We start from the raw sequence: 144,179 nt of genomic DNA, 5'->3' as shown, positions 1-144,179 counted from the left end.
TGCTTCTAAGACCAGGATCTTTTGACCATGGATGAAGAAAAATATGATTCATCCTTTCATGTGACTCACGAATGTCAATAAAGTTGTGTAGTTTATCAATCTTAGCATTAATATGCATGTTATCATTAACCAAAAGATATCTTTCACTAACAAAAATAGCACATTTGTCACTTAAGATAACACATTCATCCTTAGCTATTTCAAGTTCTCTTTCTAAGGATTATATCTTAAGCTTGTGTTCTTCAAAACATAATCTGAATCTGGTCAACTCACTGTTCAGCTTCTCACTGTCATCTATGGTGGACTCAAAGGCTTTTAGGATAATTATCATATCTGATTCGATTATAATTAGATAAGTTTCACAAACAGATAAGTCAAATTTATTTTCAGAGATCATGGACTTTACCTATTGAATGATGTTTCTGCCTGGTGGCTCATTTTTTTCCATGTAGAAATAGTTTGGCTCAGCATCTTCACCTTTATCTTCTGAACCTGATGACCAATCCCCTTCATCACACTCAATATTGTTCCTTGCCATGAGACACATGTTTTTCATAGATTTTTCTCCTTTATCATCTCCAGATGACTAGAAACCATCCACATTCTAAGAAATAGTTGTAAAAAACATTTTCTCACTTTCCACCAACTCTTGTGCACGACACGCGAAGTAAGCAGAATCCTTCACTTTTGGTTTACGAGGTTCTTCAGCTTATCAGTCTCTTACATAGTGGTTTTCGAGACCAAATTTGTGACAAGTGATTTTGAGTTTAACCGATGAGGAATTTGTTTGTGGTTCTGAAGCTAGATTCGGAAGGGGTTGTCAATAAAATGGTGGATTTTCAGCAGGTTTATGATAAGGTGAGGGTTGGTTTCGTGAGGAGATTGGTATGAGGTTTGAAATATATTTTGAGGTGGTTTTTTGTTGTTATGATATGGTCTCCTATATTTCATAGAAAACAAAGCGAACTCTTTTCTGGAAATAAAGTTCGGTGTCTGTACCCTCAGGGTCAAAGTTTGCTTCAAACACCGGAGGTGACACAGGTGGAACAACTTTGAAAGAGTCGGAAACCATAAGGGTCGAAACGGTGGTTTTACTGACTTGGAAAGAGCAAGAGGACCTCCAGAGAGTTCTCTTAAGGTTTGAGCAACATTAGACTCATGAGATTGCAATTCATCAGAGAGGTTATAGAGCTTCAAACTCTTTAGAGATCCATTACTCTAAAGACAGGACTTGATGTTACCCAATCCTTTTCTGGGGCAATTGATGAGCTTCCGACTATATTCGAGTGGAGTTCGGACAACAACCACTTTGCGTATGATACCAATTGTGAGAGCAGGAGATATATGATGATATCTCTAGGATAAGGTTTAATAACTTAAACCTTGATATAAGCACAACAATAGAGACAAATAATATATTCAAGTTAAGTCTGGATAGAGCTAGTCAAGCCTTGGAGAGACCAAACAACAAAGTATTCAACTAGGATAATATATTATAAGAATATGAAGAGTAATAAGAACTTAAGAACAAAGAGAATGAAATGATTTGACGAAATGATTCTTTGATTGATGATTCAAAGGGTGTAAAAAGGTTATGAATGACATTGGGTGACAGTCGTATTTATACTAACCTAGAACCAATCACAATGGGTGACAAATGTACTAAAAGTATGTTGGATTAGGTGTCTAAGCCCATAACTATTTTGGTATGTACTTGAACCAATTAAGAGCATGGTCCTTTTGGGTTGCCTTCACCATAGCAACTGATAGGATGAATTATGGAGAAAGAGGATTAATTATGATTTTTTAATATATTATAGGAATAATACATTAAAGGAGAAATCATATTTTTTAATTAATATTGATCAAGAATTAATTTAGAATTAATTTTGTGGTCAAAAGAGATTAATTAAACTTAGGGGACTGGAACTGTAATTATAAGATAATTGCAATTGGGTTGATGGATCACGTTGGAATATAGGTTGGACGAATTCTATGGGAAGCTCATAAGGAATTCGTCCAAGGGATATTCTAGAAAGAGTCCATGGGCTCTTAAGGCTTAAGCAGTCATATTAGGGTTTCCACCTAAAAACCCTAGCAGCCACAAGTATAAATAGACCCCCTAACATAAGGATTTCGGCCTAATGCTTCCTGGTGTTGCCCTAGTCGATTTCCTCCTATCTCGTATGTCATCTTGTTGCTAGTGGTGTTTGTGGCTCCATTAGAGGTGCAACATTTGAGGCACTAAGCTTTCAAATGTCAAGGATATTTAAGGAAATCTTGTTATTACTACATAACAAGAAAGGTAAGATCTAAACCCTAGTTTATATGTCAATTTGATTGTTATACGCTAGTTCATAGGATCATTGCTTTGGTATTCAATGTTGTTGTGTTCATAGTAGAAAACCTAGATCAAAGCAATTATGGTTGCATGTACACCAGAGGAATGTTGTTATGCTCATAACCCATCAAAGTAAACTTCAAATCAACCACCTAACACGTTGTTGTGACTGGCCTTGTCTCCTATAGGTGTTACAAAAAATAAGGTAAAGTACTAACAAAGTAAACAGTACTAGTGACTAGCTCATCCAATCATCTTCAATCTAAAAAATCTTCTCTTCATTGGAATCTTGTTACCTTGAATACACAACCATCTTAAAATCTTGGTTGGCGCAGATTTTCTAAGGGTCATGAACTACCATACTTGGAATATACGAAAAGTTATGTTTAATAATTGATATTTTTGTAAATTTAATACAACTTATACAAAATTTGTTTCACTCGCTAACATTTAGCTTATGATGTATATCATTGATGTGTTTTCAGGAACTAAAGGTATTACTAAAGTAAAGTCTTTTAAGAAGAACGAAAGTGATAGAAGTTCGCTTGTATAGTAAAATATATAACAACCCAATATAATATGTGGGCTTTCTTTTGTTATGTTTAATAACTTTTTAAATTTCTTGTTTAATATGTATTACTACATCTAGTGTTTAATACTTTAAAAATGAAAAAGTTATGGTGTATTTTTGTGTGGAACCCTGGGTGTTAAACTTTGATACCACTCTTGGGTTTTCTAAGCATCAAATGCACATTAACTAGGTAGCGGAAACCATTAATAATTTACCTAAGTTTATGTGCACCCTAAGATATAATTTTTACTGGTTTTAGCAATATACTTTAAAATCAAACTAAAAGAAGGATATAATACTTACCTCTTAAATTCGACTGAGACCTTGTGATTGATAAACTTTGCAATGGTTGAGCGACCCAAAGTATTATCTCTCAAATGTAGTTAGATCCAAAACTCCAAGAAGCAAACAAGGAAAACCCTAGTGAGGGTTAAATTGAGATTTCTATATCCCAAGAGAGGCAATATAAATTGTGACTTATAGAGAAGAAAGAAAGAGAGAGAGAGAGAGAGAGAGAGAGAGAGAGAGAGAGAGGGGAGAAAACAATTAGAGTCTTAGGAAATCCCTTGGATTTATTCCTAAACATCCTATTTATAGGCTACTGGAAAATCCTTAAACTATTCAGATTCCTAAGGATAATTCGTATACCTTTTCAGAACCTATCTTATCGTAATCCTTTAGGATAAAATCGTCCCTATCATTCTTTCTGGAGGGTTCTAAAATATTCCAATTAATCTCAATGATTTAATTAAACTTCTACCCTTTTAATTAATTAAAACTATTTAATTAATTACCAAAATAATTTCAAATAAATATATTAACTACTTAATAAATTAACAACTTATTTTCTCCAATTCCTTATTGCTAATTGTGTCATGAGGCCAACCCAAAAGGACTATGTTATTGTTTAGAAATATTACCCACTACTTAACGAGATTGAACACTATTTCCAACCGATACCTTATGATACCCCCTCCTTCATTCCCCTTGTTGCACATAGCTCCTTCCTGTACCACCCTCATATTGGCATCATTGGTTTTATGTTTTAACTTGAAGTTATTCGTTTGCATGTCTTTCTCCACCACCTCTTCACTAGAGTCTATTTCTATCTTGAATTCCATAGCATCAATCCATTTATTCAAACCAGGTACAATAACCTAATTAATATTATCTTTATCAGGGTTTTATATAAAATAATCAATGTTGATATTTTCATCACGTGTCAGCCGAATCTTGAAGGTATCTATAATAAATTCATGAATACTTTCTTCTTCTCCTTAATCTAAATATACACTCTCTTCATGTTATCCATCATAACCTACTTCATGCTTATCTTGACACCCATAACTACATAGATAATCATTTTGATGACTCACGACAATGCATACCCACCTAAAAATTTCTCAAACATGTACTTCATATAACACATCGTCAACAATCAACATCATTTTATCAAGTATTATCAAGGATATCATAGTTTTTATAAATACGTTACCACCTGCGATATTCACATCTTTCTCTACATCCTCTTCATCTTGAAAGAAAAATATAACCCATTCAATTTCCACTCTCTTGAAAGCACTAGTCATCTATGCACATAACAACAAACCTTTAATCTTGACACAGTAAGCTCCCATTTATCACAAATCTTTTAATTAATTCCCTATTCACCATGAAAGTCGTTTTTGTTCTATCATTTTGTTTGAATTTAAGGCATGCGCTTCTTGATTAAAGTTCAAGTCATACCCACACCCCTACCAATGTAGTTTATTTCCATATTAATAAAGCCTTCATGCTTAAAATTTTAGGTCGATTTCCTATAGCTTAAACATCCACTGCCTCTCCTAAATCCATAAAAAGCATAATTTTGAATGAATAGAAGGTCTTTTGTATCGAACAAGATTCTCGTAAGACCATTTTTTGGTTGAGCAACCACACCCATCTTAACATCCTTCCGCGTTACAAGACTTGCAATGGAGCTCATGACACCTTCCATGTTTTCCATCCCATCAGTTATATTCATATTCATGATCACTTGTTTTTCTTTCACCATATTTTTTTTTATCATTTCTAAAAAATCAAGCAATAGAAAAAAAGTCATGATAGTTTTCAATCGAAATACCAAATAACTTCTTCTCCAATTCTACTTCATCTTGAACGTTTAAGAATCGAAAAAACACAAATATCTTGCCAACTTTGGATAATTTTTGGAAATGTACACATCTACAAATTTGCCATCATTCACACAAATGTTCTACATATATTTAGGTTCTAAATTCAATGAAAAGGTCATGATATAGTAGTAAACCAAAACTTTACCAAGAGCTGTAAAATTTGGGTTCATTCACTTTGCTTTCATATCGTCCACCATCACATCACCTTTTCCCAACGTCTTGTTATGTCCTTCTGAATCATCATTCCCATTCATTCTTATTTATTTGTTTCTTTACATAAGCAGCTATCATACAAAATGAAATCGTATATATGTTGTTTTAGCCAAACCCTGCTGACATCACTAACGGTAACTTGATACACTATATACATATCCAATTCAATCCTGACGAAAATACATCAATCGAACCAACAGTGAAAATCGACCCCTTGGTATCCCCCCCCCCCCCCCCCAAGGAGCCAGAGAGTCTCCTAGAAAAAGCAAGTCGATGTCAGCTTTAAAAGTCAATGTAGTCGCCAAAGTCCTAAATGTAAAGTCGTAAACACATGTAATCATTTTTTTTCTGGTTTAACACATAATTAAATTATGCAAAACCGAGTATTCTCATTTAAATTAGGTTCCTCCGAAGGTTCATGACTTTGTGAAGCTTTGCAAGATTCACATTTATCACGGGTAATTATGATTGAAGCCCTATGCATAATTTGAACTTGAATCTCTCGTTGAAGGAGTTTGCCAAGTCTTATTGAGCAATATACCTATTAATTTTAATAAAGATTTGGGACCTCTAATGTGTTCATCGAACCTCTTTATAGTTGTATCCAAACTTTTTGAGATGCATAGGTTTGAACAACTACGATTTTTTAAGTAGTCATTTATCAAGGTTATAAATTATAAAATTTAACGGTCATAATTTTTTAGTTTTTGCACTTACCTGGTGGCGGAATAATTATAGGCTGAAAAATCTGTTTAAATATTTTTGTGTTTTTTATCAAAATTTATTTTTGAAAATTTATCTAAAACCTAACATTTCATTTTCACACAATAAAATTTGTTTACTGCAAAAATAATTTTTAGAGATTTCCACAAAAAATGATAATATATATATATTGTAAAAAAAATGAGTAATTTTTTATTATGTGAAGAAACAAATTAGAAATACATGAGGAAAATTTTATAGTATATGAAGAACAAGAAAGAAATTAGAAGTACAAGAAGAAAATTTTACAGTATATGAAGAACAATTTCGCAATTGAGAAAAAAACAATATGGTATATATATTTTTTCTTTTTTAATATTTTTTATAGTAACTACATAAAATTAATTTTTATAGTAAATGACGAATCCGTAATAAGTCAGAAATTTTTGGTTATTTAAAAAAATACAAATCAATATATATTTTGTACAATAACACATAATTAATTTTCTCTCTTTTTTTCAAAGAAAAAGTGTTAAGGAATCAAATATCGATTTTATTCTATCGAATTATCTCAAAAATTTTCAAACCTATTTCCTTTTAATGCTTTTACTGTTTTCTTCAACTCAATTCCTTAAGCAAGTTGCAGTTGAGTCAGGTAAAAGAAGACCTAAAGTGACACTAGATATCTAAATTCACATTGTGGCATTTAACCGAATAGCTGGCAGGCATGGTTAAAACTTAAAAGGTTAATTTGGTTGTCGCCTGCTCTACATTCAACTGCGGTGTGCCAATGGTATTACCGTTTAGCCATTTATATGTATTGCTATAAAGTTTGCCTTTAGTTAAAGATAAGGGTTAATCATAATAATGACTAAAAAAGAGTCATATATTACCATAAATCATTTATTAAAAATATTAATAAAAAATTGACCATGCGTTTTATATAATGGGATTCTTTAGCAACGGGAAGTCAGTTTTTGCTATTAGACACGTTTTAGCGAATTGTGTTTGAAACGTTCAAAAAGATCTTCTTGATTGTACATAGATCTGAAGCTCTTTCTAAACGATTGTGGGAATTTAATGACATCATATCAACATATCAAGTACATACCGAATGTTCTAACTAATTTGTGTTGATATTTATACTAAATATTAAATGACAACATATCAAGTACATATTCAAAATTAGATTTTTTCTAAATAATCATGTATTAACAAGAATAATTGTCAATATCAGCTATGCTAATAGTGGCGAGATATAAAAGTGTCGTCACTAATAGTGGAACAAATCTCATGTGGACTACATAAGTTTCTTGCATAGTTATATTATACCTGAAAATGGATTTTATAATTATAAAATGGATTTTATAATTGTCCGTTTACGGATCAACATTTGATCATATATAAGCACACTACTCTCTACACTTAAGTTTCACTATTTATCTCTGGTGTTAAAGATACAAAGATAGTACATTTTAATAAAGTATCACTCGTAACTACGATCTATGAGATGATCTTGATGCGGGTTCGTTCAGCACCACTTCTCTGACAAATACCTATGAAACTTTGTTAGAGCTATTTGCCTACTTTCATTTGGTGAGAGTTAACCAGTCCAATTCATATTAGTCTTACTTCATAATTGTTCTCACAATTATAACAAACTATAAACTTTTTAGAATAGTAAGATTATTAATAGATTAAAGTTGTTAATATAGAACACAAGTATCAATATGATGATCATATCCCAATATATCAAAACAATATATAATAGAGGTAGCCTTAATGTTCCAATATTCAGATACTAAACTCAAATCAAAATCTCATTTCTAGAATAGTGAAGTCTTATAGTTCAAGTGTGACCACTCGTACTTAGCTTAAATGGAAGGACTTTATTAATGGGTCCGACTAAACTCAATTTGTTTGATTTCTTCGAATACTATCATCTCCACATGTGAATGTACTCAAAGTATAGTTAAATATCTTGGCGAATATGATTAATGCTCTGATGTGACATAGAGTCAGTTAGCTTGATTAAGTATACTCTGCAAGTCACAAAAGATTTCTAAGTTATCCTTGAAAAGAAGGACTCGACCTAGTTTTTCAACGATCTAGTTCATCCAATCATATTTAATTTCAACTTCTGAAGTAATATTTTATTCTTATTTAGAGGTTAGTGTAACTATTTATTGCTTGGACCTCATTCCTACAAAACCTACTTTTCATTCAATAATGAAGTCGTAGTCCAATTATAATTTATATATATATATATATATATATATATATATATATATATATATATATATATATATATATATATATTTGTTTTGAAGTTAGTATCTTGTGTAGTTCTTTACATAACTATTTTCTTCTAAACTGATGATCTCATATAGATTCTCTTAATTCCTCTCAAATACTTTTATAATGTTCTTATAGTCGCCAGTGACTTACCCATGTATCCAATTTGTATCTTATGATATGTTCATAACATGATCATATATCAAGTCTTGTCCATAATATGGCATAAATGATAAATTCATTTGCCAAACAAATAGAATATATATCATTTTATCTAGCTTAAAACTATGTGTTAGGTCCTTTTGAGGTTAGCTTAAAATGGTGCCATGTGATAATGCCAAAAGTCCTCTAAAGGAATCTTGTATCTTGATCTCTTTCAAGATATTGTCAATATTGCTTAAACATTTTAAAACTTTAGCATTCATCTTTATCTATCTCTATAGATTTTACATTCTAAGAATGTATCTTGTCATTCCTAAGTCTTTCATCTTAGAAACACATTCTGAGTCAAGGTGAAAAAAAACTTGGCATGGTCATAATGTAATTTTTCATGATTAAATATGTCTTATTCATACAAGATTAGCAATATCACTATGCTCCCACTTGTTCTTAGTAAACATAAATGTTTTCTTCATTTTGATATAAAAGTAAACCTTGTATTTGTATATCAAAATTAGGATTCTAACCTTGAGATATTTGTTTTGCATCCACAAGTGGATCTTAAGCCTTGCACATTTTGTTCTGATAAATAGGATTAAGAAAACCTCCTAGCTAAGCTATATAGATATCTTTAAGTAGATGTCTATTAAGAAAAATAGTTTTTCTTGAAATCTATTTACTATATATCATATTAAGAGTATGTAGTTATAGTAAATAATATCCTTGTTGATCTAATCATAGCCACTTGTGAAAAAGTTTGATTATAGTTAATGTCATGAATATGATAAGGACCATACTCAACGACACGAGTATGAGAATTACTAAATGTGTATAGATATTCATGGATGTATTATTTCTAAAAGAATTACTTATTCCTTTTAGACTTTCTATAAGGAGTAAGATTAACCAATCTCATACTTGATTATTATACATGGATTACATCTCAATGTTCATGACCCTAAGTCAGTAACCAGATTCAAGATCTGATATAGCATTTTGGTAGTTTAATGGATTTGTTTGAAACCTTCAATATAACTCATCAATGATAGATTCCACATTTCTCAAGTCATAGATGATTTTTACCATTAACATGAATAGTTTGTGTTTATGAATAGCTTTTATTCATGTTTAAAAGTTTCTTGCTAAAACTAGTGCAACCTCGTACAACATCAAGCTATAGTTATTAAGCTTCTTCATTTTCCATGTGCCTCCTACTTGCTTGTCATTAGAAACGTGCTTTCAACTAAGACTTTAGAAGAATACGAGAGCTTATTTTTGGGATTTTATTCATAAATATACCAATTTTAGTATGAAAAATTGATGTAAGTACCAACGGAAGCATTTTGTTTGAGTAAAATAAAACCATTTCATACCCACCAAGTATCATTTTGGAAAAACTTATAAAGATTAAACATAACCAAAGAAGAAGAAATCATAACAACCTTTGAAGACTTTGGTTCCTTTTGGCAATTAGGAAGTTGATGAAGATGCCTTTAAGCTCTAAATTAAGCTCTATAATGTATCCACCAAGAAAGCTTACCACCACCAAAATTTGTCAGTAAACACTTGTAAATTAGTTGTTTATAAGCCTTAGAAATATATACCAAATATATGTTCGAAGGTGAAGCAAGTAATGGTCTTTTATCTTACACCATTTTCAAGAAAGAAGAGGGAAGAGGGGGCCTTGAATTCGAAATTTTGGCAGCCCTTGGGAACTCCTTTTACTCACGGTTTGGACCTCTAAAAGCGAGGAAACAAAGTGCAAGAACCTTGCTCGTATACTCCATATATTTAATTATATCCTATACAAATGTAAGAGGAAGCATTAAAGAAAAAGTGAAAGCATGCTCCTTACAAGTACGGAGTGTTGATTAAAGAAAGAAAAAAAACGCAATCCTAGACCATGTCCCTCATGATTTTCAACCATGATGGTCATATGGTGCAATAATTAAATGTCATTTACTTTATTCAAATAGCTAGTTTAGATAGAAACTAAGTTGCTTACTTAAAGTGTCCAAAATTTTGTACACAACTTAAATAATCATACCATATGATATATTGCTAGTTTTGCTCTCTTTATAATTATTTCCTAGAAATAATACTTCCCAATATGTTGATAAAATATTATTTCCCAAAAATAATATTTTTCAATTAAATACAAGTTTTGATATATTTATTAATAATTAAATTATACTAATAAATAATCAATTAGTGGTAAATTGATATAAGATGTGACCATATAGAATCATATGTTATCAGCAATATCATTCTATAATCACTCTTTCATACCAAGCTTTTGATGCATCTAAATTATATAAGGATTAACATCAATGACACATTAAAATTCTTTGTTCAAATAAAGGTGGACAATATTTTAAGGGAGAGTTTTATGCATTCTATAAAGACAATAGATTTGGTCAACTGCATGTGGTTTTAACGACGATTTTTTCTGCCACTAATGGTCATTTTTTGTAGTGATTATCACTTGTTTTCTAGCTATGTTCTGGTCTTATAACGTTATGCTTTGAGATGGCACTATATAAGTTAAAACAAACTAGGGGAAAACCAACGCTTCCCGTGGGGAGGAGGTTGATGTACCCCTCGTCTTCCATATGAGTTTCATTTTAAATAAAAACATTAACTTCATGTGTTTATAAAAGAAGCATTCAGATAAAATGGTGGTAAAAATATTTAATAAAACGAATGCCAAATGGGACGACTACGCTAATATTTTATCAACATAAAGTTATTTTATTTTCAGATCGAGATACTTGTTTTGTGTGTTGCAGCCATCCTAGTTAACGAGATCATAGCAAAGTGTTTTCATTCAATTAGGATTACCTATGTAATATAAAAAACTACGTTGATATTTTGAAAGTACAATGTGTTCATGTTTCCTTGAAGACCTCTTTCAGATTACAAGGAAATGTAACAAAAAGAAGTAATAAAAAAATTCCATCAATAAATACCAAAACTTTCCTTGGACTCAACTTTCTAAACCTAAAGGAATTCCTCGTTAACATATGAATCAACTACGTTTCTTATTGCTTCATGTATTGTGTTGAGAGAAGAATTCTTCATTGTCTTGAACCCTTTTGACAAAACTGGACCTTAGCCCGTGAAAAACATCATATTAGCAAAAACCCCTTCATCATCTTCTTCCTGATATAATTTAATAAAATATAAAACAAAGCATTTAAGAAAGCATGCATGTCTTTTCCTATTCATTACTATAAACTGGAACCTTAGCTGAGTGTTCTAGGATTTACAACAAAAAATATAACATACTATAAATCCAAAAAAAAAATCATCTCTTATTGTCTTTAATATGATACATGTAAAAGTTTGAAACGTAATTCTATTCACCTATCAAGTATAAGCAAATGCAGTTGGCTATAATAATCATAGTCATCAAAAAAGTTTAGGGTGTCTAATATAGAAGTAGCAAAGAAACAACAAATGACACACCTATTTCAATATTCTTAGTTAAGACTGAAAGATTTACCTTGAAAACTAATATATATGGCGAAAAAAATAAGAAGATTTAGGGCTGATAATTGTAATCTCGTTGCACCATGGCCACTCCAACCCACTACCCCTGTCGATCAGCAACATCAACACAACCAATGTTGCTTCTTTTTTACTGTGACTAGTGATGACATCAACCAAAAGCGATGATGACATCTTCCTCATAGGTATCTCTATCATAAAAGAATATGTATGTAAGACTCATGATTCCTGATAACCTATAGCTTTAAAATCGATTAGATGTAAGATTGAAAACAATATAAAAATTAGGAAAATTAGAAATTACAACTAATAGTTGTCTACCTGATTCGTGTTGTTGGGTATGATATACAATGAATGTTCAGTTGCTCTCGAATCAACACCGCTAATAGAGGCAAAGGAAGACATCTAAATTCATGTCGTCAAAAGCTAAAATCAGGGAGGGTGATAAGCATGAGTTAGCCACAATATAACAAAGGCAAAAATTGGCGGACTATTTTTTGGAAAAATAACTGGCACATAGAAAAACAACATAATTACTTCAAACAATGAAGCCATTTAACTCACATATTTTGTATCATGTGGTGTTAATCTCGTATAGTTACCATATGAACTTTTTCCTACAATTAAAATGATTATGAACCAAACAAAAAGTTTCCAACCTTGAAACATATAATTAAACAAAAAGAACTTCAGAGAAATGCTGACACAATATGGACGTATATGTATGTACATACATGAATGATGAGAGAGAGAGAGAGAGAGATTCTAGTTATGTTACTGCTACTTAAAACTTTCAATATCTTCCATAGACGAAGGATTAGCAGTTAAGGCTGAAATTGGGAATCTAACTATTCCATATAAACGGCTTGAACCAATCTTTCTCACTTACTTGACAACAACCCATCAAACTAGAAAAAAGAATGGAAGTGTATGAATCATGGAAGAATTTGATTCAAAAAGATATGATAAATTAGGATAATTTTTTATGTAAAGTGGTTAATAACATACGGTAACGCAAATGGTAAACTGCAACATATGATAGACCTTGATAAAATCTTCAGTCCTATCTGAACTATCGACATGGTGACGATGATGCAACGCACTCTCAATCCATCCGTCACCAATGTTTACGGTCCTAATGGAATGTGGTGTTGAATAAGAAGGGAAAGTAGAAAGAGTCTTCAAAATCCTCTTACAACTTAAATCAGAAAGATATCGACGACAATTCAAGTGTTGTGGAAAAAAGAAGATAATGGAGAAGGCCGCAATCGGAGGTTTGGAAGAGCAATTTCAATCCGGAACATAAAAAAAACTAGAGGTGTGACATCCCAAGTTTCACGGTCAGAAAAGACTTGTTTATTGATTCTTATTTTAAATCAGAGTATTCTTTTGTGAATGTGGAATTTGTCCCATAAAGGTGTTTCCGAAGAAATGTTTTTCAACGATTATTAGAAACTTAGGATGTCATAACTGATACAAGAAACATAAGCATAAACATAGTTGTTACATTCCTTGAAACATCTTTTATACTATTGCCTATATTTCCTTGAATCCCTCATCAGATCTAATCATCGTTATCTTTGTACTGCTTCCTGCGATACAAAGAAACTGATTGGGTCAGGTTGGGTAACTTGGTGAGTACATAGGGTTTTCAACCCACAATAATATAATTAATATGTTCAATTATTTATTAAATAATTACACTAATTACATGTACCTATTTTCTTCTATATTCATTCTTAAGGACCTATCCTAAGGATCATCATGAACATCGTTACTGACAGTACTGTTTCAAGAATTGCTCCGCAATGCATGTCAGTAGGAAGTAGAGTACATCAAATGAACACATAGTTCATCACCTACAGGTTATAAACCTGCCTATGTCCCACGATACAGTCTTGAAGAGTTCGTGGTCATCACTTATACTCCATTAGATTACTACATCGTTAGAACACTAGAAACTATTTCTACATCTTTAGTACGCTAGGTCTATGGCTACATTGTCAGTACACTAATACTATTTCTACATCGTTAGTAAACTATTACTATTTAATTTTGTGGCCTAGATTCATCGTTTTCATTTCTCATTACTCATCACCCTCCTCATCTATCAGCTTTCATCACCAATCGCTACCTAATATTATAATTATAAAAATACATATACGGTAGAAATTTTATAAAGATCATCTTATATTATTTCATCTAACACAAAACATCATAATCATAAATAATAAGCATATATAACATTTATTATCTAAATACTTCATATCTATGTGTAAGATGAAAGTAACTATGCACTCACTTGTTAAAGTGGATCACTAGAGAATTCGGCAGCACTCCGCCTAATACCTTGACTTTTCCTTTGATGTGACCTAGGTATAAATACCACTAAGTCTTAGTATAATATTCCGCATTACTAATGATAGTCTAGATTCCTCACTAATCCTAATGTTTACATGAAGATCAATCAGTATAATGACTTGGAATCACCGTGTAGGATTCTGTCGGAGGTAGGTTTTGTTTGGCATACATAGTATACTATATGGAAATCTCACTTTAAACACCTCACTAGATCTAGCCTAGACATCAGTCACTTCAGTAGATTAATTAGTATAATAACTTGGAATCATTGATAAATCTTATTAATAGGCTCATAATACAGACTATGGATATAAATATACGTTACACTTGAATTAAAATATTGAAGCTTAACTTACAGAGATTTTAGCGAAAACCATGAAATTACACAGGCAGAACTCCAACCCGAATACTTCATTTCTTCGGATTCCTATATATGTTAGAGTCCTGCTAAACTACTCAAGAAACCCAAAAGATTCAAACTCAAGAAAGAGGAATGTCCTAGAGAGAAAATCATGTGAAAATTTTGTGAATTGAATGAAAATCGGAAGGCTTTTTATAGGAACACAGATGACGCGTCGCGCTTAGACAAGAGGCATGACACACCTCAGTTCATTGCTAGACCTCCCGCCTTATGCTACGTATCATAACCCAGTTCAGCCACATCTCATTCCTCTAGAATCCACAACGTGTCTCCATTTTGTGGTGCCACATGACACAATCTTGTGATGTCACGTTATCGTATCTCTTAAAGAGGCAAACTACCCGACCATGCCATGTGGCGTCACAAGATGTTGCCATGTCATCATTCCAAGTAAATTCTTGCAAATCTTTAGACGGCCATAATTTTCTCAATCGAGTTACATTTTGACGTTCTTTGTATCCCCAAAATCCCCTTGACAAGCTCTACAACTTTCATTAAGGTCTCAACAACTAAATCTCTCTCTAATTAAAATTCATTTTTAATCTGGTTTAAAATGTTAAAGTATATGTGAAATTCATAACTCCTTCATACGAACTCCTTTCTCGATTGTCTTTATATTGAACGGTCCGTATTCACGAGATCTCCAACTTTTGTTTAGATTGTTTCGGCTAACAATCAACCGATTTCATTTTTGATTTCTAGGTCCGCACTATTGCGTTGAAACTTGGAAAAATCATAACTTCCTCATACGAAGTTTAATTTGGTCGTTCTCTATATGCATGATATCACTTTTATGATTACTACGACTCCTTTAGATTACTTTGACCAATAATTAACCTATCTAAAATTCACTTTTTTACAATGTCGGATTTTAGAAGCATAACCTCTTAATAGGAAGTCGGATTTTAGAATTCTCTATATGTACGGAACTATTGTTACATCTACTAGTACTTTGATTACGAATATTAATCCTAAATAATATTCTATAAAAATCATATATTTATCGCTCGCATGATAAATATTTATTACTTATTATGTCTTATGTGTCTACCCCGAATCTGCAGGCGTTACAAGAGACTACACGAATTTGTGGAGTTGAAGCAACAATTTGAATTTAGGCTATGGAAGAGTATGTTGAAGAAGCATATTGGTAAAATGGGTGGTAGCAGAGTATGTGGATGAACGAAGAAAAATCAAGAAGCAGGTGTATAACACAAAGCATAAAGGCTTCTTCCACAAGACGCTGACTTGAAAGTAGAAGCGACTCCAAATGTGATACCTGAGAACCAGTTACCCATGTAAAAACCATTCAGCCTCCATAATAGTAGTTTAGCTCCACTTGAAACCTGCTACTATTCACCAACTAATTCCATATTTAATATATATACATAATAATTGGTAATTTAGACACTTAATGGCGTATAATAACAACAACTAATATACAAAGTATATATATATATATATATATATATATATATATGTGTGTGTGTGTGTGTGTGTGTGTGTGTGTGTGAGTTGTTTGGACAACCGATATATAAGTGAGAACTTGAGATTTTTTTTTTTGGAAAATTTTCAAAACTAACACCACCCGTAACCCACTATTTAGATCATACGTAGATCACTAGAGGCAATATGTATATTGAAACGCCAAACAATTTTTAGGGTATGTATCGGTTTTGCCTCACTGATAACGGTAGCATAGGTGTTAAGATTATGTTTGTTTGATGGAAATTTCGAAATTGTTAATGCAATAAGTTTTTCTAAACATTATGTTTGTTTTGTTTCTTTGTAGCACAAATGAGTATCACATAAAAACATTAAAACATTTAATTAAAGCAAGGAAAAGGAATGTTACTATGTGACAACAAATTTGTTGACAGTTGTGAAACATGTGTACTTCATCACATTTTATGACAGTCAAGACGTTATATACAAGTTTACCCAATGAGTTCAAAATACCAAGCTTTTGATGCATTTAAATTGTATAGGGGTGAACTTGAACGATACATTAAAATTCTTCCTTCGAATAGAGTATGGTAACATTTTAGCCAAGAGTTTGATGCATTCTATAAAGATAGTAGCATTAAAAATGAAAGAACCTCACCACACACCTATTAACAAGAGGGTTTGGATGAAACAAGTATAGAGCTTTAGTTGAGATAGTCAAATACATGTTGAACCAATGTTACGAAACATTATATAAGGGAAACACTATTGACCATTTGCTATGTAAACGAAAGGATCATCATACATGTGATTTTTTCTAGTCCTTATGCGTTATGGAAATAATGAATACCTAACCTAGACTATCTTAGAGTGTAGGGGTATGTTGTGTATTATCACATACCTGATCCCAAGTGATGCAAAATTAGGAGCTCGAGTTATGAATAATATATTCATTGGATATGCTCAAAAATAGATAGGTCGGTATATTGTTGGAAAACAAATATGGTTTCTTGTATAATCCATAGATACGAAATTATGCGAGGACATGTTTTCAAAAAGATGATGAAAACTCAAATCCCATAACAGCTCCACGTATTTCTTAAGATAATATCCAGTCTTCTCAAATTACAGATATAACATCCCGAGATTCTGGTACTTTTAAATTCATCGCAATGGTTTTATCACATGGCATTGCAGTCCCTAAGTCCATAAGAATGAGCCTTGAAGCCTTGTGGCATTTTGGTAATTTGAGCAAGATGAGTACGCTAAGCGTACATGAGGGTACGCTGGGCGTACACTTAAGTACGCGGGGCATAATCTTCTCAGGAAAAAACCCTAATTTTTAGGGTTTGGGTGGTATATAAGCATCATTATGGCTCATTTCACCCCACCTTTTCAGTCTCCATACCCTTTGAGTCATCTTTGGCAAACCCTAACCCTTAGTGAGTATGTTTTGAGCTAAACAATGTGTTGTTGGTGTGTTTAAGGAAGAAGGAGTTACATCAAGGAGCTTGGAAGCTTGAAGAAAGGCTTGGATTTGGAAGTTTTGCCCTTTTCTCCATCATTCCTAGGTATAAAGTTCATTCCTTGATGGCTTGTTTGCTAGATCTCTTTATTAGGTGTTTTTATGCTTCTTTTTGGTCCCAAATGCTCTATCTTGGGCATGACATGTTCTAGATGTTTTGAGTTGTCCTTTCAGACCCTTGGAGGGGTCCTTAGTCATAAAAATGAGGTCCTAATGGCTAGAAGTGTCTTATGTATCTTAAGGAATGTCGTAATGAATTAAGACCATGTATTAAGGACTTTTTGGATGTGTAAAGTCATAAAGTTGGAGACTTTATGACTATAGGGTGCATTTGGACCATGGATATGAAGTTCGGGCTTAAGTGCTTAAGCCATTAAGCACTTAATGAAGTTATGGGTTTTGTGAGGGTACGCCCCGCGTAGGTAGGAGTACGCCTCGCATACTCGGTCACCCACCCTATAACCTGGTCAATGTGATGCCTTGTGTATGCTAAGCGTACTTCTGGGAATGCCTCGCATACTCGCATAGGTCAGCCCATGTTGAGTTAACTTGGTAGGGTTGACTCGGATGGGTTGACTAAGTGGGTTTTTGGACTTTGACCAATTGACTTTAAGTTTGACCAATTTTGTCCATGTTTAACCAAGTTTGATTTTTGAGGGTATTTGGGGTATTGTTGGGATTTTGATTGAATTGGTCACTTAGTGGTTGTAGGCATTTGAGTTGAGAGTTGAGATTCTGAGTCGAACCTTATCAGTTTTGTTTAGCTTGTTAGGTGAGTTTTCCTCACTGTTCTTGCGGGTCGAAGGCACCAATGTTGGCCCATTGGATTGATATTCGGTTATGCATGCTATTTGTGTTTTTGTGATCTATTAGATCAATATCCTAGTAGTTAGGATGTTGCTATGCTTAGTGACCTGTAGATCTGTTTGACTGGATGTATACTGTTATATGTGCACATGTTTGGTCGGTGGCTGATGCTTCACTGCTTTATGCGTAAGCCAATAGGCTGGGGCATTCTAACCCGATGGTTGAGGGCCAAGGGTATTCCATCCTGTTGATGATTGGACCCGTAGTATGTTGGCATTCCAACATAATGGTTGAGGGGCATGGGGTATTCCAACCCGATGGTTGAGGACCTTGGGGTATTCCAACCTGATGGTTGATTGGACCCATAGTATGTTGTTATTGTATATATGTTATTTGTTGTGTTGGTACTTTGGGGGAAACTCACTAAGCTTTGGGTTACAGTTTTGGATTATGTTTCAGGTACCTTAGATGATCGTGGGAAGGCAAAGGCTTGATCGTGCACCTCCTCATGTTGTGTCTTCTGATTTTAGGAAAACTCTGATATTAAACATGTTTTGAAAACTACAATGTAAACAATTATGATTTTTGGTTGGTTTGAAAAAGTTTAAATTTTTGTGAAATTTTATGGATATTACAACAGAATAGCCAAAGCGAAGTACAACACATAGAAAAGAGAATAATCTTTAAGATGATTTTTCCTTTTATTTGGTATGGGGAGACTCAAAAGAAAATGACGAGAGATATCCTTTTCTCTATTAACTTGGAGGATGATCGTAAGATATTATATGAAGCCATGTCTTCTAGAGATGCTGGAAAATATAAAGGATTTTATAGCTTGACTAGTTTCTTTTCCCCATATATATGGGAGGAAGAACATTTGGTGAGTTTATAAAGATTTTCTGGCCTTAAACCTTCAAAGGCCTTAGTGGAGACTAAAGGACTGGCCAATCACACGAGCACACCTAGGTGTGTGTGGATGCAAGACGCAAGGTCCGTGAAATGACATAATTTAGGCATACTTTTCATTTTGCACGTTACACTAGCTCTTAGGAGATGGGGAGATTTCAGTTTTGCAACGTTTGGATTGGATTGACTTTAACAGACTAAGTTACAGTTAACCACATGTTGACTTTGTGGATAAGCATTGTAACATTTGGTTTTCAGGTATTTGCATTTTAGCCCCTTGGCTTAATTAATGTTCACATATTTTGCCCCTTATGACAAAAGCCTTGCATTTCAGCCTATACGTTGGGCATACGTGAGGTATGCGCATCATGATCAAGCCATGGAAACGCGAGATGAAAGCTTGTAGGTTGGGTGTAGATATGGTATACAGGCGTACTATCTCAGCTCCTAAAACATAAATTTAGGGGTTTTCTTCCTATTTAATCCACCTTATGCCTCCCTTGGACATTTCTTATCAACTTCTACTCCTTACAAACCCTATTCTTGAGCGTAAGCCTTAAGTGTGAAGATTTTGAAGCTTGTTAGTAATATTTGTGCTCTCTTGTACAAGAAGAAGACTATTGAAGAAGGTAGCGTTGTTTTTAATCTTGTGGATCCAGAAACTACCTCACCTTGTACATCTTTGGAGGGTATAAAGTTTATACCTTGATATGTTTCTTTCTAGACCTCTTAAATGGGTTATTATGAGCTTTCTGTCCCAAGCTTGGATCTTTGTGAGTATGTGATAGATGTCATTGTATGAATCTTGTAGGGTATTTTTTATTATAATTTAGCATCATAATTTATACATTTGCATGTCATTTAGTTTAAATAATGTTCAGCTCATGTATTTTATCAGAATTCCCGTACTGCTGCATTTTCTGTGTCAATTTCAGAATATTCGAGTGAAGCAGTACTTTGGGACTAGATGGATGTATATGTGGAGCCTAAATGGAATTAGAACTGAAGGAGGATGTTGATTAATTCTTATAAGATGTTTTGTTCAAGAAAACTTCGATCGAATTGATCATACGAAGATAGATTGCTACAATTTGAAGCTAAAGGATGTTGCGGGTAACTTTGACCCCTGTCAGTAATTTGAACGTATCACATGACCCGTAACTCCGATTGACGAGATTCAAAATGTTCTGTAAATTAGACACAATTTCGAATCAGCGATTACATAGGCCAAAAATGCGATTGCAAGTATGATCACATGTTTGCCACGAAGTTTCCCAGGGTCAGAAGAAGTCATTTCGAAGTAATCTGAAATAGAAACTCAAAACTTGCGATCGCATATGGCTTACCTGCGATCGCATAAACGGCTTGAAGTTCGAGAAACATCAAAAAATGCATGATGCATCATTTAGGGGCAAATCTAGAAAAAATTCGAAAACCTACGATTGCATATCAGCAACCTGTTATCCTATATTTCGGTTTTTTGCTCCGGAAGTTTCCATCTCTCATATATATATATATATATATATATATATATATATATATATATATATATATATATATATGACCCTCATTATCATATCCAGAGGTTAGATGATTCCACACAGCATATTACCCTTCTAAAGACGATTTCTGATACCTTTCAGCGAGTTTTGGAGATCTAAAGCTACGAATCATCTCATTTGTTTAGTTTATCTAGAATTATCAGTTGATGTTTCTTTTATCTAGTCTAGTTTCGTTTTTAGCCATATCTGGCTAAACCTTAGTTTTCAGTTCTACACATACTAGTACCTTTCATGTGATTAGTTTTATGATCTGGTTTTCGTTTTATGTTTCCATCTAGATTTTTCAGTTTTGAGTTTAATGAATGTTTGGTTATAAATTCTTGTTACTTTGATCACCTAGCAAGGATTTTTATCGTTCCAGTTTATCAGTTAATAGAATCCAGAATTGGTCAACTAGTAAAAAGTAATAAGTATCAAATTGGTTCTGTGTTTAGGATTTAACTCTGATGTGAACTGAATCATATCTTTACTCTTCTGAGCTTGTGAGAAGTATGTATTGTTGGGAATTTTACATAGGACTTAATACAATTTTTCTGTTTTAATTAAGAGCTTGTTTATTTTAACAGTAAAAAGTTATGGTTAATTCAAAGAGCTTGTTTTAGTTAATTAATTTAGGTAAGAGATTCTACTAGAACTTGTTAGTTTTTCTCAGTACCAGCTTAGATAGAACGCATCTCAAATAACCAGATCTTGGCTAATTGCATGATTAGGAAAGTCGCAGCAGAATTGAAATCGTTTTTAATATTGATTTTCATTTAATTTAATATCACTGCACTTTTTTTATAGTTATTTAAAAAAACCCCCTTTTATGTTTATGTTTTGAATAGAATTTGCTTGATGCAAAAAGGTGTTGACCATTAGGCTTTGTCCCTGAGGATTCGACTGAGCTTCCCTGTGCTATATAATTGGTGCAACCAGCAGTGATTATTTTATTTGTTTCAATCGGGTGCGACAACCAGTTTAAGAAATTTGCACCGTTACCGGGGAGACAGTGCTTTCTAATAGTTTTATGCCCAAGGTTTTTTGTTCAGGTACACATTTAGTTTTTGATACAGAAATTGAAATAACTACAAGGAAACTGAAGAAAGAAGCAGCAAAACAGAAACAAACACCTGGTTTATTTTGTTCATCATCATCCCCCTACTACTAGAAAGCACCGCACCACAAGGTTGTCCCTTGTGGAATGAACCAGATCCGAAGTTTTAGTCCTTTCCGAAAGTACCCCCATCTTCTCCTTTAAACAGCCATTATTAAACATATTCCCTTCCACCCTCAGTCAAATCTAAACCCATAGATTCTTCAGAATTTGAATATAAAGAATCAGTGATGAGCGGAGACAAAGCAAAAAAGACTGTCAGAGAGTGGGCCACTCAAGAGGTTAATCAACATCCCTTTTGTATTAATTTTTTGAAATCCCAAAACTTCATACTCAAATCTGGGCAGATTCATCTTCTTCCCATATTATGTGGACTGGAAGACAAAGACCCACATAAATTCCTAAACGAATTTCATGTGGTTTGTTCAAGAATAAAGCCACATGTTGTCACTGAAGATCAGGAAAAGTTAAGGGCATTCCCCTTTTCATTTCAAGATTTAGCAAGAGAATGGCTATATAAACTCATATCCGGTTCGATCAATACTTGTACATAACTCATCAAGTTGTTTTTAGAGAAATACGTACAATAAACGCGAGTTTACAGACTCCGAAGAGAAATATTTGGGATCAAACAAGGAAAAAGAGAAGTTTTACATACTTACTGGGAAAGGTTTAAGAAGCTTTTGGTTCGGTGTACACAACATGGGATCAACGGTTATCATCTTTACAACTGCTTCTGTGAGGGTCTGACACCCATGGAGAGGTGCCTGATAAATGCTTCCATTGGTGGTTCCTTATGAGATATGACACCAACTGAAATCCGAGAACTGATCGAGAAACTGGCAATAGAGTCAAAAAATTCCAGAATGAAGATGAATGGTATCTAGATCAACCAAGGGGTTTTAAGGAAGTCAACAATGCTCATCTGGAGTCCCAAATATCTAAGTTTCTCACGCTAATTGTCTAGCATTGTATAAACTCTAAAAGTGAGATTGCCTGGTGTAAATAAAAATATATTAATAGAAAAGCTGGGTGTTTTTTTAATTTAATCATCTTTACCTGACCCTGTCCCTAGAAGCATGCTTGTTGTATGCATCAAGTCTCATGTTCTCCTGAAACATTAAGCAAAACCCAAAGGCTTACCCTGATTGCAGAGTCACCAGCATAAGAGTTACTTTTCACGTCCTTAAATGACAAATGGTTGTTCATGTCCCCGACCTCCTAGTTTGAGGTATGCCATGCTACCATTATAATTTAACAGTGAATCTTTGATTCTAGATTGCAACTTACTCCATGGTACGGAAGCTTTAAACCACTTCTTGTTGATGAGTTAAACTGTTAATGATTCATGTTGATTTCGCCTCAACGTAACTAAAACAATCTATTCTCTCCAAAAGTCTTCTAATACAGAACTTGATGATTCACTGTGTAAAACCGAACACGAATAAAGGTTCAATTTTTTTTTGTCGATGGGTACATTTCATTCGGGATATGTTACACGCAACCTACCACTCTTGCCCTTTTTCTTCTAATAAAAGTGATTAATGATTCATTGTATGATGAGATCATGCAATACTATGTCAGTGAATGGTAGTTTAAGCCCACACTATTTGGAGGCATTATAAACTTACTGGGTGACCGTCTCAAGTTACTCGTTCATCGCCCATGTTGATGTTCATTGTTGCTGATGACGTGCCTGATATATCTATCTTATCTAAATAGTAACTTTTTGAATGATGATTAAAAGGTATATCATTATCTTGGGACACGAAAATTTTAAGGTGGATATCTCTTTAGTCATGATTACGTATAAAGGAAGAATTCGTTTTGGGTATAAATTGGGAATTCACCTCTCTAGGTCAATTTTACAAACAATTCAAAGAAATTGACACTCTTACAAAAAGACTATTAATCGTCATCTTCCTCAAAGCTTTCACCATGTCAAAGTCTCTATACAAGTTTGCTCCCAGCGCTAACGTGATCAAAGGTCCTCATGCTCCTAACTCTACCATAATCATTCAATCCACCAATATGGCGTTCTCCGATGAAATTCCAATGTAGTTCACAAACTCAAGAATTGAAGACTTTGTCGACTATGTCAAGAGCGGTCCTCTTCGATATGTATTTTTTGATTTCTCGAACCCATTCTACCATAAACAAGTATGTGAGTTTTACTATACATGCTCTATTGATATTGTTGCTCGAACCATCACTAGAACCATTAGATATGGTGAATATAGGGTTACCATTGATATAGAATCCTTTCGAACTGCTCTTCGTCTTCCTCGATTTGAAAGTTACTTTGAAACTCCGTCCAAAAAAAGTTGCAAATCTTTTCGAGAAAAATTAGGGTATAACTTTAATCTTTTGGGCCTCACTCCTGATCCATACAAGAACACTCTTCGTCAATGTTTTAATGTGAGGTGGAAGTACTTAACAGGTGTGATTATAAAATGTCTTGGTCACAAGACTGGAAGTTTAGATCAATTGAATATCTTTGAGCAACGGATTTTATATTATATTGTTTACAACAAGAAACTAGACTTTGCTCAACTATTTCTTGATCAAATGGTTGACTACATTAGCGGGAACAAGAAGCCATTGAATGTTCCTTATCCTCGTTGGATTGGTCTGATCTATTCTCGAAGAGAAGGTTGTGTTGAAATTCATGGAATTATTATTCCAATTCCTGCCCTCTCCTCAAAAATTATCAATGCTACTCCATCTCAGTGTGACTTTCCTATTACTGCAAGGATGAAAAAGTGGATTGAAAACCCCTATGTGGCTGAATCCTCAGACTTTGAAGAGGATAATGACAATGATGATTCTAGTACTGAAGAAGATAGCGATGACGAGGATGATGATAATGATGATGCTGGTGATGAAGAAGATAATGATGATGATTCAGAAGCTGTTAATAAAGAAGGGGTCGATGAGGAAGAAGATGCTAATAAAGATGAAGTAGAATCAGCAGCTGATGTGGGAGAAGACTTCACTCAGAAACTGAACTCTCCTCCAATGATGAACAAGCACATTCGTTTTTCAACTACTTCTTCATCCTCTTCCTTTGTTGATGACATTGTACCTCATGGATCAACTCCTCATGTTGGAGATACTACTAAGCCAATGATCCAAGATAAAATTTCTCCAAAACCATCTCCTTCTCCCCCAATATGATAATGTTCCTCAAGTTGAGATGGTTCCCCCTACGCCAACACCCATTACTACTACTGCTCTACATTAGGGTGATCAGGAAGCATCCAGATCCAACTTTCAAAAATGTTGTGCTTTCCCAACTCTCTCTAATTGTTCAGATTACTCAGTCAATGGATAAAAGGTTAACAAAAGTTGAAAGGGATATGGCTACAATGAACTGATGTATGGATTTATGTGATGATGATGATGACGATATGGTTGTTGATAACACCCCACCAAGCTCTTTAGGTGATCAACCTCCTCCACCTCCACCTCCACCAACAAATCATCCTCCACCATCCCTATCCCCCTCTAAGCGCTCTTCCTCCTCCTCGTAACTCTCCTCCCCAATATGATGTTGCAAAAAAGGGGGAGAACTGTTGGATTAATGTCTCAGTCCATAACTATAATTGGTAAGACTTGACCCGACCCGGCATGGTCCATTTGGGTTGCATGACATCATGCATTTGGATAGACTATAATGAGAGAAATAACACTTAAGGTTTGTTAATATATTATAAGTTCTAATATATTAATAAGGTTATTTAATTAGTATTGATCAAGAATTAATTTGGAATTAATTAAGTGATCAAAAGGAGACTAATTAAATATATGGGTTGATTGTGTAAATCATTCATTCTTATATATGTGGGCTTGTGATCCAAGATTCCTTATGGTGGACTAAGTCCATGGGGTGACCCATGGATACTCCATGGAGGTTAAAATCCATGGAGCATAAGGAATGGGTAAAGTCATGAGTTACATGGTGTAACCCTAATAGCCACCATATAAAAGAATCCCATGGCTCAAGAAATCGTACACTATGTAAGAGTGTGAGGGCTAAACGATTTCAAGGAGTGTTCTACATTTCTCTCAAGGTTATTCCAAAAGCAATTGATGTTGTGTGAACCATTTGAGGTGTCACACTTGGGGCACTAGGCACTCAAGCTTTATGAAGACATTCTACATCAAAGAGGTATGTATTCTATCATGTTATATTCATTGTTTTATAGCTTAGATTACGAAAATACCTTGGATGTTCATATTTGCATGTATAATAGAGAAAACATATATCCAAGGTATTTAGGGTTGCATGTACACTTAGGAGTGTTAGAATGCTCAAAACCCAACAGTGGTATCAGAGCCTAGGCTTGTTTTCTTGTTATACTTGCAAAAGTAGCTGAAAAATCGAGTTTTGATGCTGTCTGCCCAACAGACTCGCCGAGTCCATGAATGGACTCGCCGAGTCCAAGGCAAAATGCATCCAACTCACTGAGTTGGTTCGTGTACTCGACGAGTTGGACCCCCAGACAGCAGAAATTCGACTTTTTTGGCTGGAATTGGACTAGGAACATTACCCTAAGATGTTTTTTTGACTTATAAACTTGTTTTTGATATGGTAATGTTCATGCTAATCCAATTTCAAAGATAATTGTCAATAGATTCATGTTTTGTATTAGTTTAAGGTTTAGACTAATTACATGAAAAAGTTTGATTTGAATTATCTTGTTCTTATGAGTTGCATAGATTAATAGAAAAGTTGAGTGAAATAGTTGTTTTCAATCCAAATTAATCTAAGAGTTGATTCTAAAATGTGTTTTTGTAACTTGTCCTCAAGTTACATGAAAAGTCACATTTAAGTTTCATAAAACTCACAAAAGTTGGCAAAGGTTACAAAATGAAGAGTCTAGTTCTAATTAAATAGTTTTATGACTCCATAACTTGTCCTCAAGTTATGGAGGACCAAGAGTCTCTTCATTAAATAATAAATAAATAAAAAGTGTAACCTTAATTAATTCCATAAGTTATAAAATAAAGAAAAGTTAATTCTTTTATTAGTTTAAAGTCTTCCATAACTTGTCCTCAAGTTATGGAACTTGAAGAGTTTTTGGATTAAAACTACTTTAAACACATAAGTTATGGAATTAATTAGTTTTGAATAGTTTCAAAACTTGCCCTCAAGTTTTGAAATTTGAAAAGTTTTCACTTATGAATATTTTAATTCCAAGTTAGCCCTTAGAATTTTAAAAGTTAAAATTCAACCCTTATACTTTATAATATTATAAGTTAATAATATATATATATATATATATATATATGTGTGTGTGTGTGTGTGTATATATATATATATATATATATATATATATATATATATATGTGTGTGTGTGTGTGTGTGTGTGTATAAGAGTAAAGTCGGTCTTACTGTTAGTAGGCCTCATTCACGAAGCCGGTCTATAAGGGGGTATAAGGTTACTGCCTATAAAATGGCAGTTTAATGGGTGTCCACTCTCACCCACCGCTTCCTTGACTGGTGGAGGGTCGTTAGCCGAACGAGTAGGACAAGGACTATAATTCTCTCTTCATTAAAAGTATTAATGATAAATACTAAGTAACTAAACCTTTTATAAATACCCAATCTTAGCTACTTAGGAAAATGTGAATAAGGTGCTAATCTATGAAATTACACTTTGCACTTTGTTTAAGTCAGTTAGTGGAGCGTGTGTGGTTAACCGGCACACTAACTTGTATTTAACAAGGTAGGCGAAGGGTAACTTAATGTTTATCATAGTATCGATGGAGCGTGTGTGGTTAACCGGCACATCGATTGAGGGGTAAACACTTAAGGGTACCAAGTAATTTGCATGGTTACTTCACACCTTGTTTTGTGATCCTCGGCATCCCAATCACAAAACCTGAAGGGCACACTCGAGATTGAAACATGCCATTGAACAGTTCAATGAATCTCAAAGATCTAGCCTTAATATTTCATATTGGGTGTTATATTAAGGACTTTTGATCAACTATCTTGAATATCTCCCAAAAAAAAGATGTCTGGTTTAGACATTTATGATCTTCCCAAATCTCTTGAAACAAGCTTTCCTAAATGAAGATGATGTCCCATGGAAATCATACTTCTTTCACCTCCTCCAATTATTCTCTCTAACCCACAAGTTCAAGGTCACTCAAGCCCTATTGGCAAGGCAAGGTCTTGGTGTGGCCACATCTTGGAGATGTAGTCACATATTGACACGTCGGGAGAGTTGGGTGTCAAAGTCTTGAGGAAGTTGGTGGCTCAATCACTTCTTAAGTCACATAGTGAGTTCCTTTGGGACATGTATGAAGCAGACTATGACAAGACCCTCAATGATCTTATCTATTTGCTAAGATCAACTTCCTAAAACTTTATGGATATTGACAATGATGACATTGGATATCCAGTAAAGCTCTTTCTTCCCAATGGAAAGGGATCAGCCATAGTCAACTCTGTTGACCAAATGGTAAAGAGAAAAGCTAAGTCTGTGATAGTCCCGTGTACCATTACCAAAGGATCCATATGTTTACATTGCCATAGGAAGGGGCAATAGTTGCGAAGCTGCCAAATTTACCTAAGGATGTTTGACTCTACTTCAGGTAAAAATCCACTATCTAACTCTGCTAAGTTTCTATTATGAGATTCTTGATACATGATGTGACTAGGTCACATGGTGATGTTTTAAGAATCAAAGAAGAGTGAAGAAACTTAAAGGAAGAATATGCTGAATCTGATCGCGTAGATGGATTTCTATCGCATAGTTTGAAGATTGGATTCTTGAGTTACTTCTTAGGAGTTATGATATATTGCTTAGGAATAGATAACAACAAAGTTTTCATGTGCTTTTGCACTGTAAGGATATTTTTTCCGCAAAGTTTTTAAAATAAAAGGAAAAATGATGATTTTATTTATTTTAAAATATCCTTACAATGGCATTTGAGGAAAAATTTGTTGCTTATAAGATTCCATTAAGAGCAAGAGTGGAAATATGAATTTGATTCTTTCATTTGTGGTAGTGTCTAAATTTGCCAATTAAGGAAAGATTCTCATCACCCAAGTTTCAGTTGGATAGAAACTTGGAATCATGCAAGGTGTATAGCATGATGAATGAGAACTTTCAAGCATTGGAAAAATTAAGACTAACTACTTCCTCACATGGATGTGTGAGTCGAGTAACAGACTAAGCGATCGAGTACACGTTCTTGTGCACTGATTAAGTCCACCACAAAAGATCGATAAGATTATTCGTCATTATTTACTAAAGCTTAGTAAATATGGTTATACTTACAAGCTTAAGTGTAACTCTGAGAAATTGGAAAAGGTTCCAATGTATGGCAGAGCAAATAAGAAGAATCAACTTAGGCAGAAGGATAAAAGTTTCTTAAATCTAAAATGATGGGAGAGTACTTTAGTATCAGTTTTTGTGATCATCTTAATGATTAAGAAACCATATCAAAATTTAGTTCTCTAAGGAAATCTTAGTGCATTCTTATGACTAAGAAGAGGAGTTATGAATTCTTGAAATGGTTAAATCAAGAAGATGAGTCATACTTCGTTCCAATACAAGTTTTAGAGTCATACTCCAAGACTGTAAGTTGAGTGACATGTCTTAAAGAAGGTTTAAAACACTTGTCAAATGTAAGAGTAAAAGTTTTCTACTCTTGTACATTAGAAATTGGTAAGTTGTGATGTTTTGGACAAAACAAAGACCAACTAAGGCCAATTGTGTGAAGTGTTTGTCTTGATTAGAATCCACGCTATCTCTTGAATATCTAACAAGAAAGTCTTATATGTCAAGAGGACAGTGGGAGTCTTAAAGGTCTTGAAAGTCTCAAGAACTAATCAAGAATAAAACCTGAAGTTCTTCACTAGCACATGACTTGAGGTTTATAACCAATCGTGTTGACATATTATGTGCCCATTCCAGTTAAAGTTGGCTATGCATATGAGTTCTTAGAGTTCTCAATTTGTTGCACAACAACTTGGAAGCAATGGCAGGCCCTTGCGCTGCCAGGTGGCAAGAAATTAAGATTGAGTTCAGTCCATATGAGTTTGGATTTTTCATTATCCTTGTCTTGTGAATATGGTTTTGACTATTCACATGGATAAGAACACATACACCAGTAAATCTAAGTGTCATAAGGTTTCTGTGACATCCCCAAAATCTCGGCCAGAAAAGACCGATTTCATTTATGCTTTTAAAATAATTTCAGAGTAAATCCTTTTGATTTGAAAGAGTTGCGGAATTTGTTCCCAAAAACAAAACATGATAAAACAATGTTTACCAAAGCATTTCATAAAAGAAATATGTTTTTCATTATATAATCAAAACTCGGGGTGTCATGTTCCGATACAGACCAATAAGCATAAACGATAACATTACAAGTCATTCAACAAATATATACATATACAGACTTGTAAACAAAACAACTGATGGTTCATCCATCTTATGCCCTCGCGCCACTTCCTGTAATACAAATAAAACTGAGTGGGTCATGCTTGGGAGCCTGGTGAGCATATAGGGTTTTCAACCCCCAATAAATAATCATATTTAATTTTCACCAACCAACAATAACCCAATTACCCATTCCCATTATTCTCACTTTATGTCCCTAAGACAACTAACATAAGGGACCTAGTCTAAGAATATTTCACCGGGGCGACAACACATGTTTCGGGGGTACCTCAACAATATAAGTCAAATAAGGCAACCATGAGGGGGATGGAGTGCAGCGAATGAACACCCAAGTTCATTAACACCTACAGGTGGCGAACCTGCTAATGTTTCCACAAGACTGTCTAGAATAGCTCGTGGTCGTCATCTAAACTCCGCTAGATGACTAAATCAAACAACAACGAGGCCTCTCATCTGTTTATTACACACCAACTATCTACCCATGTTCTACCCAACATATTAGTAGATAAAAATATACATTTTTATACATAGATAAAAACCTGTATAGCATGCTTTGATCAACACATCTTTCACACAACAGATGAGGCACACACACACATAACACATATTTCATAGAGAATAACTCAGATCTATGAGATAGAAGAGAGTGAATATACATTCACACATATAACAACAAAATATATACACATAGCACGTATTTTATATAAAATACTTTATAATAATGTGTTGGAAGAAGGTAACTACACACTCACTTGATCAGAAGATGATCGGACAGCACTACGACTTGCAGAAGTAGTAATCCTCAGCAGATCTGGAAGATCTTCACAAAAATCGAACTTCTCGCGGATAGAGCTTCGGCTCGGGAACCACACTTCTCGGGATCTTCGGGGTCTCGGGACTTGCCTCGGGGCTAGAGTATTTCTGGCACGCAAAACGATGCAAAACGGGAGAGAGAAGAGAGAAAATGAACAAAAGAATCGGCTGCCTTCGGATCCTATTTATAGGAGGCTGGAGCCTCGGAGTACGCGGGGCGTACTGCGTTACGTGGGGCGTACTGCCCGAAACGTCATTGCTTACGTATCCAAAGCCACTTGCTGCGAGTGTCGACATCTTCGGTGTACGCGGGGCGTACTTCGGATCGGATTGCTGACTCCTCTTCGGATAATGCCTCCGAATTAAAGATTTTATTTAAATACAAAATATTTAATAAACTTCGGAAATTCATATCTTCTTCATACGAACTCCATTTTCGACGTTCTTTATATCCACGCGAAGGTGAGACTACGCTCTACGACTTTCGTTTAGACTCCGTCGGCTAATTTCGACTTTATTTTTATTATTTATTTTTAATAGGCCGCGACAGAAAAACTTTGTTATAAATTCATAACTTCTTCGTTTGACGTCCGTTCTTGCCTAACTTTTTTTCGCTTCGATACCAACAACGAGACCTCCGATCCTCGTTTAGATTACTTCGGCTAAAAACTGCTCGATCTGAAATCGAGTATTTCGGGCTGCACACCGCTAAGCCGAAACTTCGATAAATCATAACTTCCTCATACGAAGTCAGATTTGGGCGTTCTATATATATTTGGAAACCTCGTTTCAACTACTACAACATTATTCAAAGATATTAAGTTTATTTTACACTTAAATTTTGACGCTTATTTTTATTCTTAATTAATCAAACCACATAATTAAGCAATTAAGCACAAAACACACAATACTTAAATAATACAATCTTTATTATTTCAAAACGGGTTACAGAGGTTAACCTAGACTATTACAATGCTAAAAATGGCAAGCCCAGAAACACAGGCGTTACAATTCTCTCCACCTTAGAATGATTCTGTCCCCGGAATCACACATCAACAAACAAATGCGGATAGCGACTCAACATGTCACTCTCCGTCTCCCAGGTGAGATTCGGCCCATTCGTGTGTTTCCATCGGACAAACACTAACCCAACCATTTTGCGTCGCAACTTCTTAGTCTTTCGGTCAACAATTGCCTCTGGTTCTTCAATCAACCTTTTGTTCTCATCAATTCTCAATTCAGAAATTGGAATTATATCGGGAACTTCTCCAGTGAACTTCCTCAAATAACACACATGAAAAGTGTTGTGAATTCCATTCAGTTCTTCGGGTAATTCGAGCTTGTAAGCTTGGTTCCCAACTCTCTGAAGAACTTTAAACGGTCCAATAAACCTTGTACTCAACTTTCCCCTTTTTCCAAATCTTATAAGTCCCTTCCACGGCGAGACTTTAAGCAAAAACCGAATCTCCAATTTCAAAAGTCATCGGTCTTCGCTTCTTGTCAGCATAGCTCTTTTGACGATCTTGAGTTGCTAACATTCTTTCCCTAATTATTTTCAACTTTTCAGCAGTTTGATGAACCATCTCCGGTCCCATAAACTGCTTTTCCCCAGCCTCAAGCCAACAAGACGACGTACGACACTTCTGTCCATACAAAGCTTGATAAGGTGCCATCTTAATGCTCGAGTGGAAACTATTATTATAGGAAAATTCTACCAAAGGTAAATGTTCATCCCAATTACCTAGGAATTCCAAGGTACATGCTCTCAGCATATCTTCAAGTGTTTGTATCGTTCTTTCACTCTGACCATCAGTCTGCAGATGGTAAGCTGTACTTAAACATAACTTGGTACCCATTTCCTCTTGTAGACTTTTCCAAAACCTTGAGGTGAAACGGCTATCACGATCCGATACAATCGTTAACGGAACACCGTGAAGCCTCACAATTTCCTTCACGTAAGAATTCACAAGCTTTTCCATAGACCATTTCTCCTTGGCTGCTATGAAATGCGCACTCTTAGCGAATCGATCAACGACCACCCAAATCATGTCGTGACCATTCTTTGTTCTGGGCAGTTTAGTGACAAAGTCCATAGCAATGTCTTCCCACTTACCCATAGGAACAGGAAATGGTTCTAAACTCCCGTAAGGTTTCTGATGTTGTGTCTTGACTCTCGCACAAGTCACACACTCAGCCACATACTTTGCAACATCAAGCTTCATCGTCGGCCACCAGTAGTAGGGTTTCAGGTCCCTATACATTTTAGTGCCACCAGGATGAATTGAGTACATGGTTTTGTGAGCTTCTTCCATCAGAAGATCCCTAATTCCTCCTGACTTAGGTACCCAAATACGATCTTGGCATACCTTCAGTCCATGACCGTTTGTACCAAACACGAACGTTTTACCCAAACGTTCCTCCTTTCGGTCATTTTTCTCAGAAGCTTCCTCTTGAGCTTTCTTTATACTTTCCACAATGGTCGAGACAACTTCAATTCTCAACGCTCTTGGCCTTCTCCTTTCAAGATTGACTTTCCGACTGAGAGCATCAGCAACAACATTAGCTTTACCGGGGTGGTAAAGTATCTCGCAGTCGTAGTCTTTAAGTAATTCTAGCCAGCGTCGTTGCCTCATATTCAATTCCTTCTGATTAAAGAGATATTGGAGACTCTTATGATCAGTAAAAAGTTTGCACTTCGTGCCATAGAGGTAATGCCTCCATAATTTCAGAGCGAAAACTACCGCTGCCAACTCCAAATAATGAGTCGGGTAATTCTTTTCATGCTCTTTCAGCTGTCGAGACGCATATGCTATCACCTTTTCTCTTTGGGTCAAAACACAACCCAATCCAACCCCAGACGCATCGCTATAAACAGCGAAGTCTTCAACTCCATCGGGTAGAGAAAGTATCGGTGCCTCGCATAGCTTCTTCTTTAGCTTCTCGAATGCTTCTTTATGCTTATCACTCCAAGCATAAGTAGCTCCTTTGTGGGTCAAAGCTGTCAATGTAGTAGCAATCGAAGAAAAGCCTTAGATAAACCTGCGGTAATATCCGGCTAATCCTAAAAAGCTTCGAATCTCCGTGGGACTTTTCGGTTGTTCCCACTTCATCACAGCTTCGATCTTCGCTGGATCAACCATTATCCCTTCTTGGTTGACCACGTGACCCAAGAATTGGACTTCACGAATCCAAAAATCACATTTGGAGAACTTTGCATACAGTTTCTCCTTCTTCAAAACTTCTAACACTTCTCGCAAGTATCTGCCATGTTCCACCTGGCTTTTCGAGTAAATCAGAATGTCGTCTATGAACACTATCACAGATTTATCAAGGAAATGATTACAAACCCTATTCATTAAATCCATGAATGCTGTCGGAGCATAGGTTAGTCCAAACGACATAACCAAGAACTCGTAGTGTCCATATCTAGTTCTGAATGCAGTCTTCTCGATATCTTGCTCTCTTACTTTTAGCTGATGATATCCTGACCTTAGATCGATCTTCGAGAAATAGCTCGAACCTTGCAATTGATCAAATAGGTCATCAATCCTCGGCAACGGATATCTATTCTTTATTGTTGCCTTGTTCAGCTCTCTGTAATCGCTGCACATTCTCATACTTCCATCTTTCTTCTTCACAAATAACACCGGAGCTCCCCAGGGCGATGAACTAGGTCTAATGAAACCTTTGTCCAATAACTACTGAAGTTGCATCATCATCTCCTTCATCTCTGTCGGTGCTTGTTTATTCTGAACTCCACTTGTCTATCAGGTGGTAATCCAGGAAGATCTTCGGGAAATACTTCCGGATAATCACACACCACTGGAATACTCTGCATCACCTTCTTTTCCTTCTTAGCATCGATCACGAATGCTAAATATGATGTACATCCCTTGGTCAAACACTTTCTGGCTTTCATTAGAGAAATGATTCCAGAATTTACTCTGCGTTTGTCCCCATACACCATAAATGAATCCTTCCCAGGCGGGTTTACTTTAACTATCTTCTTCTTGCACAAAATTTCGGCATCATTGGCGCTAAGCCAATCCATTCCCAACACGATGTCGAAACCATTTAGTTCGATAGGCAATAATTCCTCGTGAAACTTATTCCCATTAAGATCAATTAATATGTTTTTCATACGATGGCTAACAGGTACAAACTTGCCACTAGCTACTTCGACTAATAAAGCATCATCTAGTCTATCAATAGGCAAAGCTAGCTTTCTACCAAACTCATGCGAAATAAAGGAGTAGTTGGCTCCAGAATCAAACAAAATTTGAGCAGATAATTCGTTTACGAGAAAGGTACCTGAAGCGACATCAGCTTCATCTTTAGCAGCCTCAACTGTCATATGGAAGGCTCTCGCCTTCGGCTTTGGTGGAATGTTGGGCCTAGCTGCTTCCTTCTTCTTCGGACAGTCTTTCAAAATATGCCCCTCTTCATTACAACCAAAACACATCCTTTTGTTGTTCGGACATTCATTGGCAAAATGTCCAACCTTTCCATACTTGTAGCAGGTCACATCCTCGCTACATTTCCCAAAGTGCTTTTTCTTACACTTATCACACCACTTCGCTTCGCCTCCTTTTCCTCCAAACTTTTTCGAATCAGATTTCGAAAATTTGCCCTTCTTACCGGAACCAAATGTTCCCTCAAACTTTCTTTTCTCACCAAACTCAACCTTGTCGGTGGTTCTTCCCTTAATCATGTTCTCAACAGACTTGGCAGCCCAGATAGCTGCCTCTAGAGTAAGTGCCTGACGTACTGGCACCTCGTACTCCCATGGGAGTCCCTTCGCATACCGGTCCACCTTTGTCAGCTCGTCTGGGATGATCCGCAAGGCAAAATCCATCTTATCGGTGAAGTTATTGGTGTATTCATCAACTGACATGCTGCCTTTCGTCAATGTCAGAAACTTGTTCTCTAGTTCCAACAGATTTTGAGCCGAGCAGAACTTGCGCTTGAACTGCACCAAGAATTCTGCCCATGACAATTGTAGTGGCTCATTAGGGCTCAACGTCTTCACTAGAGTGTTCCACCAACGAACAGCTCCACCTCGGAATTGTCGCACTGCATAGATAGTCTGCAACTTGCCTCTGCAGCCACATGTCATGAAGGCTAACTCCATTTCGGAGATCCAATCCATAACTCCAATCGGATCCTCCTTTCCATTGAAGGTCGATGGTTTCCAAGTTAGAAAGTCCTTGTACTTGCATCCCATTCCATCATTCCTTCCATCATGGTTGTTTTGCCTAACTATCGGTGGGTTGGCTTGACCAACAGACCCACTGAAGTTTCCACCTTCCGAGTGCCCTTCATTTAATTCAGGCTCCTCCACACGAATTCACAGTTCTTCACGATTCTGTTGAAGCAACCGTCTAGTTTCATCCATCTGACGATCCAACATTGTCAGAATCATCATTTGCACACCAACCATGGTTATTGGCTCAGGTGCTGCTGCTACAACAAGTACTTGCTCAATCACTGGTGGTTTATTCCTGTTCTCATCAGCATTTCCAACTCCACTTCTGGTTCTCACCATTTTGATCTACACACCGAATAAGGTGAAATTAGATCCTCAATCATGATAGATATTCAAATCTTCCTTATCACTCCGAAACGTTTACATGCTAGTTCTAATATCGTAGACGTACGCTTAGAATCCTACACACATAAGGTTTCTAGATCCGGTTGGCAATGGAGTAGCAATCGAAGAAAAGCCTTGGATAAACCTGCGGTAATATCCGGCTAATCCTAAAAAGCTTCGAATCTCTGTGGGACTTTTCGGTTGTTCCCACTTCATCACAACTTCGATCTTCGCTGGATCAACCATTATCCCTTCTTGGTTGACCACGTGACCCAAGAATTGGACTTCACGAATCCAAAAATCACATTTGGAGAACTTTGCATACAGTTTCTCCTTCTTCAAAACTTCTAACACTTCTCGCAAGTGTCTGCCATGTTCCTCCTGGCTTTTCGAGTAAATCAGATTGTCGTCTATGAACACTATCACAGATTTATCAAGGAAACGATTACAAACCCTATTCATTAAATCCATGAATGCTGTCGGAGCATAGGTTAGTCCAAACGACATAACCAAGAACTCGTAGTGTCCATATCTAGTTCTGAATGCAGTCTTCTCGATATCTTGCTCTCTTACTTTTAGCTGATGATATCCTGACCTTAGATCGATCTTCGAGAAATAGCTCGAACCTTGCAATTGATCAAATAGGTCATCAATCCTCAGCAACGGATATCTATTCTTTATTGTTGCCTTGTTCAGCTCTCTGTAATCGCTGCACATTCTCATACTTCCATCTTTCTTCTTCACAAATAACACCGGAGCTCCCCAGGGCGATGAACTAGGTCTAATGAAACCTTTTTCCAATAACTACTGAAGTTGCATCATCAGCTCCTTCATCTCTATCGGTGCTAATCGATAAGGTGCTTTTGCTATTGGCGTGGTTGCTGGTAGCGAGTCTATTCTGAACTCCACTTGTCTATCAGGTGGTAATCCAGGAAGATCTTCGGGAAATACTTCCGGATAATCACACACCACTGGAATACTCTGCATCACCTTCTTTTCCTTCTTAGCATCGATCACGAATGCTAAATATGATGTACATCCCTTGGTCAAACACTTTCTGGCTTTCATTAGAGAAATGATTCCAGAATTTACTCTGCGTTTGTCCCCATACACCATAAATGAATCCTTCCCAGGCGGGTTTACTTTAACTATCTTCTTCTTGCACAAAATTTCGGCATCATTGGCGCTAAGCCAATCCATTCCCAACACGATGTCGAAACCATTTAGTTCGATAGGCAATAATTCCTCGTGAAACTTATTCCCATTAAGATCAATTAATATGTTTTTCATACGATGGCTAACAGGTACAAACTTGCCACTAGCTACTTCGACTAATAAAGCATCATCTAGTCTATCAATAGGCAAAGCTAGCTTTCTACCAAACTCATGCGAAATAAAGGAGTAGTTGGCTCCAGAATCAAACAAAATTTGAGCAGATAATTCGTTTACGAGAAAGGTACCTGAAGCGACATCAGCTTCATCTTTAGCAGCCTCAACTGTCATATGGAAGGCTCTCGCCTTCGGCTTTGGTGGAATGTTGGGCCTAGCTGCTTCCTTCTTCTTCGGACAGTCTTTCAAAATATGCCCCTCTTCATTACAACCAAAACACATCCTTTTGTTGTTCGGACATTCATTGGCAAAATGTCCAACCTTTCCATACTTGTAGCAGGTCACATCCTCGCTACATTTCCCAAAGTGCTTTTTCTTACACTTATCACACCACTTCGCTTCGCCTCCTTTTCCTCCAAACTTTTTCGAATCAGATTTCGAAAATTTGCCCTTCTTACCGGAACCAAATGTTCCCTCAAACTTTCTTTTCTCACCAACCTCAACCTTGTCGGTGGTTCTTCCCTTAATCATGTTCTCAACAGACTTGGCAGCCCAGATAGCTGCCTCTAGAGTAAGTGCCTGACGTACTGGCACCTCGTACTCCCATGGGAGTCCCTTCGCATACCGGTCCACCTTTGTCAGCTCGTCTGGGATGATCCGCAAGGCAAAATCCATCTTATCGGTGAAGTTATTGGTGTATTCATCAACTGACATGCTGCCTTTCGTCAATGTCAGAAACTTGTTCTCTAGTTCCAACAGATTTTGAGCCGAGCAGAACTTGCGCTTGAACTGCACCAAGAATTCTGCCCATGACAATTGTAGTGGCTCATTAGGGCTCAACGTCTTCACTAGAGTGTTCCACCAACGAACAGCTCCACCTCGGAATTGTCGCACTGCATAGATAGTCTGCAACTTGCCTCTGCAGCCACATGTCATGAAGGCTAACTCCATTTCGGAGATCCAATCCATAACTCCAATCGGATCCTCCTTTCCATTGAAGGTCGATGGTTTCCAAGTTAGAAAGTCCTTGTACTTGCATCCCATTCCATCATTCCTTCCATCATGGTTGTTTTGCCTAACTATCGATGGGTTGGCTTGACCAACAGACCCACTGAAGTTTCCACCTTCCGAGTGCCCTTCATTTAATTCAGGCTCCTCCACACGAATTCACAGTTCTTCACGATTCTGTTGAAGCAACCGTCTAGTTTCATCCATCTGACGATCCAACATTGTCAGAATCATCATTTGCACACCAACCATGGTTATTGGCTCAGGTGCTGCTGCTACAACAAGTACTTGCTCAATCACTGGTGGTTTATTCCTGTTCTCATCAGCATTTCCAACTCCACTTCTGGTTCTCACCATTTTGATCTACACACCGAATAAGGTGAAATTAGATCCTCAATCATGATAGATATTCAAATCTTCCTTATCACTCCGAAACGTTTACATGCTAGTTCTAATATCGTAGACGTACGCTTAGAATCCTACACACATAAGGTTTCTAGATCCGGTTGGCAATGGAGTAGCAATCGAAGAAAAGCCTTGGATAAACCTGCGGTAATATCCGGCTAATCCTAAAAAGCTTCGAATCTCTGTGGGACTTTTCGGTTGTTCCCACTTCATCACAACTTCGATCTTCGCTGGATCAACCATTATCCCTTCTTGGTTGACCACGTGACCCAAGAATTGGACTTCACGAATCCAAAAATCACATTTGGAGAACTTTGCATACAGTTTCTCCTTCTTCAAAACTTCTAACACTTCTCGCAAGTGTCTGCCATGTTCCTCCTGGCTTTTCGAGTAAATCAGATTGTCGTCTATGAACACTATCACAGATTTATCAAGGAAACGATTACAAACCCTATTCATTAAATCCATGAATGCTGTCGGAGCATAGGTTAGTCCAAACGACATAACCAAGAACTCGTAGTGTCCATATCTAGTTCTGAATGCAGTCTTCTCGATATCTTGCTCTCTTACTTTTAGCTGATGATATCCTGACCTTAGATCGATCTTCGAGAAATAGCTCGAACCTTGCAATTGATCAAATAGGTCATCAATCCTCAGCAACGGATATCTATTCTTTATTGTTGCCTTGTTCAGCTCTCTGTAATCGCTGCACATTCTCATACTTCCATCTTTCTTCTTCACAAATAACACCGGAGCTCCCCAGGGCGATGAACTAGGTCTAATGAAACCTTTTTCCAATAACTACTGAAGTTGCATCATCAGCTCCTTCATCTCTATCGGTGCTAATCGATAAGGTGCTTTTGCTATTGGCGTGGTTGCTGGTAGCGAGTCTATTCTGAACTCCACTTGTCTATCAGGTGGTAATCCAGGAAGATCTTCGGGAAATACTTCTGGATAATCACACACCACTGGAATACTCTGCATCACCTTCTTTTCCTTCTTAGCATCGATCACGAATGCTAAATATGATGTACATCCCTTGGTCAAACACTTTCTGGCTTTCATTAGAGAAATGATTCCAGAATTTACTCTGCGTTTGTCCCCATACACCATAAATGAATCCTTCCCAGGCGGGTTTACTTTAACTATCTTCTTCTTGCACAAAATTTCGGCATCATTGGCGCTAAGCCAATCCATTCCCAACACGATTTCGAAACCATTTAGTTCGATAGGCAATAATTCCTCGTGAAACTTATTCCCATTAAGATCAATTAATATGTTTTTCATACGATGGCTAACAGGTACAAACTTGCCACTAGCTACTTCGACTAATAAAGCATCATCTAGTCTATCAATAGGCAAAGCTAGCTTTCTACCAAACTCATGCGAAATAAAGGAGTAGTTGGCTCCAGAATCAAACAAAATTTGAGCAGATAATTCGTTTACGAGAAAGGTACCTGAAGCGACATCAGCTTCATCTTTCGCAGCTTCGAGTGTCATCTGGAAGGCTCTCGCCTTCGGCTTTGGTGGCATGTTGGGCCTAGCTGCCTCCTTCTTCTTCGGACAGTCTTTCAAAATATGCCCCTCTTCATTGTAACCAAAACACATCCTTTTTTTGTTCGGACATTCATTGGCAAAATGTCCAACCTTTCCACACTTGTAGCAGGTTACATCCTCGCTACATTTCCCAAAGTGCTTTTTCTTACACTTATCACACCACTTCGCTTCGCCTCCTTTTCCTCGAAACTTTTTCGAATCAGATTTCGAAAATTTGCTTTTCTTACCGGAACCAGATGTTCCCTCAAACTTTCTTTTCTCACCAACCTCAACCTTGTCGGTGGTTCTTCCCTTTATCATATTCTCAACAGACTTGGCATCCCAAATAGCTGCCTCTAGAGTAAGTGCCTGACGTACTGGCACCTCGTACTCCCATGGGAGTCCCTTCGCATACCGGTCCACCTTTGTCAGCTCATCTGGAACGATACGCAAAGCAAACTCCATCTTATCAGTGAAGTTATTGGTGTATTCATCAACTGACATGCTGCCTTTCGTCAATGTCAGGAACTTGTTCTCCAACTCCAACAAATTTTGAGCCGAACATAACTTGCGCTTGAAGTGCGCCAAGAATTCTGCCCATGACAATTGCAGTGGCTCATTAGGGCTTAAGGTCTTCCCTAGAGTGTTCCACCAACGAACGGCCCCACCTCGGAACTGACGCACGGCATAGATAGTCTGCAACTTACCTCTGCAGCCACAAGTCATAAAGGCCAATTCCATTTCGGAGATACAATCCATAACCCCAATCGGTCCTCCTTTCCATTGACGGTCGATGGTTTGCAAGTTAGAAATTCCTTGTACTTGCATCCCATTCCATCATTCCTTCCATCATGGTTATCTTGCCTAACTATCGGTGGGTTGGCTTGACCAACAGACCCACTGAAGTTTCCACCTTCCGAGTGCCCTTCATTTAATTCAGGCTCCTCCACACGAATTGACAGTTCTTCACAATTCTGTTGAAGCAACCGTCTAGTTTCATCCATCTGATGATCCAACATCGTCTGAATCATCATTTGCATCATTTGCACACCAGCAATGGTTATTGGCTCAGGTGCTGCTGCTACGACAGGTACTTGCTCAATCACTGGTGGTTGATTCCTGTTTTCATCAACATTTCCAACTCCACTTCTGTAACGCCTGTGTTTCCGGGCTTGCCATTTTTAGCAATGTAATAGTCTATGTTAACCTCTGTAACCCATTTTGAAATAATAAAGATTGTATTATTTAAGTATTGTGTGTTTTGTGCTTAATTGCTTAATTAGGTGGTTTGATTAATTAAGAATAAAAATAAGCGTCAAAATTTAAGTGTAAAATAAACTTAATATCTTTGAATAGTGTTGTAGTAGTTGAAACGAGGTTTCCTAATATATATAGAACGCCCAAATCTGACTTCGTATGAGGAAGTTATGATTTATCGAAGTTTCGGTTTAGCGGTGTCCAGCCCGAAATACTCGATTTGAGATCGAGCGGTTTTGAGCCAAAGCAATCTAAACGAGGATCGAAGGTCTCGTTGTTGGTATCGAAGCGATAAAAAGTTAGGAGAGAATGGACGTCAAACGAAGAAGTTATGAATTTATAACGAAGTTTTTCTGTCGCGGCCTATTAAAAATAAATAATAAAAATAAATTCGAAATTAGCCGACGGAGTCTAAACGAAAGTTGTAGAGCGTAGTCTCACCTTTGCGTGGATATAAAGAACGTTGAAAACGGAGTTCGTATGAAGAATATATGAATTTCCGAAGTTTATTAAATATTTTATATTTAAATTAAATCTTTAAATCCGGCATTATCCGAAGAAGAGTCAGCAATCCGATCCGAAGTACGCCCCGCGTACACCGAAGGTGTCGACACTCGCAGCAAGTGGCTCGGATGACGCATGCAGTGACGATTTCAGAAGCAGTACGCCCCGCGTACTGCAGTACGCCCCGCATACTCCGAGACTCCAGCCTCCTATAAATAGGATCCGAAGGCAGCCGATTCTTTTGTTCATTTTCTCTCTTCTCTCTCCCGTTTTGCATCGTTTTGCGTGCCAGAAATACACCGAACCCCGGTATTATTCTCGAGCCCCGTGGCAAGTCCCGAGATCCCAAAGATCCCGAGAAGTGCGGTTCCCGAGCCGAAGCTCCGCCCGCGAGAAGTTCGATTTTTGTGAAGATCTTTCAGATCTGCTGAGGATTACTACTTCTGCAAGTCGTAGTGCTGTCTGATCATCTTCTGATCAAGTGAGTGTGTAGTTACCTTCTTCCATCATATTATTATAAAGTATTTTATATAAAATACGTGCTATGTGTATATATTTTGTTGTTATATGTGTGAATGTATATTCACTCTCTTCTATCTCATAGATATGATTTATTCTCTATGAGATATGTGTTATGTGTGTGTGTGCCTCATCTGTTATGTGGATTATGTGTTGATTAAAGCATGCTATACAAGTTTTTAAACTATGTATAAAAATGTATATTTTTATCTACTAATATGTTGGGTAGAACATGGGTAGATAGTTGGTGTGTAATAAACAGATGAGAGGCCTCGTTGTTGTTTGATTTAGTCATCTAGCAGAGTTTAGATGACGACCACGGGCTATTCTAGACAGTCTTGTGGAAACATTAGCATGTTCGCCACCTGTAGGTGTTAATGAACTTGGGTGTTCATTCGCTGTACTCCATCCCCCTCATGGTTGCTTTATTTGACTTATATTGCTGAGGAACCCCCGAAGCATGTGTTGTCACCCCGATGAAATATTCTTAGACTAGGTCCCTTATGTTAGTTGTTTTAGGGACATAAAGTGAGAATAACGGGAATGGGTTATTGGGTTATTGTTGGTTGGTGGAAATTAAATATGATTATTTATTATGGGTTGAAAACCCTATATGCTCACCAGGCTCCCAAGCCTGACCCACTCAGTTTTATTTGTATTACAGGAAGTGGCGCGAGGGCATAAGATGGATGAACCATCAAGTTGTTTTGTTTACAAGTCTGTATATGTATATATTTGTTGAATGACTTGTAATGTTATCGTTTATGCTTATTGGTCTGTATCGGAACATGACACCCTGAGTTTTGATTATATAATGAAAAATACATTTCTTTTATGAAATGCTTTGGTAAACATTGTTTTATCATGTTTTGTTTTTGGGAACAAATTCCGCAACTCTTTCAAATCAAAAGGATTTACTCTGAAATTATTTTAAAAGCATAAATGAAATCGGTCTTTTCTGGCCGAGAGTTTGGGGATGTCACAATTGGTATCAGAGCATTAGTTTAAGCGAACTAGGAATTTGTAGGATTTCTAGACTTAAAATTAGAATGCTAAGTGATGTTTTGAGATGTGTGTCTGTTATATTTTAGACACGAGCACTGGTTTATTTTAGGAAAGTTGCCTAAAATGCTTTTATGTGCTAAATGTTATATGTTGCCATATATGATATTATTTGTTCGGATCTATGGTCTGTTGCCAACCGGATCTAGAAACCTTATGTGTGTAGGATTCTAAGCGTACGTCTACGATATTAGAACTAGCATGTAAACGTTTCGGAGTGATAAGGAAGATTTGAATATCTATCATGATTGAGGATCTAATTTCACCTTATTCGGTGTGTAGATCAAAATGGTGAGAACCAGAAGTGGAGTTGGAAATGCTGATGAGAACAAGAATCAACCACCAGTGATTGAGCAAGTACCTGTTGTAGCAGCAACACCTGAGCCAATAACCATGGTTGGTGTGCAAATGATGATTCTGACAATGTTGGATCGTCAGATGGATGAAACTAGACGGTTGCTTGAACAGAATCGTGAAGAACTGTCAATTCGTGTGGAGGAGCCTGAATTAAATGAAGGGCACTCGGAAGGTGGAAACTTCAGTGGGTCTGTTGGTCAAGCCAACCCACCGATAGTTAGGCAAAACAACCATGATGGAAGGAATGATGGAATGGGATGCAAGTACAAAGACTTTCTAACTTGGAAACCATCGACCTTCAATGGAAAGGAGGATCCGATTGGAGTTATGGATTGGATCTCCGAAATGGAGTTAGCCTTCATGACATGTGGCTGCAGAGGCAAGTTGCAGACTATCTATGCAGTGCGACAATTCCGAGGTGGAGCTGTTCGTTGGTGGAACACTCTAGTGAAGACGTTGAGCCCTAATGAGCCACTACAATTGTCATGGGCAGAATTCTTGGTGCAGTTCAAGCGCAAGTTCTGCTCGGCTCACAATCTGTTGGAACTAGAGAACAAGTTTCTGACATTGACGAAAGGCAGCATGTCAGTTGATGAATACACCAATAACTTCACCGATAAGATGGAGTTTGCCTTGCGTATCATCCCAGACGAGCTGACAAAGGTGGACCGGTATGCGAAGGGACTCCCATGGGAGTACGAGGTGCCAGTACGTCAGGCACTTACTCTAGAGGCAGCTATCTGGGCTGCCAAGTCTGTTGAGAACATGATTAAGGGAAGAACCACCGACAAGGTTGAGGTTGGTGAGAAAAGAAAGTTTGAGGGAACATCTGGTTCCGGTAAGAAGGGCAAATTTTCGAAATCTGATTCGAAAAAGTTTGGAGGAAAAGGAGGCGAAGCGAAGTGGTGTGATAAGTGTAAGAAAAAGCACTTTGGGAAATGTAGCGAGGATGTGACCTGCTACAAGTATGGAAAGGTTGGACATTTTGCCAATGAATGTCCGAACAACAAAAGGATGTGTTTTGGTTGTAATGAAGAGGGGCATATTTTGAAAGACTGTCCGAAGAAGAAGGAAGCAGCTAGGCCCAACATTCCACCAAAGCCGAAGGCGAGAGCCTTCCATATGACAGTTGAGGCTGCTAAAGATGAAGCTGATGTCGCTTCAGGTACCTTTCTCGTAAACGAATTATCTGCTCAAATTTTGTTTGATTCTGGAGCCAACTACTCCTTTATTTCGCATGAGTTTGGTAGAAAGCTAGCTTTGCCTATTGATAGACTAGATGATGCTTTATTAGTCGAAGTAGCTAGTGGCAAGTTTGTACCTGTTAGCCATCGTATGAAAAACATATTAATTGATCTTAATGGGAATAAGTTTCACGAGGAATTATTGCCTATCGAACTAAATGGTTTCGACATCGTGTTGGGAATGGATTGGCTTAGCGCCAATGATGCCGAAATTTTGTGCAAGAAGAAGATAGTTAAAGTAAACCCGCCTGGGAAGGATTCATTTATGGTGTATGGGGACAAACGCAGAGTAAATTCTGGAATCATTTCTCTAATGAAAGCCAGAAAGTGTTTGACCAAGGGATGTACATCATATTTAGCATTCGTGATCGATGCTAAGAAGGAAAAGAAGGTGATGCAGAGTATTCCAGTGGTGTGTGATTATCCGGAAGTATTTCCCGAAGATCTTCCTGGATTACCACCTGATAGACAAGTGGAGTTCAGAATAGACTCGCTACCAGCAACCACGCCAATAGCAAAAGCACCTTATCGATTAGCACCGATAGAGATGAAGGAGCTGATGATGCAACTTCAGTAGTTATTGGAAAAAGGTTTCATTAGACCTAGTTCATCGCCCTGGGGAGCTCCGGTGTTATTTGTGAAGAAGAAAGATGGAAGTATGAGAATGTGCAGCGATTATAGAGAGCTGAACAAGGCAACAATAAAGAATAGATATCCGTTGCTGAGGATTGATGACCTATTTGATCAATTGCAAGGTTCGAGCTATTTCTCGAAGATTGATCTAAGGTCAGGATATCATCAGCTAAAAGTAAGAGAGCAAGATATCGAGAAGACTGCATTCAGAACTAGATATGGACACTACGAGTTCTTGGTTATGTCGTTTGGACTAACCTATGCTCCGACAGCATTTATGGATTTAATGAATAGGGTTTGTAATCGTTTCCTTGATAAATCTGTGATAGTGTTCATAGACGACAATCTGATTTACTCGAAAAGCCAGGAGGAACATGGTAGACACTTGCGAGAAGTGTTAGAAGTTTTGAAGAAGGAGAAACTGCATGCAAAGTTCTCCAAATGTGATTTTTGGATTCGTGAAGTCCAATTCTTGGGTCACATGGTCAACCAAGAAGGGATAATGGTTGATCCAGCGAAGATCGAAGCTGTGATGAAGTGGGAACAACCGAAAAGTCCCACAGAGATTCGAAGCTTTTTAGGATTAGCCGGATATTACCGCAGGTTTATCTAAGGCTTTTCTTCGATTGCTACTCCATTGACAGCTTTGAACCACAAAGGAGCTACTTATGCTTGGATTGATAAGCATAAAGAAGCATTCGAGAAGCTAAAGAAGAAGCTATGCGAGGCACCGATACTTTCTCTACCCGATGGAGTTGAAGACTTCGCTGTTTATAGCGATGCGTCTGGGGTTGGATTGGGTTGTGTTTTGACCCAAAGAGAAAAGGTGATAGCATATGCGTCTCGATAGCTGAAAGAGCATGAAAAGAATTACCCGGCTCATGATTTGGAGTTGGCAGCGGTAGTTTTCGCTCTGAAATTATGGAGGCATTACCTCTATGGCACGAAGTGCAAACTTTTTACTGATCATAAGAGTCTCCAATATCTCTTTAATCAGAAGGAATTGAATATGAGGCAACGACGCTGGCTAGAATTACTTAAAGACTACGACTGCGAGATACTTTACCACCCCGGTAAAGCTAATGTTGTTGCTGATGCTCTCAGTCGGAAAGTCAATCTTGAAAGGAGAAGGCCAAGAGCGTTGAGAATTGAAGTTGTCTCGACCATTGTGGAAAGTATAAAGAAAGCTCAAGAGGAAGCTTCTGAGAAAAATGACCGAAAGGAGGAACGTTTGGGTAAAACGTTCGTGTTTGGTACAAACGGTCATGGACTGAAGGTATGCCAAGATCGTATTTGGGTACCTAAGTCAGGAGGAATTAGGGATCTTCTGATGGAAGAAGCTCACAAAACCATGTACTCAATTCATCCTGGTAGCACTAAAATGTATAGGGACCTGAAACCCTACTACTGGTGGCCGACGATGAAGCTTGATGTTGCAAAGTATGTGGCTGAGTGTGTGACTTGTGCGAGAGTCAAGACACAACATCAGAAACCTTACGTGAGTTTAGAACCATTGCCTGTGCCTATGGGTAAGTGGGAAGACATTGCTATGGACTTTGTCACTAAACTGCCCAGAACAAAGAATGGTCACGACATGATTTGGGTGGTCGTTGATCGATTCACTAAGAGTGTGCATTTCATAGCAGCCAAGGAGAAATGGTCTATGGAGAAGCTTGGAAATTCTTACGTGAGGGAAATTGTGAGGCTTCACGGTGTTCCGTTAACAATTGTATCGGATCGTGATAGCCGTTTCACCTCAAGGTTTTGGAAAAGTCTACAAGAGGAAATGGGTACCAAGTTATGTTTAAGTACAGCTTACCATCCGCAGACTGATGGTCAGAGTGAAAGAACGATACAAACACTTGAAGATCTGCTGAGAGCATGTACCTTGGAATTCCTAGGTAATTGGGATGAACATTTACCTTTGGTAGAATTTTCCTATAATAATAGTTTCCACTCGAGCATTAAGATGGCACCTTATCAAGCTTTGTACGGACAGAAGTGTCGTACGCCGTCTTGTTGGCTTGAGGCTGGGGAAAAGCAGTTTATGGGTCCCGAGATAGTCCATCAAACCGCTGAAAATTTGAAAATAATTAGGGAAAGAATGTTAGCAGCTCAAGATCATCAAAAGAGCTATGCTGACAAAAAGCGAAGACCGATGACTTTTGAGATTGGAGATTCGGTTTTGCTTAAAGTCTCGTCGTGGAAGGGACTTATAAGATTAGGTAAAAGGGGAAAGTTGAGTTCGAGGTTTATTGGACCGTTTAAAGTTCTTCAGAGAGTTGGGAACCAAGCTTACAAGCTCGTATTACCCGAAGAACTGAACGGAATTCACAACACTTTTCATGTGTGTTATTTGAGGAAGTTCACTGGAGAAGTTCCCGATATAATTCCAATTTCTGAATTGAGAATTGATGAGAACAAAAGGTTGATTGAAGAACCAGAGGCAATTGTTGACCGAAAGACTAAGAAGTTACGACGCAAAATGGTTGGGTTAGTGCTTGTCCGATGGAAACACACGAATGGGCCGAATCTCGGCCAGAAAAGACCGATTTCATTTATGCTTTTAAAATAATTTCAGAGTAAATCCTTTTGATTTGAAAGAGTTGCGGAATTTGTTCCCAAAAACAAAACATGATAAAACAATGTTTACCAAAGCATTTCATAAAAGAAATATATTTTTCATTATATAATCAAAACTCGGGGTGTCATGTTCCGATACAGACCAATAAGCATAAACGATAACATTACAAGTCATTCAACAAATATATACATATACAGACTTGTAAACAAAACAACTGATGGTTCATCCATCTTATGCCGTCGCGCCACTTCCTGTAATACAAATAAAACTGAGTGGGTCAGGCTTGGGAGCCTAGTGAGCATATAGGGTTTTCAATCCACAATAAATAATCATATTTAATTTTCACCAACCAACAATAACCCAATTACCCATTCCCGTTATTCTCACTTTATGTCCCTAAGACAACTAACATAAGGGACCTAGTCTAAGAATATTTCACCGGGGCGACAACACATGTTTCGGGGGTACCTCAACAATATAAGTCAAATAAGGCAACCATGAGGGGGATGGAGTGCAGCGAATGAACACCCAAGTTCATTAACACCTACAGGTGGCAAACCTGCTAATGTTTCCACAAGACTGTCTAGAATAGCCCTTGGTCGTCATCTAAACTCTGCTAGATGACTAAATCAAACAACAACGAGGCCTCTCATCTGTTTATTACACACCAACTATCTACCCATGTTCTACCCAACATATTAGTAGATAAAAATATACATTTTTATACATAGATAAAAACCTGTATAGCATGCTTTTATCAACACATATTCCACACAACAGATGAGGCACACACACACACATAACACATATTTCATAGAGAATAACTCAGATCTATGAGATAGAAGAGAGTGAATATACACTCACACATATAACAACAAAATATATACACATAGCACGTATTTTATATAAAATACTTTATAATAATGTGTTGGAAGAAGGTAACTACACACTCACTTGATCAGAAGATGATCGGACAGCACTACGACTTGCAGAAGTAGTAATCCTTAGCAGATCTGGAAGATCTTCACAAAAATCGAACGTCTCGCGGATAGAGCTTCGGCTCGGGAACCGCACTTCTCGGGATCTTCGGGATCTCGGGACTTGCCTCGGGGCTCGAGTATGATACCGGGGCTTTGTGGTATTTCTGGCATGCAAAACGATGCAAAACGGGAGAGAGAAGAGAGAAAATGAACAAAAGAATCGGCTGCCTTCATATCCTATTTATAGGAGGCTGGAGCCTCGGAGTACGCGGGGCGTACTGCGTTACGCGGGGCATACTGCCCGAAACGTCATTGCTTACGTATCCGAAACCACTTTCTGCGAGTGTCGACATCTTCGGTGTACGCGGGGCGTACTTCGGATCGGATTGCTGACTCCTCTTCGGATAATGCCTTCGAATTAAAGATTTAATTTAAATACAAAATATTTAATAAACTTCAGATATTCATATCTTCTTCATACGAACTCCGTTTTCGACGTTTTTTTATATCCACGGGAAGGTGAGACTACGCTCTACAACTTTCGTTTAGACTTCGTCGGCTAATTTTGACTTTATTTTTAATAGGCCGCGACAGAAAAACTTCGTTATAAATTCATAACTTCTTCGTTTGACGTCCGTTCTCGCCTAACTTTTTATCGCTTCGATACCAACAACGAGACCTTCGATCCTCGTTTAGATTACTTCGGCTAAAAACCGCTCGATCTCAAATCGAGTATTTCGGGCTACACACCGCTAAGCCGAAACTTCGATAAATCATAACTTCCTCATACGAAGTCAGATTTGGGCGTTCTATATATATTCGGAAACCTCGTTTCAACTACTACAACATTATTCAAAGATATTAAGTTTATTTTACACTTAAATTTTGACGCTTATTTTTATTCTTAAATAATCAAACCACATAATTAAGCAATTAAGCACAAAACATACAATGCTTAAATAATACAATCTTTATTATTTCAAAACGGGTTACAGAGGTTAACCTAGACTATTACATTGCTAAAAATGGCAAGCCCAAAAACACAGGCGTTACAGTTTCTCTCCGATTCATGAAAATGATGGTGAGGAAACACTTTCACTAAGTAGATTTTAGCTAGATAGCAATTGTAATATTTGCATTCTCAAAGTCGTTAGTGGAGCGTGTGTGGTTTACCGGCACACTAACCTGGACTTCTGAGAAGTGGAAAAAAGGTCTAACCATTATGATTACAACATCCCTCTTCATAATTGTTTAGACACACAAGTGTGCTATCTAAGGGAAGGTGTATGATTTTGATAAAGTTTTATCAAAACAATCTAGTATCAGAAATCTGAACTTTGGTAAGAAAGTCAACTGATTTTTTAGTACATGTCAAAGCTAGTGGGAGCATAAGTGTTATGCTAATAACCATCATGTTAGTGGGAGCATGATCATTATGATAAGTATTGCAAGTTAGCAATGTTAATTATAGAAAACAAAAGACTTCAATTGGGAAAGAGTTGTTTTGCTATAATTAAGCGAGAGGAAACTATACTTCATCTCAAATCTAAAAGCTTAGATTGAGGTTTTAATCGTACTTAGTCAAGGATATATATATATATATATATATATATATATATATATATATATATATATATAAGAATTTCATGTTGGAATGGATCAACATAAGGAAATTCTTTATATGGGTCCATTATTTGTGTTCTAAAATTCGATTATGATTACGGCATCCCTTTTCATAATCTGAATTGTGAGAACTTGGCAAATTGAAATGGAAATATTATAGCAAAAGACTAGTTTAGTCTTTATGTGAGACATCATGAATCGTGTCCCATATGCTTCGGATATAGGATCGATTACATGTGCTACATTCATCCTTTCTAAAATTTTCCAAATGCCTGGAGCATTAAGGAGGGAAAAGGTCTAGAATTGGATGTGACTAAAAGGATTAAACAATTGTTGAGGTCAATCTAAGGTTTACCAAAGATTGGTTGCTTAAGGACAGTTGGAAGTATAGTGATAATTCTGGAAGGACCATATTGACATAATCTGTAAGGAGGCAACTCTTGTTCAGAAGTGATAGTCAAAATGGAATATGTAAATGTTTCAAAGTTAGAAATTATTCAATCTATGTAAGATTAGGAAACTTAATGCAAGAAGGATGTTCCCGAGGAGCTGATTTCCTGTGGAATACTTTGTAATGGTTGTTGTCAAGTCCTTGTCATTACAAGAGGATCAATGCATATAAGTTTAGAATCTAACAGATTTCAGTAAATGACATGAATTTGGAATTCTTGCATTTGCAGTAAGGATTTGGGACTGTGAAAGAGGATCATTGGAGTTATGTTCAATTGATCTAATTCACAAAGTGAAGATCATACACAAACGTAGTATGCATACTTGGTGTATGGCATGACTAGTGTTTAGAAAAACATAGTGTACATGCTTGGAGCATGGAACTACTATTGTTTTAAATTCAAGAATAAAGTTGATAGCTGAAACAGTATACAATGAATAATGTGTAATCATATGGTGATAAATAAAAGGTGTTTTATTTATATTCATAGGTGTTGATACCATATTAGATTCTATTATTATTGTGTTTCATTTTGCATGTTTTGACTTCCAGAATAAACTAGGTTATTCTTCCAGAATGACTAAGTTATTCAAACCATCCACAGTCGGTCATATGTTGGAAGTAGATATGGATTAAGACTGTCATGGGTTGGCTTGTAGAGGTCTAAGGTGTTGGACAAAGGGCTACAACACTCATGAGTGCTCATAAGTTCTGAGTATTGGATTCAAACCGCGCTCATTGGAATCACTTCATGGATTTTATCACGAGTGATCATGAGACGATAATATCTTATATTCTTCAAACCTAGAGATATGAGTTGTTACTATGAGTTGGTTGTACATTGATTGCACGAAAAGGCATACGGTAACTCGGTGTTATAAAACGTGCCTTTGTGTATGATTCAACAAGTAGTAGAACAAGCCATATGAGTCAAAGTTTATCCATTCCTTTTACCTTCGGGATAAAAGCGATATCTGTGGGCCCCTCGATGATTTGATGATGACAAATAGAAGTGCTCGGCCGGGCCAGGACTGATTTGATTTGTTCAATTAGTCATTCGTCATAAATCGGAAATCGGGAAACAACAAATGGACAGAGAGAATGATTATAATCCATGTCTCAGTCCATATGATATCTAGAATGGAGGAATATATGATCCTTTATCTAATGGACAAGTCATTGACAAAGGTCAGAGTTCAACAGAAGCTTTTGAGAGCTACAATTGCCAGTCGGTTCTTGAAGTCATACACAATAATAGTTTTAGACTTATCCAAGTGGGAGACTGTTGGATTAATGTCTAAGTCCATAACTATAATTGGTAAGACTTGACCCGACCCGGCATGGTCCATTTGGGTTGCATGGCATCATGCATTTGGATAGACTATAATGAGAGAAATAACACTTAAGGTTTGTTAATATATTATAAGTTCTAATATATTAATAGGGTTATTTAATTAGTATTGATCAAGAATTAATTTGGAATTAATTAAGTGATCAAAAGGAGACTAATTAAATATATGGGTTGATTGTGTAAATCATTCATTCTTATATATGTGGGCTTGTGATCCAAGATTCCTTATGGTGGACTAAGTCCATGGGGTGACCCATGGATACTCCATGGAGGTTAAAATCCATGGAGCATAAGGAACGGGTAAAGTCATGAGTTACATGGTGTAACCCTAATAGCCACCATATAAAAGAATCCCATGGCTTAAGAAATCGTACACTATGTATGAGTGTGAGGGTTAAACGATTTCAAGGAGTGTTCTACATTTCTCTCAAGGTTATTCCAAAAGCAATTGATGTTGTCTGAACCATTTGAGGTGTCACACTTGGGGCACAAGGCACTCAAGCTTTATGAAGACATTCTACATCAAAGAGGTATGTATTCTATCTTGTTATATTCATTGTTTTATAGCTTAGATTAGGACAATACCTTGGATGTTCATATTTGCATGTATAATAGAGAAAAACATAGATCCAAGGTATTTAGGGTTGCATGTACACTTAGGAGTGATAGAATGCTCAAAACCCAACAAGAACAACCAAGGGGATCCTCAACCAATGCAAATGTAAGTGATGATTGTACAAACTCCATCTCAGCTTGAGATGACTGGAAGGGTTGAAGCTGAAGTTGATCCTTAAAAGCAGATTGTTGTTGCTGATATTCCAGATATTGATGTTACAACTGATCAACCCATTCCATAAACTAGTGACCAATCAGAAACCGATGACTATGAAGGGTTTCTTGATCTTGGTTTCATGCAACAAGTTGTTGTTCCTGTTGTTCCCTTAAATGTTGTCTACCATGGTTCTTGTTTTGAGGGGGAGATTTCTAGAGGTTCCTTAAGGAACTGATATTGATATTGACTATGATAATGATCAGCTCAATCCTCGAAAGAGGAAGGCTTCCTTCTCATGGGGAGCTAATGATGCTGAAACTAGAAGTCTTCTCCTACTGCTGGTTATCTTTCAGCATCTCCTACTAAAAAGAAAAGCAAATTCATCTTTGATATAAATGCATTAGTGGAAACATGGAGTTTAACCATTGAGGAAGTTAGAAAATAATGTAGAATATATTGTTGTTGTTCTTCAAAAGAAAAAAGAAAGAAAAGTAAAACGTCTATCTACCAATCTTGCTCAAGCTCTTGCATTTGTTGATGAGAATGCAAATATTCAACGTGCTGATAATCAGGTCAACAAAATCTTCAATAATAATGAGGAGAACCAACACATTGTTTCAGACCTGAATGACCAGATTGATAGGAAGAAGTTTAGAGATGTTCTTACTCGCAGGTCAAATCCTAATCCTATTGTCAACGTGAGATGCACCAAACCGAGGAATGAGTCGCTAAAGCTTCAATTAGTTAGAAAGAAAACAAAATGTGAATACACTAAAGTTGTTTATGCTTGTGAGGTAGTCAACTTTGGATACAGTGAGTGGACACAAATTCAAGGAATTATCGACACACACAAGGGTGTTCATGCTCAAGAGGTGAAGTTGGTAATACAACAGCTACTCAACAAAGTCATGAAGCTAAATCTTATGTCATCAATTGGTCCATCATCAGCCGGTCAATCAAGACCATCCTCCTCAGGCATAACTGGTGCTTCCAGAAAATCCAAAAATACCATGTTTCTTATTCCTTATAAAACTCAGTATATCAACAATGAATTACCAATGGGTGTTGAACAAGTCCAATATACTTTCATTCCAGAACCAGAGCATGGGATATTTTATCTTGACAGAATGAATCATATGTGCTATCAACGCACTCCTAACCTTCCTTCTGCTCCCATTGAATATTTCATCTTCGCTTGCAAGTACTAGGTCACTATGAACTGGAAAAAGGATATCATGTGTTAATATCACTGGAGCTTAGTAGAAGACTGGATGAACTTAATCTTGATCAATTCAGATAGTTCAAGCCTGAAATCTTAAAAGAAGATGACAAGTTCTACAATGGCTCTTCCGATGACTCTGAAGAAGAAGTTTAGTTTTGACATCATCATATAGGAGGAGATTATAAGGTCACACCTTATGATCCGATTAGTCAAACACACGACACACTGATAGGTTAGGGTCAACGTCTACTATATCAACAGCGCCAACATATCAAGCTTATCAGCGTCAGCTTATATTATAGTTATCCGATTGTAATCCTTTGTATATTGGGTGATGATGTAGATAAGTATAGAATATATCACAGATCCGGTATCTTTGTGATAAGATTCCTTCTTAGTATAGATTAGATGCAATCCCTTGAATCATGGGATATACATGTACATATTAGTATATATACAACATTAGGGAAAACCCTAATGTTGTGAACACGGTTTGGTGTCGTAATTGTCTTTGTGACAACCGTCTTCTTGGTGAGGACAAAACCTCTTTCTTGGTGAAAGAAACAATTTGGAGAACTCTCTATGTCTTCTAAATTTTGTTCTTTATTTTTCATTGTTTAAGTTTCTTTTTAGTCTTTATACTTGAAGTGTATCCGATCGATACAAACCTTGATACTCACTAAGCTTCGTGTTTACAATTGTTGATTATATGTGTTTCAAGTACTTCTGAGGATCGCATGAAAGCGAAGGTCTGATTGTACACACTCGCTGAGAGATTGTTACTAGACAATTTATGGCACTCTGATATTTTGTGATGAGGATTCATATTTGATACTTATGTTTTCGGATGATTTGCTTTATGAACAATATTTTGGGTAATTTAAAATTGAAAAATTTAGTTTGAAAATTTAAGGTTTTACAAACACCATGAACCTTCCAAAAGCTTCCACAACGACACCAACTCGTAGGATTTATCAGGTCAAATGAGTGACAACCAGTCAGAGGTAAATCGTTTTCATTAGTCCGTTTTTTTGGGTTTTAGGGTTTTTGGATTAGCATAAATCTGACCTCTTAGGCCCCCATTTATTCCACATAAAAATTAGAGATCTCCTCTTCTCTCTACGTAATCAACAAAAAGGCAATTTCAGATCCACTTTTCTTCCGTGTTTTCGAGTATTCATTTTGTGCTTAGTTATTCTTTCATAGTTGTTGGGAAGAACAATAATCTGCATTATATCTTGGATTTTACGCCCAAGCTTATAGCTATTGATCAACGTAAAAACTTTTTAAGATCATGAATCATTCCGTATAGCTTTCAACAATCAAGAATCTATGATATTCAGGTTGATTTAAATTTTGTCTCGTATTATAATTCGTCCGATTACGAAACAATCTTCTTCTACATTTATCATAAACATATATGATCGTGAAAAATCAATCATTGGACATAACTTGGTAATTAAATACTAGTAATAATTGAATTTATTATTTGCGACGATTTGACATTTAATTTTCAATATTATTTTGCAGATTGTTTACTTTTGATATTAATAACGATTTGAAATTAGTTGACGATACTAATCGTTAGTTATTTGTTTATCATATTATATGAAATACAACAAATATTGCATTGCAACTTTCTATATATACAATTTTTGGTGTTAAGTGGAAATATTCAATCTTGCCGGTTATTCATGAAAACTACTGTTAAACAAGTAGGAAAGATTCAATGATAATTTTTGTAAAAGTGTTTCACGAACATAAATAATTCCATAATTGATTGGCAATTTTTTTTATTAGAAACATAAAAGCATGAATCCAAATCTGACGTATATATCTCTTTAAAAAACATGTAACTGTTCTATGATAATTAATGTAAAGTGCTATTCCAGTTCATTCTTTGAATCTACTAAGTTTCCATATCACTAGCTGGTTCCAAGTGAAAAACCAAAAGGGATCGTATACATTTAAGAGCCAACAAACACATTTACCATTGGCACCAAACACACTCAAATCCTAGGCCCAAATGGTGGTTTTTTTCTGACAAAGAAAGAGAACATGTGATGTACATTTGTTGGCATTGCATTAAAGTCACCTTAAATTTCGTAACGATTGATGGTGATTTTATATAATAAAATAAATATAGTAAACTTTATAAAAAATAATAAACTACATTCTAAAAATACTCAACATGGTTTGATTGAATTTACAATTATTCAAACATATAAAACTACACGTGATATTGCGCATTACGCAGAAAGAGAATTATACAGTTAAAATAATCATCAGTAAATGTTTAAATCAATAGCGGAGTCAAGAATTTTGATTTTGAGAGTAGTAATATTGTCAAAATCAAAAATGACTATTTGCAGAAAGCTGTTTAATAAATAAAACTGTACTTTCTAGAATATATTACAAACAAAAGTTACAATTGACTCTGATGAGTTTTATTTATTTAAATTGAGTGATTATTGCTGGATTAGTGTCTAAGTCCATCACTATTTTGGTATGTACTTGACCTGATGGTGCATGGTCCTTTTGGGTTGCCTTCACCAAAGCAACTTAATAGGATGAAATATAGAGAGAAATGATTAAATATGATTTATTAATATATTATGAGAATAATATATTAAAGGGGAAATCATATTGTTTAATTAATATTAGTCAAGAATTAATAAGAATTAAGTTTGTGACTAAAAGAGATTAATTAAATTTAAGGGACTGGAATTGTAATTATAAGATAATTGCAATTAGGCCATTGATTGCCTTATATTTTAAGGTTGGACGAATTCTATGGGGAAACCCATTAGAAATCGTCCAAGGTCTTTAAGGAAAGGAGTTCATGGGTTGCTTAGGGCTTAAGCATCCAAATTAGGGTTTTCTTGTTAGATAACCCTAATAGTCTCACTATATATAGAACCCTTATGCTCCAAAACCGTGGTGAACTAATTGTCTAGGGTTTCCACACGTTTTTGAGAGCCTCCATCTCTTCTCCTCTTCATCCTCTTGCTCTTGGTGTTTGTGAACCATTAGAGGAGTGACATTTGTGACTCTAAGCTTTCTAAAGTCATTACAAGAAGGATTTGAGGTTGTTATTGCTACATAACAATCAAGGTATGATCTAAACCCTAATTTATATGTTATATTGATTATCATATACTAGATCTCGGGTTTATAGTCTTGGATGAATTGTATGTACAATAGAGAAACCTAGATCCAAGCATTAGACTTTGTATGAGCACATAGGATGTTCATATGGCTAAAACCTATCAATTATATCGTTATAAAATATCTATACATATATTTCTCAATTAAAATGACTGAAAATTAACATTTTTTTAAAGGAGACATAAAAAGAAAAATATTTATAATAACATTAACTATCATATTTTGATAAACAAAATTCTAAATGCATCGTATATTTATGTGAGATTGTAATAAAAGCTCGTGTCATAATATAAATAAAAATTATATGGTCTCAATGGTATTTTCTGATTTATACCAAGCTTTTTATATTGAAAACTTATAATAGAAAAATGTGTTAAATTATTCATATTATAACAGCATAATGACAAATTATATAAAGAGAATAATAATAAAAAATAACAATCAAAATAGACAATTATGTAGTTTTCTTGTTGAGGTTATATATATATATATATATATATATATATATATATATATATATATATATATATATATATATATATAGAGAGAGAGAGAGAGAGAGAGTTAGGTTCAAATGTTTTCACTATCTATTGTGTGCATGTATGATTGATTCTTGACCAATCATTTTAGTTATTTTAAGAAAGTAATTAATGCATATTAAATGTTGAAGATGTAATTAGTACCTATTATATCTTCAACATATAATATGCATTAATTACTTTCTTAAAATAACTAAAATGATTGGTCCAGAATCAGTCATACATGCACACAATAAATAGTGAAAACAAAATAAGCTAACTATATATATATATATATATATATATACTAGTTTATAATCCGTGGGAACCACGGTTATAAAATTAATCAAACTTTTATAGTAAAAACTCAAAATTATTAATAAGTTCTTTTAAATAAATTATTTATTTAAGAGATATTTTTATTAGTTTTGTGAAATTATAATCATTAATTCAAATAAATATATAAAATTAATTTTTAATATATATTAGATCTTTTTTATTTGTGAATTAATAAAAAAAATAATTTAAAATTTAAAATTTAAAATAGAATAACATTAACGAGGAGGTCTAATAAACTTAAAATGGAAAACTAATAGATTGACAAGTGGCAACACATTATTTAAAATGTCTAATATGATGACACATGACAAAAGAGCTACTCTTTTATTAGTATATATATATATATATATATATATATATATATATATATATATATATATATATATATATATATATATATATATATATATATAACTTTTTTATACTTTCTTCGAAAATACTAATATATGGATCTAAAAAATACTTTTAGATGTTTTTATAACATCCAATAAGTTTTTATTTATTTATTTTTTACAAAAAGAAAAAAATAAAATGGGTATTTGGATAGTTAAATTGGTTTTTGAAGGATCTGCAATGTGTCAATAGATTTGTAATTAAAATAATTTCTAACTAATGTGTCAATAGATTTGCGTTTGAAATAATTTATAACTAATGTTTCTCTTACAGAGATAATCATGGAAATAGTAATAAAAGTATTAAATTATACTTCTATTAATTAACAGTCTATATTAAAAAAAAAAGTACAAATTGAATTAAATTGTTGTCAAGATAATTTATTGATGCACTTTACTAAATTATAAAATAAAAATACTAGGGAACATTAAAAACCATTAATAACTATATTAAAACAATATTAGATGATATGAACCACGCACCAAACACCTCAAAGTAGTTTCGAATAAAAAATCTCAATTTCAAAGAAGATCATGTCCTCCATATATATTACGTCATTAAACTATTTCTTTCAGACACTAAAAAACTACCACCTTCTTCTTCATAGTCAAGCATTATATATAAAAGAAAATTGGAATAGATGGAAGAAAATATGAGTAACTAAGAATAAAAGATAATGTTTTTATATAGGCAAAAGAGGAAATAAGAAAATATAAGTTACCAATAATGAAATACAATTTTTTTATATAGGCAAAAGATTGCAATTAATCATTCAATTAAGTTGAAAAAGTTGAAAAGTTTTAGAGTTACAAATAAATATGGTTAAAGACAAATAAATAGAATCATCATATCATATCATACTATACTATAAGGGAAATATTTTTCCTTTAACCACATCAATTTGAAACACTCAATTATTTTTCCTTTCACCACATTAATTTGAAATTCTCATGACTTTTCAATTTCTTTCTAATAATAATTATAAGTTCGTTAATAAAGTTAAATAAATACCAAACTTAAAGTGGAATTATAAATAAACTAAATTTCAATATTAAAATAATATATTTACTTCTACTTATAAGGTTATATCTTTAACTTTTAACATACTCTACTTAATATATTAGATTTAATATGTTGTTGTGTTTAACCATTATCAGTTAAAGCTACAACTTTTGAACAATAGATAAAATACTTAAATTGTTAATTTAAATATAAGATTACATGGTCAACTTAAATATAAATTTCAGTTCCACTTAAAAAACTCAAAGAATATTTTGTGAATAGTTAAAAATGATAAATTGTAGTGGTAAATCCAAAGACTAAAATATAATCTCAATTTAACTAAAATATTTCCTAAAGATATTTTTATAATCATTAAAAATTTTCAAATAAATAGTGTAATATAAATTACCATAAAAATAGTTTAAAGTAACTCTATATAAATGATTATATTGTTACACTTAAAAAAAAACAATGTTTGATGTTTTAAATAATTACAATGATAGAAATTAAAATGTTAAGCAAATAAATTTTAAAACGATTAAGATTATGCAATTTTAATAGGTGTATATATTATCATATAATTCAAAATAATCAATATATTATATCTACTTAGTATGTAAATTATTATATCAAATATAACAACAATGTTATTATTATATTTAATAAAACATATATTTGTGAAGACTTTAACTATATATGCATTTTTACTTGCACCACATGCATTTGAAACATCCATAACTTTTCAATTTCTTTCTAATAATTATTATAAATTGGTTAATGATGTTAAATTAATGCAAAAACTAAATTCTAATAACAAATTAACTAAATTACATAGTTAAGTTATTAGTTTAGGAATGTTGTATGTGAGCAATTGTAATTTTAAAGTCACAACTTTTCTATAATTTATGATTTTATGCAAAATAGTTAAATTATTAATTTCAATATAATGTTAAACAATTAACTTAAATCAAAATTTCAGTTAAACATTAAAAAAATCGAGAGACTATTCTATAAATAGCTAAAAGTTATAAATTATAGTGTTAAACCTAAATTGCAATCCTAAATTAAGAAAAAAAAAACTATTTTTAATAATCATTAAGAATTTTCAAATAAGTAGCTTAAATATAACTTACAATAAGAATAGTTAAAGAAATATTATATAAAAAGTTATATTGTTATTTTTAAAAATAAAAACATGTTTGTTGTTTTAAACAATTACAATTAAAGAAACTAACAAAATTCTTCAAAAAAAAATTTCAAAATTTAAATTTTTGGAACCAAATTAAAATAATTAAGAGTTTCAAATATTTAATTTAAAATGACTGACAACAACAATAGTGAAAAGTAACATTTTATACAAAAATTATATTGTTACCTTTAAAAACAAAAACAATGTTTGATGTTTTAAATAATTACAATGATAAAAATTAAAATGACAAGCAAATAAACTTTTTAAAATTAATTAATGGTAACAACAACTATAAACATCATTAAACCGTATATTATATTTAATTTTATTTATGAGTAACCCACAGGTAGAGACCATTGAGACAACTGAGATTATAGAATTTTAAAAAATATATATATTATCATATAACTCAAAAAACAATGTTATAAGAGCAAACAACAACATCATTGATATATTTCAAAAACATATATTTATAAATATTTCAAATATATTGTTGTATTCTCCGCAACGCGGGGGGTATTCGCCTAGTAAGCTATAAAGTTAGAGAGTTTCAAATAAATATGGTTGAAGATAGAGTCCATACTTAAGCCATATTGATTTAAATGACCTTTTTTATAAGTTCTATATAGATACAGATATTGATAATTTGATACAATGTATATATAGGTTAACAAACGTTTTATCAATGGTCTTTTGGTCATCAAATCTACAAGTTTGTTTTAGTTTCAAAATAGGAAAAAATGAAATTAACTTTTTATTTTATTTGTATTTAAAAAATGTTTTATACACGATTGATTATCAAACTTGTTAAATGTGTTAAGATGTTACTATTGACTTTTTGACTAGTTGACTTTTAGTCAAACTCTGAGGTTTGACCTGTAGATTAAAGTTTAAACTTTGAGTATTGTCTCGGTGGTTCATGAGACCGTTTCTGGAAAGGTCATGCGTAGCTGTGAGTCTCCAGCTTGTAATTCTGGAGAGTTATCTCACTATACTATGTGTTACAATATATATCATTTGCATGATACGAGGTAGATGTATTGTAGTATATTGATTATGCAAGTTGGCAGGTATAGCCTTTTGCATGTTGATTATTTGGTTATTTCATATGTTGATAGATTATACTGGGGGTGGATGGTGGAAAAGCACTAGATCCATGAGCCTAGAATACTCAGGGTTGATGGTGGAACAACACTGAAGTTGTGAGACTAGACACCCATTATTGATAACTAGATTGGTACGAGGGCCATTGCTTGTACGTCGGATCGAAACTAGAGATAAGAGCCTTGTTCGTATAGTGGATCGACACTGGAGTAGAGTTCCTTGATTATATGAATTGTATGTATGTTGTGGTATGTGGTATTTTGGGGACTCACTAAACTTTATGCTTATAGTTTTTGATTTAATGTTTTCAGATAGTTCTATTGTTAAACGAAAGGGCCTAACTCGACTTACCGCCCGCATATAGTTGTTGATTCATTTTTTTGACATCCACATTTTTATTATTCTAATAAAATTTATTAGTTAAATATATGGTTTTGAAATAAATGGATTAAACGTCCCAATTTTCACACCAAAATTTTTCAATTTTAATCTAGGTAAAAAATTCTCACTTTTAGAATACAAGTTAAAAAAAATCATTTGTAGCAAGGTACATTGTTTAAAATCAGAGTATTAATGCCTTAGCCTAGGTAAGCACAAATCTTAGTGAGTTAGCTAAAATATTGCACACAACAAATCATATACAAGCATGCATACCGGGTCCACATTCATCAAACTGGATTACCATGGGTATGTTGGCCTACTGCCTCAGCCTAACCGATATTCCCGAGTAAGGGTGTAAGTGAGGCGAGCTACTTGCAAGCTACTCGGGATCGACTCGTTAAAAGCTCAACTCGAGATCGAATTAAACGAGCCCAAGCCGAGCTCGAGCCCAAATATGAGGTTCGTTTATTAAACAAGCTCGAGCCGAGCTTCAGCTAGTGGGCTCACGAGCCTAAATGAGCCTAAACTAGCCTATATATATATATATATATATATATATATATATATATATATATATAGGCTCGTTTACGCTCGCGAGCTCACTAAATTGTTCATGAGACGAGCTCGAGCTTCATTTTAAGGCTCTAATCGAGCTCAAGCTCGAGCTTCTTCAAAATTAAACGAGACGAGCTCTAGCTTGGTTAGGCTTGGGCTCGGCTCGGCTCGTTTACACTCCTATTCCCGAGCCTCCGTGCCTATGACGTACAACTGAACCACACCTGGTATCTTGTCCAACGGCATACAACAGGACTGCATCAACTTAACCCACCACCATATGCCGACATATAAATAAACAAGAAATCAAGTAGGCACACAAATACAGGCCACTATATATCTACATATCAACCAGTTCACTACCGCCCACTAGGCGCCTCACAACATAGTGATCCATTACCGGCGAACCACCGAGGAAACAATAGCCATGTGTAACTAGAGGTGAGATAAACATTCGAATAGATTATCCTACTCAAGACCCACAGTCAAATAAGGAATATGTGACATCCCCAAAGTCTCGGCCAGAAAAGACCGATTTCATTTATGCTTTTTAAAATAATTTCAGAGTAAATCATTTTGATTTAAAAGTGTTGCGGAATTTGTTCCCAAAACAAAACATGATAAAATAATATTTATCAAAGCATTTCATCAATAGATGCATTTTCATTATATAATCAAAACTCGGGATGTCATGTTCCGATACAGACCATAAAGCATAAACGATAACATTACAAGTCATTCAACAAATATATACATATACATACATTGTAAACAAAACAATTTGATGATTCAACCATCTTATGCCCTCGCGCCACTACCTGTAATACAAATAAAACTGAGTGGGTCAGGCTTGGGAGTCTGGTGAGCATATAGGGTTTTCAACCAACAATAAATAAATTATATTTAATTTCACCAACCAATCACTATCCCAATTACCCATTCCTGTTATCCTCACTTTACGTCCCTAAAACAACATCTATCTCAAGGGACCTAATCTAGGATTTTCATCGGGACGGACATCACTACTAAGGGGTTTCCTCAACAATAGATATCCTAAAGGCAACCATGAGGGGGATAGAGTACACCGGTGAACACATTGTTCACAACACCTACAGGTTATGAACCTGCTAGCGTTCCACTGGACTGTCTAGAAAGAGTCCGTGGTTGTTATCCATACTCCGCTGAATAACTAGATCAACAACAACAACATCGAGGCCTCTCATCTGTTTATTACACACCAACTATCTACCCATGTTCTACCCAACATATTAGTAGATAAAATATATATTTTCATACATAGTTTAAAACCTGTATAGCATTTTCATTCAATATATATATATATATATATATATATATATATATATATATATATATATATATATATATATATTCCACATAACAGATGAGGCAAAGCAGCATAACACGTATTTCATAGAAAGCAATTCAGATCTATGAGATGGAAGAGGGTGAATATACATTCACACACATAACAACAAATTATACACATAACACGTATTTCGTATAAAATACTTCATGATCATGCGTTAGAAGAAAGTAACTACGCACTCACACATATAAACAACAATATACTTAATACACTCGAACCATACTTGTATTATTATCGTGTTTATGAAAGGTAGTATACACTCACTTGATCAAAAGATGATCGGACATCACTACGACTTGCAGAAGTAGCAATCCTCAGCAGATCTGGAAGATCTCGACAAAAATCGAACTTCTCGCGGGCAGAGCTTCGGCTCGGGAACTGCACTTCTCGGGATCTTCGGGATCTCGGCACTTGCTTCGGGGATCGAGAATAATACCGGGGCTTGGGGGTATTTCTGGCACGCAAAACGATGCAAAACGGGAGAGAGAAGAGAGAAAATGAACAAAAGAATCGGCTGCCCTCGCATCCTATTTATAGGAGGCTGGAGCCTCGGAGTACGCGGGGCGTACTGCCTCAGAATCGTCATTGCTTACGTATCCGAAGTCCTCGAGTGCGAGTGTCGACATCTTCGGTGTACGCGGGGCGTACTTCGGATCGGATCGCTGACTCCCCTTCGGATAATGCCGGATTTTCCAATTAAAAATAAATACAAATTATTTAATAAACTTCGGAAATTCATATCTTCTTCATACGAACTCCGTTTTCGACGTTCTTTATATCCACACGAAGGTGAGACTATGCTCTACAACTTTCGTTTAGACTTCGTCGGCTAATTTTAAATTTATTTCTTTATTATTTATTTTTAATAGGCCGGGACAGAAACTTTCGTTATAAATTCATAACTTCTTCGTTTGACGTCCGTTCTCCCCTAACTTTTCATCACTTGGATTCCAACAACGAGACCTTCGATCCTCGTTTAGATTGCTTCGGCTAAAAACCGCTCGATCTCAAATCGAGTATTTCAGGTTGCATACCGCTAAGCCGAAACTTCGATAAATCATAACTTCCTCATACGAAGTCAGATTTGGGCATTCTATATATATTCGGAAACCTCGTTTCCACTACTACAACATTATCTAAAGATATCAAGTTTATTTTACACTTTAATTTTGACGCTTATTTTTATTCTTAATTAATCAAACCACATAATTAAGCAATTAAGCACAAAACACATAATACTCAAGTAATACACTTCTATTATTTCAGAACGGGTTACAAAGGTTAACTAGACTATTACATTGCTAAAATTGGCAAGCCCAGAAACACAGGCGTTACAATTCTCTCCACCTTAGAATGATTCCGTCCCCGGAATCACAGATCAACAAACAACTGCGGATAGCGACCCATCATGTCACTCTCTGTCTCCCAGGTGAGATTCGGCCCATTCGTGTGTTTCCATCGGACAAGCACTAACTCGACCATCTTGCGTCGCAACTTCTTAGTCTTTCGGTCAACGATTGCCTCTGGTTCTTCAATCAACCTTTTGTTCTCATCAATTCTCAACTCCGAAAGTGGAATCATGTCGGGAACTTCCCCCGTGAACTTCCTCAAATAACACACATGAAAAGTGTTATGAATTCCATTCAGTTCTTCTGGTAGTTCGAGCTTGTAAGCTTGGTTCCCAATCCTCTAAAGAACTTTAAACGGTCCAATAAACCTTGGACTCAACTTTCCCCTTTTACCAAATCTTATAAGTCCCTTCCACGGCGAGACTTTAAGCAAAACCGAATCTCCAACTTCAAAAGTCATCGGTCATCGCTTTTTGTCAGCATAGCTCTTTTGACGATCCTGAGCTGTTAACATTCTTTCCCTAATCATTTTCAACTTTTCAGCAGTTTGATGAACCATCTCAGGTCCCATAAACTGCTTTTCCCCAGCCTCAAGCCAACAAGACGGCGTACGACACTTTTGTTCATACAAAGCTTGGTAAGGTGCCATCTTAATGCTCGAGTGGAAACTATTATTGTAGGAAAATTCTACGAAAGGTAAATGTTCATCCCAATTACCAAGGAATTCCAAGGTACATGCTCTCAGCATATCTTCAAGTATTTGTATCGTTCTTTCACTCTGACCATTAGTTTGCGGATGGTAAGCTGTACTTAAACATAACTTGGTACCCAATTCCTCTTGTAGACTTTTCCAAAATCGTGAGGTGAAACGACTATCACGATCCGACACAATCGTTAACGGAACACCGTGAAGCCTCACAATTTCCTTCACGTAAGAATTCGCAAGCTTCTCCATAGACCATTTCTCCTTGGCTGCTATGAAATGCGCACTCTTAGTGAATCGATCAACGACCACCCAAATCATGTCGTGACCATTCTTTGTTCTGGGCAGTTTAGTGACAAAATCCATAGCAATGTCTTCCCACTTACCCATCGGCATAGGCAAAGGTCCTAAACTCCCGTACGGTTTCTGATGTTGTGTCTTTACTCTCGCACAAGTCACACACTCAGCCACATACTTTGCAACATCAAGCTTCATCGTCGGCCACCAGTAGTAGAGTTTTAGGTCCCTATACATTTTTGTGCTACCCGGATGAATCGAGTACATGGTCTTGTGAGCTTCTTCCATCAGAAGATCTCTAATTCCTCCAGACTTAGGTACCCAAATCCGATCTTGGAACACCTTCAATCCGTGACTGTTTACACCGAATACCAACGTTTTGCCCAAACGTTCCTCCTTTCGGTCATTTTTCTCAGAAGCTTCCTCTTGAGCTTTCTTTATACTTTCCACAATAGTCGAGACAACTTCAATTCTCAACGCTCTTGGCCTTTTCCTTTCAAGATTGACTTTCCGACTAAGAGCATCAGCAACAACATTAGCTTTACCGGGGTGGTAAAGTATCTCGCAGTCGTAGTCTTTAAGTAATTCTACCCAGCGTCGTTGCCTCATATTCAATTCCTTCTGATTAAAGAGATATTGGAGACTCTTATGATCAGTAAAAAGTTTGCACTTCGTGCCATAGAGGTAATGCCTCCATATTTTCAGAGCGAAAACCACCGCTGCCAACTCCAAATCATGAGTCGGGTAGTTCTTTTCATGCTCTTCCAGCTGTCGAGACGCATATGCTATCACCTTTTCTCTTTGGGTCAAAACACAACCCAATCCAACCCCAGACGCATCGCTATAAACAGCGAAGTCTTCAACTCCATCGGGTAAACAAAGTATCGGTGTCTCGCATAGTTTCTTCTTTAGCTTCTCGAACGCTTCTTTATGCTTATCACTCCAAGCATAAGTAGCTCCTTTGTGGGTCAAAGCTGTCAATGGAGTAGCAATCGAAGAAAAGCCTTGGATAAACCTGCGGTAATATCCGGCTAATCCTAAAAAGCTTCGAATCTCCGTGGGACTTTTCGGTTGTTCCCACTTCATCACAGCTTCAATCTTTGCTGGATCAACCATTATCCCTTCTTGGTTGACCACGTGACCCAAGAGTTGGACTTCACGAATCCAAAAATCACATTTGGAGAACTTAGCATACAGTTTCTCCTTCTTCAAAACTTCCAACACTTCTCGCAAGTGTCTGCCATGCTCCTCCTGGCTTTTCGAGTAAATCAGAATGTCATCTATGAACACTATCACATATTTATCTAGGAACAGATTACAAACTCTGTTCATTAAATCCATGAATGATGCCGGAGCATTGGTTAGTCCAAACGACATAACCAAGAACTCGTAGTGTCCATATCTAGTTCTGAATGCAGTCTTCTCAATATCTTGCTCTCTTACTTTTAGCTGATGATATCCTGACCTTAGATCGATCTTAGAGAAATAGCTCGAACCTTGCAATTGATCAAACAGGTCATCAATTCTTGGCAACGGATATCTATTCTTTATTGTTGCCTTGTTCAGCTCTCTATAGTCAATGCACATTCTCATACTTCCATCTTTCTTCTTTACAAATAACACCGGAGCTCCCCAGGGTGATGAACTAGGTCTAATGAAACCTTTGTCCAATAACTCCTGAAGTTGCATCATTAGCTCCTTCATCTCCGTCGGTGCTAATCGATAAGGTGCTTTCGCAATTGGCGTTGTTCCTGGCAACAAGTCAATACGGAATTCCACTTATCTATCAGGCGGTAATCCAGGAAGATCTTCGGGAAATACTTCTGGATAATCACACACAACTCGGATATTCTGCATTACCTTCTTTTCCTTCTTAGCATCAATCACGAATGCTAGATATGATGTACACCCCTTGGTCAAACATTTTCTGGCTTTCATTAGGGAAATGATTCCATAATTTACTCTGCGTTTGTCCCCATACACCATAAACGAATCTTTCCCAGGCGGGTTTACTTTGACTATTTTCTTCTTGCATAAAATTTCGGCGTCATTGGCGCTAAGCCAATCCATTCCCAATACGATGTCGAAACCATTTAGTTCGATAGGCAATAATTCCTCGTGGAACTTATTCCCATTTAGATCAAATAAGATGTTTTTCATACGATGGATAACAGGTACAAACTTGCCACTAGCAACTTCGACTAATAAGGCATTATCTAGTCTAACAACAGGAAAAGCTAGCTTTCTACCAAATTCATGCGATATAAAGGAGTAGTTGGCTCCATAATCAAATAAGATTTGGGCAGGCAATTTGTTAACGAGAAAGGTACCTGAAGCAACATCAGCTTCATCTTTAGCAGCTTCCAGTGTCATCTGGAATGCTCTCGCATTTGGCTTTGGTGGAATGTTGGGTCTAGCTGCCTCCTTCTTCTTCTTCAGGCAGTCCCTCGACATGTGTCCCTCCTCACCACAACCATAGCAAACTTTCTTAGTGAGGGTACATTCATTGGCATAGTTCCCTGGCTTTCCACACTTGTAGCATGTGTTCGCCACCTCACATCTTCCATGATGCTTCTTCTTACATTTGTCGCACCATTTCGCTTCACCTCCACTTCCCCTCGAACCAGACTTCGAGAACTTGTTTTTCTTATTGGACCCTGAAGTTCCATCGAACTCTCTCTTTTCACCAACATCTATCCTTTCCAGACCCTTTTCCTTCTGCTGGGCCTCCACATTCTTAGCTGCACAAACAGCCGTTTTCAGAGTAGTTGCCATCTTGACTGTCGGACCAAAGTTGGCAGGCAGTCCATTAGCAAACCTCTCAATCTTGGAGAGTTCCGTTGGCACTAGGTACGGAAATAACTTCATTTTCTCAGTGAATGCAGTAGCATAGTCGTCTATGCTCATTTTCCCTTTCTTCAAGTTTTGGAACTCATTGTTCAGATCAATCAGATATATCTCTAAACAATACTGCACCCTTAGTTGTTCCAAGAACTCCTCCCATGACATTTTCAGGGCATCCCCTCGTGGCATAGTATCTGCCAACAACTTCCACCAACTCAATACTCCAGTCTTCAGTTGTCTAACTGCAAAGACGGTCTTCTGTTTGTTGCTACAGTCGCAACTTTCAAATACCATCTCCATTTAGGAGATCCAATCCATTATTTCAACAGGCTTTGGGCTCCCAGAAAGACTTGGCGGCTTGGCGCCCAAGAAGTTCTTGTACATTCGCCCATCCTTGTTGTTTCTCCTTTCAGGATCGTTCCTTCGTTCTCCTTGAGTGCCAACTTGACTCATAATGCGACTATTGTTCCCTTCCTCCGATTGCTCGGGAATCAATTCAGGTTCCTCAATAGGTATGGTAGGTTCGTCCCTATTATCATGCAACATTTGTCACATCTCCTCCCTTTGTTCGGCTAGCATAGCCCGAATCATGGCTTGCACCGCAGCCATTGTTATTGGTTCTGGTGCTGCTGCTACAACAGGTATTTGCTCAATAACTGGCGGTTGATTCCTGTTTTCATCCGCGTTTCCAACGCCACTCCTTGTTCTCACCATTTTTGATCTGCACACCGAATAAGGTGAAATTAGATCCTCATTCACGATAGATATTCAAATTATCCTTATTACTCCGAAACGTTTACATGCTAGTTCTAATAACGTAGGCATACGCTTAGAATCCTACACACATAAGGTTTCCAGATCCGGTCGGCAACAGACCGTAGATCCGAACAATTAATATCATATATGGCAACATATAACATTTAGCACATAAAAGCATTTTAGGCAACTTTCCTAAAATAAACTAGTGCTCGTGTCTAAAATCCAACAGACACACATCTCAAAATTCCACTTAGCATTCTAAGTTTAAGTCTAGAAATCCTACAAATTCCTAGTTCGCTTAAACTAATGCTCTGATACCAACTGTGACATCCCCAAAATCTCGGCCAGGAAAGACCGATTTCATTTATGCTTTTTAAAATAATTTCAGAGTAAATCCTTTTGATTTAAAAGTGTTGCGGAATTTGTTCCCAAAACAAAACATGATAAAATAATATTTATCAAAGCATTTCATCAAGAGATGCATTTTCATTTATATAATCAAAGCTCGGGATGTCATGTTCCGATACAAACCATAAAGCATAAACGATAACATTACAAGTCATTCAAAAAATATATACATATACAGACTTGTAAACAAAACAACTCGATGATTCATCCATCTTATGCCCTCGCGCCACTACCTGTAATACAATTAAAACTGAGTGGGTCAGGCTTGGGAGCCTGGTGAGCATATAGGGTTTTCAACCCACAATAAATAAATTATATTTAATTTCACCAACCAATCACTATCCCGATTACCCATTCCCGTTATCCTCACTTTACGTCCCTAAAAGAACATCTATCTCAAGGGACCTAATCTAGGATTTTCATCGGGACGGACATCACTGCTAAGGGGTTTCCTCAACAATAGATATCCTAAAGGCACCATGAGGGGGGATAGAGTACACCGGTGAACACATCGTTCACAACACCTATAGGTTATGAACCTGCTAGCGTTCCACTGGACTGTCTAGAAAGAGTCTGTGGTCGTTATCCATACTCCGCTGAATAACTAGATCAACAACAACAACATCAATGCCTCTCATCTGTTTATTACACACCAACTATCTACCCATGTTCTACCCAACATATTAGTAGATAAAATATATATTTTCATACATAGTTTAAAACCTGTATAGCATTTTCATTCAATATATATATTCCACATAACAGATGAGGATACCCGCATAACACGTATTTCATAGAAAGCAATTCAAATCTATGAGATGGAAGAGGGTGAATATACATTCACACACATAACAACAAATTATACACATAACACGTATTTCATATAAAATACTTCATGATCATGCGTTAGAAGAAAGTAACTACGCACTCACATATATAAACAACAATATACTTAATACACTCGAACCATACTTGTATTATTATCGTGTTTATGAAAGGTAGTATACACTGACTTGATCAGAAGATGATCAGATAGCACTACGACTTGCAGAAGTAGTAATCCTCAGCAGATCTGGAAGATCTCTACAAAAATCGAACTTCTCGCGGGCAGAGCTTCGGCTCGGGAACCGCACTTCTCGGGATCTTCGGGATCTCGGAACTTGCTTCGGGGATCGAGAATAATACCGGGGATTTGGGGTATTTCTGGCACGCAAAACGATGCATAACGGGAGAGAGAAGAGAGAAAATGAACAAAAGAACCGGCTGCCCTCGCATCCTATTTATAGGAGGCGGAGCCTCGGAGTACGCGGGGCGTACTGCGTTACGCGGGGCGTACTGCCTCAGAATCGTCATTGCTTGCGTATCCGAAGTCCTCGAGTGCGAGTGTCGACATCTTCGGTGTATGCGGGGCGTACTTCGGATCGGATCGCTGACTCCCCTTCGGATAATGCCGGATTTTCCAATTAAAAATAAATACAAATTATTTAATAAATTTCGGAAATTCATATCTTCTTCATACGAACTCCGTTTTCAATGTTCTTTATATCCACGCGAAGGTGAGACTACGCTCTACAACTTTCGTTTAGACTCCGTTGGCTAATTTTAATTTTATTTCTTTATTATTTATTTTTAATAGGCTGGGACAGAAACTTTCGTTATAAATTCATAACTTCTTCGTTTGACATCCGTTCTCGCCTAACTTTTCATCGCTTGGATACCAACAACGAGACCTTCGATCCTCGTTTAGATTGCTTCGGCTAAAAACCGCTCGATCTCAAATCGAGTATTCAGGCTGCATACCGCTAAGCCGAAACTTCGACAAATCATAACTTCCTCATACGAAGTCAGATTTGGGCGTTCTATATATATTCGGAAACCTCGTTTCCACTACTACAACATTATCCAAAGATATCAAGTTTATTTTACACTTAAATTTTGACGCTTATTTTTATTCTTAATTAATCCAACCACATAATTAAGCAATTAAGCACAAAACACATAATACTCAAATAATACACTTCTATTATTTCAAAACGGGTTACAAAGGTTAACCTAGACTATTACATTGCTAAAATTGGCAAGCCCGAAAACACAGGCGTTACAGAATAGCCAAGAAAGCCTAGATCAAAAGTTCTTAGGATGACTACCTATAGCCCTACGACACTCCTCTAGGCAACAACCAGCCTACCGGTACCCTAACCAGCATACCATTGCTCCTATATCTAACATACAAGGTTATATATATATATATATATATATATATATATATATATATATATATATATATACTGTTAGAGTAGGTGTCTAAGCTCATAACTATAATTAGTATATACTTGAATAGATATTGGCACGGGCCTTTTGGGTTGCCTTCACACTTACAACTAGACGAGAAGATTACTTGAGGAAGAGGAAGAGTTTATTAATTTGATTAATAAACTGGATAAATGATTTATTAATATGTTATGTAAATAATATATTAATTAGTAATCATATTATCAATATTTAATCAGAAATTAATTTGGAATTAATTTTGTGGTTAAATTAATTAAATGTGCAGGGACTAAAAGTGTAATTGTTTAATAGTTGAGCAAAAGGGCCCAGAACCTTCCTAAGGAAGGTGGTGGACGAAATTATATATATATATATATATATATATATATATATATATATATATATATATAAATAAGATTATTCTAGAATTTCTAGAATATCTTATCATAAATGGATAATCAAAGTGTTGGGCTGAAAAGAGTTTTGATGTTGCGTCTTTTGGGCTCGTTAGATTAGCCTTTTATTCTCCGGTTTGGGCCTGTCCAACCGAGAGCCTTTTATGTATAGTATATAAGTTAATGCTTGCATGCATATTAGGTTAAGATTCTAGAGATTATCGATATAGCGATTAATCAAGAGTACAATATTTTCCAGTAATCGTTCTTGTAATCTTCCAATCCTTTACAGTTGATGTTCTTAATCGAGCTCTTCTAAGGATTTTATTTAATCATTCGACACGATTGATTCAAGCTGTTTTGATCTTAATATTGCGTTCTGCTTTGTTTTTAATATTGTGTTCTTGCTGTTTCATACTCATATACTTGTTCAAGATCTAATCGATCTTCATAGATTAAAAGTTGTTTTAATCCCATCAATTGGTATCAGAGCAGGAGGCTGTGTAATCGATACACATCTTTTCTATGAAAAAGATTTCCATTAGGGTTTTTCCGCAATCATTGATATTTATTGAGCCGTCATCTTAATTGACGTATCTTAGTATTTATTATTTTGCCCTAATCTGCTTTATTACAAGTCTGATCTTTGAACAGGTTTTTACGATCATTATGGATGCAACGCAATCAAACCCTATTAATATTTCCAACAGCATCGGTTCGACGACAAAGATTCCAATCTTGTACACCCATGACTATGAAGTATGGGCGCATCATTTCGAAGATTATGTGATTGGATCGGAGGACAATAGTTTTCTCATATGGGAAGCCATCATCAATGGACCGTTTTCTCATTCTGCTACATCCAGAATCATTAAGACGCAAAAAGAGTACAACGATCTGCTTAAGGACGTGACGAATATTGCGCAAGATGAAAAAGATAAATTTCAGTGCAATATTAAGGCACTAAGGTTGATCAGATTCGCCCTTCAGTCCGACACATTCAGGATGGTAAGCTCATGCACTACGGCGAAGGAAGTGTGGGATAGACTTCGCGAACTGTATTCCACAGACGAAGATCTTGAACATTCCATCTAAACCTTGCTTCTATCTGAATTTGGTGAATTCAGGCAAGGGACCGAAGAAACAGTGACCCAGACGTTTGATCGCTTCAATCATCTTCTCAGCAAGATGATCAAACACGACATTGAAAGGAAGCTCATCGAACAAAAGGTTACTTTCTTGAACGGACTGCGATCTGAATGGAGAGCAATTGTTTCCATAGTCAAAGCCCATGAACAGTTCAAATCATATTCTTTGGCGAAACTGGTGGGTATTCTAAAGTCCCAAGAGAAGATTGTGGTTCAAGAGAAGAATGTTGTCTCCAGTCTTGGTTCGTTGGCCCTCCTATCCAAAAGTAAAGCCGTGATGGAGGATGAAGAGCTCAACTTGGAAGAATATGACCTCTCAACTGAGGATTATGCCATGATGGTATCCAATCCTAAGAGGTTCATAAAGAAGAGATTCCCCAACAACAAAAACCGAAACTGGCAGGGGAGTTACAGCTCTGAAAAGGCGAACAATGAACCGAAGGCTGAGGAGCCCAAGAAGGAACCGAAGGCAGATGGCGATTCCGGAGTAAGCTGCTTCTACTGTGGTGGCAAGAACCACTATGCTAAGGACTGTGTTCTTAAGAAGATGGCTGAAAAGGACGATGGAAAGGATGAGGAAGCCGTGCTGCAGAAGAGATTGGATGAGTTGAGAAAGAAAAAGTCTACCGCTAACCCTTCTATTAATGCTCTTATTGTGCAGGGTTCGGTTAATGACGATGAGTTCGGTAGCACTGAAGTTTGGTCTACTGACTCAGAAGACGAAGAAGTGAGGAAGCCTACTCATGGAAAGGCTTATATGGCTAAGGAGGAAAGCAGTGGTGGAAAATGCTTCATGGTGTCTGGCGTATCTCAGATGAGGGGATACAATACCGATGGAGGAAGCAATGGACCGAAGGTACAGGAAGATATGTGCTTTACGGCCAAACCACTCAGCCAACAGTTCAATGAGCTTGATGAACTAATAAAGAAGGTACAATCTGCTTTTATTTCATCTAAAGTACCATCATCCTCATATGAGAAAGAACTAAAAAACGTTAACACAAGAATTTCTCATTTAGATAGTAGCTTAACTCAAACTCAAGTCACCAATTCTAACCTGACTGATCAATTAAGCAGGGTGGCGTCGAAGAGTGAGGAGCGGCGTATGTGGATTGAGTTAAAAGAGTCAGAATTAGTTAAAGTTAAAGATGAAAACATTTATTTACAGAGAGACAATTTGAAATTGTTGAAACAACGAAATGTTTTTTGTTTAATAGCTAAACGTTTATATTCCAATATTACTCAACTTCCTGTGAGATAGGCCAAAAGATCCATCGTATGATTTTGCCCTTCCTAGAATTTAAGGAGGATGAAATCGATGCCGAAGCTTACAATTGTGAGAGTGTGATATCGTCTGATGATGTCAACCCAACTTATAAAATTGGACTGGACAAAATTGAGTCCTTCATTAAATCCAAAGACCACAAGGTCATGCTCAAAAATCTTTTGGATGAAAATGACAGACTTAAACTGAGAACCGAAACCATACAAAAGTTTGACTCTCTAAACGCCAAAGTAAGCTCAGAAAATAAAATCGATGTTGAAAATGCATCTGAGCTTAACGAGGACGAAAACATGAGTGAAATTTCTGTAGAGGATACGGTTGACTGCTCAGAATTTGTTAAAAGCGAAACTGAAAACCACAAAAATCTTATTTCTGAAAATTCTGTGGAATTCGCTAGATTGTCCCAACAAAAGTCCCCGAAATTAGTAGAAAAGGCTGTTGTGTATCAAAAGGTCAGGACCACTCCAAATCAAGTATACAAGGTGACTGGGGTAACCGAACATCAAACAGCTGAACTCACAGCTATTGTTAACGAAGACAATGCTGATGGCTGTGATGAGTATTTCTGGGAAGCTCCTATTGATAATGGAAACGAAACCGTCGGCCTGTCTGAAAGAACCTCTTGGATGAGAAAAGGGAGATATATACCTGAACCCTTGAACAAGCCCGATAATTTCAGTGAACCAAGCACCAGTGGTACCAAAGAAATTCCTCAAGAGGATGATCGTTTAGCAAAAGAAGACATTCCTTCAACACCTACAGCTCGAAGCGAAACTTCATCAGATACTCCTTCCACTTCCTCAGGGAAAACTGAATCTTCTTCAGATATTCCATCTGTTCCCTCTGATCAAAGAAAAACTCCTGAAGTTCAAAAGGAATCAGTCAAAGTGACAGCAAAAACAAGAGCGAACGTTCATCATCAACCTAAGCAGATGAGGGATAAGAAGATAGAGAGGAACCAAAGATACAAGAAAAATCTTTCTGAAAGGAAACAATTCTAGCACTCCCAGAACGCATACTATACACACAAGGACAAGAATCTGAAGTATGAAAACAATCCTGTACGAAAGCCTGAAAGTTCCTCCAACCGAAAGTCAAGGTTCGGTTCGCAAGAAGATACCAACCGAAAGTCAAGGTTCGGTTCAAAAGGATTTCAACCGAAACCGAAGGTTCGGTTCCAAGAACAACTTTAACCGAATGCAAAGGTTCGGCTCTGAAGTCAAAAGAGAACAAGACTCGAAGGTCCGCCCCTCTAATGATCAAAAGCAAAAGGGTCACCTAAAGTCATCAGCTAGGAAGTCCTCCCCATCTAACTTCTCTCGTTCTAATTCTTCTCGTTCTTCTACTTCCACTCATTCATCTCCATCTAGTTCCAAAACTAATCCCGCTTGCCCTCAAAAACCTCATTCTTCAGCTGAACAGAAGGGAAAGCAGAAGGTCGATGAATCCAAAACGAACATCCCTAATGTCAATAAAATAAAAGTCTTTACCATTAAAAAGAAAGATGAAACAACTCTAATAAAACGAACATATCTAGTCGACATCTCTCTTACTATTCCTGTTCCCATGAAAAGCTCACATGGACCCAAGAAACTTTGGGTTCCTAAATCTGCTTAATTTTTGCAGGTTATAAGTGACCAGCAGTTTGACGAAGAATGGTACATCGACAGTGGCTGCTCGCGTCACATGACAGGGAGGAAAGAGGAGCTCAGGGAATACAGATCTCTTGCAAATGGTGGCAACGTTAAGTTTGGAAATAACTCTTTCGGCACCATAAAGGGATATGGGATGATAACGAATGGTGATTTTACCATAAGGAAGGTGGCCTATGTGGAAGGACTTCAACACAACCTCATCAGTGTATCTCAGCTTGTCGGAGGTACAGGTCTCAAAGTTTCATTCGATGATGAAGGTTCTGAAATCATAGAGAAAAATACTAAGAAAGTGATTCTGAAGTCAGAGCGAAAGGGTGAAATGTTTCCTCTGAACATGAAACCCATCAAAGGAAACCCAGCCATATGTCTGCTATCAAAAGCTCAATCCGACGAAAGCTGGTTGTGGCACAGAAGACTCTCTCATCTCAATTTCAAAGATATCAACCGACTTGTCACTGGAGGTCACGTTAGGGGTCTTCTATTGCTCAAGTTTGACAGAGAGCATTTATGTGCTGCATGCGAAATGGGAAAGCAGAGTCGTCAAAGTCACCCATCCGTAATTAACACAAAAGTTATAGAACCACTCGAATTGCTTCATATCGATTTGTGTGGTCCTTCATCTATTGAAAGCATCGGTGGTAGCAAGTACATTCTTGTTATCGTTGATGACTTCTCTCGATTTACATGGGTGTTCTTTCTAAAGCTCAAATCCGAAGCGACTCAAAAGCTGAAAGTGTTTATCAAGCAAATTGAAGTCCAGCTCAAGAAGGTCGTTCGCAACATCAGGAGCGACAATGGTCTCGAATTCAAGAACAGGGAGTTTGAAGAGTTTCTTGCAGAAAAGGGAATTAGCCATAATTTCTCAGCTCCCTACACACCACAGCAGAACGGGATAGTCAAAAGACGAAACCGATCTCTGTGTGAAGCTGCCCGAACTATGTTAAGTTTCGCTTCCTTACCTCTTTATTTTTGGGCTGACGCTATTTCTGCTGCTTGTTATACACAAAACAGGTCCTATCTCAACAAGCGATTCACGCTCACACCATATGAGATATTAAACAACAGGAAGCCCAATGTGAAATTTTTCCACGTTTTTGGCTCAAGGTGTTTCATCTTTAACTCTAAAGAACACCACAACAAGTTTGATGTCAAAGCCGACGAGGGAATTTTTCTGGGGTACTCACTCACATCCAAGGCGTACAGGGTCCTAAACAAACGTTCAAGAAGGATTGAAGAGACATACTATGTGACCTTCGATGATAACTATGTCAAGAAACTTCAGACCATAGATGACACTGGCGGGGAAATATTTCCTCAAACTGGCCAAGTCACAGTCTCAATCGCCAATTTGTACGAAAATTTTCTGGAACTATTTGACGAACCGGAAAAAGCTTCTCTCTCCGAAGCAGGTGCAGCTGACAACAAAATAGATCATATGAAGCAGATTGTCGAAGATGCTGCAAGAAGAATGCATGAAGGAGAATCGCCCACTGATGAATCTTCAACCAACAATGCTTCAGTCGAGGGGGAGCCAAGTTCTCATGTCGAGGGGGAGCAAAGCTCTACCACTTCACCCGAAGGTCCTTCACCAACCGAAGGTACCTCTCCAACCGAAGGTGCCCCTCCAAACGAAGGTGCTTCAATGCCTGAAAGTCCAGCACCGCAAGAAACCCCTGAACCTCATGTTTCTCAAGATTCATCAATTGAGGGGGAGCATGATGATATGATGCTTGATTTTGATAGTCAATCTGAGCCAGAAGAGATGATCAACGCTGAACTAGATCCAACCTTCGATCCAAATTACCCTCCTCTTACAAAATGGACCAGAGATCATCCTATCTCTCAAGTAGTTGGTGATGTATCTGAAAAGGTTCTGACCCGATCTCAACTGAAGGCAAAACAGACATCCTTATTCTCAAAGGTTGAGTTTTGTATGTTTAACTCATTTGTATCAAAAGTTGAACCGAAGACAGTGAACACTGCCCTCGATCACTCTGATTGGGTTCAAGCAATGCAAGACGAACTGAACGAGTTCGAAAGGAACAAAGTCTGGCGCCTCATTCCAACTCCTCCGGATGCTTCAGTTGTTGGTCTCAAATGGGTTTTTAGAAACAATATGGACAAGGAAGGTAATGTCATAAGGAACAAGGCTCGTCTGGTTGTCAAGGGATACTGTCAGGAGGAAGGGATAGATTACGAAGAGACGTTCGCTCCAGTAGCTAGGCTAGAATCGGTTAGAATATTTCTGGCCTATGCTGCTCACAAAAACTTTGAGGTCTTCCAAATGGACGTCAAGTGTGCATTTCTCAATGGAGAACTTGAAGAAACTGTGTATGTGGAGCAACCTCCTGGGTTCGTGAACGAAAAGTATCCAAATCATTGCTATATTCTGGATAAAGCTGTGTACGGCCTCAAACAAGCTCCGAGGGCCTGGTATGAAACGCTTACAAAATTTTTAAAGATGTCCAAATTCAAACAAGGTTCGGTTGACCCAACCTTCTTTCGCAAAAAGGAAGGTAACCACCTTATGATAGTTCAAATTTATGTCGATGACATCATCTTTGGCTCTACGAATCCCAGCTTAACAGCTGACTTCAGAAAGTTGATGGAGACTAAGTTTGAAATGAGCTCAATGGGTCCTATTAATTTTTCCTTGGTTTAAATATAAGACAGGGACCCGAAGGCATCTTTATCAATCAGGAAGCTTACACGAAGACTCTCCTAGCAAAGTTTGGCATGATGGGAGACTCAAAAGTCAAAGTCCCAATGGCATTCGGCACCAAACTTACCCCTTCACTAGATAAACCGGCTGTCGACATCACGCTCTGTCGTCAAATGATAGGCTTACTGATGTATCTAACTGCTAGCAGGCCTGATATCATGTTTTCTGTATGTTATTGTGCTCGATTTCAAGCTAACCCACGCGAACCTCACATGCTGGCAGTGAAGAACATCCTACGCTATCTCAAGCGAACCGCCTCCTTAGGACTATGGTATCCATCCAATTCAGGCTTCTTCGTTCAAGCCTATTCTGATGCTGACCTTGGAGGATGTGGACTCGACCGCAAAAGCACAACTGGTGGCTGTCAATTTCTTGATGGGAAGTTGGTCAGCTGGCAATCCAAGAAACAAACATGTGTGTCGCTATCTACTGCTGAAGCGGAATACATTGCCGCTGCATCCTGCACATCACAAGTGATTTGGATCCAGAGTCAACTTCGAGACTATGGACTCAATATGAAGAAGATCCCTCTATATTGTGACTCTGAAAGTGCAATTAGGATCTGTCATAACCCGGTGCAACACTCTAAAACCAAACACATAGCACTGAGGTATCACTTCATCAAAGATCATGTGGAAGATGGAAATGTCGAAGTTCACTTCGTAAGAACCACTGATCAACTGGCTGACGTCCTTACCAAAGCTCTTCCAGAAGCATCGTTCAATAAAATATTGCAAGGGCTAGGAATGATGGAATCAGAGTCAGTACCTCACACTACCTCTCAATCTCAAATGTAAGAAGCGACACCAACCGAACGTTCGGGTTCGGTTCAACTATTTCACTCGCTCATTACTTCAAAGGTAGTTTTTTCTGTGTTGTATATTTCTTGTGCAACATTTGTTTTTCTTTATGTAAAAAGTTTTTTTTATATTGCATATCTAAACTCCTTGGCTTCTTAAAAATTTTCCAAAACCAACCGAAGGTTCGGATTCGGTTTTTCAAAATTTTCAAGAACCGAAACCAACCGAAGGTTCGGATTCGGTTTTTCAAAATTTTCAAGAACCGAAACCAACCGAAGGTTCGGGTTCGGTTTTTCAAAATTTTCCTGAACCGAAACCAACCGAAGGTTCGGGTTCGGTTTTTCAACTTTTTCCAACCGAAACCAACCGAACGTTCGGGTTCGGTTTTTCAATTTTTCGAAAGTTTTTTTTTATTATTTTTTTTTCAATATTCTATTTTTTTTCTCTTTCTAATTATATCAAAAATCCAAAAATGTTTTTATTGTGTGCTCATTTGTTTATGGGAATATATTCGATGCCTTACTTAAGTGTCCCTAGAAGCATGCTGCTGTATGTGTCCCAAGCCTCATAAGATTTTGAATAATAGCCTTCATGACCTGGTATACACAAACCTTGTCTTCCCAATAAGGCTAACTCATTTATTCTAATCGTGAGCTACCTCACTCTTTTCTCACATGAGTTCAGAGTCTCCTGCTTGGTCCTTTTGTTCGCAGCAGAGGTACTATGTCTTCTTTCACCAACCCCATTACACTTCTCCATAACATTCGTTTCATCACTGTAACCCTTGAGACTCTCAGAAACTACCACTGAGGTTTATGGTTACACAACATCTGTGTTTATGAACTTAGCTTCGTGCCACTACGAGCTGAGTGAAACCCAAAATTCAACACCAACGAATTGACGGTGACCAATTAACTTGATCAAGTTTTCACCAATGAATTGACGAATGTACCTTCATGAAATCTCAATTTCTTTTCTTTTTGCGTGGTTCCAATGAAATTGTTACACACCATGACATTTCTTCCCAAGGGATCCAGTTTTAAATTTTTATCTGAGATTTCATATTAATCCAAGCCACTACAAAATCTACTCAAACCTACTTGTTCAACAGACTACACTGGTCTCACAAGTACTTTGTTCACGTTCGTTCTTATATCAAGAATTGAACTGTTGAATCAAAGCGAAACCACCCTTAATTTGCCTTATTAAAAGAAGCCTTTCAACATTTATTAATGAATGTTTGATCGTAATTCAACGGGATTCCACACTAACACTTTGAGGTCTTTCTTGACCTTGAAGGAAGAGATTCGTGCCCGGGATCATCAGTTTCGTGTCATTATTGACATCACAGATTATCCTAAAAAGAGTTGCTTTACTTCTTTATTTTTTTTACACTCTTTGCACGAAAATCCAAGATTTTCAAAAATTCCGTTACTAATTATTTTACAGGCTGGATATTTACTGGATGGTTACAAATGAAGTTGTGGTCAAAAATTAGCCACGTGGATCATTAATTGGAAACAGCCGTTTAAAAGGGGATAAGACAAAAAGTTGCTGACTCGGCGGGAGTTAAATGGATAGAAATTCAAACGACGGTACAAAGGAGGGCGCGTGAATTTGAAGCGGTCGCGCTTTTTCTGACACTTTTGGACGCGTATACAGTATTGAAGCGTCGTCAATCTGGCATTAATGGCGCGTGTGGAAATGGAAACGGTTCCTCTCTCTGAACCGGCGCTTATTGGGCGGCGTGATCCTAGGAATCTGACACTCTCTCTCCTATGTGATCATCGCACGTCCCAACTGTCATCAATCAGTCACTCCAAAAAAACCCGTTTCGTATTTCCATAAGAGATTTGAAACGATTTTTCTCTCTCCTATCACCTACTATAAAAAGCCATCAACACCACCTTTTACCTCTTTACTGCCCCATAATTTCCAAAGCAAAAATACTTCCAAACTCTCTCCCGGTTATCTTCTTCTCCAAACCTGCAACAATGGCTGAATCCTCTTCCGTCCATGCTACTTCTCAGATTCTTCCAATCCGTCCTCAGCAATGCCTCGTGATTGATCTCAACCCACTGGCGTATGATTCTTATATGTCGCCGGTCATCGAGTGTCTCAAATACTCCCAGCTTGCTCCTCCACTGTCAAGGATTGAAACGGTGCCAATGGTGGCCTTATCTCAGGTCTACGCAACGGCATACTATGACAAGGCCGTCGACAGGGTCTTTTTCGAAGTGGCGGAACACAAGACGTCGATTTCTCGTCCCCGCTTCTGCACCATGCTTGGGTTTGCTGCTGACCTATCGCATGTTCACCCGGAGACGATTCCGGTTGGTATGCTCTATAACATGTTCTACAACATGGGCTACACGGAAGTTCTTACCTCCGTCGCAAGGTTCAAGAAGTCCTGCCTACCGCCCCAGTGGAATGGGTTATTTACAGTTCTCTTCAAGGGACTGTCAGAAAGGAGCTCAGGATCGGACGGGGCCAGTCGTCTTTTCCTGTCAATTATGTATGGGGTGTACAACGGGATCAATCTGGACTATGGATTTGTCCTTTGGCAACAACTGCTTCAGAGCCTCTCTTCCTCTTCCCGACACTCCGAGGTGTCGCTGGCCCGGTTCTGGATCTTGATCACCAGATGGGCTATGGACAAGTTTAACGTTCCCACAGCCGACGGTGCACCGATGTCTTCTATTGGTACCTTTCATACCAAGAAGATCATCGTATCCGATGCATCGAAATTCTCCTTCATTGGCTCTATCCCGGAGTCGATGTATGCTGATGTGCCAGCAGATAGCAGATTGATCAGAACGATCAAGGAGTTTCGCCAAACTGGTCCGAGGGAACTGACACCGGACATGCTGCGATCAATTCATGATGCCGACAAACCGGTGGCCAGGGGCAAAAAGGGTGACAAGGGAAATCAAGTGTCCAAAGCTCCAAAGGGACCTTCTCCAAAGAAGCGTAAACAACAGAAACCTGCTTCATCCCCACAACCGAAAAGGAGGAAGACCCAACCGAAGCGAAAGCTCGTCATTTCCTCTTCTTCAAGCGAATCCGAAGGTGGGAGTTCGGACTCTGAGGGCTCACAAGGAGACGAATCTCCACAACGAGGCAACACACCCCCTCGTTCCCCAACCCCGGAGATGGAACTTCACCAATCCCCAGTTCCTTCCCCTCCACCCACAATACCTATTTCCATTCCCACCATAAACCCTACTATACCACCAACCTCATTCCCTATACCCCCACCCATATTCACCACATCAACCGAAACACCACCTGTAACCGAAACCCCTCCCGTAACCGAACCTCCACAAACCGAAACCCATACACCACCACCACCCGAAACTAACCCCCCACCCACTCAACCTGAACCAACCAAACCCACAACACCCCCAGCTTCACCACCACCTCAATCTCCAGAAGACGCCTCCGATAGCGATGATCAATACCTTGGTGGTGATCACATGAACTTTGATTCGGTCTACTATAGTCCGTTTCAAGTTCAGAGTGATGAGGAGGATGATGCTCCAGTGACAAAGAAGCATCTCCGCGAGCTTAACGAGAAGGTTGATCAACTTCTCGCCTCCTCTTCCAACCAGCAGTCATCCTTATCTGAAGCTGCCCTTCAGAAGATAGTTGATGCCTTCTCCAGGGCTCAACATGACTCAGTGGCCTCAGCTACTGCTGCTATAGACGCCTCCACCCGAGCCTGTGAGGCAGCGACCGAAAAAGTCGATAAACTATTCTCCGACGCTTCTGACCTGCTGAAGTCTCTGCAGGAAAGCGCCAATGCCACAAAGACAACTCTGGAACCGATTGTTCAACAATTGGCCAAGTTCGTCTCGACGGAGTTGACTTCGTTCGCTACCCTCCGACAAAATATCAGCGACGACAACTCGGCACTCCGTGCCTCCATCGATGCCCGTCTGGCAAAACTACAAGAGGATCTTGCGGCAGAGAACTCTCTGATGGACGTTCTGGCGAGTAAAACAACTGCCCTAAAGGTCAAGAGCACGCAGCTTTCCAACTCTCAAGAACAATTGGAAGCTCTTCGATCCGAGAGGGAAGTCATAAAGACGTGTGTTTCGGATGTCCACGCCGCTCTATCCAACATCCTGGAAGCACACGACCCCATCCTTAATCATTCGGTGAGGCGCACCCTCGCTGAAAAGCTCTCCCCGGACATGGCCCTCTTAAGTAAAATTGAAGGTCTGCCGAGTTTCGTGTCCATTCCGAAACAAGGGGGAGATGAGAAGAAAGGATCGAAACCACCTCCTTCCTCCAAAGCTACTCACACAACCGAACCACCCCCAACTGGTCATGCCTCGGGTTCGGGTGTGAAGAACAAGGGCAAAAACATAGCAGAGGGAGGAGATGAAGATGAAGATGAAGATGAAGACAAGGAGACCATTGCCGACTTGTTGAAACGGAAAAACAGTCGCAATGCTGAAGGTGATGCCAGTCGTGTGGCGCGTGAGGCTGAAGAAGCCGAACGAAAGCAAAAAGAAGCCCACGATCTCCTTGAGAGCCGAAAGTTGCTCTTCCCTGCCTGGACCAGGGATCGTTTGATAAAAGAGGCCATAGAGACTCCAAGCATACTGTGGCTCGAGCCGGTGATATCTTTCGACTGCAACAACACTATTGATTCGCAGTTTGATATGCCGCTAACTCGAAAGGCGTTCATCTTCCACGCCTTCTCTAATATTTCTGAAGTCCCGCATCCGAACTATGAGCTTGACAGGGAGCTCATTGACTTCTACCTGGAGGCCGCTCGCCCTCAATACCTTACATGGAGCGCCCAGAAGATTGTCAATGTTCGGGTGATGAAGCCTTTTGCCGTGGGGAGATTTACAAACGTCAAGTTCAAGCTTATCCAAGGATCTGCAAGAACTGCTCACATGATCTCTCTGGCGGATCTGCCCAATCTGAACTCTCATGATTGGATAGTCTTGTACAATATCCTGCTGACAAACGAAGCCGAATATGGTCCCATCTTAGACCATGTCAAAAGGATGCTGGCATGCTATATCATGGAGGTGGCCCTAATGGATCAGGAGGTTGCCACAGTTTTTAAGAAGAAACCGAAAGTCAAGCCTGTGGGATCGGCCAGTGATCTGAATCAAATGCAAATGGGCAAGATAGATTCGAGGCGAAACTCTGTGATGTTCACTAGAGCCGAAGGACAGAAATGTCTCTTCGCTTTAGCTGACAAACATCTTTACACTACAACTTGCTTGGAGCACATCTTATTCATCATCAAGCAGTGTAAAGACAATTCGGCTGATGATATCAAGTACTTCAATGATATGATCAATTGGTACATCCGGTTTAGACAGACCATCCTTTCCATAACCAAGTGTCTGTTTAGTACCGTGAAGAAGAAGGTACCAGCTTCAGCTGCCGGCCCAAGTAAGAAGTAAAGGTCTCGCTCCAAATTGACGCAAAGGGGGAGATTGTTAGGCTGAAAAGAGTTTTGATGTTGCGTCTTTTGGGCTCGTTAGATTAGCCTTTTATTCTCCGGTTTGGGCCTGTCCAACCGAGAGCCTTTTATGTATAGTATATAAGTTAATGCTTGCATGCATATTAGGTTAAGATTCTAGAGATTATCGATATAGCGATTAATCAAGAGTACAATATTTTCCAGTAATCGTTCTTGTAATCTTCCAATCCTTTACAGTTGATGTTCTTAATCGAGCTCTTCTAAGGATTTTATTTAATCATTCGACACGATTGATTCAAGCTGTTTTGATCTTAATATTGCGTTCTGCTTTGTTTTTAATATTGTGTTCTTGCTGTTTCATACTCATATACTTGTTCAAGATCTAATCGATCTTCATAGATTAAAAGTTGTTTTAATCCCATCACAAAGGAGATGGATAATTACCATATTTGAGATAATGATATTTTATTCAGATTAGGGTTATCCATAGCATCCTTGGTGCACTATATAAAGGGTTCTAAACCCTATGATATTTGGCCAATCATTCTAAGAAGAAGAAACCGAAAAATTATCATCCTTCCTCCTCTCTCATATCATTCTCTCACATTGTGTGTTTGTGAGCCATTAGACCTGTTACACTTATGACACTAAGTTCTCAAGCTTCAAGATATACAAGGCAATTATATGTAAAGAGGATAGTGGGATTGCAGTTGATCTTGATGAAATTCAAGAGTCAAGCAATGAAGGAACCTCTAACACTAGCGCTCAGACCGAGGAAGAAATTCCTGTTGAACCAATTAACGAGTTATTACCTCTTAGACGTTCCACTCGAGTTAGAATGAGACCAGAGTTTTATGGTTTCCATATAACTACAGATGGTGATACATTTATCAGTGACAGTACACTGGTAAATTTGGAAGAGCCTTGTAACTACAAAGAAGCCATGGCGGGCCCTGAGTCTGCTAAATGGAAAGAGGCAATCATCAAATTTGGAACTTGGTTAACAATGTACCAGGTCGTAAGACAGTTGGATGCAAATGGATCTTCAAGAAGAAGATAGACATATATGGAAAGGTGCACACCTTCAAGGCTTGTCTGGTTGCGAATGGCCATAATCAAACCCCAGGGGTTGACTACGATGAGACCTTCTTACTGATAGCAAAGATTAAATCTATTAGGGTTATGTTAGCCATAGATGCGTTTCATGATTATGAAATTTGACAGATGGATGTAAAAACTGCTTTCCTTAATGGAAAGTTGGCCGAGGATGTTTACATGAGTCAACGAGAGGGTTTTGTGGATGCTAAATACCCCAATAGAGTGTGAAATCTTGAGAAATCAATCTAAGGATTGAAATAAGCATCTCGTAGATAGAATCTTTGCTTTGGTGAAAAGGTTAAAGAGTTTCGCTTCTTTAGAAATAAAGATGAATCTTGTGTATATGTCAAAGCTAGTGGGAGTATAGTCACCCTTCTGGTATTGTATGTTGATGACATATTACTTATAGGAAACGACATTCCAACCTTGCAGGAAGTTAAATCCTGGCTTGGAAAGTATTTCGTAATGAAGGGTCTGGGAGAGGCGGCTTATATTCTGGGAATAAGGATTTTGAGAAATATGAGTAGAAGAGTAATTGGATTTAGTCAAAGTACATATTTGGATAAGGTGCTAAAGCATTTTAGCATGGAGAATTCAAAGAAAGGGGAGTTACCTATCCAAAGTAATACCAAAGTGAGTAAGATTCAAAGTCCGAGTACTGATGTTGAACTAGCGGAAATGAGTCGAGTTCCATATGCTTCTGCCGATGGATCGATCATGTATGATATGACATGTACTCGCCCTGACATAGCTTTTGATTTAAATAAGGTTAGTCGATATCATGGAAATTTGGGTAAAGCTCATTGGATAGCGGTCAAGAACATCCTTAAGTATCTGCGAAGGACTCAGGACTGAGTCCTTGTGCTTCGTGGCAGTGATAACTTAAGAGTCACTGGGTATAGTGACGCTAGCTATCAGACATACAGAGAGAACTTCCGTTCTCAGTCAGGCTGGGTGTTTAACCTTGATGGAGAAGCAATGTATTGGAAAAGTTCCAAACAGGAGACCATGGCTGATTCTACTTGTGACTCAGATTACATTTCCACGAGCGAAGCATCGTGTAACATCCCAAAATTCAAGCCCAAAAATTTCATTTTTGATTAATTAATTCATAAAACATTCATCAGAAAATATTGTATAAACATGTCATCTCAAAACCAAGTATCATATTTGAAACCCACAACCATGAACAAATGTCATATCAGAGTACAATCCCAGAAAACACCGTGCGGAAAATCATATGAGTGTGTGTGATGCCATGCTATGCCGCCGGATCCTTCCCCTTAGATGAAGAGGTACCTGAAACCAAAAACATAAACCTTAAGCACAAATCTTAGTGAGTTCCCCTATCATACCACATACCATACAATACCATCGGTATCTTTCAACCGATAATCATCATCAGTATATTTCAACCGGTAATCGCCATCGGTATCTTTCAACCGGTAATCGTCATCGGTATCTTTCAACCGGTAACTGGGGACTATTCCACCCCCAACCACTAGCATACAATAGCAAGATATAAGCACACAGCTAGACATATCCGGTTACTGACCTACCCTTTGTTCCTAAGGACCACTATCAAGGAAACTATCCCTATCATGCAACATATCATACAGATATAACTCATAACCAACACATACCAGACTAAGATAAATTATCACAAAGACAATCATCTTTTAAATACTCCTCAATGGTGGGCCGGCATTGTGGCCTTAGACCCACCCCTACTGGAAGGTAACACACCTCGTACCTGCTGAACTGTGCGGGAATCCTCTGACAGCTGCCGCTGCTGCTCCGAAAATCCTCCGGCTAAAATTCCCACAAAACACTTAGTCAGAAACTGACATCTACCCTTAGCGTAAAATGACCATTTTACCCCTTGACCAAGTCAAAGTCAAAGTCAACTTCCAGTTGACCTGACTCGCTGAGTTGACTCACCAACTCGCCGAGTCCCTATCGTTCCATCAAACCTCACACCCGTCTCTACTCGTCGAGTTAGGAGATGACTTGACGAGTTTTCCTTCTAAATGAACACCGGCTGAATCCTCATCCGACTCGCCGAGTTGTATGAACAACTTGTCGAGTTCATCATCAACTGATACTCATGTCCTATCTTGACTCGCCGAGTTGTATGAACAACTCGTCGATTCAATCTTCATCCTATGAACACCTTCTGTCCTCGACTCGCCGAGTTGATGAACAACTCGCTGAGTACCATGAAGATTGACTTGGACTCGCCAAGTCCGTTCATGCACTCGCCGAGTACCATGAATTCCCAGAACACTTTGCTTAGTCCCAAACGTTGGGTCACTCCCCGGGACTCCTAAAACCCTCCCACACTCAACTGGTCCTTGTGACCCTCACTGATATAGGACCAAAACCCTTGGACTCGCCGAGTCCAGGAATGGACTCGCCGAGTCTATCACATCCCTTACTAAGAAATTTGATTTCTGATGTACAACACTTAACCAAATGATAGATCCAAGCGCCTAAACTCGATCTAGAACGTAAAGTTACAAACTTTACGTGCATACATAGGACATTAGAGCTTAAAAGGAACTAAATTGATTCTTTTGTTGCATGGGGCCTTCCTTGGTGCAAAAAGAAACCTAGATCTGACTTGTGACTCATAAAATGACATGATACAGAAGCCCAAACCCCCAACCATGTTTGCAAACATGGTTGGCCACCAAAAATGGCTTACAAAAGCCCTAAACCACCTCAAAGAGGGATCTAACAAATGAATGAGCAAGGTTCAGACTTTATACCTTCCAAAGACGGCAAATGATGAACCAAACTTGAATCCTTCAGTCCCCTCTTGATTCTTCTATGCTTTTCCTTCTTCCTTGAGATCAAAACTCACAATAATCACTAAAAAAGCCTTAGATCTTCTCAAAAACCGCTAGGGTTTGCTATGGGGAGTATTTGGGAGCATAAAGGGGGAAAGGAGGCTGCATAAGGTTGTTTAAATAGGGTGCAAACCCCTGGATTAGGGTTTTTGTCCAAACAGCGGATACTCGCTGAGTCTGCAGCTCAAACCCCGCGCGTCATCCCTCTTCTACTCAGCGAGTCAGTCCTTCGACTCGCTGAGTCCGAGGCTAAAATGCAAAAATAAATGAAGATTTAATTACAGAATACATACCAAGAACCACGTGCTACAAATCTTCCCCACTTATTTTAAACTTCGTCCTCGAAGTCTTCCGCTCGATCCTAAAACAGCTGGGGTAGTGCTCCATCATCTCACTCAACGGCTCCCAGGTCCACTCCGACCCCTTCCGGTGCTGCCACTGCACCTTCACGAGTTCTACTCTTTTGTTCCTGAGATCCTTCAACTTCCGGTTAAGGATCGCCACAGGTCGCTCGATGTAATTCAGGCCGCCATCAACCTGAATATCCTCCAAGGGTACCACCGCCGAATCGTCCACTAAGCACTTCCGCAGCTGAGAGACGTGGAAAGTGTTGTGGATCTGACTGAGTTCGGCTGGCAGATCCAGCCGATACGCCACCTTGCCCACCCGGGCTACAACCCTGAACGATCCGATATACCTTGGGCCCCAACTTGCCCCGCTTCCTGAATCGGATGACGCCCTTCCATGGCGACACCTTCAGGAGAACCATATCCCCGACCTGGAATTCCAGGTCTAATCGACGCTTATCGGCGTAACTTTTCTGCCGACTCTGAGCAGTCTGAAGCCTGCTCCGGACCTGCTGAATCTTCTATGTCGTCTTGAGCACTACTTCAGTGCTCCCCATGACTCTCTGGCCAACCTCGCCCCAACATATCGGGGTCCTGCACCTCCTCCCGTACAACATCTTGAAGGGAGGACGGTCGATACTCGCATGATAGCTGTTATTATACGAGAACTCCGCCAACGGGAGGTAGGTATCCCAACTACCTCCGAAATCCAAAACGCATGCCCACAACATATCCTCCAGAGTCTGGATGGTCCGCTCGCTCTGGCCATCCGTCTGTGGGTGAAAAACGATGCTAAAATGCAGACGAGTACCCAGCTCGTCATGAAACCTCTTCCAAAACCTGGAAGTAAACCACACGTCTCTGTCTGAAATCACCGAAACTGGCACTCCGTGCCGCGCCACCACCTCCCTGATATAGGTATCGGCCAATTTCTTGGCCGAGATGCTCTCCTGAATCAGAATAAAGTGGGTGCTCTTGATCAATCGATCCACGATGACCCATATCGAATCCATCCCCCGCACGGTCCTGGGAAGCTTCGTGATAAAATCCATCGTAATATCCTCCCATTTCCACAGCGGGATATCCAACGGCTGCATCTTGCCGTGTGGTCTTTGATGCTCGGTCTTGACCTTCCGGCAGGTCAAGAACCGCTCCACGTGCCATGCCACATCCCCGCTTCATGCAGGGCTACGAGTAGTCCAAACGAAGATCCCTATACATCTTCATCGCCCCGGGATGAATGGAGAATCGGGATTTTTGTGCCTCCTCCATCAGGACCTGGTGCACGCCTCCATGATAAGGGACCCACACCCTACGGTGAAGAGTCAATAATCCTCGGCTGTCATAGTCGAAGGAGGAAACCTGCCTCACAACCCGCTCACTCTTCCAATGTTCCTCCTTCATAGCCTCCTGCTGAGCCTCCCGGATCCGCTCCAGAAGCGGAGTCACCACTGTCATCCTTAGACAGATATCCCTGATCGATGCTGCCTTGCGGCTAAGCGCATCGGCCACGACATTGGCCTTCCCTGGATGGTAGAGGATCTCACAATCATAATCCTTCACCACATCAAGCCACCGACGCTTCCTCATATTCAAATTTGGCTGGTCCATGAGATACCTCAAACTCTTGTGGTCAATGTAAATTATACAAGGAACCCCATAGAGTTAATGACACCAAATCTTGAGGGCGAACACAACAGCCCCCAACTCCAAATCATGCGTCAGGTAGTTCGCCTCGTGAGGCTTCAGCTGCCTCGACGCGTAGGCGATGACATGCCCTCTCTGCATCAATACCGCTCCCAAACCTACGATGGATGCATCGCAGTACACAACAATATCCTCGATTCCCTCGGGCAGGGCTAAGATTGGCGCCTCGCACAATCTCTGTCTCAGCGTCTCAAACGCAGCCTGCTGCTCAGGCCCCCAACGATACACCCCCGACTTCTTAGTCAGTCGGGTGAGTGGAACTGCTATCTTGGAGAAGTCCTGAATGAATCTCCGATAGTAGCCTGCCAAACCTAGAAAGCACGGAATCTCAGATGGAGGCCTCGGAACCTCCCAATTCATCACGGCCTCTACCTTGGCCGGATCTACCGAAATCCCGTTCTGGTTAACAAGGTGCCCAAGAAACTGCACTTCGCACAACCAGAACTCACACTTGGAGAACTTAGCATACAAGTTCTCCCTCCTCAAAGTCTCTAGAACCTCCCGCAGATGCTCCTCATGCTGCTCCCGCGTCTTGGAATAAACCAAGATGTCATCAATAAATACTATCAAAGACCGATCTAACATCAGTCTACACACGCAGTTCATGAGATCCATGAACGCAGCAGGAGCATTGGTTAGCCCGAAAGGCATCACCACAAACTCATAGTGGCCATAACGCGTCCGAAACGCAGTCTTCTGCGCGTCCTCCTCTCTGACCCTCATCTGATGATACCCAGAACTCAAATCAATCTTTGAGAACCAAGATGCTCCCTGTAGCTGGTCAAAGAGTTCATTAATCCTCGGAAGTGGGTAGCGGTTCTTCACCGTTACCTTGTTCAGCTCCCGATAATCTATACACATCCGATGTGACCCATCCTTCTTCTTCACAAACAGAATCGGGGCTCCCCAGGGTGAACCGCTCGGTCCAATAAAACCCTTGTCTAATAGCTCCTGCAGCTGTGTAGACAACTCCTGCATCTCAGGAGGAGCCAACCGATACGGTTCCTTGTCTATCTGTGACATCCCCAAAATCACGGCCAGAAAAGACCGATTTTCATTTATGCTTTTAAAATAATTTCAGAGTAATTCCTTTTGATTTGAAAGAGTTGCGGAATTTGTTCCCAAAACAAAACATGATAAAATAATATTTATCAAAGCATTTCATCAAGAGATGCATTTTCATTTATATAATCAAAACTCGGGATGTCATTTCCGATACAGACCATAAAGCATAAACGATAACATTACAAGTCATTCAACAAATATACACATATACAGACTTGTAAACAAAACAACTCGATGATTCATCCATCTTATGCCCTCGCGCCACTACCTGTAATACAATTAAAACTGAGTGGGGTCAGGCTTGGGAGCCTGCTGAGCATATAGGGTTTTCAACCCACAATAAATAAATTATATTTAATTTCACCAACCAATCACTATCCCGATTACCCATTCCCCTTATCCTCACTTTACGTCCCTAAAATAACATCTATCTCAAGGGACCTAATCTAGGATTTTCATCGGGACGGACATTACTGCTAAGGGGTTTCCTCAACAATAGATATCCTAAAGGCAACCATGAGGGGGATAGAGTACACCGGTGAACACATCGTTTACAACACCTACAGGTTATGAACCTGCTAGCGTTCCACTGGACTGTCTAGAAAGAGTCTGTGGTCGTTATCCATACTCCGCTGAATAACTAGATCAACAACAACATCGAGGCCTCTCATCTGTTTATTACACACCAACTATCTACCCATGTTCTACCCAACATATTAGTAGATAAAAATATATATTTTCATACATACTTTAAAACCTGTATACCATTTTCATTCATTACATATTCCACATAACATATTAGGCACACCCACATCACACGTATTTCATAGAAAGTAAATCAGATCTATGAGATAGAAGAGAATGAATATAGATTCACACTTATAACAACAAAATTATACACATAAACAACAATATACTTAATACACTCAAACCATACTTGTATTATTTTGGTGTTTATGAAAAGTAGTATACACTCACTTGATCAGAAGATGATCAGACAGCACTACGGCTTGCAGAAGTAGTAATCCTCAGCAGATCTGGAAGATCTCTACAAAAATCGAACTTCTCTCGGGCAGAGCTTCGGCTCGGGAACCACACTTCTTGGGATCTTCGGGATCTCGGGACTTGCTTCGGGGCTCGAGAATGATACTGAGGCTTCGGGGTACTTCTGGCACACAAGTCGATGCAAAACGGGAGAGAGAAGAGAGAAAAATAGCAAAGGAGTCGGCTTCCCTCGCATCCTATTTATAGGAGGCTGGAGCCTCGGAGTACGCGGGGCGTACTGCCTCAGAAACGTCACTGCTTACGCATCCGAAGTGCTCGAGTGCGAGTGTCAACATACCTCGGTGTACGCGGGGCGTACACGAGTACGCGGGGCGTACTTCGGATGAGTCCGATGACTCCTCTTCGGATAATGCCAGATTTTCCAATTAAATTTAAATACAAATTATTTAATAAACTTTGGAAATTCATATCTTCTTCATACGAACTCCGTTTTAAAAGTTCTTTATATCCACGCGAAGGTGAGACTACTCTCTACAATTTTCGTTTAGACTCCGTTGGCTAATTTTAAATTTATTTTTATTATTTATTTTTAACAGGCCGGGACAAAAAAACATTGTTATAAATTCATAACTTCTTCGTTTGACGTCCGTTCTCGCCTAACTTTTCATCGCTTCGATACCAACAACGAGACCTTCTATCCTCGTTTAGATTGTTTCGGCTAAAAACCGCTCGATCTCAAATCGAGTATTTCAGGCTGCATACCGCTAAGTCGAAACTTCGATAAATCATAACTTCCTCATACGAAGTCAGATTTGGGCGTTCTATATATATTCGGAAACCTCGTTTAAACTACTACAACATTATCCAAAGATATCAAGTTTATTTTACACTTAGATTTTGACGCTTATTTTTATTCTTAATTAATCGAACCACATAATCAAGCAATTAAGCACAAAACACATAATACTCAAATAATACACTTCTATTATTTCAAAACGGGTTACAAAGGTTAACCTAGACTATTATATCAACATTAATGACAGGCCCAGAAACACAGGCGTTACAATTCTCTCCACCTTAGAATGATTTCGTCCCCGGAATCACACATCAACAAACAACTGCGGATAGCGACCCATCATGTCACTCTCCGTCTCCCAGGTGAGATTCGGCCCATTCGTGTGTTTCCATCGGACAAGCACTAACTCGACCATCTTGCATCGCAACTTCTTAGTCTTTCGGTCAACGATTGCCTCTGGTTCTTCAATCAACCTTTTGTTCTCATCGATTCTCAACTCCGAAAGTGGAATCATGTCGGGAACTTCTCCCGTGAACTTCCTCAAATAACAGACATGAAAAGTGTTATGAATTCCATTCAGTTCTTCTGGTAGTTCGAGCTTGTAAGCTTGGTTCCCAATCCTCTAAAGAACTTTAAACGGTCCAATAAACCTTGGACTCAACTTTCCCATTTTACCAAATCTTATAAGTCCCTTCCACGGCGAGACTTTAAGCAAAACCGAATCTCCAATTTCAAAAGTCATCGGTCATCGCTTTTTGTCAGCATAGCTCTTTTGATGATCCTGAGCTGCTAACATTCTTTCCCTAATTATTTTCAACTTTTCAGCAGTTTGATGAACCATATCTAGTCCCATAAACTGCTTTTCCTCAGCCTCAAGCCAACAAGACGGCGTACGACACTTCTGTCCGTACAAAGCTTGATAAGGTGCCATCTTAATTCTCGAGTGGAAACTATTATTATAGGAAAATTCTACCAAAGGTAAATGTTCATCCCAATTACCTAGGAATTCCAAGGTACATGCTCTCAGCATATCTTCAAGTGTTTGTATCGTTCTTTCACTCTGACCATCAGTCTGCGGATGGTAAGCTGTACTTAAACATAACTTGGTACCCAATTCCTCTTGTAGACTTTTCCAAAATCGTGAGGTGAAACGGCTATCACGATCCGACACAATCGTTAACGGAACACCGTGAAGCCTCACAATTTCCTTCACATAAGAATTCACAAGCTTCTCCATAGACCATTTCTCCTTGGCTGCTATGAAATGCGCACTCTTAGTGAATCGATCAACGACCACCCAAATCATGTCGTGACCATTCTTTGTTCTGGGCAGTTTAGTGACAAACTCCATAGCAATGTCTTCCCACTTACCCATAGGCACAGGCAATGGTTCTAAACTCCCGTACGTTTTCTGATGTTGTGTCTTTACTCTCGCACAAGTCACACACTCAGCCACATACTTTGCAACATCAAGCTTCATCGTCGGCCACCAGTAGTAGGGTTTCAGGTCCCTATACATTTTAGTGCTACCGGGATGAATCGAGTACATGGTTTTGTGAGCTTCTTCCATCAGAAGATCTCTTGTCCTTCCGGACTTAGGTACCCAAATCCGATCTTGGAACACCTTCAGTCCATGCCTGTTTACACCGAACACCAACGTTTTGCCCAAACGTTCCTCCTTTCGGTCATTCTTCTCAGAAGCTTCCTCTTGAGCTTTCTTTATACTTTCCACAATAGTCGAGACAACTTCACTTCTCAATGCTCTGGGCCTTTTCCTTTCAAGATTGACCTTCCGACTGAGAGCATCAGCAACAACATTAGCTTTACCGGGGCGGTAAATTATCTCACAGTCGTAGTCTTTAAGTAATTCTAGCCAGCGTCGTTGCCTCATATTCAATTTTTTCTGATTAAAGAGATATTGGAGAATCTTATGATCAGTAAATAGTTTGCACTTCGTGCCATAGAGGTAATGCCTCCACATTTTCAGAGCGAAAACTACTGCTGCCAACTCCAAATCATGAGTCGGGTAATTCTTTTCATGCTCCTTCAGCTGTCGAGACGCATATGCTATCACCTTTTCTCTTTGGGTCAGAACACAACCCAATCCAACCCCAGACGCATCGCTATAAACAGCAAAGTCTTCAACTCCATCGGGTAGAGAATGTATCGGTGCCTCACTTAACTTCTTCTTTAGCTTCTCGAATGCTTCTTTATGCTTATCAGTCCAAGCATAAGTAGCTCCTTTGTGGGTCAAAGCTGTTAATGGAGTAGCGATTGAAGAAAAGCCTTGGATAAACCTTCGGTAATATCTGGCTAATCCCAAAATGCTTTGGATCTCCGTGGGACTTTTCAGTTGTTCCCATTTCATCACAGCTTCGATCTTCGCTGGATCAACCACTATCCCTTCTTGGTTGACCACGTGACCCAAGAATTGGACTTCACGAATCCAAAAATCACATTTGGAGAACTTTGCATATAGCTTCTCCTTCTTCAAGACTTCTAACACTTCTCGCAAGTGTCTGCCATGCTCCTCTTGAATTTTCGAATAAATCAGAATGTCATCTATGAACACTATCACAGATTTATCTAGGAACGGATTACAAACTCTGTTCATTAAATCCATGAATGCCGCTGGAGCATTGGTTAGTCCAAACGACATAAACAAAAACTCGTAGTGTCCATATCGGGTTCTGAATGCAGTCTTCTCTATATCCTGCTCTCTTACTTTCAGTTGATGATATCCTGACCTTAGGTCGATCTTCGAGAAATAGCTCGAACCTTGCAATTGATCAAACAGGTCATCAATCCTTGGCAACGGATATCTATTCTTTCTTATTGTCTTGTTCAGCTCTCTGTAATCGATGCACATTCTCATACTTCCATCTTTCTTCTTCACTAATAACACCGGAGCTCCCCAGGGCGATGAACTAGGTCTAATGAAACCTTTGTCCAATAACTCCTGAAGTTGCATCATCAGCTCCTTCATCTCCGTCGGTGCTAATCGATAAGGTGCTTTTGCTATTGGTGTTGTCCCTGGCAACAAGTCTATTCTAAACTCCACTTTTCTATCAGGCGGTAATCCAGGAAGATCTTCGGGAAATGCTTCCGGATAATCACACACAACAGGAATATTCTGCATCACCTTCTTTTCCTTCTTAGCATCGATCACGAATGCTAAGTATGATGTACACCCTTTGGTCAAACATTTTCTGGCTTTCATTAGGGAAATGATTCCAGAATTTACTCTGCGTTTGTCCCCATACACCATAAACAAATCTTTCCCCGGCGGGTTCACTTTAACTATCTTCTTCTTGCATAAAATTTCGGCATCATTGGCTCTTAGCCAATCCATTCCCAAAACGATGTCGAAACCATTAAGTTCGATAGGCAATAATTCCTCGTGGAACTTTTTCCCATTCAGATCAATTAAGATGTTTTTCATACGATGGCTAACAGGTACAAACTTGCCACTAGCAACTTCGACTAATAAGGCATTATCAAGTCTATCAACAGGCAAAGCTAGTTTTCTACCAAGTTCATGCGATATAAAGGAGTAGTTGGCTTTAGAATCAAATAAAATTTGGGCAGGCAAATTGTTAACGAGAAAGGTATCTGAAGCGACATCAGCTTCATCTTTAGCAGCTTCCAGTGTCATCTAGAATGCTCTCGCCTTTGGCTTTCGCGGAATGTTGGGTCTAGCTGACTCCTTCTTCTTCGGGCAGTCCCTCAACATGTGTCCTTCCTCACCACAACCATAGCAAACTTTCTTAGTGAGGGTACATTCATTGGCATAGTGACCTGGCTTTCCACACTTGTAGCATGTGGCCACTACCTCACATTTTCCATGATGCTTCTTCTTACATTTGTTGCACCATTTAGCTTCGCCTCCACTTCCCCTCGAACCAGACTTCGAGAACTTGTTTTTCTTATTGGACCCTGAAGTTCCATCGAACTTCCTCTTTTCACCAACATCTATCCTTTCCAGACCCTTTTCCTTCTGCTGGGCCTCCACATTCTTAGCTTCACGAACAACCGTTTTCAGAGTAGTTGCCATCTTGACTGTCGGACCAAAGTCGGCAGGCAGTCCATTAGCAAACCTCTCAATCTTGGAGAGTTCTGTTGGCACTAGGTACGGAAATAACTTCATTTTCTCAGTGAATGCAGTAGCATAGTCGTCTATGCTCATCCTGTTGGATAAGGTGTCTAAGTCCATAACTATTTCGGGCTTGTACTTGACCCGACCCGGCATGGTCCATTTGGGTTGCATGGCACCATGCAATTGGATAGACTAAATGAGAGAAATAACACTTGGAGATTATTAATATATTATAAGTTCTAATATATTAATAATATTATTTGATTAGTTTGATCAAGAATTAATTTGGAATTAATTAAGTGATCAAAGGATAACTAATTAAATATATGGGTTCATCCATATCTTGTATAGTGGGCTAAGAGGCTCCATGGATTATCAAGTTGGGTTCTACCCATAGGATGCTCCATGGATGCTCCATGGGAGTTACAAACCCATGGGTCATGGAAATGAAGAGTCATGACACATTAGGGTTTACATGGTGTAACCCTAGATGTGTCAACACTATATAAGGATCCCATTCTCCACCAAAAACGGCGAGACATAAGAAACTAGAGGGCTTGGCCAATTTTGAGAAGTGTGTGTTATCTCAAGAGTCTTTCCAAGAGCATTTGGTGTTGTGTGAAGCATTTGAGGCATCACACTTGGGGTGTTAGGCTCACAAGGTTTCAAGGAACACAAGCAACAACAAGGTAAGTTATTCTATCTATGATTCAAGTTAAAATTGTTCCCCATGTATGCTAGATAGGAATATAACCTTGGAATTCAACTTTGCATGATAATTAGACAAACATAGATCCAAGGTTATTAGGGTTGCATGTACACTTAGGAAGTGTTAGAATGCTCAAAACCCTTCAGTGGTATCAGAGCCTAGGCTTGTTTGTTTGTTATTTGTGCTTAAAAGTTGAAGAAAGTCGAAAATCTTGCTGTCTGACTGATGGACTCGGCGAGTCCATGGGGAGGACTCGTCGAGTTCATGTGTATCTTCAACCTACTCGGCGAGTAGGTTTATGCACTCGGCGAGTAGGGTCGACAGAGTGCAGAATTTCGACTTGAGTTGCTGCTAATGGATTAGAATCATTACCCTAAAATGTTTTGGTACTTGAAAACTTATTTTAGAAGGTGTAATGTCTTTTCTAACTCATTTACAACAACAAGTTATCAAAATTACAAAGATTAAATGTGATTTTGATTCTTGAAGGTGTTCATATTCATATTCTTGTTCTTATGATGTTTAGATGATCATAGGAATTATTTGTAACCTATGTGGTAGATTAATTCAAGATCATAATGTGTTTTAATGGAGTCCATAACTTGTCCTCAAGTTATGGAAAACCAAAAGTCTCTTGGGTTAAAAACCATTAAAAGAACACAAGAGTTAGGAAAAATGAAAAGTCCTCATTTTATTACTCTAATAAACTCATAAGTTACAAGAAATGAAAGGTTTTGAAAGTTTACAAAACTTGCCCTCAAGTTTTGGAACAAGTAAAGTTAAGTTAAAACTTTAGTTCCAACCCCTAGAATTTTAAAAGTTAAAATTCAACCCTTATACTTATATTATTATGATTTAATAATTATATATATATGTATAAGAACAAAGTCGTCTTACCGCTAGTACGCCTCATTCACGAAGCCGGTCTATAAGGTGGGTATAAGGTTGTTGCCTATAAAATGGTGACTTAATGGGTGTCCACTCTCACCCACCGCTTGCTTGATCGGTGGAGGGTCGTTAGCCGAACGGGTAAGACAAGGACTTATTAATTCTCATTCAAAGTATGATGAATATTATAAAGTAACTAAATGTTTTATTAAATTCCCAATCTTAGTTACTTTAGGAAAATGTGAATAAGGTGCTATTCCATGAAATTACACTTTACACTTTGATTAAGTCGTTGGTGGAGCGTGTGTGGTTAACCGGCACACTAACTTGGACTTAACAAGGTAGGTAAAGGGTGACTTAGGGTTTATTATAGTATCGATGGAGCGTGTGTGGTTAACCGGCACATCGATTGAGTGATAAACTTTAAGGGTACCAAGTGATTTGCATGGTTACTTCACACCTCGTTTTGTGATCCTCGGTATCCCAGTCACAAAACTTGGAGGGCACACTCGAGATTGAAACATGCCTTTGAAAAGTTCATTGAATCTCAAAGAATCTAGGAATTTCTAAGAACCATTCAAAAACCTAATACTAAAATATTGCGGTTTTCGTGGTGGAAATTGGTGAATCGTCATTCACCTACCTTTCAAATATGATATAGCTTAGATTACGGCATACCTCTTCTAAGTTATATTATATTGTGATTGGATCCTAGCCTTAATATTACATTTGGGTGTTTTATTAAGGAATCTCTTATATCTAAACTAATCTTGTCCTCTTTCTTCAGATGTCTTTCAACAATGCTTCTGGCTCTAATCCTAATGGCTCCTTTACCCTTATGAACTTGTGTGGGAAAGTCACCTTTGATGGATCCAACTTCAATGAGTGGATCAGAAACATCAGGATGATTACCCGCTACGAGGACAAAGAATATGTCCTTGACAAGGAGCTTAAGGAGATTGATGAGTCCACTGCAACTCCTCAGGAGATCGCTGAATTTCGGGCACATGAAAGGGATGCTACGAAAGTAGCTTGCATCATGATGGCCACGATGACAGCAGAACTCCAAAAGTCTTATGAGGATTTCTACCCTTATGACATGCACCAAGATTTGATGGAAAGATACCATCAAAGTGCAAGACAAGAGAGGTATGAAATCATCTGCTCCATGATAACAACCATGATGAAGGACGGGGAATCCGTCACGAGCCACATGCAGAAAATGCAAAGGTATGTGGATCGTTTGCTGAAGCTCAATGTGAACTTCCCGGAGGATCTTGCAATAGATATTATTTTGCATTCCTTACCATCGTGCTATGATCAATTCCGCATGACATATCACATGAACAAGGAAGAAGTCAACCTCAGCAAACTTCAGGGACTTCTCAAGACCGCAGAAACAGGTCTTAAGGGGAAGTCGGTTGCTGTCACTCCTACTCAAAACTCTACTCCGGTTTTGGCAATCGGGAAAAGTCGAGGGAGGAAGAGAAAGAGCTCTTCTAAGGGTACCAAGGCTCGGACCCTTGATGGCTCTTCTTCAAGTGGAACTAAGAAAGGTTTCATTACTCCTTCTTCTGACCCAAAAGAGGCTGAATGCTTCTATTGCCATGAAAAAGCTCATTGCAAGCGGAACTGCCCAAAATACCAGCAAGATGTGAAGGATGGGAAAGTTAAACCCAACCATGCAGGTATTTACACTATCATTTCTAATAACTCACCCCATTCTAATTCTTGGGTCCTTGATACCGGGTGTGGTATTCACATTTGTTGTGACTTGCAGGGACTAAGAAGAAGTGAGGATGTGGAGCAAGGAATGATAAACTTGATCATGGGGAATAGGAAAGCTATACCTGTTACCAAGATTGGAGTTTATACTTTATCGCTAAGTAGTGGGTTTAGTTTAGATTTGAATAAGTGTTGTTATTCGCCAGGAATGGCAAGAAATATTATTTCCTTTCATGCTTTGTACAAACAAGGGTTTACATTTTCATTTAATAATGAAGTTGGTTCTATTGATGCTTTCTTTAATAATATTCTTTATTTTAAAGCATTACCTTGTGATGGTGTGTATGAAGCTGTATCTGTTGTTGATAACTTAGGAAATAATGTTTTGTGTATTGATTCTACTAATAATAACTTGGATAAAGCATCATTATGGCATTGTCGTCTTGGACATATAAGCAAGAAGCGCATAGGCCAACTCCAAAAGGATGGAGTCTTGGAGTCGTTTGACCTAAAGTCAGATGATAGTTGCGAATCATGCTTACTTGGAAAAATGACAAAGTCACCCTTCACAGGTTCATGTGAGAGGGGTGAAGGTTTGTTGGACCTTATACACACGGATGTGTGTGGACCATTCAAACATGCCACAAGGGATGCTAATCGTTATTATTTGACTTTTACTGATGATTATAGTAGATATGGATATGTCTACTTGATCAAGCATAAGTCAGAGACTTTCGAGAGGTTTAAGGAATTTAAACAGGAAGTCGAGAATCAATTGGGCAGGAACATTAAGATGCTTCGATCCGATCGTGGTGGTGAGTATCTTAGTTCAGAGTTCCTCGACTATCTAAGGGAATGTGGGATAGTCTCACAATTGACACCTCCCAGGACACCACAGTTGAATGGTGTGGCTGAGAGGCGTAATCGAACCTTGCTAGATATGGTTCGTTCCATGATGAGTCGAGCTACGCTACCAATCTCGTTCTGGGGGTATGCCTTAGAGACTGCCGCCCATATTCTTAATCTAGTCCCTACAAAGAAAGTTGCCAAAACTCCTCACGAGATGTGGACTGGTAAAGTACCTAAACTAGACCATATCAAGATTTGGGGTTGCGAGGCTTTCGTGAGACACGAGACTCATGATAAGCTCGAACCTCGAAGCGAGAGGTGTATTTTCATCGGTTACCCACAGCGATCCTTTGGTTACCTCTTCTACAGACCTAGTGACAATGTGGTCTTTGTAGCAAGAAGAGGAGTCTTTCGAGAGAGAGAATTTATAAGCCAAGGAGACAGTGGGAGACAAATTGATCTTGAAGAAATTCGAGAATCAAGCGGTTAAGGAACTTCAAACTCTAGCCCTCAACCTGAGGAGGAAACTCCTGTTGAGCCAATTGACAAATCTGTACCTCTGAGACGTTCCATGAGAGTTAGGAGTGCACCTGAGCATTACTATGGATTCCATATTACTGCAGAAGGTGAGACACTTATTAGTGATGGGACACTAGTAAGTCAAGATGACCCTAACAGCTACGAGGAATCCATGGCAGGCCCCGAGTCTGCTAAATGGAAAGAGGCTATGGATAGCGAGATACAATCCATGTATGACAATCAAGTTTGGAACTTGGTTGAAAATGTACCAGGTCGTAAGACAGTAGGGTGCAAATGGGTCTTCAAGAAGAAGACCGACATGGATGGTAAAGTACACACTTATAAGGCTAGACTGGTTGCAAAGGGCTTCTCTCAAATTCCTGGAGTGGATTATGATGAGACCTTTTCTCCGGTAGCCAAGATTAAGTCTATTCGGGTTCTGTTAGCCATAGCTGCATTTCATGACTATGAAATATGGCAGATGGATGTCAAAACCGTTTTCCTTAATGGAAAGTTGGCTGAAGATGTTTACATGAGTCAGCCAGAGGGTTTTGTCAGCAACGAGTACCCTAATAGAGTGTGTAAGCTTGAGAAATCCATTTATGGATTGAAGCAAGCACCTCGTAGATGGAATCTTTGCTTTGATGAAAAGGTCAAGGAATTTGGCTTTTCTAGGAGTGAAGATGAATCTTGTGTGTATGTCAAGGCTAGTGGGAGTATAGTTAGCTTTTTGGTATTGTATGTGGATGACATACTACTCATAGGAAACGACATTCCAACCCTGCAGGAAGTAAAGTCCTGGCTTGGGAAGTGTTTCGCTATGAAGGACCTTGGTGAAGCTGCCTATATTCTAGGGATAAGAATCTTGAGAGATCGGAGTAAAAGACTAATTGGACTTAGTCAGAGTACCTACTTGGATAAGGTGCTGAAGAGATTCAACATGCAGGACTCCAAGAAAGGAGAGTTACCCATCCAGAGTAACACCAGATTGAGTAAGACACAAAGCCCTAGCACTGAGGCTGAGATAGCAGAAATGAGTCGAACACCTTATGCTTCGGCTGTAGGATCGATCCTGTATGCTATGACGTGTACTCGACCCGATGTAGCTTTTGCCTTGAGCATGGTTAGCAGATATCAGGCGAACCCTGGCAAGGCACACTGGACTGCAGTAAAGAATATCCTCAAGTACCTACGAAGGACTAAGGACTGGGTCCTTACCCTCGGTGGGAGTGATGACTTGAGAGTTGTAGGGTATAGTGATGCTAGCTTCCAGACTGATAGGGATAATTTCCGCTCTCAGTCGGGCTGGGTCTTTACCCTAAACGGAGGAGCAATTTCTTGGAAGAGTTCCAAGCAAGAGACAGTGGCAGATTCTACTTGTGAATCAGAGTATATTGCAGCTAGTGAAGCAGCAAAGGAGGCGATATGGCTGAAGAACTTCATTGGAGACCTTGGAGTTGTACCAGCTATTAAAGAGCCAATGGAGATTTTCTGTGATAGTGAAAGTGCTGTTGCCTTAGCCAAGGAACCAAGGGATCATGGGAGATCCAGACACATCGACAGAAAATACCATTTCATAAGACATCGGATCGAAGAAGGACACCTTGTGGCAAAGAGGATATCATCAGATGAGAATCTGGCAGATCCCCTCACAAAGGGATTGACTCGGGTTAAGCATCTTCAGCATGCTCGGAGCATAGGGCTGAAGGATGATATTAGATTTAGTAGTTAGATAATCTCGAAATTTGTAAAGTGTAATTGACATTAGATGATGAATAAAACATGTTTTATTTATGAGTAAAGTGTTGCTATCTCTTGTCAATCGTTTACTATATTTCTTTTTGCATGTTTTGACTTCCAGAATAATTTTGTTCGGTATAACATATTATTCAAACCTCCACAGTCGGTCATATGTTGGAAGTAGATATGAATCAAGACTGTCATGTTTGGTTGTAGAGGTCTTGGACAAGGCTACAAAAATCATGAGTGCTCATAAGTTCTGAGCATTGGATTCAACCCACGCTCACTGGAATCACTTCATGGAATTTTATCTCGAGTGATCGTGAGACGGTAATATCATATAAGTCTTCAAACCTAGAGATATGATTTGTTACTTACAAGTTGGTTATGCATTGACTGTACGAAACCGCATTGGTAACTCGATGTTATAAAACGTACTTTTGTGTGTAATTCAATGAGTGGTAGAACAAACATATGAGTCGAAGTTTATCTGTTCCTTCTTGGATTAGAAGCTGATATCTGGGCCCCTCGATGATTTTGTTTTGACCGATGTATCGGGCCCGGTCAGAACTAAGTTGATGTGTTCAATTAAGTTCTATGTCAAACAAATCGGAAATCGGGAAACAAATGCTGGACAATAAGCAAGACCTGTTCCATGTATTTGTCCGGCTGATATCTAGAACAGAGGATTATATGATCACTTATCTTAAATGGCGTATCATCATCTTCTCAGTTCCGAGAGACCTTGAAGGAGCTACGATTGCTGGTCGGTTCTTGAAGTACTAGAGATATAGTTATTAGACTTATCCAAGTGGGAGACTGTTGGATAAGGTGTCTAAGTCCATAACTATTTCAGGCTTGTACTTGACCCGACCCGGCATGGTCCATTTGGGTTGCATGGCACCATGCAATTGGATAGACTAAATGAGAGAAATAACACTTGGAGATTATTAATATATTATAAGTTCTAATATATTAATAATATTATTTGATTAGTTTGATCAAGAATTAATTTGGAATTAATTAAGTGATCAAAGGATAACTAATTAAATATATGGGTTCATCCATATCTTGTATAGTGGGCTAAGAGGCTCCATGGATTATCAAGTTGGGTTCTACCCATAGGATGCTCCATGGATGCTCCATGGGAGTTACAAACCCATGGGTCATGGAAATGAAGAGTCATGACACATTAGGGTTTACATGGTGTAACCCTAGATGTGTCAACACTATATAAGGATCCCATTCTCCACCAAAAACGGCGAGACATAAGAAACTAGAGGGCTTGGCCAATTTTGAGAAGTGTGTGTTATCTCAAGAGTCTTTCCAAGAGCATTTGGTGTTGTGTGAAGCATTTGAGGCATCACACTTGGGGTGTTAGGCTCACAAGGTTTCAAGGAACACAAGCAACAACAAGGTAAGTTATTCTATCTATGATTCAAGTTAAAATTGTTCCCCATGTATGCTAGATAGGAATATAACCTTGGAATTCAACTTTGCATGATAATTAGACAAACATAGATCCAAGGTTATTAGGGTTGCATGTACACTTAGGAAGTGTTAGAATGCTCAAAACCCATCACATCCTCCCCTTTTTCAAGTTTTGGAACTCATTGTTCAGATCAATCAGATCTATCTCTAAACAATACTGCACCCTTAGTTGTTCCAAGAACTCCTCCCATGACATTTTCAAGGCTTCTCCTCATGGCATAGTATCTGCCAACAACTTCCACCAACTAAAGACTCCAGTCTCCAGTTGTCTAACTGCAAAGACGGTCTTCTGTTTGTTGCTACAGTCGCAACTTTCAAATACCATCTCCATTTCGGAGATCCAATCCATTATTTCAACAGGCTTTGGGCTTCCAGAAAGACTTGGCGGCTTGGCACCCAAGAAATTCTTGTACATTCGCCCATCCTTGTTGTTTCTCCTTTCCGGATCGTTCCTTCGTTCTCCTTGAGTCCCAACTTGACTCATAATGCGACTATTGTTCCATTCCTTCGATTGCTCGGGAATCAATTCGGGTTCCTCAATAGGTATAATAGGTTCGTCCCTATTATCATGCAACATCTATCGCATCTCATCCCTTTGTTCGGCTAACATAGCCCGAATCATGGCTTGCACCCCAGCCATTGTTATTGGTTCTGGTGCTGCTGCTACAACAAGTATTTGCTCAATCACTGGCGGTTGATTCCTGTTTTCATCCGCGTTTCCAACGCCACTCCTTGTTCTCACCATTTTTGATCTACACACCAAATAAGGTGAAATTTAGATCTTCATTCACGATAGATATTCAAATCATCCTTATTACTCCGAAACGTTTACATGCTAGTTCTAATACCGTAGACATACGCTTAGAATCCTACACACATAAGGTTTCCAGATCCGATCAGCAACAGACCATAGATCCGAACAATGAATATCATATATGGCAACATATAACATTTAGCACATAAAAGCATTTTAGGCAACTTTCCTAAAATAAACTAGTGCTCGTGTCTAAAATCCAACAGACACACATCTCAAAATTCCACTTAGCATTCTAAGTTTAAGTCTAGAAATCCTACAAATTCCTGGTTCGCTTAAACTAATGCTCTGATACCAACTGTGACATCCCTAAAATCACGGCCAGAAAAGACCGATTTTCATTTATGCTTTTAAAATAATTTCAGAGTAAATCCTTTTGATTTGAAAGAGTTGCGGAATTTGTTCCTAAAACAAAACATGATAAAATAATATTTATCAAGGCATTTCATCAAGAGATGCATTTTCATTTATATAATCAAAGCTCGGGATGTCATGTTCCGATACAAACCATAAAGCATAAACGATAACATTACAAGTCATTCAAAAAATATATACATATACAGACTTGTAAACAAAACAACTCGATGATTCATCCATCTTATGCCCTCGCGCCACTACCTGTAATACAATTAAAACTGAGTGGGGTCAGGCTTGGGAGCCTGCTGAGCATATAGGGTTTTCAACCCACAATAAATAAATTATATTTAATTTCACCAACCAATCACTATCCCGATTACCCATTCCCCTTATCCTCACTTTACGTCCCTAAAATAACATCTATCTCAAGGGACCTAATCTAGGATTTTCATCGGGACGGACATTACTGCTAAGGGGTTTCCTCAACAATAGATATCCTAAAGGCAACCATGAGGGGGATAGAGTACACCGGTGAACACATCGTTCACAACACCTACAGGTTATGAACCTGCTAGCGTTCCACTGGATTGTCTAGAAAGAGTCTGTGTTCGTTATCCATACTCCGCTGAATAACTAGATCAACAACAACAACAACATCGAGGCCTCTCATCTGTTTATTACACACCAACTATCTACCCATGTTCTACCCAACATATTAGTAGATAAAAATATATATTTTCACACATAGTTTAAAACCTGTATACCATTTTCATTCAATACAAATTCCACGTAACAGATGAGGCACACCCACATAACACGTATTTCATAGAAAGTAAATCAGATCTATGAGATAGAAGAGAATGAATATACATTCACACTTATAACAACAAAATTATACACATAAACAACAATATACTTAATACACTTAAACCATACTTGTATTATTATCGTGTTTATGAAAGGTAGTATACACTCACTTGATCAGAAGATGATCAGACAGCACTACGGCTTGCAGAAGTAGTAATCCTCAGCAGATCTGGAAGATCTCTACAAAAATCAAACTTCTCGCGGGCAGAGCTTCGGCTCGGGAACCGCACTTCTCGGGATCTTCGGGATCTCGGGACTTGCTTCGGGGATCGAGAATAATACCGGGGCTTTGGGGTACTTCTGGCACGCAAATCGATGCAAAACGGGAGAGAGAAGAGAGAAAAATAGCAAAGGAGTCAGCTGCCCTCGCATCCTATTTATAGGGGGCTGGAGCCTTGGACTACGCGGGGCGTACTACAGTACGCGGGGCATACTACCTCAGAAACGTCACTGCTTACGCATCCGAAGTGCTCGAGTGCGAGTGTCGACATACCTCGGTGTACGCGGGGCGTACTTCGGATGAGTCCGATGACTCCTCTTCGGATAATGCCGGATTTTCCAATTAAATTTAAATACAAATTATTTAATAAATTTCGGAAATTCATATCTTCTTCATACGAACTCCGTTTTCAACATTCTTTATATCCACGCGAAGGTGAGACTACACTCTACAACTTTCGTTTAGACTCCGTCGGCTAATTTTGAATTTATTTTTATTATTTATTTTTAATAGGCCGGGACAGAAAAACTTCGTTATAAATTCATAACTTCTTCGTTTGACGTCCGTTCTCGCCTAACTTTTCATCGCTTCGATACCAACAACGAGACCTTCGATCCTCGTTTAGATTGTTTCGGCTAAAAACCGCTCGATCTCAAATCGAGTATTTCAGGATGCATACCGCTAAGCCGAAAGTTCGATAAATCATAACTTCCTCATACGAAGTAAGATTTGGGCGTTCTATATATATTCGGAAACCTCGTTTGAACTACTACAACATTATCCAAAGATATCAAGTTTATTTTACACTTAAATTTTGACGCTTATTTTTATTCTTAATTAATCGAACCACATAATTAAGCAATTAAGCACAAAACACATAATACTCAAATAATACACTTCTATTATTTCAAAACGGGTTACAAAGGTTAACCTAGACTATTATATCAACATTAATGACAAGCCCAGAAACACAAGCGTTACACTATCGGAGCCGCACCAGGAACTAGGTCGTCCTGAATTCCACCTGTCGTTCCGGAAGTATCCCAGGCAACTCCTTGGGGAATACGTCCGCAAACTCCTGTACCACAGGTACATCGCCACCATCGGCCTTCCCATTTCCCGGGTACCAATAACATATGCGACATAACCTGTGCAACCCTGCTGGAGGTAGCGCCTAGCTTTCGCTGCTGAACATAAAGTTGGTCTTCCTTGTGGCCTCTCGCCCTGGATCACCAGCTCTCCCCCGCTTGGGGTCCTGACCCGCACCAACTGCTGCGCGCAGTCGATTACTGCCCCATTAGGGCTAAGCCAATCCATGCCTATAATCACCTTGTTCCCACGCAATGGAATGGGAACCAAGTCTACCAAGTAGCGCTCCTCAAATAACCTCAGCACACAATATTGAAATACTGTCGATGCCCGCACCGAACGGTCGTCTGCAATCTCTCCCTCTAGAGGGCAATCCAACATGCCCGAAGACTCGAAAATCTCTTGTTAAGCGAAAGAGACACAAAAGATCGGGTAGCGCCCGAGTCAAACAACACCAGAACTGGGTTGCCGTTCACATGGAACGATCCTAAACAGAGCACATATCAATAACACAATAACAACAAAAAGAAGAGCAGAGGGAAAGAATCATACCCGTCACCACATTAGGTGCAGCGCGTGCCTCCTCGGCTGTCAGCTGAAATGCTCGGCTTCGCACCACTAGAACCTCTGTCTTGACCTTCCGGCCATTTGTAACCTGCGCAGTCGCTGAGACCGGCGCTGCCGCTGGCACTGCTGCTGACGCTGCTGTCAATCTTGAACAATTGGCCCTTTCATGGCCCCTCTGATTGCAATGGAAACCAATCAGGCCTGTCATCTGTACCGCAGGAGTGGGGGCAGTACAATCCCTACCAAAATGCCCCACCTTGCCACACTTATAGCAGCCCGAACCCGGCCCAGTGCGACAAGCTCCCTCATGTGACCGACCGCATTTCCCACAGCGGTCCCGTCATGCTTGGACTTTCGGTCTACCATCAGATACCTTAGGCTTCTTCCCCGATGCCCCAGTCATCAGCCCCTCCACTGCCTTCCTCTTCTGGACGTGCTCCAGACCATCCCTCTCCCTAGCCCTGGCAATCATGGAATCCAAGGTAGGGCAAGCTGAAAAACTAACATGCTCCCGAATGTCAGCTCGTAGCATGTCATGGTAACGGGTGCTCATCATATCCTCCTCACCCGCATACTGGGGCACCAGCAATGCCCTCTCCCGGAACTTGGCGGCCATCTCTGCCACAGTCTCCGTAGTCTGCCTCATATCCAAAAACTCCTTAGCCAGGTGCTGAACAACTGGTGTAAACTCCGCCCTGAATCTGGTCATAAAGTCCGACCAAGTCATAGCCTCAACAGCCGAGGCTCCCAATGAGTCACCAACAGACTCCCACCAATCCTTAGCCCTGTCTCGCAAGCATCCTGCTGCATATCTCACCTTCGACCCCTCTGGGCAGAAGCACGTCAGCTGCGCAGACTCAATGTCTGCGATCCATCTCCTAGAAGCAATGGGGTCCTTCACCCCATGGAAATCCGGCGCACCACTTCCACGAAAGTCCTTAAAGGACAACGTACGCGTACCCACCTGGCCAGACGCCATATCGCTCTTGAATGACCGGAGACGATCCTCCATCAGCTCAACAATCCCATCCTTGATCGACTCGAAGATGATAGGAGTCGACTCAAGGATTCCTATCGTGATCTCAGACGCGATGAACTCGTGTAGCCCGTCATCAACCTGCTCGGATCCCGAACCCGAGACTGATCCTGATCCTGATCCGAAACCTCCTGCTCCAAGTCGTGTGGTCACCATATTGAAAGTACACGCATAAAGGTCAGGATCATACATATACTCAAGAGATCTAACACACTCTCCAAGGTTCCCAGTTTTATCTAAGCCCTCCTTGGTTCGAGTACGGGTCCTCTGCTTTCAGTAGTACGGGCCCATACTACCTTCCACATCTACCCGTGCTTTCCTCAAGGATTGCTTCGACTTCACCAGGTCCCTTAACCGATTCCCCCTTTCACCAACCTCATCCTAGGCTTCCCTAGGGCACTCTTCGACCTACCCTCCGCCATCAGTTGCACCAGAAGCCCTGACCATTTCCACCTAACTAACTTGCAGATAGTGTTACATATCCGCTCCTTAGTTAGTTGGAAATATCCAGAACCCCCATAGCACAAAGCAAGGAACATTCGTGCATCGAGTAACCAAATCAAGCATAACCTATACAGGCCATCCTACTGCTGACTAAACAGCCCTAGCATACAGCTCATACAATAGGCATATAAGGCATCCTCCGAGATCCTTAGCCCTAACTAGCATGCGATTATCAGAATCATATATCTGGCACACAAGGCATCTTCCTAGATCCTTAGTCCTATTCTAGCATGCAATTCTAAATCAAGCCATATAGCATAACATAACATGTATGGGTATCTTGGGGGAAAACTTACTTGAGCCCGGCCGGTCGCGTGCATCACACACCTTGTCTTTCGTAAAATCCTTTCGCTTAGATTTTTAGAAAACCATTTTATTGTAAAAAAAACCTTTTATCCCCTTACTTTGAGTCCGGACACCCCCGAGGGCGTGTCCGAATCCCTCAAACCAGGGTTCTGATACCAACTTGTAACATCCCAAAATTCAAGCCCAAAAATTTCATTTTTGATTAATTAATTCGTAAAGCATTCATTAGAAAATATTGTATAAACACGTCATCTCAAAACCAAGTATCATATTTGAAACCCACAACCATGAACAAATGTCATATCAGAGTACAATCCCAGAAAACACCGTGCGGAAAATCATGTGTGTGTGTGTGATGCCATGCTACGCCATCGGCTCCTTCCCCTTAGATGAAGAGGTACCTGAAACCAAAAACTGAAACCGTAAGCACAAAACTTAGTGAGTTCCCCCATCATACCAGATACCATACAATACCATCGATATCTTTCAACCGGTAATCATCATCGGGATCTTTCAACCGGTAATCGCCATCGATATCTTTCAACCGGTAATCATCATCAGTATCTTTCAACTGGTAACTGGGGACTATTCCACCCCTACTACTAACATGCAATAGCAAGATATAAGCACACAACCAGACATATCTGGGTACTGACCTACCCCTTGGTCCTAAGGATCACTATCACGGAAACTATCCCTATCATGCAACATATCATACAGATATAAATCATAACCAAAACATACCAGACCAAGATAAATTATCACAAAGACAATCATCTTTTAAATACTCCTCAATGGTGGGCCAACATTGTGGCCTTAGACCCACCCCTACTAGAAGGTAATTCACCTCGTAGCTGCTGAACTGTGCGGGAATCCTCTAACTTCTGCCGCTGCTGCTCCGGAAATCCTCCGACTAAAATTCCCACAAAACACTTAGTCAGAAACTGACATCTACCCTTAGGGTAAAATGACCATGTTACCCCTTGACCAAGTCAAAGTCAAAGTCAACTTCCAGTTGACCTGACTCGCCGAGTTGACTCGCCAACTCGCCAAGTCCCTATCCTTCCATCAAACCTCACACCCGTCTCTACTCGTCGAGTTAGGAGATGACTCGACGAGTTTTCCTGCTAAATGAACACCGACTGAATCCTCATCCGACTCGCTGAGTTGTATGAACAACTCGTTGAGTTCATCATCAACTGATACTCATGTCCTGCCTTGACTCACCGAGTTGTATGAACAACTCGTCGAGTCACTCTTCAACTTATGAACACCTTATGTCCTCGACTCACCGAGTTGATGAACAACTCGCCGAGTACCATGAAGATTGACTTGGACTCGCCGAGTCTGTTCATGCACTCGCTGAGTACCATGAATTCCAAGAACACTTTGCTTAGTCCAGAACGTTGGGTCACTCCCCGGGACTCCTAAAACCCTCCCACACTCAACTGGTCCTTGTGAGCCTCACTGATACGGGACCAAAACCCTTGGACTCGCCGAGTCCAGGAATGGACTCGCAGAGTCTATCATATCCCTTACTAAGAACTTTGATTTCTGATGTACAACACTTAACCAAATGATAGATCCAGGCCCCTAAACTCGATCTAGAACGTAAAGTTACAAACTTTATGTGCATGCATGGGACATTAGAGCTTAAAAGGCTCTAAAATGATTCTTTTGTTGCACGGGGCCTTCCTTGGTGCAAAAAGCAACCTAGATCTGACTTGTGACTCATAAAATGACATGATACAGAAGCCCAAACCCCCAACCATGTTTTCAAACATGATTGGCCACCAAAAATTGCTTATAAAAGCCCTAAACCACCTCAAAGAGGGATCTAACAAATGAATGAGCAAGGTTCAGACTTTATACCTTCCAAAGACTGCAATTGATGAACCAAACTCGAATCCTTCAGTCCCCTCTTGATCCTTCTATGCTCTTCCTTCTTCCTTGAGATCAAAACTCACAAGAATCACTCAAAAAGCCTTAGATCTTCTCAAAAATGGCTAGGGTTTGCTATGAGGAGTGTTTGGGAGCATAAAGGGGGAAAGGAGGCTGCATAAGCTCGTTTAAATAGGGTGCAAACCCTTGGATTAGGGTTTTTGTCCAAATAGCGGCTACTCGGCGAGTCCGGGACCCGACTCGCCGAGTCCGCAGCTCAAATCCCGCGCCTCATCCCGCTTCTACTCGGTGATTCATTCCTTCGACTCACCGAGTCCGAGGCTAAAATGCAGAAATAAATGAAGATTTAATAACAAAATACATACCAAGAACCAGACGCTACACTTCGAAAGAGGTTATATGGTTGAAGAACTTCATTGGAGACCTTCGAGTAGTACCAGCCATTAAGGAGCCGATGGAGATTTTCTGCAATAATGAAGGAGCGGTTTCCTTGACCAAGGAACCAAGAGTTCATCGTAGATCAAGATATATTGACAGAAAATATCACTTTATCAGACATCGTGTAGAAGAAGGATGCCTCGTCGGTAAGAGGGTATCTTCATAAGAGAATCATGGCGATCACCTCACAAAGGGCCTTATTAGGATTAAGCATGTTCAGCACGTGGTCTGAAGGATGCTATTCGTTTTAGTGATTAGATAGATATCTAGAAACTTGTAACAAATAGATGTAATCAACATTTGATGATTAAATAAATGGAGATTTGTTTATAAGTATTGTTTACTATTTTTTGTCAATTGTTTATCATTATGTTTCTTTTGCATGTTTTACTTCCCGAATAATTAGGTTATTCAAATATCCACAGTCGATCATCCTTTGGAAGTAAGTAATGAATTAAGACCATCATGAATTGGGTTGTAGATTGTTTAAGTGTTTAGAAATAGCAATGGTTTGCAACAACATTCATGAGTACTTTTGAAATGGGGATTTAAGTATTGGATTGATTGTTGCATGGTCCTTTTTGGTTGTCTTCATACTTGCTACTAGACAGGATGATTAATTGAGGAAGAGAAATAATTTACTAATTTGATTAATAAATTGGAATTAATGATTTATTAATATGTTATGTAAATAATATATTAATTAGTAATCATATTATTAATATTTAATCGGCAATAAATTTGGAATTAATTTTAGGGTTAAAGCAATTAATTAAAAGTGCAAGGACTAAAAGTGCAATGTTTCAATAGTTGAGCAAAAGGGTCCAGAACCTTCTTAGGGAAGGTGGTGGATGAAATTAAACATATATATCAGATTATTCTAGAATTTATAGAATATCTTATCATATATAGATAATCAAAGGAGGTGGATAATTACCATATTCGAGATAATGGTTCTAAACCCTATGATTTTTGGCCAATCATTCTAAGAAGAAGAAATCGAAAAATTCCCATCCTTCCTCCTCACTCATATCATTCTCTTGCATTGTGTGTTTGTGAGCCATTAGAGGTGTTACACTTGTGACACTAAGTTATCAAGCTTCAAGATCTAAAAGGGAATAATTGTTATTACGATATAACAATCAAGGTATGTAACCTAACCTTAGTTTTATGTTGATTTCAAATATTATAGTTACATCCTAGGGTTTCTCCTTTTGAGTTCAAAGTTTGCATATTCAATTAGAGAAAACCTAGATTCAAATCATTAGGGTTGCATGCAAACATAGGAAATGTTGTTATGCTCAAAAACCCGTCGTATATATATATATATATATATATATATATATATATATATATATATAAACACACAACAGATCACTACCACACAACAACATCCTATACATAAGGATGCATAACAATAACCTAGTGGCCACACATTAGTGCCCTGGACCCACAAGTACATTGAGGAAAAGTCACCTTAATCGGAAAGCTCAAGGATACCGCAATACACACATTTTCTACACTGATTAGTCCCACGAACCCACTAACACGAAAACCAGGTAGAACCTTAATCAACAGTGAAAAAACACTCAAGTTTGACCCAAAGCCAAACGTGGCCAAAAATTCATTGGTCAACAGGCAATAAAAGTCAACTTCAACGTAAGCATGATTACGCCTTGCGTAGTGGTACGCTATGCAAACTCAGAGTATTCCCTACGTACCACGCTGTTAATCCATTACCATTTTTAGCTCTTACTCCATAAATACACACCACCTATTCCTTAGATCTACTCCTAATAAATGTCTAGAGTGATAAAGTTCCTAACTTTATGCCTTTGCAAGGCTTATGTAACAACCCGTTCTTTCGAATCAATAAAATTCAATGAAATTCATACTAGTTCAAATCAAAGTTTACCCTTGTTTACAATAAGGATTGAAATCCTTCCCTCTAGAACCTAATACTTAGTGTAAGTTGTGGAAAAACCATGCCTTTAGAAACATATATAAACTTAACAATTAAAGGAATTATAATATATTTGTGTGTGTGTGTGTGTGTGTGTGTGTATATATATATATATATATATATATATATATATATATATATATATATAAAGAATTCGGTATTTGGAATCAAATTCCAAACACCTAAAACCGAATTCCCCTAAAGAAGAAAGCATGACCGAATTTCCTACGTGGTGTGGGCCTAGACCGAATTCTCCTTCTTCATTGACTAAAAACCGATTTCCTTCCATGGTGTCCCACATTAGGACCGAATTCATGACGAATTCGGTCATATAGGACTGAAAACCCATCATTTGAGGCACATTAAAGTCGAACACCTCATATATATATATATATATATATATATATATATATATATATATATATGTATGTATGTATGTATGTATGTATGTATGTATGTATGTATGTATAACTGATTTCCCAAATCATTTCTCACTTCTTCCACCGAACTCTTGCCAATTTTTCTCTCAAAAGTCATAAGAATTTTGCCTAGAATCTTCATATCTTCAACCGAATTCCTCAAGAACATTCTGTAACGCCCGTGTTTCGGGGCTAAGCATTAATATATGATGTAATAGTCTATGTCAACTATTGTAACTCTTTTTGAAGTAATAATGATGAAATATTTGAGTATTATGTGAATTATGTGCATTTATGTGTTTATTACTTATTTATAAATATATAATAAATAAAGGATAAGAATAAGCGTCATAATTAAAGTATGAGATAAGCCGATATCTTTACATAAAGTTGTAGTGGTCAAAACAAGGATTCTCGATATATAAAGAACGCCGAAATCGGAGTTATAACGAAGAACTTATGACCCGTCGAAGTTTCGCGACGGGACCGGCACAATACCATGAAACGTAAATAGTGAATTTACGATAGAAGACTTTCTGGCCTTAGTAATCTAAAAAAAAGTCATAGAATATGTTAAAACAAGAACATCCATAAAAAGAACGCCCAAATCTGACTTCGTATGAGGAAGTTATGATTTTTCTAAGATTTGGCATTACAGTGCACGACCCGAAACTCGAATTTTAATTCGAGCGGTTTTTGGCCTACGCGACCTAAATGAGAGTTGAAGATATCATTAATAGGAACTCAACGATAAAAAGACAGATGAATACAGAGTCTGTATGAAGAAGTTACGAGTTTTACATGGTCATTTAACAATATAATCTCCTCATACTGTTAAATTTAAGATCGATCGAGAATTAGCCGACGGAGTCAAAATGAAAGTTATAGATCTCATTTTTACCTACGCGTGGATATATATAACGTCAAAAAAAGAGCTCCTATGAAAAAGTTATGAATTTTTGAAATCGGCTAATTTCCACCCTGTGTGCGATGCCACGTGTCAGCACCAGGCGAAACCTTGGAGCCTACGCAATACCACGACTTGGTGAGAGGCATCACGACGTGTTGATGTCCCAGGAAGCCTATAAATAGAGGTTTTGGGTTCCATTCATTCCTCACACCTTCCAACTTCTTCCTCTCTCTAGTACATCTCTCTAAGCCCTAACCCCCCCCCCCCAAAAAAAAAAGCCTAGGGAAACCCCTAAAACGAGGCGGAAGCCCCGGTGGGCCTGACGGCTCCGAAAAGAAGAGCCTTCGGCTCAAAATATCTGCTTCGGTGGAGCCCGGTTTTGAGGAAAACCCGTTTTAAGTGAGCCACACCTACGCTATTTTTAATATAGCTTTTATTTAATTATAGTAACATTATTAGAAACTTATAATAAGTACTTGGGCTATTATTATGGGTTATATAAGTAACGCTTATATAATAGTAATAATAGCTAGCCTATTAACTAGTCTCGGTGAATATTAGACTAAACTCTAGTGGTAATGATACTAGGTTTTGTCCGAGGAAAATAGTGTCAAGAGTAACGAAGTGCTGTTCGAGTGCATAGTTAGTTTCATCTTACCCATAGATATGAAGTATTTAATATAAACTACGTGCTATGTGTGCATATTGTCTGAATACTTATTGTCTATGCTGATGAACGATTTTTATACATGTTTTAAATGATTTAAACTGTATATGTATTTTATATCTACAAAAATGTGGGGGTAAAACATAGGTAGATGTACTAGACGATGTGTGATAAAATGATGAGAGGCCTCGATGTTGTTGTTGTTGTTGATTCTATTATCTAGCGGAGTATGGATGACAACCACAGACTCTTCTAGACAGTCCAGTGGAACACTAGCAGGCTCGCAACCTGTAGGTGTTTGTGAACGATGTCTTGACCGATGTACTCCATCCCCCACATGGTTACCTTAAGGACATTTATTGCTGAGGAATCCCCTTAGCAGTAGTGTCCATCCCGATGATGATCCTTAGGTTAGGTCGCTTATGATAGGTGTTTAGGGACGTAAAGTGAGGATAACGGCAACAAGTAATCGGGTTATTGTTGGTTGATGAAATTAAATAACTTATTTATTGTGGGTTGAAAACCCTATCTGCTCACCAGGCTCCCAAGCCTGGCCCACTCAGTTTCTTGTATTACAGGTAATGGCGCATGAGCATAGATGTGATGTCTTGGGATGAGAGATTAAGGGATTTTAGGCCTGTAAATATGGAATAATGTAGTAAGGCTTATATTGTACTAATTATGCTTTTGATATGTATCGAACATGACATCCCGAGTCTTTTTAATGAAATACATTTCTTTGGAAATGCTTTTGATAAATCTTGATCATATTTTGTTTTGGGACAAATTCCGCAACACTTTTATTTAAAATGTTACTCTGATTTTCAAACAAGCATAAACAAAATCTGTCTTTTATAACCGTGAAAATGGGGATGTCACACATTCATCCCATCTTCAAATCTTCATAATTTCCTGTGATAACCCGGAATTTTCATTCGTTCAAACTTTAAAGTCAAGCACTTAAATTAAAACTCAATTACATTCCTAATAATTGTTAGCCAATTTAAAGTCCGTTTTAGTGTTTTTAGTACTTATTCTTCAAACGAACGGATGAAAGGAAGTACCGTCTCCAGTCTTGGACTTGCAAAACCGCACATACCACCTTAATAAGGAGTTCACGGCCAAACTTTTAGAGTTTGGGCCGTAAACTCCCTAGTTTCCGTGAACTCATGCCTTAGGCATGAGTTTACTCCCCAAACTCCTCACTTTTCACTTCCATTCTCAAGAACACCCTCTATTCTCTCTCAACTATCATCCCGTCTTTCACCCGATCTCCCGAAAATGTAAGTGTTTCTCGACTTGAATTGTTGTTATAACATAACACCTAGTGTTTATACATCATTTCATCCATTCAATTTTGTGTTTTACTTAGATCTTCAAAACACCAAGAACACACACTAGTGTTCTTGGACCTTAAACACCAAATCAAGCTTCTATCTTGTAAGTACACTTGCCCTAGCTTTTTGGCTGCTTAATATGAACTTGATAACACTTGAAAATCATCAAATAACACAAGAACAAAGGATTTTACGGCCAAGGATGTTCTTGGGCCGTAAACCCCTTTTTAAGTGGTAAAATGGACATTAGTCCCTTCCTAAGCCTTGGATGCCAACCTTGAACCTTCCTAGAAGTGTTTAAGACCTTAAACAACAATCAAAACATGTCCTTAAGAGAGTTTACAGCCGTAAACACATAAGAATATGGTCATTTGGCCGTAAACTCCACTAGGTAGTCTTATTATGCCCCTAATGCTTTCCTAAGGCTTGGACTTGATCATCGGATGCTAAATCATGACTTGTAAGACCTCAAGACACAATTTGGCATTTAGTACCATGATTTTACGGCCCTAAACTCATGGGGAAATGGTCATGGGCCGTAAACTCCATAAAGGGGTGGTTCATGGGCCATAAACTCCGATGCCATGTCATACAACCCTTAGGTGCAACCCTTTGGTACCTGTAGCACTTGAATCAAAGTGTTTCCATGACCTAGGGGGTCTTAACTTGATTAATTAGTTATTAATTGACTAATTAGTCTACATATATGTTTATTATATGATAACTAGGACCATTGTGTGTGTTTAAGTCCTCACTTGACACCTAGCACCTTGTCCAACACTTCCGAACAAACCACTCACTACAGGTGAGTTCATACGCCTTGAATTAACTTTTTAAATGTTTTTAAATGCTTTATGGGGGGATACAAGTTGAATCATGCTAGTTATTATATCAATCACATGTGATTAATAACTAACATACAAATGGATTTACTATACGGTAACTGTTTTACCAATCAGATTTCTTCAAATGACTTTCTTAAACGTTTTTACATGCTTAAAACTCTTTATCAAACTGTCTTACATACTCTAAGTTTCCTTTCAAACTCTGTTACAAATGTGTTTCAAACAAAGGCTTTACTTATACTTAAACTGTCTTATCAAACAAAATACTTTCAAATCGTTTTACAAACTGACATCAAGTCATCGTTTCTTAGTATTAAACTTTTCAAAGGTTTTACAAAACTTCTTTTATGCTTTTATATTATCAAATGCATGCCCATATATGTATAGTTATATAAGTAATGTTTAAAGGACTTAGGAAGGCTAGTCACTTTATTTCCTTTTCCTCGTTGGGATGTGGCCTTAGGGTATCGGTTAGTCGTCCGAATGTCGTCTAAATATTAGTCATATACCATGTATACATATATAGACATAAAAGTTCCTTAGTCAGTTTAGTACCTTTGGGTAGCAAAGGCATACTTTCGGTTATACAAGTACATTATTAGTAACTATTATAGGTATAGTTAGGAGATACTACTTACCATTCCAAGTACAACAAGTCACACAAGAGTCAATTCAATCATGAGTCTATACTAGTACATTACATGTTACATGAATACGTTTACATAGATACGCTTACATGGATACTTTTACATGGATACTGTTACGTAGATACTGTATGATGAGATACTATTACATATTATATGTGTAGATACTATTATATATAATTCTCCTTCTTATCTTTATTTTGTGATATATTCACACGATCGACGAGATAGATTGGACTTACTATCCTAGTACAAAAGGATACTTTACGGGACTAACCATTCCTATAACCTCTATTAGCTACAGAGGTAAATGCACATCTACAGATGTCTATGGTTGATACCATCACAAGTATACTTAAGGGACTAACTATTCCTAAACCCAACTTTTAGCAACAGAGGTAAATGTACATCTACGGATGTCTACGGTTAATACTATTTAGCAGTCGCGATGTCATGTTTATCCTAATACAAAAGGATAATACTTATATGGCTATATTTTCCCTATTACTTTTATTTTGTGATACGTTCACATAAACGATGAGGTAGACTATATCTTGTTAATAGTAGTCATTCTAGGGAAAAACCATCTTTGTTAGTTTCAAAACAGTTAAGTCTTGGTAGAAGACTACTTTTATACTAGTAGAAATCATAGGGATTTTCTAGGGTTTTCAAACGTTATTCGACTACTTACAAACATTTTGATACTTATACAAACGTTTCTCCAAATTTTTACAAGTCTTTACTTCACAGTTTTACAAATTAAAGACACATTAATACTTATGAATTCACCAGCTTTTTGGCTGATACTCGCTTTCAAAATAACTTGTATTCTCAGGTCACAAATAGACAGGTATGACGACCAGGTTTTGTGAAGACGAAGCAGACAAGACTCGTCTTTTATTCTGATTACATATTTTGATGTCTTATTACTATGAAAGATCACACATGTATTAAAACTTTACTTTTAATGCAATGAATGATATTGTTGCTTGTTTACTACTTTCCACTATTATGATACTTTACATGACGTCCTCCGCCCCAGAACGTTTCCGCCGTTCTCAGTTTTCGGGTGTGACAGTTCCTTCATATCTTCAAGTTACCCACCAAGAACACACACTACCAATATCATCACACCGAAATCACCCCCAGCCCCACCGAAAACTCTATTTGGCCATCGAATTCACACTTCAACATTTCCAATTATTCCAAGTATTTTTTGTAAGTACTCCTTACTTACTTAATTAATTGTTTAACACATTATTTAAATTAATTTAAATACGACGAAAAATACAATTATTTTAAGGGCAACATTATTAGCGCATACGCTTACTCGGGGATTATCTCTACAACTCGATAATTCCAGTTAACGCACATTTGAGGTGAGTTCATACCCCCATACTTTTCAAGCTTTTTTCAATGTTTTTACGGGGGGGGGGGGGGGGGGGGGGGGGAATTACAAGTAAAACACAAGGAATCTTGTGTTTAAAAATATAATTCCATTTATTATACTTCTAATTCATAACATACATTTGAAAAAGAAACATGTTACATACGGCACACATCGTGACTACTAGATTTACAACCAAAATACAAAACATGTTGAGAGGAAACAAATTTACAAGTACAGAATTTAACATGGAATAAAAAACTTGTAAACTATATTAAGTTTAGTTAATGGAACAAACGAACTACTTTTACAAATTTACACGTTATTTACAAAAAGGTTTTCATTGTATTATTCGTGAATTCGTTGAAGGAACCAATTTATGAGACACATCTTCGATGTACTTACCTAAGTACCAAGGGAAGTCTAACCTTATGAACCAGAGTCTCCTGGAGGGAGAGCGTGAGTTTGGGTATAGATCTATACGAGACTGACAATCCCGCACTAGAACTGCTTGCAACAGCTAGGCCGGCAGGCCTGTGGTGACAAATGTCATTAACGTCGTAAAGTTTAACGTCCATCAGTATGGTTATAAGAACTCACATGGATAAAACAATGATTCGTTCATGTAATAATATACTTAACAAATAGTCATCAGGGTTAATAACTATGTGATTACTTAGTATATACACCAGGGTGATATGAAATCAACATCCGACATGCAGTGGGATGTGCGACTTCCACCTCATTTCCTGTTTCTTGTTTGGTTGTGGGCTTAGGGCGGAATCACCCAATCGACTATTTGATCGATCTAGATTCTTATAACTCGTATGTAATAAGTGATCACAGGAGGGTATTAGCATCACTTCCAGTTTACAAAACAAACACATTTTCGGCTAGTTTTATTTAATAATAAAGCTACACTTTAACAACTTAAGTATGGGGAAATGCTTGTACTTTTCAGTTTTGGAACATTTAAGTCAACAACTCATTGTTATGGAAAATATAGAATTTTCCAGGATAAACATCGTTATTTTCAAGCAAACTGGTTACCATTTAACTTACGAACAAACATTGTTAATTCTATGATTTCCTTAATTTATACATCAAGGTTATGTATGAAGAATATCTCATAGACAGTGGAATGTGTGGTTTTTTCCTCATTTCATGTTCCTTGTTTGGTTATGGGCTTAGGGTAGATCCACACAATCAACTGTCTGTTCGATCTTGGTTTAGATATAGCTAGTATAAACTAAGCGGTCATAGAAGGAACTAGTATTATCATATTCTTACAAAGAAAATATAGGAGTTTCTTAAGGAAAACATTCATCACATCCTAAAGGATCATTATAGTTAACTCTGTAAGTAGTAAGTGAATACGTCAGGTTTATATACAATGAGGATCTGACAAATAGTGGGGTGTGTGGTTTCCGCCTCATTTTGTGTACCATGTTTGGTTGTGGGCTAGGGGCAGATTCACATAATCTATGATTGTCTGTTTGATCTGAAATGTATATAACTTGTATACACTAATTACTTGTAGAAGGAACTAGTACGGGTCATTTTACTTATCATTCATTACATCAGGAAATATAGGATTTTCTGGAGAAACACGTCATGGTTTACAAAGAACGAATAACCTTTTTTCTAAAACAAAACGCTTATTAACTCACCAACTTTAATGTTGACACTCTTTCAAAAACCACTTGTATTCTCAGAGCACTAGTAGACAGGTACACACCCAAGTTCCTATAAGATGGAGCATAGTAGCTTCAAGTCTTTATTTTGCTTATTACTTTCGGGGTCAATCATATGTTACTTGAATATAATGTAAACTATATATTATTAAAACATTGGTTGTTGTTGCTTTGATTACTATTATTCAATTGTTGGGATACTATACATGACGTCCTCCATCCCTGAACGTTTATGTCGTTCCGGTTTGGGGTGTAACAGATTGGTATTAGAAAATTGTTTATAGTGAACTAAGTATATCAACCTATAAAAGATATATGACTATAAATACAATGGGGTCAGAGTGCTCCAAATAAAAGTATAGTATGTCAAACCATAAGAGATATACGACTATAAATACAATGGGGTCGGAATGCTCTGACTAAAAGTATACTTTTAAAATATAAGTATGTTACGATAATTATACGAACAAGCATACATACTAAGAACAAGTATCACAAGAATAAAAAAATAAAAGTATTTAGATGTTGGACACACAGTCAAACCTAGGCAGCTATGTAATCATATATGGGATAAATATAGCGTGATCAACTATATTTATTTGACATACGACCAACTTGTGTTTGGGAGTGATAGTTGTGTTGCAACGAGTCTAAAACTTACCAACCCTATATACAAAGAATCTCTAGAATAAAACATAATGTTAAAATACTATCGGAGTATTTTAGACACTATAACTAACTTATGTGAAAATAAAAGACCCTTACTGGCAGGTCTGTAATTGCGAAGTGTATGCTTCCAGGGTTATATATAATTGGGATCTTATCGACTTAGAATTTGTGATCTTCGGTCTACTACCTGTTCCTTGTTTTGTTGTGGTTTTAGAGCAGCATCACTTATTCGAAGGTCTATCTGATCTTGGTTATATAAAACTTTCATGCACTGCGTAGTTATAGGAGGACCCAGTTTGGATCACCAAAAACTTCAAAAGAAATGTTTTACTTAATCTCATAGATCCTTTAGATATTCCCATTCTCGCACAAACAACATAGATAGATATAGCAACACCACCACAACGGCCAACAGAGTAGACAAGGAAGGATAAGAAGGGATTAATGGGGAGGATTTCGAGAAGGAATCATATGAGGAGTCAGACTTTCCTTCATGAAGTGATAGAGATCAGTGACAAAACTCGAAGCATGACATAGTAAGGATTCAACACACCTACAAAGAACAAGATCACCATAGGAAAAGTCCAGAGACAACAAATTCCCACAGCTGAAACCAGGGCAATCATAACTGGGACAGAGAACATAGGAAACCACTCACGATGCGTGTGAGATAGTGGAGTACCCATTACGTCACACTAATAATTAACCAATTGATATAATCTAGTGAGTTAGTGGTTACACTACTCATATTATGTGTTAGGCTTATCGCCTCTTTCGTAACAACCAGTAACAATAAACCAGATCACAGGATTTCACCTCAATGGTGGTTGCTATAAAAAATTCATAAGTCTATTTTAAATAGACCTCTGTTATGGATTGCTTTCAAAAGTCAGAACATGATACACTCAGAACTAAGATAACTTCGATTCAAATAACACTCAACTTGTAACCACCACTAAAGACTTAACCTCGTTTCATCTTTTAAACCTTTTGGCAGAAAATGCCACCGAAGAAGTGGAATAGAAACAAAAACAATACACCACCGCCACCACCTCCACAGTATGATCTGGTTGTCTTTCAGGCTGCAGTAACAGCCTTCGTGGCAGCCGCCATGACATATATCCACGCAAGTGGTACCAGTGGAGCGGGTAGTGGTGCTAACTACTCTGACCACGGGGAAAGCCACGGAAACCCAAGGGAGTGTCCGTACAAAGATTTCATGAATTGTGGACCCAAATCCTTCGATGGAAATGGGGGAGTCAGTGGCCTAATGTGATGGTTCGAGAGAACAGAGTCGATTTTTGAGATATGCACGTGCCCATAAGGGAGCAAAGTAATGTTTGTTGCCTGCACCCTCTCTGACAGACCCTAACATGGTAGAATAGCCATGTCAAGTGATTGGCCCTACCAGTGGCAAACGCGATAGGCTGGGAGATTCTAAAAGAGATGATGTTGGAAAAGTAATGACCTAGGGGCGAGATACAAAAGCTAGAGCAAGAGCTATGGAACCATACCATGGCAGGCTCGGACATAGTAGCCTACACTGATAGTTTCATCGATTTAGCCGCATGCCCTGGGATGGTTACCCCAAAGAGCAGGAAGGTAGAGAGATACATTTGGGGACTACCTCCTCCAATCCAAGGAAACGTGATAGCAGCGAAACCCCTTATGTTCGACAGTTCCAAGCGTCTAGCTCGAACACTGGTGGACCATGGAGTCCACCAAGGCATAATGTCCTCCATTCCCGAGTCAACCAAAGGGTGTGACGATAAACAAAAATCTGGGAGCAAGAAGAAAAGACAGTCAACACAAAAGCCCTCAAATGGACAACAGATGATTGCGGTTCATGTTGCCACGACACCAGCCACTCCAGCACCCGGCAGTCGATATGCTGGAACCCTCCTGAAATGTAATAAGTGCAACCTCCATCATACCAAAGTGTGTCGGAAGATGTATTGCTAGAACTGCCTTAGGAGGGGACACACAATCCGTTTCTGCAGGGCACCGACACAACCAATCTCTCAGGTCCCATTCGATAGTGTAATCCAGACCTGTTACGAGTGTGGCGAAATGAGACACTACAGGAGAGATTGTCCATTGACAAGAAAACCCGGTGAAGATGGAAGAGTGCTAATGATCACTGCAGGAGAGACTATCTCGGAACCACCTGAGAACAACGGTATGTTTTCAAATAAAAATATTTTAAAAAAAATAATTTTTATGAAAACTATTACCAACTAGATCTTAACCGTAAACTACTTCCTCGTCCAAGCAAAGCACATCGTTCATATAAAATTTAGTATCCTTACAGATAAGCTATAATGGATTAGTGTAAACATTAGGGTCATATATAATTAAGAACCTATAGACTTAGAGTGCATGATTCTGCCTTATTTCCTGATCCTTGTCTGATTGTGGATTTAGGGTAGAGTCACTCAGTCTACTGTCTTCTCAGCCTTAATTATATATATGACTTGTGGACAAAAAGCGATTATACATAGACCTGGTGGGGATTATAACATTAAGAATCAATACCATCCATCGGAACACTTCAACTGTTAGTACTCGCTTAATGCAGTACAAAATGCTCGTAGTAGTAATAATAAGGATAAAACTGAAAGCACTAGAAACATACACATAGGATGCACTATCGCTCTAACAAATAATCCTTCCGAACCAACTTAACACGTGTGTCAATAAGAAGTTACGACGCCATCATCCGACCTGGATTGGCCTGGTCCTCACCATACCAATCACGCGTACTACCGAACGAACCTTCGCTCTAACTGAACGACCAACGAAACTCTCGTCACTCTTAACGACAAACCCGGAACCAACCTCATAATTGTCTCTCGTTTCAAACCCACAAAGTACTCATGTGAGGGGTATTATATCCTTCCACAACCTTCCCGAAGTATTCCCACTTCCCAGCAGACCTTTTGGGAATACCATGCGGGCAGCAAGTCAAGTTCAAGCACAGAGGCTAAGGACGAATACGATTAACCTATCACTGTTAAATGTATACACGAGGGTGGTATTTAATTAAGATTATACAGACTTAGGATGTGTGTTTCCGCCCTATATCATGTTCCATGTCTGGTTGTGGACTTGGGGCAGAATCACCTATCCGATCGTCTAGTCATTCTTAATTACATACGACTTGTATACACAAGGCGATGATAATTGAACCAGGTATGAATCCTACCATGAACTTCAGGACGAAGTTGTCCTGGACTACGAGTGGACATTATACCATTTAGATGAACATAGACAAGCAAACCGAACCCATACACACCCTACCAATTGAAAGAGAATACGCAATAGTAAATATCCGCTGGAATGCCAACCGGGGACCTGAATTCACTTGGGAGCCAGAAGACCGGATGCAACAAAAGTACCCGCATCTTTTCCCTAGTCATAAATATATTCTCTATAGAAAGAATTTCGGGAAGTAATTCCTTCTAACAGGGGGATAATGTAACAACCTGTTCTTTCGAGTCAATAAAAGTCAATAAAATTCATACTAGTTCAAATCAAAGTTTACCCAGTTTATATTAAGGATTGAAATCCTTCACTCTAGAACCTAATATTTAGTGTAAGTTGTGGAAAAAACATGCCTTGGGAAACATATATAAACTTAACACTTAAAGGAAATTATAGTATATATATATATATATATATATATATATATATATATATATATATATATATATATATATATAGAATTCGGTATTTGAAATCAAATTCCAAACACCTAAAACCAAATTCCCCTAAAGAAGAAAAGCATGACCTAAATTCCTAAATGGTGTTAGCCTAGACCAAATTCTCCTTCTTTATTGACTAGAAACTGATTTTCTTCCATGGTGTCCCACATTAGGACCAAATTCATGAGGAATTCGGTCATATAGGACCGAAAACCCATCATTTGAGGCCCATTAAGGCCAAACACCTCATATATATATATATATATATATATATATATATATATATATATATATATATGTATAACCGATTTCCCAAATCATTTCTCACTTCTTCCACCGAACTCTTGCCAATTTTTCTCTCAAAAGTCATAAGAATTTTGCCCAGAATCTTCATATCTTCAACCGAATTTCTCAAGAACATTCATCCCATCTTCAAATCTTCATAAGTTCCTTCATATCTTCAAGCTACCTACCAAGAACACACACTACCAATATCATCACACCAAAATCACCCCCAGCCCCACCGAAAACTCTATTTTGCCACCGAATTCACACTTCAACATTTCTAATTATTCCAATTAATTTTTGTAAGTACTCCATACTTAATTAGTTAATTGTTTAACACACTATTTAAATTAAATTATTATTAATTTAAATGCGATGACGAATACAATTATTTTTAGGGTAACATTATTAGCGTGTACGCTTACTCGGAAGCGTCACTACAACTCGCTAATTCCAGTGTACGCACATTTGAGGTGAGTTCATACCCCCCGTATTTTTCAAGTTTTTCTCAATGTTTTTAGGGGAGGGGGGAATACAAGTAAAACACAAGTAATCTTGTGTTTAAAAATATAATTTCGCTTATTATATCTTCTAATTGATAATATACATTTGAACAAAAAACATCATACGTACGGCAAACATCGTGACGACTAGATTTACAACCAAAATATAAAAATGTTGAGACGCACCGATTTTACAAGTACAAAATTTAACACAAAAAAACAAACTGGTAAACTATATTAAGTTTACTTTATGGAGCGAACGAACTACCTTTACAAAGTTACACGTTATTTACAAAAATGTTTTCATTGTATTATTCATGAATTCGTTAAGGGAACCAATTTGTGAGACACGTCTTCGATGTACTTACCTAAGTACCAAGGGAAGTCTAACCTTATGAACCGGAGTCTCATGGAGGGAGAGCATGAGTTTGGGTATAGATCTATACGAGACTAACAATCCCGCACCAGAACTTCTTGCAACAGCTAGGTCGGCAGGCCTGTGGTGACAAATGTCATTAACGTCGTAAAGTTTAACGTCCATCAGTATGGTTATAAGAACTCGCATGGATAAAACAATGATTCGTTCACGTAATAATATACTTAACAAATATTCATCAGGGTCAGTAATTATGTGATTAATTAGTATATACACCAGAGTGATATGAAATCAACATCCGACATGCAGTGGGATGTTTGACTTCCGTCTCATTTCATGTTCCTTGTTTGGTTGTGGGCTTAGGGAGGAATCACTCAATAAACTCTTTGTTCGATCTAGATTCCTATAATTTGAAAGTAATAACTGATCACGGGAGGGTATTAACATCACTTCTGATGGGATTAAAACAACCTTTAATCTATGAAGATCGATTAGATCTTGAACAAGTATATGAATATAAAAACAGTAAGAACGCAATAAAAAGAACAAGACAATATTGAATCAAACGAGTCGAATGATTAAACAAAATCCTCAGAAGAGCTCGATTAAGAACATCAACTTTAGAGGATTGGTAGGTTACAAGAACGATTAAAGAAACCTTGAAATTACAATCGTTAAGCTCTCTATCGATATTCACTCAATCGTTAACCTAATATGCATGCAAGCATTAACTTATATACAATACATAAAAGGCTCTCGGTTGGACAGGCCCAAACCGGAGTGTACATGGCTAAACTATCGAGCCCAAAAGACGCAACATCAAAACTCTTTTCAGCCCAACAATCTCCCCCTTTGCGTCAATTTGGAGCGAGACCTTCACTTTTTACTTGGGCCGGCAGCTGAAGCTGGTACCTTCTTCTTCACGGTGCTAAACAGACACTTGGTTATGGAGAGGATGGTCTGTCTAAACCGGATGTACCAATTGATCATATCATTGAAGTACTTGATGTCATCAGCCGAATTCTCTCTACACCGCTTGATAATTGATAAGACGTGCTCCAAGCAAGCTGTGGTGTAAAGGTGTTTGTCAGCTAAAGCGAAGAGACATTTCTGTCCTTCGGCTCTAGTGAACATCACTGAGTTACGTCTCGGATCAATCTTGCCCATTTGCATTTGATTCAGATCACTGGCCGATCCCACAGGTGCGATCTTCGGTTTCTTTTTGAAAACTGTGGCGACCTCCTGATCCATTAGGGCAACCTCCATGATGTAGCAAGCCAACATCCTTTTGACATGGTCTATGATGGGACCATATTCAGATTCATCTGTCAGAAGGATATTGTACAAGACAATCCAGTCATGAGGATTAAGATTCGGCAGATCCGCCAGGGAGATAATGTGAGCAGTTCTTGCAGATCCTCGAATGAGCTTGAACTTGACGTTTGTTAATCTCCCCACGGCATAAGGCTTCAGTACCCGAACGTTGACAATCTTCTGGGCGCTCCAGGTAAGGTATTGAGGGCGAGCGGCCTCCAGGTAGAAGTCAATGAGCTCCCTGTCAAGCTCATCGTTCGGATGCGGGACTTCAAAAATATTAGAGAAGGCGTGGAAGATGAACGCCTTTCGAGTCAGCGGCATATCAAACTGCGAATCGACAGTGTTGTTGCAGTCGAATGATATAACCGGCTCGAGCCATAATATGCTTGGAGTTTGTATGGCCTCTTTTATCATACGATCCCTGGTCCAGGCAGGGAAGAGCAACTTTCGGCTCTCAAGGAGATCGTGGGCTTCTTTTTGCTTGCGTTCGGCTTCTTCAGCCTCACGCGCCACACGACTGGCATCGTCTTCAGCATTGCGACTGTTCTTTCTTTTTAACATGTCAGCAATGGTCTCCTTGTCTTCATCTTCATCTTCATCTTCATCTCCTCCCTCAGCTATGTTTTTTCCCTTGTTCTTCACACCCGAACCCGAAGCATGATCAGCAGAGGGTGGTTCGGTTGTGTGAGTAGCTTTGGAGGAAGGAGGTGGTTTCGATCCTTTCTTCTCATCTCCCCCTTGTTTCGGAATGGACACGAAACTCGGTAGGCCTTCAATCTTGCTTAAAAGGTCCATGGCCGGAGAGAGTTTTTCAGCGAGGGTATGCCTCACTGAATGGTTTAGGATGGGGTCGTGTGCTTCCAGGATGTTTGATAACGCTGCGTGGACATCCGAAACACACGTCTTTATCACCTCCCTTTCGGATCGAAGAGCTTCCAATTGTTGTTGGGAGTTGGAAAGTTGCGTGCTCTTGACCTTGAGGGCGGTAGTCTTACTCGCCAAGACGTCCATCAGAGAATTTTCAGCTGCAAGATCCTCTTGTAGCTTTGCCAGGCGGGCATCGATGGAGGCACGAAGTGCCGAGTTTTCGTCGCTTATATTCTGGCGTAAGGAAGCAAACGAAGACAGCTCCGTCGAGACAAACTTCGCCAATTGTTGAACAATCGGTTCCAGAGTCGTCTTAGTGGCGTCGGCGCTCTCCTGCAAGGACTTCAGCAGGACAGAAGCGTCGGTGAATAGTTTATCGACTTTTTCGGTCGCTGCCTCACAGGCTCGGGTGGAGGCATCGATAGCAGCAGTTGCTGAGGCCACCGAATCATGTTGAGCCCTGGAGAAGGCATCAACAATCTTCTGAAGGGCAGCTTCAGAAAGAGATGACTGCTGGTTGGTGGAGGAGGCGAGAAGTAGATCAATCTCGTGTAGCTCTCGGAGATGCTTCTTTGTCACTGGAGCATCATCCTCCTCGTCACTTTGAACTTGAAACGGACTATAGTAGACCGAATCAAAGTTCATGTGATCACCTCCAAGGTAAGGGTTTTCGCCATCGGAGGCATTTTCTGGAGATGGAGGTGGTGGTGAAGCTGGGGGTGTTGTGGTTGGTGTATTTGGATTTTGAGTATGGGGTGGGGTAGTTTCGGGTGGTGGTTGAGTTTGGGTTTCGGTTTGAGGTGGTTCGGTTACTGGAGGAGTTTCGGTAACTGGTGGTGTTTCGGTTGATGTGGTGAAAATGGGTGGAGGTATAGGAAAAGAGGTTGGGGGAATAGTGGGGTTTATGGTGGGAATGGAAATAGGAATAGTTGGTGGAGGTGAAGGAACCGGAGATTGATGAAGTTCCATCTCTGGGGTTGGGGACCGAGGTGGTGTGTTGCCTCGTTGAGGAGATTCGTCTCCTTGAGATCCTTCAGAGTCCGAACTTCCACCCTCAGAGTTACTTGAAGAAGAGGGAATAACAAGCTTTCGCTTCGGTTGTGTCTTCCTCCTCTTCGGCTGTGGGGACTGAGCAGCCTTCGGTTGTTTCCGCTTTTTGGGAGAAGGGCCTTTTGGAGTTTTGGCCGCTTGCTTCCCTTTTTCACCCTTTTTCCCCCTATTGGTCGGTTTGTCAGCATCATGGATCGATCTGAGCATATCCGGTGTCAGTTCCCTGGGACCAGTTGGCCTGAACTCCTTGATCGTCTGTATCAGTCTGCTGTCAGAGGGCACATCTGCATACATTGTCTCCGAGATGGAGCCAATGAAGGAAAACTTCGATGCATCTGACACGATGATCTTCTTGGTATGGAACGTACCAATAGAAGACATCGATGCACCATCGGCAGTTGGAACATTGAACTTGTCCATGGCCCATCTTGTAATCAAGATCCAGAACCGGGCCAACGACACCTCCGAGTGTCGGGATGAGGAAGAGAGGCTCTGAATCAGCTGTTGCCATAGGACAAACCCATAGTCCAGGTTTATCCCGTTGTACACCCCATACATTATCGATAGGAAAAGACGACTTGCACCGTCAGATCCTGAGCTCCTCTCTGATAGGCCCTTGAAAAGAACAGTAAATAGGCCATTCCACTGGGGCGGCAGGCAAGATTTCTTAAACTTGGCGACAGAGGTGAGAACCTCTGTGTATCCCATGTTGTAAAACATGTTGAACAGCATCCCAACCGGAATCGTCTCCGGATGAACTCGCGATGGGTCAGCAGCAAACCCTAGCACAGTGCAGAAACGGGGGCGAGATATAGAAGTCTTGTGTTCTGCAACTTCAATGAATACCCGGTCGACTGCCTTATCGTAGTAAGCAGTCGCATAAACCTGTGATAAAGCCACCATTGGCACCGTTTCAATTCTTGACAGTGCAGGAGCAAGCTGGGAGTACTTCAAGCATTCTATGACCGGCGACATGTAGGAGTCGTACGCCAGTGGGTGGAGATCAATTACCAGGCATTGCTGAGGACGGATGGGGAGGATCTGAGAAGTAGCATGAACGGAAGAAGATTCAGCCATTGTTGCAGGTTAGAAGAAGAAGATGAACGGGAGAGTGTTTGGGAGTTTTTGTGCTTTGGAAATTATGGAGGCAGTAAAGAGGCAAAAGGTTTTGTAGACGGCCTTTTATAGTGAGGGATTGGAGAGAGAAATATCGTTTCATATCTTCTATGCGATGATCACGTAGGAGAGAGAATGTCAGAATCCTAGGATCACGCTACCCAACAAGCGCCGTTTCAGAAGAAAATCGCTTCAAATCCGCACGCGCCATTAACTGTCAGAGAGATGACGCTTGGATTTCGCACACGCGTCCATAAGTGTCAATAAAAGCGCGTCCGTTTCAAATGCACACGCGCCTTCCTTTTTACCGCCGTTTGAATTTCTATCCCTTTAACTCCCGCCGAGTCAGCAACCTTTTGTCTTATCCTTTTTAAACGGCATCTTTTGAATTAAACACCCACGTGGATTGTTTCTGACCACAACTTCATTATTAATCATCCAGTAATAATCCAGCCTATAAATAATTAGTAACGGGATTTTGGAAAATCTAGGATTTTCGTGCAAAGAGTGTAAAAGAAAAAGAAATAAAGCAACTCTTTTAAGGATATTCTGTGATGTCAATAATGACACGAAACTGATGATCCCGGGCACAAATCTCTTCCTTCAAGGTCAAGAGAGATCTCAAAGTGTTAGTGTGGATTCCCGTTGAATTACGATCAAACATTTATTAATAAATGTTGAAAGGCTTCTTTTAATAAGGCTAAATAAGGGTGGTTTCGCTTTGATTCATCAATTCTAATCTTGATATAAGAAAGAAAGTGAACAAAGTACTTGTGAGACCGATGTAGCCTGTTGAACAAGTAGGTAGGAATTCATTTTGTATTGGTTTGGATAAATAGAAAATCTCAGATAAAAAAAATTTAAAACTGGATCCCTTGGGAAGAAATGTTATGGTGTGTAACAATTTCATAGGAATCACGCAAAAGAAAATTTGAGATTTCATTAAGGTACATTCGTGAATTCATTGGTGAAAACTTGATCAAATTAATTGTTCACCGTCAATTCTTTGGTGTTGAATTTTGGGTTTCACTCAGCTCGTAGTGGCACGAAACTAAGATCATAAACACAGAGGTTGTGTAACCATAAACCCTAGTGGTAGTTTCTGGGAGTCTCAAGGGTTACGATAATGAAACGAATGTAGTGGAGAAGAGTTATGGAGATGGTGTAAGAAAATATAGTACCTCTGCTGCGAAAATAAGGACCAAGCAGGAAACTCTTAACTCATGTGAGAAAAGAGTGAGGTAGCTCACGATTAGAATAAATGTATTAGCCTTATTGGGAAGACAAGGTTTGTGTATACCAGGTCATGAAGACTATTATTCAAAATCTTATGAGGCTTGGGACACATACAGCAGCATGCTTCTAGGGACATTTAAGTAATTCAGCAAAAATATCCTCACAAACAAATGAACACACAAAAAAAATAAATAAAATATTTTTGGAGTTTTTGAAATTTGTAATAAAAATAAAATAATAAAAAAATTGGAAAGAAGAAAAAAAGACTTAAAAGAAAACTTTGGAGAGAAAAAAAAAATAAACCGAACCTGAACGTTCGGTTGGTTTCAGTTGGGAAAACGTTGAAAAACCGAACCCGAGCGTTCGGTTGGTTTCGGTTATAGAAAATTTTGAAAAACCGAACCCGAACCTTCGGTTAGTTTCGGTTCCACAAAATTTTGAAAAACCGAACCCGAACCTTCGGTTGGTTTCGGTTCCACAAAATTTTGAAAAACCGAACCCGAACCTTCGGTAGGTTTCGGTTTTGGAAAATTTTGAGAAACTAAGGAATTTAGATATACAAGAGATAAATACTTTTAACACAAAGAAAAACAAAATTGTACAAGAAATTTACAACACAGAAAAACTACCTTTGAAGTAATGAGCGAGTCAGATGGTTGAACCGAACCTGAACGTTCGGTTGGTTTCGCTTCTTACGTTTGAGGTTTAGAGGTAGTGTGAGGTACTGACTCTGATTCCATCATACCTAGCCCTTGCAATATTTTATTGAATGATGCTTCAGGAAGAGCTTTGGTAAACACGTCAGCCAGTTGATCAGTGGTTCTTACGAAGTGAACTTCGACGTTTCCATCTTCCACATGATCTTTGATGAAGTGATACCTCAGTGCTATGTGTTTGGTTTTAGAGTGTTGCACTGGGTTATGACAGATCCTAATTGCACTTTCAGAGTCACAATATAGTGGAATCTTCTTCATATTGAGTCCATAGTCTCGAAGTTGACTCTGGATCCAAATCACTTGTGATGTGCAGGATGCAGCGGCAATGTATTCCGCTTCGGCAGTAGACAACGACACACACGTTTGTTTCTTGGATTGCCAGCTGACCAACTTCCCGTCCAGGAATTGACAGCCACCAGTTGTGCTTTTACGGTCGAGTCCACATCCTCCAAGGTCAGCATCAGAATAGGCTTGAACGAAGAAGCCTGAGTTGGATGGATACCATAGACCTAAGGAGGTGGTTCGCTTGAGATAGCGTAAGATGTTCTTCACTGCAAGCATGTGAGGTTCTCGTGGGTTTGCCTGAAATCGAGCACAATAACACACAGAAAACATGATATCAGGCCTGCTAGCAGTTAGATACATCAGTGAGCCAATCATTTGATGATAGAGCGTGATATCGACAGCCGGTTTGTCTAGAGATGGGGTAAGCTTGGTGCCGAATGCCATTGGGACTTTGACTTTTGAGTCTCCCATCATGCCAAACTTCGCTAGGAGAGTCTTTGTGTAAGCTTCCTGATTTATAAAGATGCCTTCGGGTCCCAGGCTCTCGGAGCTTGTTTGAGGCCGTACATAGCTTTATCCAGAATATAGCAATGATTTGGATACTTTTCGTTCACGAAACCAGGAGGTTGCTCCACATACACAGTTTCTTCGAGTTTTCCGTTGAGAAATGCACACTTGACGTCCATTTGGAAAACCTCAAAGTTTTTATGAGCAGCATAGGCCAGAAATATTCTAACAGATTCTAGCCTAGCTACTGGAGCGAAAGTCTCTTCATAGTCTATCCCTTCCTCCTGACAGTATCCCTTGACCACCAGACGAGCCTTGTTCCTTATGACATTACCTTCCTTGTCCATTTTGTTCCTAAAGACCCACTTGAGACCGACAACCGAAGCATCTGGAGGACTTGGAATGAGGCGCCAGACTTTGTTCCTTTCAAATTCGTTCAGTTCGTCTTGCATTGCTTGAACCCAATCAGAGTGATCGAGGGCAGTGTTAACTGTCTTCGGTTCAACTTTTGATACGAATGAGTTAAACATACAAAACTCAACCTTTGAAAATAAGGATGTCTGTTTTGCCTTCAGTTGTCATCGGGTCAGAACCTTTTCAGATACATCACCAACTACTTGAGAGATAGGATGATCTCTGGTCCATTTGGTAAGAGGAGGGTAATTCGGATCAAAGGTTGGGTCTAGTTCAGCATTGATCATTTCTTCTGGCTCAGATTGGCTATCATAGTCGAGCGTCATATCGTCATGCTCCCCCTCAATTGATGAGTCTTGAGAAACATGAGGTTCAGAGGTTTCTTGTGGTGCTGGGCTTCCAGGCGTTGAAGCACCTTCGTTTGGAGAGGCATCTTCGGTTGGTGAGGCACCTTCGGTTGGTGAAGGACCTTCGGTTGAAGTTGTAGAGCTTGGCTCCCCCTGGACTTGTGAGCTTGGCTCCCCCTCGACATGAGAACTTGGCTCCCCCTCGACTGAAGCATTGTTGGATTGAGATTCATCAGTGGGCGATTCTCCTTCATGCATTCTTCTTGCGGCCTCTTCAACAATCTACTTCATATGATCAACTTTGTTGTCAGCTGCACCTGCTTCTGAGAGAGAAGCTTTTTCCGGTTCGTCAAAGAGTTCCAGAAATTTCTTGTATAAATTGGCGATCGAGACTGTGACTTGGCCAGTTTGAGGAAAGATTTCCCCGGCAGTGTCTTCTTTGGCTTGTAGCTTCTTGACATAGCTATCGTCAAAGGTCACGTAGTATGTCTCTTCAATCCTTCTTGAATACTTGTTTAGGACCCTGTACGCCTTGGATATGAGTGAGTAACCCAGAAAAATTCCCTCGTCGGCTTTGACATTAAACTTGTTGCGGTGTTCTTTAGTGTTAAAGATGAAACACCTTGAGCCAAACACGTGGAAAAATTTCACGTTGGGCTTTCTGTTGTTTAAAATCTCATATGGTGTGAGCGTGAAGCGCTTGTTGAGATAGGACCTGTTCTGTGTAAAACAAGCAGCAGAAATAGCGTCAGCCCAAAAATAAAGAGGTAAGGAAGCGAAACTTAGCATAGTTCGGGCAACTTCACACAAAGATCGGTTTCGTCTTTCGACTATTCCGTTTTGTGGTGGTGTGTAGGGAGCTGAGAAATTGTGACTAATTCCCTTTTTTGCAAGAAACTCTTCAAACTCCCTGTTTTTGAATTCAAGACCATTGTCGCTCCTGATGTTGCGAACGATCTTCTTGAGCTGAACTTCAGTTTGCTTAATAAACACTTTCAGTTTTTGAGTCGCTTCAGATTTGAGCTTCAGAAAGAACACCCATGTAAATCGCGAAAAGTCATCAACAATAACAAGAATATACTTTCTACCACCGATGCTTTCGATAGATGAAGGACCACACAAATCGATATGAAGCAATTCGAGTGGTTCAACAACTTTTGTGTTGATTACAGATGGGTGACTTTGACGACTCTGCTTCCCCATTTCGCATGCAGCACATAAGTGCTCTCTGTCGAACTTGAGCAATGGAAGACCCCTAACATGACCTCCAGTGACAAGTAGGTTGATATCTTTGAAATTGAGATGAGAGAGTCTTCGGTGCCACAACCAGCTTTCGTCGGATTGAGCTTTTGATAACAGGCATATGGCTGGGTATCCTTTGATGGGTTTCATGTTTAGAGGAAACATTTCACCCTTTCGCTCTGACTTGAGAATCACTTTCTTTGTCTTTTTCTCTATGATTTCAGAACCTTCATCATCGAATGAGACTTTGAGACCTGTACCTCCAACAAGCTGAGATACACTGATGAGGTTGTGTTGGAGTCCTTCCACATAAGCCACCTTCCTTATAGTAAAGTCTCCATTTGTTATCATTCCATATCCCTTTATGGTGCCGAAAGAGTTATTTCCAAACTTGACGTTGCCACCATTTGCAAGAGATCTGTATTCCCTGAGCTCCTCTTTCCTCCCTGTCATGTGACGCGAGCAGCCACTATCGATGTACCATTCTTCGTCGAACTGCTCGTCACTTATAACCTGCAAAAATTAAGCAGATTTAGGAACCCAAAGTTTCTTGGGTCCATGTGAGCTTTTCATGGGAACGGGAATTGTAATAGAGATGTCAACTAGATATGTTCGTTTTATTAGAGTTTTTTCATCTTTCTTTTTAATGGTAAAGACTTTTATTTTGTTAGGATTGGGTGAGTTCGTTTTGGACTTTGGTTTGGATTCATTGACCTTCTGCTTTCCCTTTTGTTCAGCTGATGAATGAGATTTTTGATAATAAGCGGAATTAGCTTTAGAGCAAGAGGGAGATGAATCGGTGGAAGAATTAGAAGAATTAGAAGAACGAGAAGAATTAGAAAGAGAGGATTTGGATGGAGAGGACTTCCTGGCTGGTGACTCTAGGTGACCCTTTTGCTTTTGATCATTGGAGGGACTGACCTTAGAGCCTTGTTCTCTTTTGACTTCAGAACCGAACCTCTGCGTTCGGTTGGAGTTGTTCTTGGAACCGAACCTTTGGCTTCGTTTGAAGTCCTTTTCAGAATCGAACCTTTGGTTTTGGTTGGAGTCCTTTTCTGAACCGAACCTTTGCCTTCGGTTTGTATTTTCTTGTGAACCGAACCTTGGCTTTCGATTATTGGAACATTCAGGCTTTCTTACAGGATTGTTTTCATACTTCAGATTCTTGTCTTGGTGTGAGTAGTATGCATTCTGGGAGTGCCAGAATTGTTTCCTTTCAGAAAGGTTTTTCCTTTATCTTTGGTTCCTTTCTATCTTTTTATCCCTCATCTGCTTAGGTTGATGATGAACGTTCGCTTTTGTTTTTGTTGTCTCCTTGGATGGTTTCTTCTGAACTTCAGGAGTTTTACTTTGAGCCGAGGGAGCAGAGGGAATATCCGAAGAAGATCCAGTTTGCACTGAGGGAGTAGAAGGAATGTCTGAAGACGTTCCACTTTGAGCTGTTGGAGTAGAGGGAATGTCTTCTTTTATTGAACGATCATCCTCCTGAGGAATATCTTTCGTACAACTGGTACTTGGCTCACTGAAGTTATCAGGCTTATTCAAGGGTTCAGGTATGTATCTCCCTTTTCTCATCCAGGAGGTTCTTTCAGATAGGCCAACGGTTTCGTTTCCATTATCTATTGGAGCTTCCCAGAAGTACTCATCACAGCCATCAGCATTGTCTTCGTTTACAATATATGTGAGCTCAGCTGTTTGATGTTCGGTTACTCCAGTCACCTTGTATACTTGATTCGGAGTGGTCCTGACCTTTTGATACACAACCGCTTTCTCTGCTAATTTCGAGGACTTTTTTTGGGACAATCGAGCGAACTCCATAGAATTTTCAGAAATTAGATTCTTGTGGTTTTTAGGTTCGCTTTTAACAAATTCTGAGCAGTCAACCGTGTCCTCTACAGAAATTTCACTCATGTTTTCGTCTTCGTTAAGCTCAGATGAATTTTCAACATCGATTTTGTTTTCTAAGCTTACGTTGGCGTTTAAAGAGTCAAATTTTTGCATGGTTTCGGTTCTCAGTTTAAGTCTGTCATTTTCGTCCAAAAGATTTTTGAGCATGTCCTTGTGGTCTTTGGATTTAATGAAGGACTCAATTTTGTCCAGTCCATACATGTAGGTTGGATTGACATCATCAGACGATATCACACTCTCACAATTGTAGGCTTCGGCATCGATTTCATCCTCCTTAAACTCTAGGAAGGGCAAAATCATGCGATGGATCTTTTGGCCTATCTCACAGTCCAAGTGAAGTTGAGTAATATTGGAATATAAACGTTTAGCAATTAAACAAAAAACATTTCATTGTTTTAACAATTTTAAATTGTCTCTCTGCAAATAAATGTTTTCGTCTTTAACTTTAACTAATTCCGACTCTTTTAACTCAATCCACATCCGCCGCTCCTCACTCTTCGACGCTACCCTGCTTAATTGATCAGTCAGGTTAGAATTGGTGACTCGAGTTTGAGTTAAGCTACTATCTAAATGAGAAATTCTTGTGTTAACATTTTTTAGTTCTTTCTCATATGAGGATGGTGGTACTTTAGATGAAATAAAAACAGATTGTACCTTCTTTATCAGTTCATCGAGCTCATTGAACTGCTGGCTGAGTGGTTTGGCCGTAAAGCACATATCTTCCTGTACCTTCGGTCCATCGCTTCCTCCATCGGTGTTGTATCCCCTCATTTGAGATACGTCAGTCACCATGAAGCATCTTCCTCCACTGCTTTCCTCCTTAGCCACATACGCCTTTCCATGAGTAGGCTTCCTTCCTTCTTCGTCTTCTGAGTCGGTAGACCAAACTTCTGTGCTACCGAACTCAT

This window comes from Lactuca serriola, chromosome 8 (genome assembly GCF_051521515.1).
Source record: "Lactuca serriola cultivar US96UC23 chromosome 8, Lser_US96UC23_V15, whole genome shotgun sequence".
Lineage (NCBI taxonomy): Eukaryota > Viridiplantae > Streptophyta > Magnoliopsida > Asterales > Asteraceae > Lactuca > Lactuca serriola.
This window is presented reverse-complemented; position numbering follows the sequence as displayed.